This window comes from Carcharhinus amblyrhynchos, chromosome 19 (assembly GCF_965287045.1).
Source record: "Carcharhinus amblyrhynchos chromosome 19, sCarAmb.v2.hapA, whole genome shotgun sequence".
Taxonomy (NCBI): Eukaryota; Metazoa; Chordata; class Chondrichthyes; order Carcharhiniformes; family Carcharhinidae; genus Carcharhinus; species Carcharhinus amblyrhynchos.
The window spans coordinates 31,603,540-31,722,672 of NC_137342.1; the positions used below are offsets into that span (position 1 = coordinate 31,603,540).

General features: G+C 40.1%; 2 protein-coding genes across 5 annotated transcripts; both read left to right on the forward strand.

Annotated features, from left to right (window-relative positions):
* Nucleotides 1–1,002: 1,002 nt before the first annotated feature.
* Nucleotides 1,003–49,936, forward strand: pus7 (pseudouridine synthase 7). 3 transcript variants are annotated; one of them, XM_080207496.1, is made up of 16 exons: nt 1,003–1,070; nt 6,734–7,215; nt 8,734–8,818; nt 10,013–10,114; nt 11,459–11,603; nt 30,640–30,751; nt 31,586–31,663; nt 32,517–32,645; nt 37,214–37,339; nt 40,665–40,726; nt 40,848–41,008; nt 41,431–41,557; nt 42,077–42,178; nt 45,030–45,159; nt 47,344–47,435; nt 49,546–49,936. In XM_080207496.1, exons 2-16 carry the CDS (start codon nt 6,860–6,862, stop codon nt 49,680–49,682), a joined length of 1,944 nt encoding a protein of 647 aa, XP_080063622.1. In that variant the 5' UTR covers nt 1,003–1,070; nt 6,734–6,859; the 3' UTR covers nt 49,683–49,936. The 3 variants fall into 3 exon arrangements, with proteins under 3 accessions (XP_080063622.1, XP_080063623.1, XP_080063624.1); XM_080207497.1 differs by having other exon boundaries at nt 40,851–41,008; XM_080207498.1 differs by lacking the exons at nt 45,030–45,159; nt 47,344–47,435; nt 49,546–49,936 and adding an exon at nt 41,885–41,970 and having other exon boundaries at nt 42,077–42,170.
* Nucleotides 49,937–61,546: 11,610 nt separating this feature from the next.
* rint1 (RAD50 interactor 1) lies at nt 61,547–113,492 on the forward strand. 2 transcript variants are annotated; one of them, XM_080207499.1, is made up of 13 exons: nt 61,547–61,706; nt 69,000–69,241; nt 70,950–71,123; nt 77,751–77,900; nt 78,842–78,998; nt 82,494–82,604; nt 83,477–83,702; nt 84,015–84,152; nt 93,336–93,535; nt 94,607–94,821; nt 104,023–104,203; nt 108,792–108,910; nt 112,369–113,492. In XM_080207499.1, exons 1-13 carry the CDS (start codon nt 61,557–61,559, stop codon nt 112,589–112,591), a joined length of 2,286 nt encoding a protein of 761 aa, XP_080063625.1. In that variant the 5' UTR covers nt 61,547–61,556; the 3' UTR covers nt 112,592–113,492. The 2 variants fall into 2 exon arrangements, with proteins under 2 accessions (XP_080063625.1, XP_080063626.1); XM_080207500.1 differs by lacking the exons at nt 61,547–61,706; nt 69,000–69,241; nt 70,950–71,123 and adding an exon at nt 71,867–71,906.
* Nucleotides 113,493–119,133: the final 5,641 nt, after the last annotated feature.

Consider the following 119,133-nt stretch of genomic DNA (forward strand, 5'->3'; position numbering starts at 1 on the left):
GCCCTTTTGTCCAAAAAAGACAGCAAATACATCAGTGGCTCGTCTTCCATGCCCATTTGTTTCAAAATTCTTTCTCTGGATTTCTTTAACACAACTGCCATCCTTCTCACAGTACGTTTTGTAACTGTGACTGCAGTGCTTTAACCCTTCATGTTCTCTGACATCCTAGCCTTTGATATAGTCATAAATCAATAACAGCATCCTCCAACATTCGTCCAATACATGAGTCACTATCCACATGTGGCTAATTAGGAATCCAGATATGGGTAATAACATTTATAGAATATTTATCTTTCAATCAACATCACTAAAACAGACTATTTGGTCATGGCCACATTGGTTGTGGGAGCTTGCTACGCACAAATTGGTTGTCATTTTCCTGCATTGCAACAGTGACACCACTTCAAGCGTACTTCAACATAAAGCACTTTGGATCATTCTGAGGTCACAAAAGGCACTGTATAAAATGCAAGTAGACCTTTATACTAATTCTACTATAATTTTAAGGCAACCGATATATTTCCAAAGTGATCCTTTTGTGTTTTAAACATTGCTGTTACTCAGTTTGTGTGGAGGAAATGTGCCAATGACGATAAACACCATTCTGTTAATTTCAATCAGATGGTAATCTGTACTGCCCCTTAATCTGAAAAAGTATTTAAAACTCCTCCCACCGTTTTTTCATCCAATCCCATCAACATATCTCCCTAAAGCTTTCTGCCTTGTGTGTTGAGCGAGCTTCCTCTCGAATGCATCTGTGCCACTGACCGAGAAGCGATGTTTGCAATCTGTGTTGAGAAGAACTGTTCGAACGGATTTACAATCAACCCTGGGATTCGCTTTATTTTGCCAATAGACAATTTACTGTCAAGGTGTCAACTCCACCATCCCTTCCTTCCTTCCGGTTTATTCGTCGAGCCGGACGCATACGTCACAAACACTAATTGTTGCGTCGTGCCCATGGATTGACCAATCAGCGTGCGGGAAGGGGGCGGGGTATGGTGGTGGTGAAGTCTGGGTCGGGGAAAGGTCCACGTGTTTCTTAGGCGGCGGGTCTGCTGTATGCTGTGGTGAGTGATGTGAGATACAGTGTTTTCACCTCGTGTGCCTCCACATATAAAGTGCCGGGTTCATCAAGCATGAAGTGGCGTGTAGCTGTCACTAAAGAATACTCATTGAGACATCCTGTGAGGAGCCGGGGCCCTGTTATAACGTACCCTAATTTGCAGCCTGCATCTTCTGTGTAGGAAAAAGCTGATATGAAGACATTGCCAGATAACCTTGTGTTTCGGATAATAACTTTTGTTTTATCATTTATAAATGTATAAGGCATTAGCAAATAATTATGGGTGTCAGCAAATATAAGATGTTGCACTATATTAGCATAAGTGCTGAGAAACTGGAAGAGTGCCAGTTTCGGTGATTTGAGAAGGGATCGCGCAGGTCAATTGAAAACAAATATTGTCCAAAAAAAGCTGTAAATGAGGAACATCTGGCCCTCAAGGCGGAGATGACACGTTGAATATTTACCAAGCATTGTCCATAAGGGAGAGGCCATTAAAAACAAGAATTCTCTGGTTGATAAACTGGCATCAGCTAGAGAATACAGAGTGAAATAGAAGTATATAAAGGGCAAAGAGAAAGAATGAGAAATGGTGAGTGGGTAAAATGAAAGGAAATCTAAAAATCATTCATAAAAAGTTAAAGGAGTACTGTAACTTATTAGGGACAAAACTGAAATAATGATGTGGAGGCAGAGTGCATGCCTGATGTATTCAATGAATATTTTGTAACTGTCTTCACAATAATAGCATGAAATTAATGTTGTAATAGACAAAGGGGAGTCAAACTGTTAGACATGATCGAAAAAAGAGGGACTAAATAGATTGTCATCACTTGCAATCTAGGTTACTGAGGAAAGCTGGAATATAATTTAGTCCTAGAGGACAGACTGACTGTAAATGTTGTGCTCCTGTTCAAAAAAGAGGAGAGCGATAATTGCAGGCCAACCTAATGCCAATGCCAGGAAAACTATTAGGTACAATTTTCAACTACAAAATTAAGTTCTTGGGAAATAAGGGATTGCAAACAATCATTTATTAAAGGCACATCCTGTCTGATGAATGTAGTTGAGATCTTTGCAGTAACCGAAACACAAGGTTATCTGGCAATGTCTTCGTATCAGCTTTTTCCTACACAGAGGATGCAGGCTGCAAATTAGGGTACGTTATAACAGGGCCCTGGCTCCTCACAGGATGTCGCAATCAGTATTCTTTAGTGACAGTGACACGCCATGGGTTGATGAAGGTACCAGAGTATGTGTATATATGGACCTTAAAAAGACATTTGATTAATTATCATATAATAGACTTCTTAGTAAAATAGAAGCACATGGTATTTAATGAACATAAGTAACTTGGATATGTAATTATCCAAAGGACAGGAGCCACCGAGTCATGGTGAATTGATGTTTTTCTGACAAGAGAAGGAGATAGTACTATCTCCAGGGGTGTGTAGAACGATCATGTTTTTTCTCATGTTTTAATTCAGGTCAAAGACTCCAAACTATTTTATAAAGTCTGCCTGGATCATAAGTTTTGCAATTTGAATTTGGCTAGGGTAAGCCTGAGGTATTTCATTTCCAGTATGATTCAAATGACTGGCTAAGAACCTTTCATCAAAGTTTATTTAAGCATACAATTAACATGTATAGAAAGAAAATTAGCAATAACTTTTACCAATTACAAACAAGAAAAGAAATGATATTGGATAAAGCTTAACAGCTAAATACTGTTCTAATGAAACATATCCCATAAACGAAACCCTTGCCACACTTTTAGCACAGAAAATACAAATACTCAAGTGATGTTGGAATTTGGTCCTTTGGTTGGTTGCTGCAGTTCTCTTGATACACACACAAGTTTGAAGTCAGGACAGCTTCCCAAAACATCAGGAAGAGATAGACTGTAGGTACAATCTTAAAAAACCTGCAACAGCAGAATTTTCACTCCAGGAAGGCCAGGAGACCTGCCTCTAGCTAGTCAACAGAATTTACAAGACCAGAGAAAGGGACCTACCTGCCACTTGACAACCAGGACAGCTTCTGACTCTAAAGCAAAAGTGAAAATGAATCCTTGGATTCTTCTGAGGAGGAACCACTTGACTTTGACTTGGCAATCAATCTTCCCCCTCTCAATGCAGGGTTATAAAAATATCCCAGAAAGTACCTGAGGCCCCGAGTAAAGCAGCAATAAAAGGATTTCTAGCAGACAGCTCAGCTACAGTGAAACCAAAAGGCCTGCTTACAACGCAGAGAACTTTATTTAGAAACATTTCTTAAAGGTACGTTAGCGTCACACTTGTTGGCTTGGATTTGGGTATACATTTTTTAAGTTAATGGATGATATAAAACTAGGATTTAACAAATACTATGTATGATAGTACCAGACTTCAGGAAGACTGTACCTAAAATGGTGAAATGCACAGACACGGAGTAGGAAATTAAATGTATAATAATGAAGAGATCCATTTTAGAAGAAATGATTAGGAGAGACAAGTGTATTTTGAAGGGACTCAGGGATGCATATTCTCAAATTCTTGAAAGTGGGAGGGTAAGTTGAGAAGTCAGGTGTTAAGGTCTTGGACCAGAATCCCAAGTTCTATTAGGATGCCAGATTAGACCGCAACAATTTTTCTATTTCGGCATAAATTTGAGGATAGGATGCTTCGCTCCAGGAGTAATTCTGCTGGCAAATTAGGAATCTTTTATAGTAAAATGAACTTTATTTAATAACGCAGCTTAACTATAAGTCTAACAAATCAAGTTTAAAAATGAAAAGAAACATTTATAACTTAGCACTTTCAGATTCAAATAAGCAACACTCTTCTAACAGACTTAAAATTCCACTTTTAATGCCGTTAACCATAAATATACTTGCTATGATGATTGTAGACAGTCTAGTCTTTAAGATATATACCTTGTTACATTTAAGCATGCAAATTTAACAGTAGTATAGTTCAGTCTTTCTTTTCCAACATTGAACATTCTCCACTCCTCACACATCAGTGTTGTGATAAAGCATCTTCAATCACATTCTCTCATCCTGTCAAATGTAAAATCTTCAAATTAAATGGCTGTAATAATAAGCTCCATCTAAACAATATATTTTTATTAAAGCTTCTTCAGAACTTCAGTGGATTATGATCAGTGAGAAAAGTGAGTGCTGACTTGATTGACATATGTGAGATCATGCACAGTATTGACAAGGCTCTTATGGGTGAGTCCAGAACTAGGAGGCACTGCTTTAAAATTAGGGGTCGCCCTTATAAGACAGATGAGAATTTGTTTGAAGGTTGTATGCTTCAGAAGGCGGTGGAAACAGGATCACTGAATACTTTTAAGCAGTGGATGGATTCTTGTTGGGCAAGAAAATTAAACGTTATCTAGTTAGATGGGGAACATGGAACTCAACACAAACTGATCACCATGATATTGAATGGTGGTGGTGGGGGGGGGGGGGGGGGGGGGGCGGGGTCTTTCGGGTATGATATTGAATGGTGGAGCAGGTTTGAGGGGCCAAATAGCCTACTTCTGCTCCTATTTTATTTGTATGTAACAGCAGGGAGGGTGTTGAAATCAGATTCCATTGGAACTTTCAAAAGATTGACGTGTGTGAAGAGAACTAATTTGCAGGGAAATAGGGAAAAAGCTGAGCTGTGGGAATAAATTTGGCTTTCCAGCTGAGCTGAGCTGATTGGCCATCGTCTGTGCTGTCATGTTCAATGAATATAAGAAATGATTTTACAGAGAAGTCATCTATAAATTTAGTAAGTATTCAACCCTATTTAGTTCACAATCAGATTACTTATAACGTGAAATTAAATGTTTATGAGATTATAATTACTTTCTGGTATTACTGCATATGCGTGGATATAGTTGATTGAAGAACATGGTGAGGTGAGAAATAGCATAATGTTTAAATTGGTAGAAGAGCCTCTGGGTTAGATATGGGATGGAGGAACCCAGAGATTTGAGTCAAACAGAGGTCATGAGTATGTTACTTACAGTGATGTATTAGGCAAGCTAGTGAGAAGCTTTTATAAGGATATTTAAGGAAACAAATGTTCCACCAGGACAAAATGGCTGGATGGTTTGCTGGTCACAGTAGACTTGCAGATTTTTCTTGGTTACAATGCTGTTTATTCAAGTTTGATTACTTACTGAAAAAAATGCTACTTGTTCATTACCAAGAAGCTAACAGCAGTATCTTGAGAAAATCTAGAGTGACTTTAAAAAATGCTTTGTTAATATGGCATCTGCCTGTGAGGTGTAGGAGAAGTTTAAAAACTCGATACAGTAGGGCTTGAACGTCTATCTTTGCACAATATGATGCTTATATGTATATACTTCAGCATCAGTGTCTTTGAATTATGGAGTTGGAATTACTTAAATATACACACTCATGAACAATTAATTTTCTTTAATATCCTGTCTTACAGTCATAGAGGTTTACAGCGTGGAAACAGGTCCTCCAGTCCAAATAGTCCATGCCACCCCTTTTCCTTTTAAACCTTAAGCTAATCCCAATTGCCCGCATTTGGCCCATATCCTTCTATACCCATCTTACCCATGTAACTGTCTAAACAATTTTTAAAAGACAAAATTGTACCCACCTCTGGCAGCTTATTCCAGACACTCACCACCCTCTGTATGAAAAAATTGTTCCTCTGAACCCTTTTGTGTCTTTCCCCTCTCACCTTCAACCTATGCCCTCTAGTTTTAGACTCCCCTAACTTTGGGAAAAGATATTGACTATCTAGCTGATCTATGCCCCTCATTATTTTGTAGACCTCTATAAGATCAGCCTCCTATGCGCCAGTCTATCCAGCCTCTCCTTATAATTCAAACCATCACGTCCCAGTAGCAAACTACTAAATCTCTTCTGCACTCTTTCTAATTTGAAAATATCCTTTCTATAATAGGGTGAGCAGAACTGTACACAGTATTCCAAGAGTGGCCTTATCAATACTATGACTTTTAAAACAAAAGGCATTCCATCTCCTGTATTCAGTGTTCTGACCAATGAAACCAAGCATGTTGAATGCCTTCTTCAGCACTCTGTCCACCTGTGACTCCACTTTCAAGGAGCTATGAACATGTACCCCTAGATCTCTTTGTTCCATAACACTTCCCAACACCCTACCATTAATTGAGTAACTCCTGCCCTGGTTCAATCTACCAAAATGCAACACTTTGCATTAATCTAAATTAAACTCCATTTGCCTCTCGTCAGCCCACTGGCCCAATTGATCAAGATCCCGTTGCAATGGAGATAATTTTCTTCACTGTCTATTATGCCACCAATCTTGGTGCCTTCTGCAAACTTACTAACCATATTCTCATCCAAATCATTAATATAAATGACAAATAACAGTGGACCCAGCACCAATTCCTGAGGCACACCCCTGGTCAATAACCCCTACAACCACGCTCTGATTTTTGTATCCATTTAGCTACCTTACCCTGGATCCTGTGAGATTTAACCTTATGCGACAACCTACCACGCAGTATTATTCTTTTGAGTCTTCAGTTACAATCTTCAGTTACTATTAAGGATATTTTTTAGAGGAGGCATATAAATCTGATTTTACAATTTTAGCCAGGAGATATTCCATATCCTCCTTAACTAATATGTCTGTTAGATTTTTGACTGATTTCTTTTTTATTCTTCAGGACTTTGGGACTCGGTCTAGTTTTCAGAAAGATATTTGGTCATGTACCCATTAAGATCTGTCAGTTAACAAACATATGGACAAAATTTGAAAAAAAAAAAATTGTATCGGCATACTCTTGAATAAAATGGAAGTGAACGAAGCAAACAATTTAGCTATAAAGCGTTCTCTGCCTAATGCTGATGATAAGGAAACTGAACCTGAACGATATAAAAAGATCAAGCTTTCAGAAACTGGCATATCTTCAGATACTGGTAAACATACAGAAATAACTGAAGGTGGCTTACAAGCTCTCCCTTCTCAACAAAATGAGAACAATGAGAAAGAGGATGAGGAAGAATTGGATAATGCTGTACTTGAAGACGATGAAGATGACGGAGACACCTTTGCTGATATGATGAAATATGGCTTGGTCGAGCAAGATGTTGGAATCACTAAATTTGTTAGCAGTCACCAAGGTTTCTCAGGAATTCTGAAGGAAAGGTAAAGACAATCATAAGTAGAGTTGATGTTTTAGTAAAGTGGAATTAAATGAAATAGAAATGAAATTCATGTCCGCCTATGTATGAAATCATCCAAACTTTCCTCCTTAAATCTGTTTAAATATTCACTAACAATATATTTGCTACAAATGCATTGATTTGATTTATTTACTATTGTCACATGTATTAGTATACAGTGAAAAGTATTGTTTCTTGCATGCTATACAGTCAAAGCATACTGTTCATAGAGAAGGAAACGAGAGAGTGCAGAATGTAGCGTTACAGTCATAGCTAGGGTGTAGAGAAAGATCAACTTAATGCAAAGTAGGTCTATTCAAAAATCCGATGGCAGCAGGGAAGAAGCTGTTGAATCAATTGTTACGTGACCTCAGACTTTTGTATCTTTTTCCCAAAAGAAGAAGATGGAAGAGAGCATGTTTGGAATGTGTGGGGTCCTGAAATATGCTGGCTGCTTTTCCAAGGCAGCAGTAAGTGTAGATGGAATCAGTGGATGGAAGGCTGGTTTGCGTGATGAACTGAGCTTCATTCATGACCTTTTGTAGTTTCTTATGGTCTTGGACAGAACAGGTGCACTATCAAGCTGTGATGCAACCAAAATGAATCAAAATCAAAGCAGATCAAATATTTGTTGCTGATGCTTGTCAGTTAACTGGTGCAGAAGTCAAATGATATGCATTGACATAGCTCAACTGCTCTAAGTTAAAAGGAAACTGATTTTGTAATTAATCTTAATTAAGTTGTAATAAAACCTAGCAATTTTTCCATGAAAATGATGTTTACTGCATAACTGCAGTATTACAGCTAAGAATACCACCCTGCAGGTTCTAACTTTGATCATCAAAGAGTTTGTATGATATTTATATATATTGTTGATGGTAGAGAATATGAGCTTGGGGTTGTATTTGTTTCCATAATAATCTTAAAACAGTTGGCAGTTTTGATAGAAGAAAGCTTGATGTTATTGAACCAAATCTGATGATGAATATCTGAGTCAGCTGGGCACCTGGTGTGCTCACATTTTGCGTTCCATTGCATTTTGATATGAATAATCCATTTTTTTTCAGATAATAAATTTCTTGCAGTGTTATTTCAAGTATGTTCACATCAAATCTAAGTAGAACTTACTGTTGATTCAAAGTAGATTGCTGCTTGAAAATAATGGAGTTTGCATTAGGTTTTACCATTAAATGGATCACAAGTCATTTTTGATCTTGTGCTTTCTAAATTTGAATGATCAGCTAATTCAAACATTCAACTTAAGAGGAGTTAGCTCGTACAATAAAATGTTCTTTGTGAATTCTATCTTCAACATCTAGCCTCAAACCTGCTACCAAGTATGACTGAATAGCATCACATGCATCTTAGTTAAATTAACTTATTGGGATAATTATAAATCATTGATGTTGACTAAATTGTCATCACTGTGTTGTGTCCTTGTTCAATGATTTAAAAAATACAAAACTGAAACCTTTCTTCATCTTCACTTTATCTGAACCAGATATTCAGATTTTGTTGTTCATGAAATAAACAAGGATGGGAAGATGGTTGTTCTGGATGATTTGTCTGTACCAGCTGATGATGAGGTAAGACTAATTCAGCTTTCAGTACAGATAACGCTTTCATCACACTAACTTACTGGATAAATTAGTGAGACTGCATGAAAAGGCATTGAACAGTGTAACAGTAATGACATTTAGCTGCCAGATCAGCTAATTTGTAATAACATATAGTGGACAACTACTGTTAGCAAGATTTCTCTTCAGTAAAATTCTCCAAATCTTGATGTGAAAGCAGCAGTGTATATTGCAGTTTAAGTAGGATTTGTTCTTGAGTGTATTTTGGATAGGTCATGGACTTGAAGGCGTATTGGGCTACTGGGAGTGAATTTTGGAGAAAAATTCTGTTTGTAAAAGGGAGCTGTACTGTGCTTAGGCATGTACTGTGCATCTCAAGAGCCTAGTTCATACACTCCATAGGTACTTTTTCTGTGTCCGTGGTTATTTCATGTGATATTGAATGTCTTATTGTACAGTTACCTGCTTAATATTAAAATCATTCTTTTTTCAGCTTACTGAGGTTCAATTTAGTCAATGTTTGTGAGGCAAAGATATGCTGTCACTCAGCAATTTAATGCCTGTAGTTTTTGGTTAGAAATGATCCAGGAGAGACCAAAAGGACAGCGAGGAAATAGATTTTAAAATCGGGGAAACCACAATGATTCTTGCTCATTGATCTCACCCCCATTTTAAAACTAAATTCCAAATATCCATTTAGGATATTTACAGATACTGACCTCAGCTTATTTTAAATTTTAAATTATTTTGCAATTTTAAATTGCATCATGTACATAAAATTCCTGGTTGCTCAACATATATATTGACTTTAAAACCAAAAAGAAACTTGAATGAAAAGTGTTTGGGTATTAACAGATGCTGCCTCTTGGAATGATGGAGGTATGCAGTGATTTCTGTGCGGCAACCATAAAAGGTGGCTAATAAAGGCCAGAGGAGGAATAATCAATTCAGTGAAGAACTATTGATAGGCTAACTTTTGAGACTGGAAGTAAGACTGCAACCTATACTGTTAGTGACAGAACACTGTGAGGAGAATGCTGTGAGGACATTCTTAATAAGATAGATGGCAAGAAGAAAGCAGTTTTTTTTTACTCTCTGTTTCCTTCTTTTAAATTATTCTGGTGTCTGTTTTGCTCCCCTCCCAGTGACCTTTGGATAAATACCAATGTTATATACGAGCTTGTGACATCTTTAATCTTTTAGGAACTGTCAGAGGACATTTTTTCTGTTTTGTCTGCTCAAGACAAGCAACGTTTAGAAGATCTTCAGCACTTTAAGAATAAGGAAGACTCTGTTGTGATAGAGGTAAGAAGACAAGTTACTGGAAAGTTACATAGAATATACAGCACATAAACTCTGCTTTGTTGTGTTGTCATTTATGCACACATGTCTTCTCCCCTTCCAGCTGCTTCATCTCTGCCTTTTAGCACACCTTTCTAGTCCCTTTGTTGACATACTCATTTTGTTTCTGTTCAAAGCATATAACGATATTTGCCTCAGCCATGTCCTGTAGTAGCGAGTTCCACTCTCTAAGTAAATAAATTTCTCCTTGGTCCCATACTGGACTTAATAGTAACTACCTTGTTTTTATGATCCCTAGTCTTGGATTCTCTTCCTACCCATATTTACCCTCCCCTAATCCATTTATACTTTTAAAGACCTCTAGTAGGTCACCTGTAGATTTTTTTTTATAAAGGAACACCAACTGGTGCAATCTTTCCCAAAAGTCGTTATCTCTCATATAATTCTTGGAAATAAGATATAACTCTTGGAAATCTTCTTTGCACTTTTTCCATCTTCCTGTCTTTTTCAGAATGTAGAGACCAGAGTTGTATTTTCAAGTGTGGCCTGATCAGTTTAAGTTAACATAATTTTACTACATTTGAATTCTAAGTGCTGCGCTGGCTGGTCTATTTTGAAACATTGCTTAACTATGAGCCAATTATAAAAATCATACACTTGTTTTCAAATTCCTTCGTAGTCTAGCCTTTCCCTGTCTCTGCAATATTTTCTCCAGTGCCACAGCCCTCACTCATTTAAATCTAGCCCTTTGAACATCACATTTTAATTGCTCCACATTGATAATTATGTATCTACCAAGGCCGTAAGCTCTGGAGTTAAACATCATCACTTGTAACCAGTGCTGCAGGTTACAAGTTTCATTCTCTTCCATTTACAGAATCATGAAGGCACAGAAGAAGGTTATTCAGCCCAATAAGTCCATGCTGGCTCCCTACATCAATCCTACAGCTCCAGATGATTTTTTTCCCCCTTCATTTCTCATTCTTTTCCTCTTTAATTCATGGAATCATAGAAATCTTACTGTGCAGAAGGAGGCCATTTGGTCCATCAAGCATGCATTGATAACAATCCCACCCAGGCCCTATCCCCAGAGCACCATATATTTACCCTACTAATCTCCCTGACACTAAAAGACAACTTACCATAGCCAATCAACCTAACCTGCACATCTTTGGAATGTGGGAGGAAACTGGAGGAAGCCCACGCAGACATGGGGAGGACATGCAAACTGCACAGACAGTGACCCAAACGGAGAATGGAACCTGGGGCCCTGGTGCTGTAAGGCAGCAGTGCTAACTACAGTGCCACGATATCATCCTTTAATTCATCAAAGATTTTTCTAAACAGGTTGTTGAAGATACTAAAGAAAAAAGAACAGTTATTCATCAGGCCGTGAAAAGTCTTTTTCCTGGGCTGGAGACGAAAACTGAAGAAAAGGAAGGAAAGAAAATTATTGTAGCCTACCATGTTGCTGGGAAGACTGCACTGGCAAGTAAGTTTTATACTGTGGAAGAACGTCATGGACTTGTCACTTTGGTATATTTCCTGGAGCAAGGTTTTAATGTAATTACTTGAAACACTGTTGATGTGCTGACAAGTTCAAATGATGCTTTCTTAAACATTAACATTGCTCTTTGTAACATGAAAATGATATACTAACTTGAAGCACTGCACTTTTGTTAATCGAGTTGCTGTTTGAATACTTCTCAAAATCAATCCTTTATAAAGTTCTGAAATTTTAAGTCTGAATATTTTTGTTAACTTTATCTGAAAAGTTTTGTTTGTGACCTTTTAGAAGACCATTTTCTTTATGCTACTTTCAGAGTGCATAGTATTGCTGATATTCCATGATTCTGAATATGTTTTTGATTACAGCTTTTGCATGCATCCTGCATGTTTTGTTTCCCTGATCATGCATGTGTTTTTTTTTAAGAATTAACTACATCCCTGGTAAAGTCATGCTGTTTCACATTGCTAGACCTTCACCTGTGTTATGCAATGTGCGCTGTTAGCTGAGTAGTATATATTGGCATGGTCCTTCCTACATGTTGAATAACCAGGAAAATAAAACGGAAAGTATTAAACAAGTGCTGCTGTTGTAGATTTTTGTATCTCTGAAGGCACAACATTTAGTGGTGATCTAGGCATTTCCTATGAAATGCACCTTGATGACCCTGGAACAAGAGTTAAACTTCATAAATGATAAACATTAATTTGGATCAAGTTTAAGAGTGCCAGATTGGTACAGAATTATACTGATCTTTGGGCAGTTTTTGAAAACTTGTTTGGCTTAGGTATTAGTCTGGTATTGGCATCATGATAGCTTTTGTTAAAACTGTGAAACTTTGTCATTACAGTGGAGATTATACCTATCTAGTCTGTTAATTATGAGTGTTACACATGCACTCTGGAATATGTCCTGTCTGTCATGATAGTTTAAAAACAGTTAGGCATGTGTTGGCTGTATAATTTTGCTCTACCTTCTATCAGAGAGTTGTAAAACAAAGCTATTATGGACAAAACAGCAAAAGCATCCTTTTAAGGGTTCCAAAATACACATACAAAATATCCTATATGTACGTATACATATATAATCATTATATCAGTGATTTGGTCTTTACTGTGTGGAAGATGATCAAGAAGTTTGTAGATGATACAAAAATTGGTTGTGTGTTGATTGTGAAGAAGTCACAAGTAAGGCTTACATGAACACTACAATGAAGTTAGTGTGAAATGCCCTTAGTTGCCAATCAATATTTGGACTGTGCGAGCAAACAAGAGGACCTGGAGGAAACCCACAGAGATATGGGGAGAATGTGTAGATCCCACACAAACGGAATTTGAAGGCCAGTGGGGATTTGGTACTCTCAGTTTTCAGAGTTCTCTATTTTGAGCTGTTCTGGTTAAATCCACAAATGCAATCTTGGAACTCAAATAGGATGATATATTTTCATTATCTGTTGTTGGGGAAATGGGTAGTAATTTTATTTTTGTCAGTTAGCCATGTTTCTTAAATTGGCCAATAATTTAGCTCTGAAAATATGTTGCTTACTAAACCATAAATGTGAACTGGAATCAAGAGTTACATAATTAGTAGCTCTGACTGTTCTCTGTGAAACTTCGTAATCAGAGTTAAGTTTGAAACCAGTTCTGTGATGCAAATGCATCACTAGAAATTAGGATTGATGGAAAAAGTCACTTGACTGCAAAAGCGGGGCTTGGAGCTCGGTATAAAAAGCAAGTAAAAATGACCTTTTAAACACTTATCACATTGAAAAGTTGGTCATGTGTTTGATGGCAAGGAAGAAAGCTGCAGATTTGCTAGAAGATATCAACGGATTGATCAGTGGGAAGATAAGTAGAAAATGGCATCCAATTCAGAGAAGTGAGATACTGGGACATAACCTCTGAGCTCCAGAACATTCTGAATAGCTATTGCACAGAATCACAACTACCACTCACTGTGGGTCCTCCTCCGGAATTTCTGTTAAGAAACTGGGAGTGGAGTGGCATGTCAACTTGATTACCACTCCAAGGAAATTTAAGTCCATTACACTCGAGGGGAGCAAACATGGGAAAGCAATACAAAAGAAGGGTGGAGGAACAGAGAGACAGATTCCATGGGTAGAAGGCACAGGGGATACTTTCCTTTATTAACAAAAGCTTGGATACAAGAACAGGGAAGTTGTCCTAGAATATATAGAACACTAGCTCGGCTACAGGTAGAGTGTTTTGTATAGTTCTCTTCACATTAAGGAAGACTTTAACCCATGAAAGAAGTTACAGAGGAGATTTACAAGAATGTTGCTGGAATGGAGAATGTTAATTGTGAGTTAAAAATATATAGGCTAAAATTCTCTGGAAGAGAGAAAAGATCTTATGAGGGGTCTAAATAGAATGGCTAGGAGATCTTGTTCTTTGAGCACAAACATCAGTGACCAGATTCATAGATTTAACGTAATTGGTATAGAAGGATTAGTCAAGAATTTTTTTCACCCGGGGATGGTGGGGGCGTGAAACTCATTGTCTGAAAGCTACTGCCATAGGTAAAAATATTTGTTTAAAAGATACTTGGGTATGCACTTGAAGTGTTATAACCTACAGAGCAATGGGCCAAAAAGTAGAAAATGGGATTTGGCTGAAATAGCTTTACTTGGGCTGGCACAGACGCAATGAGCTAAGTGGCCTCCTTCTGTGCGTTACAATGCATTTCTGTTTGTTTGACTTTGAGTTACTAATTGAGAGTTTTTGAAGAGGCACAGAGTCTATATTTATAGATAACATAAATATTTGATATTGGTAACATTAAACTGCCTTCTGATTAAAAAATTATAAAAGCTGTTGCTCAAAAGGTTTGAAAGTTGAAAGATTAAAAACTTCAGGTGCAGAATTTTACGTGGCCTGGGCGGGCATGCACCTAACCCAGAATGTATGAAATAGTACGTGATGATATTGGGTACGCATCCTGATGCCACATTACACTTGTGCAATACTTTGGTTAATGGGCGCAGGTGCAATTGGTAGCACACGAGTCAGCAATTATGGAGCCACTTGAAAGAATTGCATTGCCTGTGTGATTTTTACGTTGTTGCACAGGCAATATGGGCATGCGACCAATCCATTTTTGCAGTTTTCTCATCCATGGGTGGGATAAAGGGAACTGGAGCAAAGGCACGCTGAGAAATGGGAGTTCTTGGGAGTAAGTTGAACGTTTGGTTTTGAGCATTATCTCCGCATTCTGTGGAGGGTTCGACATAGCCTGGAGCTTTCAGGGCATGGCTGTCTTCTAACATCGGAGATTTGGTCCACCTATTACCCTGTGTGCACAGGTCAGCCCCATTTGCAGCTCTGCAGATGGGTAGCGTGTACGTAGCAGGAAACACGTCCTCACAGGACAAACTGAGAAGGCCAGATGGTTGCAAGCACCATCACTTTAGAGCAGGGGCAGGGGCACAGGATGCTCAGGGCCAGCAGGAGGGCAAGAAGGATGTCCGTTCAGAAGGCACCACTACCCAGTTGCCAGGGTGAATAGGCAAAGAACCAACTACCTGAACATGACCAAGTTTCACAGCATGTGGTGGATTTTGAGGGAAGCTGTATAACCACCTGCCAGATGATTGGGCCAGAGGTAGTCTCTAATTGTGTGGGTGGACACCCAAGGGTCTCAAGATCACTGTGGCACTCGATTTTTTTTGTTTCCGAATCTTTCCAGGGCTCTGTGGATGATCGTTGTCAAGTCTCTCAATCCGCTTCATACAGCTGTGTCAAACTGGTGGCTCATGCTATGTTCAGGCAGGTGAAAATATTCATACATTTCAGGATGAATTATGTCAGCCAGGCTGAGTGGACCAAGGACTTTACTGCAATTGCAGGACTCTGGAGTGCCATTGATTGCACTGATGTGGCCTCCTTAGCACCAACTGGACAGCCTGGCACCTGTTAACAGGAAGGGGTTTCACTCGATGAATGTTCGGATAGTTTGTGACCTTAAGACCCAGATTCTATAGGTCTGTGCTACATACCCTAGCAGCTCTCCTGATGTCCACATTCTACATCACTCAAGTACCAAGGCTGTTCATGGCTCCAGGTCACCTTGATGGTTGGTTGATTAGTGACAAGGATTATCTTTGAAAAGGTGGCTAATGAACCCTCTCAGGCAGCTAGGATGGAGGCAGGGGTGAGATAAAATCACTGTCATTTATCAACAAGGGTGGTGGTGGAGAGGACCACTGACCCGCTGAAGACAGTGTTCTGATGCCTGGATTGATCTAGGGGTGCCTAGCAATATCTGTCCAAGCCAGTGTTGCTCATCACTGTCCGCAGTGCTCTTCACAATTACCATCTCTTGCGGGGGAACCACAATCAGAAAGACACGGATGCTGCTGCTCATGTCTCAGATGATGTTGACTTGGCTGTAGAGTCTGGGCAGCCAGGAGGTGAGATCAAAGAGCTGAAATCATGAACCTGCAGGGACATCAGGGAGACCTTGATGTAGCCTTTTTTTTTTGGCTAGGCTGGCATATGCTGCCTTCCCACAGAGTCCATGAGCACCACCGTCCCAAATCCTTGCACTTAACCAGTTGAAGAGTCCACTGAGGTACCACTGTCTTAATAATAAAGTTTGATACCCCAGATGTCTCCCACCAGGCATCGATGAGGCTGACAGCAATGGAATGCACAGGACATTCATGACTTGTGAGAAAATGGTCGTTTATGGTGATTGTTTTTGCTGTGTTTTAAATTAATGCATTCAGTCAGATCTTTTGTAAACTCAAGTGATATGAAAAGAAAACATTGGCACCCAGTGCAAACCCTTGGCTGTGTCTTAAGCTTATGTTTGTGGGTGCTACATCTAGGTGCCACCCATTGCTAACAGCTGCATTAGAGCCATGTTGCTGACTGTAGTGCCTTGTTGCCATAGATGACCTTGGTGGTCATCCTCGTGCCAGCTGGGCCTGAGCAGGAACCATAAGAACATAAGAAATAAGAGCAGGAGTAGGCCACCTAGCCCTTCAAGCCTGCCCCGTCATTCAATGAGATCATGGCTGATCTGAAGTAGATCAGTTCCACTTTCCCGCCTTCGCCCCATAACCCTTAGTTCCCTTGTCTATCAGAAATCTATCTACCCGTGACTTAAATATATTCAATGAGGTAGCCTCCACCACTTCAATGGGCAGAGAATTCCAGAGATTCATCACCCTTTGAGTGAAGAAGTTCCTCCTCAACTCTGTTCTAAAACCACCTTGGAAGGAGCATTCACTGACATGGTCAGGCATTGCTCAGTCACTGCGGACTTGGAGGATGATGTAGCGACTTCCAGAGAGGCAGGGGAGCTGCTGCCCTCACACTGGGCACCATGAAAGGAGGCTGCAGAGGTGACAGCCAGTTCATCTGCCATTGTGTCATCGCCTCCTTGCTTGCCCATCTGAGAGATTGGTTGCTGCATTCCTCTCCCACTTTGGCAGTGATCTCCTGAGATCAGGGCTTATGTAAGAGCTTGCAGGTCAAAGTGCAATCCCATGAACCTCTGATCATGTCCCTGGACCTGCTATTACATGAGAGACCCCATTCTCTTGATGGATGGGGCTGAGCATGCGGAGCTAAGGATCAAAGCAGCTTTCATCCTCCACAAGAATTCCCCCATGACACACAGCCTCCGGAATCTACATCAGATCTCTCCGCTCTTCCTGCTGGACGTCCAGTACTTACCATATGATTGGTGAGTCCAGTTGCTCATAATCTTCCTCGGACTCAGCTAGCGACTTCCCCCAACTGCTTGCACCCTAGGCACTCCCTGCCTCCTCCATCTGCTCCAGCGAGTGCGATGTGCCTTCACCACTGTGCACTACCAACTGAGTCAACACACGACTGTCCATCAAGATGGCTATATCTGCACTGCTGCTGAGACAGAATGTGCCATAGGTACATCTTCCACTGTCACCTGCTCCGGTGTCAATGGAGAGTCATCGGTCTCTGGATTGGGTGTGGTGGTTTGCTGGTCTGAGGGATGAAAACAATCGATCCGTACTTGGCCATAACTAGCGTCGATTCCACAACATGCTGCACAGTGCGATTAATTTCAGTGGTATTATAGTGGCTCAGTGATTGGCACATGTGAAATCCTTTGAGGGATGAGATGCCCATTCATTATCTTCACAAAGCCTGTCACGCATCAGACTACTGGGCTCTTGTCTTCCTTACAGACACCAGCCTCTCCACAAGCTGATGACCTCCCTCCCTGCTCGTTGTCATTGTGGCTCCGTTTCTCCTGCAAGTTAAGCGCAGAGCTCTATTGAGTCTCAGCTCCTCACTTCGGCGACATACCATGCTGTCTCCAAACCAAGATCACTGCTGGAGGCTTGAGAACGTTCCTACCCCTTTGGATTCATGACCCTTTGATGGATCCAGGGTTTCAGATCTCCTGTCCAGCTTTGAGGCACAGATAGATGTGTGTTCTGAGGCTCCCTGAAACCCACACTCCTGGGCCACTCTTTCTCAGTACTACCCCCCCTCAACAAACACTGGACAATGCCCACTCAGAGCTCCCCTTACTGAGCGCAGTAGGTCATTAAACCTTTTCTAGCACTGGATCCAGGTCATGCCCACTGACCTCAGCTGTCACATCTGGTCAGGTCTCATTGGTTATAGATGGGATGGTCTCCTCCTTCCATCCCTGGGCAGGAAGCTGTCCCTCCTGTCTATTGCCATCTTCACCAGGACTCATTAGCAATTGTCAGAGAAAGTGAATCCTTGTTCCTTGCCTGAGCTTTCCTCCCAACCTGGTGTGTTTTTCTGCTGCCCTCTCTACCAACTTCCTCCGGTTCCTCTCTTCAGGAGCCTCTGGATGCTGTCTTTAAAGCTTGTGTTAGGCTGCCTTTGGATACAACATGCACCTGCACCCCCCATGCCTATTCAATGTGGATGTGAATCATGTGGACTGCCACTTAAGTGGACAACCAGTGTAACATAATCTTTAATTGATCTCAGGCTGGACCGGGAAATGTGGCCACTTACAGTTCAGCCCACTGTACACGCATGTTACACCTGAATTTCTGCCTGTCACAAAGTATTGAGTTGGCAATTCACATCTACAATTCCTTTTGCAGTAAATAGCAGCTGCTTTAAATGCAAATCAGACGTCTCTGCAGTGATAGGAAATTTGTGTTACTCCAGGTTCATCTGATTAGCAAACACAAAGGAGTTTTAAAGGGAAAAGTGGTAAAATTTCAGTTCTTTAAGAAAAACACTGATGTTTTTGTGTGCATGAGATTTAACCATATGCTAATATGTGATGTGAGATTTTCCATTTACTATGTGTACATACATGGGTCTATAATCCTAATCTTTATACTGAAATGTTAGGGTCCCTTTAATAAAGTTCAAAAAAACTTTGGTCACGTGACAAAGGTTGATTTTAGTTTTGTTTTGGCTACAGTTTAAAAGGATAACTGAAAGAAGTCTCTCTTTTTATTTTTTTTAAATTTTGTTAGTTAGCTGAAAGCACATCTTGTTTGCCATTCTGCAATAAAGAATCTATGTTTTGGGGAGCTGATGACTACAAGCTGCTCTGTGTTTTCAAGATCGTTTGAAATCAGCATTCAACCCAGAGAATTGGATCCCAGTATTATGTGAGCTTTAGTCTGTGCAGCGATAAATCTGTTTAAAGGGTTTTTATTGGATTTTGGTTTTAATTGGAACACATCAGAGATACTCATTGTACATTATAGTAGTTGTTTTGTTTCTTGTTTGTTATTGATAGAAGTTGTTGCTAATTTCTTAAATAAACTTTGTTTGATAAAAAGCTCCCTAGTAGCCACTTGAATTATACTTGAAGTGAAACATCCCATGCTTATCCTAGCCAAATTCAAGATGCAAAACTTGACTTTCAGGTGGGCTTTATAAAACACTTTGGAGTTTCTAACCTGAACCATAACAACACTGTTATCTTTATTCCCATTTAAATTATTTGAATTCCAATCCAAATCCCAAACTTATGGTATAGGTTGTAGTGAGTGATACCTGCGTTAAGGACACGGCTAATAATAAATGCATAGCTGTTCAAATCTCAGGAGGGAAACTTGAAACAACTGCGCTCATATTTGTGTTTGCAATTTGTACAGTATAAAGAGGAGTTTAGAAAGACAGAAATAATGTCTCTCACTACTTGTGGTGATATTATGGTGAAGTACATGTTGATTAAGAAATAGTTTTAAAAAAAATTATGCTTAAATAAGACAATGGCTTCACACAGTACCAATACTTTAAAACAATTCCAAACAATCTAATTTAACTTTAGAGCTAGTCTTTCCATCTGTTCAGCAACACTTTTTAGATTTTAAGATCTATAAAAGTCCGGCCCACACAGTGCCTTGCATTTTCTTTTGGAGTTCACTCTGAGGTTCCCAACAGTTGGTTTTTCAGATCTGGCTTTGTTCACACCATTTGCTGGGAGTTGGATCAGCTATTCCTGCTGTCAATTGAAATCTAAAACAGCTCTTTTCATGGAGTTTCAGTGTCTCTTTAAATATGTTCTTTTGCTTTGATGTCCCCATTATCTTACCCAATTTTTTTCAAACTGCTCTCTTTGCGAATTGCTAACTTCATCTCCTAACTTTAGCTTTTAAAATGTAAAAGAAATGTAAGCCCATTCTATCCATAGTTTACCAATGTCACCCTGAATCACAACAACCCATTCAAATCTATTCCTGTTCTGTAACCATCTGGACTAAATTACCTGTGGTAAACATCTGTTTGAAGTCCTGTTACAATCATTAACATATCAAACTCACAGTTTACATTCACACATTCATTCTGTCCCTTCCTTTAATTGCCATTCACATACCGCAGCACTTTAAAAAAAATGACAAGAATGCTGCTAACAGAAACATGCTAAAAATTTCTTGGGTTTTCCTGACAGGTTTTCTTGCCACTTGCTGTTGAAGAAGTTATTCCAATTATCACAAACTACTGCCACTTCAATTTATGTAATATGTTATAAATTTGGTCAAGGTTTGTAAGTAATGGCTCCAAAGTTTAAGTCATGACGTCAGAGGCATGGTGTAAGGAATTGTAAATAAGTGGGAGGCTAATGGTTCAAACAGGGATAGGGGGAGGCCACAGTGTTGAATCACACCAGAAAAGATGAGGCTTTTCGAAATGGGAGGCTGCATGGTTGGGTGATATGAGGGTAATGTAGACTAGAATCCCTACAGCGCAGAAGATTTGGTCCAACATATCTCCACAAACTCTCCAAAAGAGCACTCACCCAGGCCCTCCCCTTTATCCTATCCCTGTAACCTTCACATTTACCATGCGAATCCATCTAATTTACGCATCTTTGTGACACTCAAGACAATTTAGCATGGCCAGTCCAGCTAATCTGCTTATCCTTAGACAATGGGAGGAAACCAGAGCACTTGGAGGAAGCCCAAATAGATGCAGGGAGAACATGCAAACTCCATATAGGCCCAGAGCTGGAATTGAACTTGGGTCCCTGTTGCTGTGAGGTAGCAGTGCTAACCACTGTGCTACCGTGCCGCCCTAATGTCATCAACTCTTGAGTCTGACTATCTGTTGGCTCACTTTTGCAATAAAAAAAACTTTGCAGGAGAGGCGAGTCCAGAATCAGACTTTCAGAGCTGCTTATTGTTATGGTTCTGGTATAAACATTTGAAGAATAATAGCACATGGTTAGCGCAGATCAACCAAAAATGAGATTTGCATATATGTACATCTGTTTTTCATTGAACTGTATGCAAAGTTAAATAAGCACTTTTGGGAATTAGAAAAGCAGAAATTAGAATGTTATTCTTTAGAAAGCATTTCTTCATAAAATTTAAAGTTTTACAGTCCTGTTTGGCTGGTGATGTTTCTACGACAGTTTGCTGTTGAGTTGACATTTAATTTATTAGTTGGTGTTTATCTTGTTCTTCCACCTTCTGATCTGTCATCTGGCCAGGACTGCATCTGCCTGCATTCAGAATGGCAAGATCACAGGAGAACCACTCACTCCCGTTTACCAAATCTTGATAGTATTTACAGTGATAGCAATTACATCACTACTATGAGCTTTGTGATCAACAGTTTGTGGTTTTTTAAAATGAAAAAGTCTCGTCACTTTTTAACCGCATTTTTTTGTACTTTTTTTTAACATTAGGATCTCCCATCCAAAGCCAACGATCTCTAATATAGATGGGATGTGACGTTTTGTGATAAAGTCATGTCAGTTCTTTGTGAAACCTTAAATATATCGAGTAGCCAAAGAACATTATCAAGATCAAAAGAAGAAGAAATGGGAAAGGTTCTTGGAACAGATTGTGCCCCAAATTAAAACAACCATTTTAACCTTTGAAGAAAAGGGGAAGACCTACCTCAGAGATTATTGACAAATAAATTGGATGCATCTAATAAGATGAAATATTAATTAGTAGGTTTGGAAAACAAATTCTTGATATAGTTTAATCCTGCAATTGGTGAGGTGGGGGTGATGTTCTAAGATAGCCCTGAAAATACATAGATACAGACAGTCTGCCAGGATCCAGGAGAGGGAGCAAATAGAGGCAGGTTCATTGAGCATGAATGAGAGTGGGAGCTTGTACTCAAATTGAAAAGACCAATTTCTTGAGGGTTTGAAACAAGGCTGGAAGATTTGTCTAGCTGCTTCTCCTACAGGGAGAATCACCAGAGAAAACCCTCACCATGAAAGGCAATTCTGAGATAAAAGGTACCAAGTTGGAAAAGGAGAAGAATTGAAGTAAACCTTGAGAGCAGTTTCAGGAGATGTGAATGTCTATTTGAGGAACAGTGTAAAGTATAATCAAGGAGTCAGATTTTCAGTTGTATTAAAAGGGGAAGTTCTGTTTCATAGTTTAAAGTACAAGTTGTCCACAGGAATAGTATTTAGTCAGTGGTGCTTTTAGTTTGTTTGTTACAGTAAAAGTCTTAAAATGTGAAACCTTGTTGTGTAATCCTTTCGGCTGTTCGCTGGCAGTTTGCATTTCTTTGCTTATAATTTCTAAGGGAATGATAACAAATGCGAAATGTTCATTGCCTCATGGAAACACATATTGAATAAACAAATGTAGTAATTTATGCACTGAACTAGATGTTGAACATTGAAAGCATGTAATCTGGAGTTAGTTGCTAAATGTAGATGGCATTCTCAGGAAAAGAATGAATAGGGCTGGATGATGAGCAAGTGGAGGATATTTCTACAGAGGAGAAAGAACAGAACCCTAGCTAACTCTTAAATTATTGGAAAAGGTTTATACAATAAACCACAGCTACAACAGAGGTAGAGTGATTTGAGATGAAACTAGATAACCATGGGGATAATGTTTATGGGAGACCATATGATGGTACCTTGCTTTAGAAATGCTTTTAAGTTACCTAAGATAGTGATAGTTCGCCAGAACATTCAAGAGCAAAGTTTGAGTTGCTTAATAGCCAGATGATTGGAACAACCATGCTAAAAATCAGTCACAATTGTGTAGAACACTCTGGTCTTCAAGTAGAGGATAATGTGATGACCAGCAGCAACTACCTAACTATGGAAATATTGAAATTTAAAAAAGGTATTTTTGAAGGGAAAGAGAGATCAAAGAAAAATTGCTGCACACATTACTATTAATATATTGTTTCGAGGAGCTGCAAGAACGTTATGGCCCTGGTGCTTTGAAGCTCCCATTTTTGAAAAGATGCTTGGGCACAATTTGCATTGTACCTTTCATATTGAAGAGTCTGGCTGGTAGACAGTCAAAGAACAAAAAACAGTACAGCATAGAAACAGGCCCTTCAGCCCACCAAGTCTGTGCCAACACAAATGCCTCTCTAATATTGTCTTGCCTCTAATGATCCATATCCCTCTCTTCCCTGCCTTTTAATGTATCTATCTGGATAACTCTTGAACGTTGTTATAGAATCTGCTTCCACCATCTCCTCTGGCAGCATGTTCTAGACATTCACCGTCCTCTGTGTGGAAAAGCTTGCCCCTTGCATCTCTCTTAAACTTTCTCCCTCTCACTTTCAATCTATGTCCCCGAGTAATTGACCCTTCGATCCTGGGAAAAAAACTCTGACTATCCACTCTATCATAATCTTGTAAACCCTCTCATCATCTGACACTGCAATGAAAACAATCCAAAATTGTTCAATCTTTCTTTATAGTCCATATCCTCCAAACCTGGCAACATCCTGGTAAATCTCTTCTGCAATGCATCATCCCTTTCCAATGCATCAACATTTTTCCAGTAGTGGCGACTAGAATTCTACACAGTACTCCAAATGCCGCCTAACCAAGGTCTAATACAGCTGCAATATGATTTTTCAATTCTAGACTAAATGCCCCGACCGATGAAGGCCAGCGTGCTGTATGCCTGCTTGACCACTTTGTCCACCTGAGTTGCCACCTTCAGGGAACTGTGGATCTGCACACCTAGATTTCTCTCTATGCTAATATTTCTAAGGGCTCTACCATTTACTATATACTTTCCTTCTGCAGTAGACTTTCCAAATCACATCACCTTACATTTGTCCGGGTCAAATTCCAACTGCCATCTAACATGCCGTATCCTCCAACAATCCTCCTTACTATTGTGCTTCTCCCTCAATTTTTTGTACCATCTACATTTTCCTTCAAATCGTTTATTTATGCTACAAACAACAGAGGCCCCAGCACTGATCCTTGTGGAACACCTTTTGTCATAGACCTCCAGTTAGCAAAATACCGTTCCACTGCTACTCTTTACTTTCTATGCCCAATCCAGTTTTGTATCCATCTTACCAGCTCACCTCGGATCCTATATGACTTCACCTTCTGTTTCAGCCTGTTATGAGGAACCTTATTGAAGGCTTTACTAAAGTCCATCTACACAACATCCACTGCCCTGCCCTGATCAGTTTTTCTTGTCACTTCCTCAAAGAACTCAAGCAAGTTTGTGAAACACGACCTCCCCTTCACAAAACCATGCTACCAATCGTTAATAAGCCTATTCTCTTCCATATGTGAGTATATCCTGTCTCTAAAAAGCTTCTTCCAATAATTTTCCCACCACTGATTTAAAATCTGTAATTTCCCAAATTCTCTTCTGCCCTTCTTAAACAGGGGAATGCTAGTCTCTAATTCTTTGGTACCTCACCTGTGGTTAAAGAGGATACAAAGATTTTGGCTAAGACCTCAGCAATTTCTTCTGTCTTTCTCAGTATTCTGAGATAGACCCTATCTGGCACTGAGGACTTTCAAAATCTCCAATACTCCTTTTTTTATCTCAACATGTTATAGAATGTCAGTATCCTCCTTTCTACATTCACCATCCACCACATCATCTCCTTTGTGAATACTGGTGCAAAGTATTTGTTAAAGACCTCCCCAACCTCATCTGGCTCCACACACAAATTCCCTCCTCTGTCCTTGAGTGGACCTACCTTTTCCTTAGCTGCCCTCTTTCTCCTTATACATACATAAGAAGCCTTGGGATTCTCCTTAATCCAGTCTGCCGAAGACATTCATTGCCCCTCAAATAGCACCCCCCCCGCCACACACACACACACACACACACACACATATATCTACATTACTAGCTCCTGCCTGATACTGTCACAGTTAGCGTTCCCCCAGTTTAGTACTTTCACCCTGGGGCTACTTCTATCCTTTTCTACAAATATCTTGAAACTTATAGAATTGTGATCACTGTTGCCAAAATGGTCTCCCACCAAGACATCAATCACTTGTCCCGGCTCATTACCCAGGACGAGATCTAAGACAGCTCGTTCCCGAGTTGAACTATCTTCAAGAAGCACTCTGCCCCATCCAAGCCCCTGGCACTAAAGGAATCCCAGTCTATATTGGGTAAGTTAAAATTGCCCATCGCAACAACCGTGTTGTTTTTGCATCTTACCATAATCGCTTGACATATCGCTCATTAAGCGTTCCATGATCATGAGACTGTGTCCTTAATTGATCTAACTAAAGCTTGACTATGCGCTAATGGGACAACAAAGCAATTTTCATTTTTTTCATAAATCTTTCTTGACACATGCAACTCACTAGCCATTAGAACTTGCAATTGTGAATCACTTGGCTGGTTATTCTTTCTGTGTGTATTTTTTTACCGTATTTAAATACATGGTGTCAGCAAATATGCAATACCAAGATGTTCCATTAGTTCATCCTGATGAACATGGTTTAGAATTTGCTGTTAATAACACAATCCAAGCTTGTATTATAGTGGCAGAACAGGCACTGACTAGTTTTCCTCACCACAGAACACAGCAAATACTTTTCCAATACTAAAGAAAATGCTTATGTCTCTGTAAAGTTAGTTTTTTATTGAATTGGGTGGCACGGTAACACCGTGGTTAGCACTGCTGCTTCACAGCTCCAGGGTCCTGGGTTCAATTCCCAGCTCAGGTCACTGTCTGTGTGGAGTTTGCACATTCTCCTCGTCTGTGTGGGTTTCCTCCGGATGCTCCAGTTTCCTCCCACAGTCCAAAGATGTGCGGGTTAGGTTGATTGGCCATGCTAAGAAATTGCCCCTTAGTGTCCAGGGATGCGTAGGTTAGAGGATTACTGGGTATAATATCTAGGGATATGGGGGTAGGGCCTGGCTGGGATTGTGTTCGGTGCAGACTCGATGGACCGAAAGGCCTCTTTCTGCACCATAGGGTTCTATGATTCCTATTCTGAATACATTATAATCTGTGGGGGATGTAAGGAATCATCCACATAGCTATTCTTTGTGTATGACTCTTGGCAGGCTGAACCTGTCCTCATCTCTCTCTGCAGAAAGGATTACTGAGATGACAAACAGCAGTAGAAGCCCTTGTTATTTTTATCTTACTTGTGCCATTCTCAACTGGAGTAGTAGTAGTGGCATTATGAATGACTGCAATGGCCCTGGTTGGAGATGGAATAAATAGCCAGGAATTGATTTCTAAAATGGTAGCTACTGACACCACCACCACCACACCACCGCGCCCCCACCCCACCCCAAGCAACTTGCAATTGGAGAGTTGTGAATTACTTGGCTGATTATTTATGTATGTGCTTTTATTTACTGCATTTAAATAGATGGTGCCAGCAAACATGCAATACTAAGATGTTCCATTAACTCACTCTGATAAACATGGTTTAGAATTTGCTGTTGGATGATGTCAGAATTGGGCTTGTCTCTGCCTTGTTGTGGTTAGGTAGCCTACTAACACTGGCTTTGAGGCGCATAGCAGAACCGCATTGTAAAATTGCCAAGAGTGAGAAACAAAGAAAATGTGGTTATGCGACTTCATGCTTGTGTCCGTTGGTGAATGGTAAATAATTAGGATGGTTGTTGCCAGCAATTCTTCTTTGCTTAGTCAGTTATTCATTATTCTGGAGGAAACTCCCACCCAACTGACTTTTGAGTCTAGGATATGAATATTGGCCTAAATTTGTCAACTCTGAAATTAGAGAATAGACATTAAGATTATAGCTCTCCCTCAGCACTACACTGAAGTGTCAGCCTAGATTACATATTTGAGTTCCAACTCCAGTGACAGTGCTACCAGTTAGGTTGCTTCCACTGTAAATGTGATGCATGAGAAGGAGATGAACAAGGAAAACATATCACTCTGACCAACCTTTCTAAGATGTTTCCAGGGATGAAGGATTACACTTGTATTGACAGACTGTTGTTGTCCTTTGGACAAAGAAGGAAAGAGAGAGAAACTGTTTTCAGTGACTAAAACCTCAAGAATCAGAGGGCACAAATTTAAAATGGATAGACAAAACAGAAAAAGCTATCTATGCAATAGGTGGTTAGGATTTGGTGTGCCTGATAGAATGATGGGAAGCAGATTCAAATCAATTATTTAAGGGTTGCAGATTTAACTGGATTGCTGTTCATTAGAGCTAGCGCTGATGCAAAGTAACGATTGGCGTTGTGCCATACAGATCCTATTAGAGATAAGAAGACACCTGGGTTTGTACATAGCAAAATGAGCTTATTATTCTTTCAGAAGTAAGCTCAAGGTTTCCATGAAATAATTTTCTTTTTCATTTCGTAAAAGGAAAGCATGAATCTTTTGAGACAAACTGCCCATTTGTAAGCCAACATGATGACTATTATTATATTGGATGGGTGTGTGTATGTATGAAATGCCGGGGGGGGGTGAAATTTTTTTTATGTTGCTTTTGGGCATCAAAACAGTATGGTACGGAATGAGCATTTTTACTGTCTTCCCAACCACATTTTCCACAGAGCTTTTACTCATGCAAAGAATTATGTATAATGAAGGAAATGACCACTTCAACAAATTACGTATTAACATCTTTTATGCTGTTTTTTGAGTCTTTTGTGTGAGACTATAATAATTGTCTTCCACTCATTGCATACTATTGCATGTTTTCTTGAAAAATTTGTTCAAGTTAACTAAACTACAGAACTAAGTAGTAGTCTGATATGCATGCGTGAGAGATTAAGATCTCAGTAGTGTTACGAACTTACAGTTGAATAGTTGCTAAACTAACTTGGGAGAAGGTCTGAACGGTATTTGTTACTCGGGCTGCTTGGTGACCTCTCTACTTCACATATTTTGCACATTCATAGCTGCAGCTCTTGCATGGCCACCTGCAACACACCCACACTAGCATATTGTTCTACAAATTAAATAATGCTCTGTTTATACTTCTTATGCTTTTCAATGGTTGGACAGAGGTCAAAGCAGCAGGTAAGATATGTTTCATTCAACTGAAAAGAAATGTCGGCCATTGTATACAGCTTACCAAACTGAAGATTATTCTTTGAAGCTGTTAATTAAGAGCATTACATTATATGGTGGACTCATTTTTTAAAAATTACATTTCTTGAAATTCCCACATAATCACCAATATTCTATAGAATAATTTGTGAAGAGATGGCTGTTGACTAAGCTTTCAATATATGTTGCTGGATTGCTTGTATTACAAAATCTTTTAAACCATTAGTATTGTTTTGATCTAATGTTACTGAGAACTATCTGTCCTTGGGTGTGTATTGGCTTAATGTAAATGTAACGTTTGGTTGCTAAGGTACAACACCTGTTTGACATATGGAAGGTAACACGACACTCATTTGAAAACTGCTGAACTGGAACTTGAATGTTTGCCGCACTTGTCGAGTTGAATTACAATCTATTATTAAGGAACACAAAAGTAGCTCTATACTTCACTTTGGGTGACCAGAATGTTTATACAACTCATTGGAAAATTAATCTCCAGCCACATTGTACATGGTGATTTTCTTAATGGATTTATTTTGGATTGAGAGTTGAAAATTTAACCATCTTTGTCTCAAATGAATTCCACAAAAAAGATTAAATTAGTTTAAATCACCTTTTACCTTTAGTGGAAAAAATATAGCTTAGAATGTGTAAGCTTGTCAGCTTTTTACAGTGGCTGAAGAGTATATGTTAACTTCCGCATGCGTGTTTAATTTTTTGGTCACATTGGACTCTGTGTAATTTTCTAAAGCTCTTCTATGTTCAGATATAATTTGTACTTAATAATGAAAAAGGACTTGCATATTTAATATGCATGGCTTTAAAAATGATGAGAATTTATTATGTTCATTTAAATTGCTGGGCATATTATACAGGTATACATGACAGCACCTATTAAGGTAACAAATTCCCACAAACAATAACATCAGAAACATTTCGTTTGGGGGAAGAATGTTATCCAGGTCCTGGGGAGACATTCCCTGCTCTTAGCAATCATCTGAAGAACTGGAATGAATTGGCTGGATGTTAGTTTAACATTTCATCCAAAGAATGATGCTTTTGACAAGACATCATTCCCTGGATCATCAGTTGAATTCGTGAAGTGGGATTTGAACCAATAATCTTCTGACTTTGAGATACAGCCAACTAACCTATGGTGGCATTACAGAGACACTGCCACCATACGATAGCTTTAATGTATATAATATTTTTAATGTAGTTCAATGTGTAAGAAAGATGTGGAGATGCCAGTGTTGAACTGGAGTGGGTGCATAAGTCTCACTACACTAGGTTAAAATACAAAGATTTATTTGGAATCACAAGCTTTTGGAGCACTGCTCCTTCCTCAGCCACTCATCTGAGGAAGGAGCAGTGCTCTGAAAGCTCATGATTCCAAATAAACCTATTGGACTTTAACCTGGTGTTGTGAGACTTCCTACTGTATAAGAAAAGGTTATAGTGTGTTTGAAAATTGCATTCTTGATAATGGTAGGAAATGTTGTAGTTAACTGGTCTCAATTTTTGTTCTGGGATAAACAACAATCCTTGTTCAAGCAAATTCTATTTGCTGTGGCATTTTATACCTTTCCATTCACTATCACATTCAAACTGTTAGAAGAATTAATATTGCATTTAGCACACCTTAATTTGTTTCCTACTCGTACGAAAATTTTTCGAAGCTGTTGTATAGGTTTAAGAGATATAACAATTGTTAATATGCAATTTGCTGGCAAATTTTATTTAGGTCCATTTTACTAACTATAATAACTCAAAAAGCACTTGAATGGGAAGGAAACATTTAAAAGGTTACGGGAAAAAGCAGGGGAGTTTGTCAGTTGGATATCTGTACCAAAGAGGTGGCATAGGCTGGATTGATTGGCCTCTATGTGCTGTATCATGGTCTAATTCCATTACAATGTATGAGGCTGCTAATCTATGGTTTTCATAGGCAACTAGAACAAATCACAGAATTTAACACTAAAACTTGATGTAAAAGTTCTTGAATCCATGAAATAATAACATAATTTGACTTCACTGAGTGTAAATCAGTGCATCTGCAGATGAGAAATGATTGTGTACTGAACTCTCTCAATTAAGTGATTGCTTATTGTAGTTTGCTTTGCTTACAGATTGCAAACTGAATTTGTGGAATAGATCTGTTTCTGTTTTGCTGCTTTGTATAGTGACTATCATTTTTAAATTGATATGATGTCTATCTGCTGAGGAAATTGTAACTGTGGGAAGAAATGTGCTTTTAACGTGTTTCTTTTGTTTAATTAATCATTTTATTTTTAAAGATCCAAGAAAACATTCGTGGCCAAAAAGCAGGGGTAGCTACTGCCATTTTGTGCTTTATAAGGAAAACAAAGATACAATGGATGCTATTAATGTGCTGTCTAAATATCTGAGGTATGTTGAGTTGGCTTTTGTTACATATCATTCACAGCAGATGTTAATACAAATTACAGAAATACTTTGTATAAGTTAAGATAATTAAATGCAGACACAAAAATATATTATCATTTGATCACTACGTGATGAATTAAGTCAAGGTGTAATATTGCGGCCAAGCAGGGTAGAGGAACAATGGAGTAAGGTGAGGGAGGAATGTGAAATGTGATGGAGGGGAAAAAGATGTAGACTCTGGAATGGAGGCAGAAAATGGTGGGAGAGGCAGAAGAATGAAAATGATGGATGAGGGTGGGAGGAGGAAATTACCACTGCAGCTCTAAACATACTAAGGAGATAAAGAGGGAAACAGACAAAGAATACATCTAATCTTGGATGTTCTATATACAACACCAATGGTAATTAACGTTTGTTCATGTGCGTGTGTACCATAGGTCTGCTATGGCATCGCACAAAGTACAAGCTGGGAGCTAGGTGAGCGCGAAAAGATCATATAATTTTCAGTTAGAAGTCTGCACGAAACGTGAACAGGGCTTATATGTATCTTTCAGTCCCTATTTTAATGATTGCTAGCTCTAACAGCAGAATTGCCTACGTGGAAGTCTGCAAAATCATCAAAACGTGTTTACAAGTTGTGAAGTAAACCTTTCATGTTTTGTGTTGGTCTCGCATCTGCTGTTTTTAACTCCAGCTCAAGCCGAAACTATTGGTTTGAAACAAATCCAGGTTATGAATATCCTTCTCTGCCTGGGAACATAGATCCAGAGAAGCTGGACGTGTATTTAAAAGATTGTGCTTCACTATCTTAAATATTTTTCTCTAATGTTTCTACAGAGTGAAACCAAACATATTTTCTTACGTGGGAACCAAAGATAAAAGAGCTATAACTGTACAAGAAATTGCAGTCGTAAGGTAAGTATTGCTAGACAAATGGAATGTAATTATTAAACTTCTTTTCTTCTACAATTTTCATCTTTTCTGCATTGCTGTGGGCAGTAGAATGAACATGTTACAAATGGTGAATGTGACTTTGCTCGGCAGAAACTGTGGTTTCAAATAGATGTACAAACAGATTAAAGTAAAAGTTTATTTATTAGTCACAAGTAAAGCTTACACTAACACTGCAAAAAAATTACTGTAAAATTATGTATTTGTAATGGGCTGTTTCTCTCAAAGTTTAAAATGGATTGCTCTTGTTGCAAGCCATAATAACTTTGGGGGCTCCTCCATGGTATAGTTGTACAATCTTCCAGGCATACCAGTTGAATTGAACTTCTTTTGAGACATGAAATTGTCTGAATTATCAACAGTGCATTGAGCCATTTTGTTGCCTTCCCTAGTGATATTTTAATGCTAGTAAAAGGGTAGGAGTGATGGATACCTTCACCAAGCTGGGTAGCGCAGCCATTGATTAATAAGATAGTTTTAATGGTACTAGCTACCTGCAACAGTATTAAGAAGTTTGCATTGATGATTTCAAGATATATTGATGGGTCACGAGCCAAGAGATCAGATTGTTTCATTCCCAGTTCCAGTTGAAAATATGTGAACACTACCTTGTGAATACTTGTCAATTTTAGACATTGGTTCAGGTCCTCGTTTATGACCTTTCTGTATGCTTGTAATATTAATATCATGTCAAGTGATGTGGGAATCTCCAGCTTTACATCCTGACTGTGTTTTGTGAAAATTTTTTATAGACTGTTAAGAATTATCTAATTTCCCATGCCATAGAGATGAGATATACTTGAATTTCTCTTAACAGAATCACAGCACAAAGGCTTTCTCATCTGAACAAATGTTTAATGAACTTCAAGCTAGGGAATTTCAGTTATAAAAAATATCCCCTGAAGTTGGGTGAATTGCAAGGAAATCATTTTACAGTTGTTCTAAGGTAAGGATTTTAAGGCAAATTGAGAAAAATCTATTATAACTGTATTGGTAAATCAATGTTTGTTAGGCTGTTGAAGAAGTGAGCTGTATTTCATGGAAATCCTTCCCGTTTCAAATGCTGTATAGGATAATAGTTAATCTCTTACAGGATGCTTCACTTTGAAATCTCTCTGCTGTCACATTTTATTTATACTGGGAAGTATGGTAATCTGACTGTGAATTTCTGCATAATTTATTATGTAGAATTATCAGCAGAGAGCCCCAGGAAACTTACCTTGGAACATAGAAATGCACAGGATGGGAAAGTACTGGAATCCATCTGACTGATACCAGAAACCAAGTTATTCACCATCCTCCTTAAAAACTTCAACTTTGTTTAATTTTTCTAAAGTAACTGCGCTCTTCCTCACATTCGTTATCCTTCGTATAAAGTGATTGATTTTTGTGAAGTTCTAAACTTTTAAGCTTGTTTGAAGTCCAAATTTGTGATCTTTCTACACATTTTCAAAATTAATATCATTTGAAGTAATATGAAAATCTCAAACTGTGTCCTCACCAAGATTGTGTTAGTGTCTTGGTTAAAGAATTTGTGGAGGTCCTGAACAAATATGAAACAAATTTGTATTGTTCACCCTTCAGAATCAATTACCCTTGGCTCTTCAACCATACCTCATTGCCAGGCATTGGTTTGGTTTTGGCTTTTCTGCACCAATTTTGATCTGAATATCTTTTGTTTTATTCTGTGATCCTTGTTGTGTAGCATGGTGATCAAAATTGTACTCCATGTTCTCAATCCAACCACACTAGTGCCTGATTATTATTATTATTATTATTATTCATTACTCATTATTATTTTCTGGAGTTTTGCTCCATCTGTTCAGCCTTCCCTATTGTCTCTTCACACTTCATTATTGGTTTTGTTAGTGGTATGTTAATTATATTGTTAAGATAGAAGGATTCAGGGTATTGCTTTTCTGGGACACTGGGGCAGAAGGCAAACATTTGTTTCACTGCATTCTCTAAATAAACCTTTTATCAAGAAAAGGATTTGCATCTAGTTTCACACTTAACCATCTGGCTTGGGATCCAATTACCAAATTTAAGTAAGCAAGCCAATATTAGAACCGTATGATTCCTACAATGCCATTTGGCCTATCGAGCCTGCACTGACTCTCCAAAAGAACATCTTACCCAACCCCTCCTCCACCCCCAACCTTATCCCTGTGACCTCCCACGTTTACCATGGCTGATCCACCTAACCTATACATCTTCGGATAAAAGGGCAATTTAGTATGGCCAACCGTCCTGACCTAGACATCTTTGAATTGTGAGAGGAAACCAGAGAACCTGGAAGAAACCTGCGCAGACACAGGGCGAACATGCAAACACCAGACAGACAGACATCCAAGGCCTTCTCCATATTTTTATTTTCTTTCCATAGTCTTATTCCATTAATCCACATTAAATGTCATTTGACACACAACCTATCCAAAGTGCTTCGTATTTGGATTGCTTTTTCTCTTTTGTTTGACTTGTACCACCTGAATAGTAGACGTTAGGTGAATTACATTATTGTGATGATACTATGCCTTTAAGAATTGTATTTGTCGTATTTTATGTGCAGGGTCTGTTGTAACAGTTTGTTATTTTATTATCGAAGCCGTTCTGCCTGTAGACTGCAGCACTGTGTTGCTCCTGCAGCTACATGATTGATCTTAATTAGTACAATGTTTGTTTTAATATGAGCTAGTACAAGGTTCTGTTTTTGTTTTCCCCTGGGATATTACAAAGTAGGGCTTGATTAGGTTGATTGACAGGTAAGGCCATATGACTGGGTGAAGCTAGGCTTTCACAGAGAACTCAAGGCGGTCTGTTTTTGGAATTTTTAGAGAGAGGTTACTTTCTCTGTGTCTCTATTTGAAGTGGAGTCTGGAATCTGTTAGGAAATAAATCACTTTATTTGAGATTCTACTGTTTGGGGGGTGGAGTTTTCTCTGGAGGTTGCTGCGTGAGAGTTAGAAATCAAGCATCTGTCTGGATCACTCTAGAGGTGTTTAAAGAGCAGAAATCTAGGAGCGCGTAAGCATATTTGGTTTTCTATGTTAACAAGTTCTAAGGGATTTATGTTGGCGGGGGGAGGGGGATACTACTAAATTGGAGCAATAAAGATAGGTAGCTGCTAAGAACTATACTTTGTCATATTTAAACATTTTAAATATTTTATGTTTAAATATTTTAGTTGATAAAAACTTTGCTAATTTTTGTTATCACGTAACTGTGTTCTTAAATCAAGTTTGTTTCAACAAAAGCTTCCTAGTGAGTCACTCGAATCATACCCGCGAAACACCTTATTCTCACCCTCATGCCAAAATCAACGTAAAAGTTAGGATTGAGGCAAACTTCATAATGTACCTTGGAGTTTCTGATCTGATCCTTAACATTATTGTAAATTAGTAGAATAGTAGACAAATGGGTGGCAAGATGGAACAGTCGATGGCATTGTTGCCTTACAGGGACCTGGGTTGATCTCAGTGTTGGCTGTGTGGAGTTTGCACGTTCTCGCTGTGTCTGCATGAGTTTTCTCTAGGTGCTCCAGTTTCCTGCAACAGTCCAAAGATACGCAGGTTACATGTATTGGCCATGGAAAATTTCCCCTTCATGTGGGGTAAATGCAAGGGGTTACACTGGGGAGCCTGGGTTAGATGCTCTGTCAGATCATTGGTGCAGACTCAATAGGCTGAATGGCCGCCTCCTATTCATTACAACACTCAATACTGTAGTATCTCTAATAATAGTAGTACCTCTAAAAATGGCTAATGTTTGCTCCATTTTAATGGTGCTAGTAATACCTTTTTTTTAGTTCTTCCATTTAAATCAATTGTTGTAAAATTTAACATTTCTATCATGCTCTTTTGTTCTCATTATACGCTTACCCGTAAATTTTATTATACCATTTGCATGGTTGGTAAGATATTCTGACTCTTACCCACTCTACCATCTTCTGGTTCTTGCTTAATATTCAGTTTAATGGCACTCCCATTCACATTGTTTCCTTGCTTAGTTATTCATGAAATTGCCCAAAATTGTGTCCAGAATCATATTTCACTCTTGCTGCTTTGATTACCATCTGTTTGAGCATTGGCTTACAGCGTCATCTGGAGCTGAGTTCCCAAAGACTGAGGTATGCTCATTTAGAGAGCTGGTGCAGATATGATAGCCCAAAAGGCCTCTTTCTATGCCATTACAATTCTTTGAAGTTTTCAGGTCCCATCAATGAGGCAGGCCAGATAGTCAATCATTAGCAGCTGCCTAGATATTGCTTGGTAGCTCATTGCCTTAGCCTCACAGAGAGATCCTTTCCTGGCCTTTCCATTTAACTAACTTGGAACTAATAAGAAGAGAGTAGGAACCATGATCTCTTTCTGAGCAGTATAGTGACTAACTCAATTGAACCTAAAATATGAGAGTACATTCCTAATGTCTTTATAATCACAATTCACAACAGTAGTTGTGAGCTAATTATAGGCATAATGCTTCAGAAACTGTTGTTTGCCTCTTTATAATCCAGTTGTGGTAGACTATAAGCCCTGGATATAATAGCACGTTTACTTAACACAGCTTCCAAGCAATTTTTTTTTAAGACAATTACTGTTTCAATAATTTATGACCTTCTACAGCAGGTCTGCTTCACTGTAGTGACAACTCCAGGTCATGCAATAAGCCAAGTGCCTTTGTTTTGTATGTTCTAGTTCAATAAGTAGTGTGCACCTTGGTAACTTGTCCTCAGCTGATGGGAATCTGGCCTTCCCCCTGCTAAGTGAAAGGTGTAGTCTGGATACCTCCCTTCACGTGGCTCTTTGTCAAATCCATCTAAATCTTGGTCCTGGATCTCATATGTGGACCAAATACTACTTTTACTTACTGTCTCTGAGAGCTTTGAACCATGAAGAAAAAAATGCAATGAATCTGATTTAAATTGTGAGACGAATGAAATGACAGCCCTGACGAGAAGACTGATTACTAATGGAATGTCTGAATCATGGCAGCCTTTAATAAATTGCATTTATTAAAATTATTGCTATGTTGACACAGTATTTGGATAGCCATTATTTAGCTAAAATCTTACTAACTTGTTTTGACTTGTAACTAATAGCTATTATTTCCCTTGAGGCAAGAAACAAAACTGTCACATTGGAAGCTTGTCTTAACAGCAAGTATGATGCATGTCATTGTTCAGGTTTGCTTGCAGACATGGTTGCTTGCCCCTTCCTTAAATACTTACAAAGGTGTTTCATAAGTTCAAAAGCTGAACTTTTATTAATGAGGAGTCCGAAAGCACAGGCAGCACTTTGTTTATTTGACAGCACAATCAACTGATTTGGTATACTGACGTGTTTTGAAGAAAACAGCTAAAAGAGCAAAGTGAACCAGTGGGATCTGTTTAGAACTGATGTTTTGGTTTTAACATAATCTATCACTTCTCTGCAAAATCAGATTTTGCGCATTAATCTTTGTAACTGAATGTGGACAACTTTATTGGTTATGATCATTTTATTTGTCATTTATTAGGAATATCACTGGATCAGATCAACAGGTAGAGCAGGCGATGACTTCACTCAGGGACACTGGATTTATTAACTACTATGGAATGCAGAGATTTGGAACAACGGCAGTTCCAACTTACCAAGTGGGAAAGTAAGTTAAACCTTCCTTTTCTGAATTACTGTAGAAACTGTGCAGTTTACCATACTGCTGTGAAAATCAGCTAAGGCTAATTAAGGATAGGTGCTTTATGATAAATTCTTCAGATTGCTAAGCTTATTTATCTAAAAAAATGGTGGCAGGAGAAAGCATGTCAATATTTATACATTTCAGGTGATACTTTCGCAGTTCCAAGTGAAAATATAAATGATTCATATTAAACACACCAAACCCACATTCTGAAAGTGAACAAACACATTTTGACAGCTGAAGTAATTTTGAGCAAAAATGATTTACATTTTTATAGTAATTCTATGTCCTTAGGGCATTTCAAAATGCTTCACAGTCAATTATGTACTTTTGAAATGTAGGTTCAAGTGACAGCAACATCCCACAAATACAGTTAAATAGATGACTAAATAATTTATCTTAGTGGTAATTATTGAAGGTTACCTCCAACTGAATAAATAGATGGAGTCTCATCCCAAAAATGCTAACTTTGGGCATTCAGCAGTCACTTCACCGCAGTATTGAAGGAAAGGATCAGGCTAGATTGTGCTCAGGTCTCTGATGGCGTGATTCAGCTCATGACCTTTGGACTCAGAGGTGAGAATGCTAGCACTAAACTAAGTTTGATCTTTAATCTTAATCTGTGTGAGAAACTAAAATGTTAATGAACGAAGGTAAATGTTTCACATTTGATTTCATTGCAAGGTGTATGATATTGTACTGGTGTATTTTTGGATATAGTTCATAAACCTTTCACTTGTTAGCAATGAAAAAAAAATTTGAGATGACAATCTTTAGCAGTGGTAATGCTGCTTGAAAATTGCAATCCTTTGCACTAAATTTCAGTTGCAACCTGATGTGTTATATATGTTTCAAACCACATTAGAAAACAAACCTGGCAATTTAAACAAGAATTTTTTTCTATCAACGCATTCTCCAGTTTGCAAGCATTGTACTCTGTGCATAGGAAGCCTCCATTTTAGTTTTCAGAAATCCATTGGACTAATAATGTATTTCTCATTGAGTGCTTGGGAAACAAAACTGCTCTTTGCACTACTCGGTGCTGACTGAGTGAATATTGTATTGTGTACCCTAAATTCTGAAAGCTCTCATTGATAAAGGAAAAACGTAAGTTGGGAAATAAAATTAAAAATAAAATTTGATGCCCTCTTAATCCCATTTTCTTTTAAAGTGCCATTGCCCCATATACTGTTGTCCAAGCCATCTCTCTGTTAATTCCTCTTGACCCACTTTACACACACACTGGTTGATCCGATCACCACAAGTCAAGCCAATTGTTTATGGGACCAAGCTCATAACCAAATGAACGTATTGATTCATGGTGGCCTTCCTGTTCTTCAATGGATTTGGCTGCACAGCACCTCCATTCAGCCAGCCCTAACCATCTGACTATCTGATACCTCGGACATCAAAAAACCTTTTATTTTTGATCACAATGATATTATAAAATATTGGGTTTCACTGCACTAATGTTATGTTGCCACTCAGTTTAATCCTGTTCTCCAAGTAAGCCTTGAAAGCTTCCACAGAAACAAAACATATCCCCATTATAATTTACTTCCCCATCTTGCCACAGCACCTCCGTCCATTTCTCTCTCTTCACCCTCTACCTTACCTTCATCTCCTCTTCTGCTTCCCTCCCATTCTTTCCTAGTTAAGATCAAACATGACAAACATCTTCCAGGATCAAGATTCATTGTTAATGTCCTTAGGGGGCATTTCATAAACCACACTGCTGTTCTACTTCCCCGACCAGTCCTGGCAAAGGGTTGATAGTTGCATTAACACTCGGGTCTTAGACAGAAAATGACAGCAGGAAAATAATGACCATCCTGGCATTTGTGCAATTCTGCATTGCTATTGAAATATATATAACATTGCACCCTAGATCCTGTGAGGTTAACAGTGTTTGACACAGCAATCTCAGTTGAGAGTATATGCAGTGCCTCATTCCCCATTCAAAAGAATTGAGTGGCATGCACTTTCTGTACTTGCATGACATATACTAAGTTCACTACAGGAAGGCAGAGCATGTCCATTTCAGCCCAAGTTCCTTTTTGCTAACTTAATAAGCATCAGTTAGCACCAGACAACATTTCTGGCACTGAAGTGCAGAATTGCATTCCTTTAAGTTTGAACCATTGTTGAAGGTTGTTATGAATTTAATTTCCTTTCTTTTTTTCTTGCTTGCTGTCTCTCTCACAATCCAATTTATCTTCCTCTTTCTATACCTGATTTAACATTGAATTCAATACTCACGAATACATTTCCTTCTTCTGACGCTGCACTGCTCATTTCACAATCTGCCATCTGATTGATTAATGAGATGCAAGGTTACCTCCCCTGTTCATCCCTGGATGCCCAGTAGAAGGCACCACTTCTGTATTGCACTTCCAGTGCAAAATATCATCAACGTTAAACAGGCAAAGGCGATTCTCATCTAGGTGCCATTTATTGGTAATTTTTGGGTCAGCAACTCTGAACTTTATTCCTCCAAAGAAAGCGTAGGGTTCCAAGAGCTGCTGTGCCTTATAAATAGTCCAATAGTTTAAATTTCTAAGTCACTATTGTGACCTCCAAATTTGCCTAAATACTCGAGTATCCATCAACATTTTAAAGTATTTTTTTCTGTTATTGAATCTGGTTTCTCTAAAAGCCACATTAAAACGCTTAATTCCTTTTGTTTAATCCAGGCAGCTAAATAAAAACTCAAATATTTTGTGGGGTCCATTGCAATAAACTGGTTAAATTTTACTTGGATCTCTTTACAAATAGTATTAAATGTATTTATCATTCTCTTCATATCCTTATCCTTTGGACTCTCCAAGTATCTGATCTATGCTGATTCTGAAGAAAACAGATTGGAAGGTGATCTAATTAAATTGATGATGATTGGTATAGAATCCATTTGGCTCCCACCAGTGATATGTATGTACAAAAGCCTTTCAGTTTCCGTGTGGCCATATTAACTCCACAAGCTTACAAGCGTTCAACTTCTCTGCAATGTTTCTGTTAATTCAGGGCCTTCTGTGCTTCAACCTTTTGAGTTGGACTTCCTGTTATTCGAAAAGCACTGAGGGCAGCATCAATCATTATTATTAATCCTGCTATGCTTCAGGCTTTATTATGAGAAAGGGAGAAAATTGGTTTAAATGTTTGAATTCCACCAAAATACATTTGCTCATTCAAATTATTATATTCTATTTCTCTTACATTTATAATTATTTTCTGGCAGATGACGTTTTATTGGACATGTGTTTTCATTGTCATAACTGGTTATATTGTTTAGAGCAATTCTGCATAACAAATGGAGTGAAGTTATGGACTTAATCCTAAAGCCACGACCTGGAGGTAGGAATAGTCATACACTTATGCATATCCAATATTACCAATTGTAATTTTATTGAGAAGGTTGTTGTATTTGATTGGAAATGTTTGGAAATGTTTCATACTGTTCAACTCTTGCCTCTAGCAGAGAGGGGTTATCTGGTGAAATGCAGAGAAGAATGGGCTAAAACCAAGGACCCTGAGGCTGCATTGAAAAAGCTTCCTGTGAAAAGGTGTGTAGAAGGACAGTTGCTGCGAGGTCTGGCAAAATATGGAATGAAGAACATTGCGTCAGCATTTGGTATGGTAAGTTTCATCTTGTACATCCTCGAATGGAACATGGCTGCCACTAGTTGGGCCAGTTTCTGTGCTGTGTATTTTATGCAGTTTTCATCCCCCACTTAATTTCCTTTTGCTGTGTTTTAATAGGGTTTGATATATATTTGATTTTTATCCAGATTCTGAATGAATAATTGTGATTTGTTGCATTCTTAATATCATTGTTGAAGGCCATTACTCACATGCAGTAAAATAACCATATGAAAAATTCAGCACTTGAAGAGGTTACATGTATTCATTATTGATAACCTTGGACATGAATTTAAACTGAATCCAACTTAAAGCTTGAAGGAAAATTTTCTTGCCTTTTGCAATTCTTTTGTATTTCTAGCTGCTGGATGCATTGGATTTGACAAATCCACTTGGGTTCACCATTTATTTACTTTCAGATTCCAAGGAATAATAGACTAATGTACATTCACAGTTATCAGAGCTATGTGTGGAACAAAATAGTGAGCAAAAGGATTGAAGAATATGGACTTAAGGCCGTGCCAGGAGATTTGGTATTGAAAGGAGGTAAATGGACTTCAACTTTTGTATTGCAGCTGTGCTACAACCCATCAAATTCAGATCAAATGTGTATAATATACACAATCAGAAACCCAAAAGTCATGCTGCTCACCGTAACTCACACTGCAAGGTTAATGGTGCTTTGTGTGCAAATGATCTTGATGGCATACACAAAATTCCACTAGGTATAATTGTTACAAGATCCACAGTATCAACTTTTTTTATTGCCTGAGGACAAGCTGAATTATGTTGGTGTGGGATTTAAGTTATATTTAGACCAGACTAACACTGTGAAATTACCTACCTGAACTGGTCTTGCATCTTTTGCTCTAGTGGGCTCCGGAGTCATATTGTTCAACTATTTCCTGAATAATGTCGTGACGTTTTTGCATTTGTGGGAACGTGGCATAAAACGATAGGTAAAAATTGTTTGGTGCTTGAGTTAATTTACTACGTCATGCTTAGAATCAAGAATCAATGTTTAATGTATGACAGATAAAAGCTGCCTGTTTTGTTGATTTTCAGCAACAGCAGTTCCAATTGAGGAATCGGATGTAGAGAAACATACTATACATGATGTTGTGATGCCTTTGCCTGGATTTGATGTTCTCTATCCAAAGCATAAAAGTAAGTTATTAGGCAGTACGTTATTCAGTGATTATCTGTATCTCATGCCAAACATGTTGAGATGAGAGAAGGGGATGTATTTGGGGCAAACCCAGTAATGCAATGTATTGATGGACGTGAGTACAGAATATAGTTTCATTACATTTGAAGTTTCTAGTGTTGAATGAAACACTTAGGGGGATTGTTCCCTAAATTATTAAGTCATGACCATTCTCAAATTTGTGGCAAAGCTATTTTTTTTTTGAGACATTAACTACAAAACCATGACGTAACCCTTCGATAGAGTATTTCCCCCCACACTGGTTTTTGTAAGTATATGCAGAATTAACTGTACGTATAAGCACAGAACAGATGTGTCAAGACAGTAGACTGTTAATGTTGAAAATGTTGTGACAATTGAATGCATGCTCTAGTTGTGATTAAGAGCAACTGATACTAACCGCTCCCTAATTAGGATCAATTGCTCTTAATCGCAACTAAAGCATGCATTCAATTGTCACAACATTTTCAACATTAATAGAGTCTACCCTCTTGATATGTCTGTTCTTTTGTGCTATACGTACAATTAACTCTGCATTCAATTGTGCTTGAGGTCTACCCACACTCAAGTTACGACTGGAATTCTTTGACTCAAATTTCTGCAGGATAACGGCTACCCTAATCCCATCATTTGGTGCTGTGTATCACACAAACTCATGATCTGGCCAAAGGCCATCACTTCTGGCCCTGAAAGGGACCCAGCCTACCTTGGATTGGCCTGGAAGGGCAAGGTATCACAAAAATTTGAGCAACAGGTAAAGCCAGCTATTTCACACTGCTAATATGCAGTAGCAACATGAGTAATATTCACCACAAACAGGATGCTGCCACCAAGCCAAGAAAACATCTATCACACAAATGAGTAATGAGATATATAAATTTCAGTGTCAGTGTGATGCTAGTTATGTAGGCAATATGTTCCAAAGAGTGGCAAATCATATCAGGCAGCATGTCCCAGTCACTGTTCGCAACGGCAAGGTACAGACCATACCCAACCAGCTTGCAAAACATGGGTTAGGACTTTCTGCTCCTGTTCATGTTGGGCAAGTTTGGCAGCAAGAGTAGAACATATTGTGAAAAGGCCTCAGTCACTTTTCTCATTGATGTAAATGTAGGACACAATTGGCCCACCCTCCCGTCAATGGCGGGCCTTATTTCCTGCTGTTCAATATCAGGAACCTCATTGAAATGTATTAGCATATCATTATCGGGTCCATAGACTGGAATTATACCTGCACTGACATGTAATGCATCCATAGTACCGAAATGTCAGAACGATGCCATGTATGACCGGTTTCAAAAGGTGTGTGACTGGAGAGCAGAACTCCAAGGAGAGCTTGGAGTGAGTGCATTCTAGCTGCCTCAACACTCCAGAGCAGTTCCATGTCTTCAGGGGTGAGTGGGGGGGAGAAAGCGGTAGGTGATTTGGGGATGGGGGGTTGCAGGCAAGGTGAGTGGGGTGGGGGAAGCAGGGAGTAATCAGGGTGGGAGAGCAGGGGATGAGGGGGGGAGTAAGAAGTGTGGGAAGGAGAGTGAACATGGGTGCAGAATGTTTTTCTGTGTCTGGCTGCCATGATCTCCCAGTGAACTCCAAAGTGTGTTTGCAGGAGCAGCTTTCAAATATGACACCCAGATCTTCAAGTGCTGAAGTGATAGCAGGATGGGCAAATCAGAGGCTGCCAGCAGTACAGCATGCAACCAATGCCTGCCAATTTTTTTTCTTAAGTGCTGCACAATAATGGCGCACAAAGCCTTCATTCCCTCAAAAGGCTCAATGTCTTTTTTCCCACCTGCCTTTGGGCTTGGCCAATATTGGAGATGATCCACCCATTGTGTCCAACATGAGATGTGATTCAGTGATTGGACAATATTTGCTAAATAATCTTCAATGTACTAAGAATTATGCTGACAGCAAATTTCAGAGTTCAGTTGGGCTCACAGTGTGGTGTATTTGCATGTACTGGGATCTACATACATTAATACACAGGGCCCTGTTCTTTGCAGACAGAATGTGTGCACAAATTGTGCCTTTTTCGGTTAAACAAAATAAATGACAGTCATTTGCTGATTCATTCCTCAGGACAATGCCTTGTCCAGTCAGGTTTAAATTTACCTGGTTTAAATTTCAAACAATGCTTGACAGTTAACTGTCAGTCACCATCAACCAATACATTCTCCATGTCAATGTCTCTATCATTAGAGTCCACTTGCCAACCAATTAGCATTTTCTTCTCATACAGTATGAATTGTTATTTTTCCCTTCTATTGGCATTCTTGCTAAGTGTCCTGATTAGTGCAAGACTAAAAGCTTTGATATGTCTCTGTTTTTCAGTAATAGTCAAGCTTATACTACTAAACGAGTATAATTTCATGTCTTATACTAGAAGTGAAAAATTGAACCTGACAGTGCACAAAATACTGGCCGGAATTCTACAATGTCATGCGCCCCGTCACTGCTACCAGCAAGAAAGGAGAACTTGGCGCTCAGCCAAATCTCCATTCACAGCAGTGGGACTGAAGAATCCCAGCCACTGGTAAGGTTGGAGATTTGCAGCCAGTGTTTTACATTGACACAGTAGATTTCAAATTAATTTTATAAAAATGCCCCAGTACAAAGAAAAATCTACTCAAAGCTTTTTGCTGTTTGCCTTTAAAGATCCCACTGTTTTAAGATGATTTATAGTTTCAGAATTTGTTCTGTCCTGCCATTGTTCTGTAACATAATTACTGGTGTTTATGTAATATGGGACTTTTTTTTAGAGAAATGGTACATTTCAAATAGTTGATCGTGTTTGTGTTTGTGTATTTTAAGTTGGCAAGGCCTATGAAGAAATGATGGCCGCAGATGGCTTGGATATAAATAACATGAAACACAAAATTCGAGATTATTCCTTATCAGGAGCATACAGGAAGATAATTATTTGCCCTGAGAATGTCACCTGGTGAGTATGAAAACCTTGAATAGGTTTTATTTTTAAAAAACTAACGCTGATTGCCCATCCTGCTATCATTTCAGCACTTGAAGATCTGGACATCGTATTTTAAAGCTGCTCCTGCAAACACACTTTGGAGTTCGCTGGGAGATCACAGCAGCCAGACACAGAAAAACATTCTGCACCCATGTTCACCCACCTTCCCACACTTCTTACACTCCCCCCCCCCCCCCCCCCCGTCATCCCCTGCTTTCCCACCCCGATTACTCCCTGCTTCCCCCACCCCACTCACCTTACCTGCACTGCCCCCCCGCCCCCACTCCTGAATCACCTACCGCTTTCTCCCCCCCCCGACTCACCCCTAAAGACATGGAACTGCTCTGGAGTGTTGAATTTGGACTAGTATCTTTGTATTTATTTGTTATGTTTGAGGTGAACAATGTTGATATTCCTTCCTATCCTAAATAAGTCACTTGTGCATTTTGACTTTGTACACTTTTGTATATGCAACTTAGATCTCTTGCGGCTTTGCTCTTGGTAAATCAGAAGAGGGTGATGAGAGTAAATAATTATAGGAAGCCACTGTGACATCTTAGGAAACATCAGTTACATTTACATCTGCACTTGAATGTTCCCATAATTCAAGTTACTGGAGTACTTTGGCAGGAGAGGAAGATTCAATTTGAGACTCTCCCTGAAGTAGAAATAGTTATGTCTTCATATAAATACATTTTAAACACTTGCAAAAGCCTGGGCGTTGAATTTGCATTACACAAGAATCTATGGTCACCATTTTTATAGTTTCCTTTCATGGACCACAGAGTTGTACCTATAATTATTTGACTTACTGCTGGTGAGTCCTAATGCTTTCTATCACACTTGTCTCTCTGTGCTCTTCACTCAATATCATATTGTTTTCTCCCAATGATATCTCTTTCACTGTTTTTATGGACTGCACGCTCAACTGGTTTAGCTGTCATTCTGCAACATCAGCTCCTAGTCATGCAAGCACTATTTCAGCAGATAAGGGAAGCTGTACTGTTTGCTTGTTGAATATGAGAGCCACACTTCATACACTAGGGAACCACAGGTTTGTCACTCATGGCCTAAGTGGACTTTATGCTAGAAGCTGCAACTGTGTGCAAGTTACGTACAGATGCTTTTTCTCCCCCAAGTTTGAATTGATGTCTACTTTCAGGTTGGTAACGCAGAGGGATATTTGAAGTGCACATCCACTTGGTTATTCATGAGCTTTTGTAAATAGTGTTGAAGGGTGCAAAGTCGAGCATCGTCCTCAACTCATTATTGCTGTGTCACACTGAAGAGGTTACATATTTGCAAATACATTTGGAGAACATCAGTTCTTTGGAAGGAAGCTGGACAAGTTCCTGAAAGGGAAGGAAGTTTTCAGTTAGAAAACAATCTGTAAACTGGCTAGGATTAGAATTTTTAAAAAGATTTGCATTTATAAATTGTTTTCTACAGCCACCAATTGTCTCAAACAGCTTTAAAACAATAAATGATTCCTTTAGTGTAGTCATTGTTGCAATGTAACAAGTATGGCAGTCAATTTGTGTATTGCAAGCTCCCATAAACAGCAGTGCAGAAATCAGCAAATTTTGTTTAATGTTGATTGAGGAATACGTATTGGCCTGGACACTGAGGATAACTCCTCTTGGTTAGTATCCCCACCTGTCACATGGGAAACCAGAGTTCAACTCGTCAGTAGGGAGCTTCAGAGTTGTGTGTAAGCATGCTGGTATGTTGTCCAAAAAAAAACCTCCTTTGCTCATCTTCAAAATATTGCCTGGGATCTTCTGTATCTACTTGAGCAGGCAAATGGGGCCTTAATTTAGTGTTTCATCTGAAAGATGGCGGCCCCACATATGGCATGGGAGTGTGGAGTGTCACCCTTGAACCTCAGTGCTGAAATCTTGGAGTGGGACTTGAATCTGAAACCTTCTGTCTTAGATCAGGTTTTCTCTTGTTTTCACCTCTCCCAGTCGTTTGTATGATGATGATGGGGGAAAGACTGCATCATATCTGAATGTAGTGGACCTTGTGGATCAAATGTTCTTTTCCTAGGTTTTTGTTAATTGTTCATATAAACTCAATAAACAATATGATTCATATTGCTAACTTCATCTTCCTTCAGATTACTGATATTTTTTGTTGGGAATCTCAAATTCACAGGGAGGTTCTAGTGTATGATGATAACAAAATTCCATTGGTTCACACTGATGTGGAAAAGCTGGAAGGAACACCTTTGCCTGAATCCTCTAAAGGTAGGGACAACATGGGAATGAATCTTGATGTTGAATTGATACGATATTGACAAACTTGCAACTCATTTTCTAATATGCAAAGTCTTGTTATTTTTGGCCAGGTTTTGCACCTCTGTGCTGAAGGGATTTCCGTTTTCTTGGGTCAAGGTTTTATGGTCATCATTGATGAATTGTGGCCATTCCTCATGTTGGATGTTTCCACACCTGCACTGATAAGGCCCTCATCAAAGTCACAAATGAGAATTTTCTATAGACCATCATTCCTCATTCTTTCACCTGTCTGTAACTTTTGACATAGTTGACCTCACCATCCTGCTTCAGCACTTTCCTTTATCCATAAGACCATACTATATCGAGCAGAATTAGGCTAATCGGCCCATCGAGTCTACTTCACTATTCAATCATGGCTGATATGATTCTCATCCCCATTCTCCTGCCTTCTCCTTGTAACCCTCGATCCCATTATTGATCAAGAACCTATCTCTGTCTTAAAGATTCTCAATGACCTGGCCTCCACAGCCCTTTGTGCAATGAGTTCCACAGATTCACCACCCTCTGGCTGAAGAAATTCCTCCTCATCTCAGTTTTAGAGGAGCGTCCTTTCACTCTGAGGTTGTGCCCTTAAATTCTAGTTTCTTTCACTAGTGACATACTCTCCACATCCAGTCTATCTGGGCCTCTCATTATTCTGTAAGTTTCAATTAGATCCCCTCATAAACTCCATCAAATGTAGACCCAGACTCCTCAACTGCTTCTCATATGACAAACTCTTCATTCCTGGGATCATTTTTGTGAACCTCTTCTGGATCCTGTCCAAGGCCAGCATATCCTTCCTTGGGTATGGGCTCAAAACTGCTCAGAATATTCCAAATGGAGTCTGACCAGAGCCTTATACAGCTTCAGCAGTACATCCCTGCTCTTGTATTTTAGTCCTCTAGAAATGAATGCTAACATTGAATTTGCCTTCCTAACTGCCAACTGAACCTGCATATTAACCTTAAGAGAGTCCTGAACCAGGGTTCCCAAGTCCCTTTCTGCTTCAGATTTCCGAAGCCTTTCCCCATTTAGAAAATTGTTACACCTCTAGTCTTCCTACCAAAGGGTATAACTTCACACTTTCCCACATTGTCATATAGCTGTGTGGAGCTGTCCTCTCCTAGTTTGTTTTGTTCAACTGAGTTGTAACCAAGGCATCATCTGCAATGTTTTTGCTTCCACACAATTTATCTCTGGAATCTCTAAGGATTTATCCTTGACCTCGTCTGTTTCTCTCGTACTGTGAAAATACGTGCTGTGTCTCAGTTATATCATCTGAAAACATGACATCACATTCCACACATTCTACTTTACCCACAGTTCTTTCAGTTCTCCGTTGCCTCTTGTCATACTGTTTGTCTAACATCTAGTATTTCAAGATTAGAAATTTCTTCCAATTTAGCATTGGGATAACTCACTGCCTTTGGTACCTACCACAAACATCCTTCCCTAATCAGCCGTCTGCATTACTCTCCTGTGGTTTCATTGAGACTGTTATCATTGCCTAATACTGTCCTATTTGATGCTGAGCTGGGCTTCCAACCCCATATTCTTTTCATCAGAGACCTGTCTGGGTTATGTCTTAGAAAAGCTCTCTGAAAATGACTTTCTATGGAAGGCAGCGTGGTAGCACTGCTGCCTCAGTGCCAGGGATTGGGTTCAATTCCAACCTTGGGCGACTTTCTGTGTGGAGTTTGCACATTCTCCCTATGCCTGCATGGGTTTCCTCCGGGTGTCCTGGTTTCCTCCCACAGTCCAAAGATACGCAGGTTAGGTGAACTGGCCATGCTAAGTTGCCCCTTGGTGTCCAAAGATGTGTAGGATAGGTAGATTATGAGATAAATGTGTGGGGTTACAGGACAGAGGGTGGGCATGCATATTGGAGAATTGGTGCAGATTCAATGGGCCGAATTGCCTCCTTTTGCTCTGTAGGCATTCTATGATATTGTAAATGTTTCCCTTGCAAATTACAATAAAAGGTTTGGTGGTTCTATAAACATTTTCAATAACCACAAGTTCAGCTGATAAATGTCTGATTTTCTGAATTAATTTTTGTAGTTATTTATTATTACAGATGGTAAATATAAAGCCCTGAAAATGGATTTCTCACTTCCTCCCTCCACTTATGCTACAATGGCTATTCGAGAGGTGCTGAAGATGGACACAAGCATCAAAAATCAAACTCAGCTGAACACAGTCTGGCTGCGGTAACCTGATAAATGTTCTGAGGATCTTTAGAGAAATGGAATGTGCTTTGTTTCAAATGAATCAGTATTGTTTTGTAACAGTTACTGAAATGTTCAAACAAAATGCTACTTTTATTTTCATTCACATCAGCAAAATAATTTTAAAATTAAGTTTTAACGTTGGAGGGTTGATTTTATTTTTCAGAAGTTTGTAAAACTTGTTTTAAAGAGCGCTATGACAACATTGATCAATAAACATATCTTTGGTATTCTACAAAACCTTGCTTTTTCTTGCATTTCATTTTGGTCTTTTTTGCAGTACTAATATTTTCCATAGCAGCACGAAAGTTAGCAGTTTTGAACATGGTATAAGAAAAAGAGCTTCAAGTCACTTAAGTTTGGAATTTAAACTACAAAAAGCAAATCTGAAAAAAGAGAAAACAATTTTGGAATATTCCACTAGTTTACCAGCTAATCTCATCCAACAGTTTTCTACAACTGCCCACTGAGTTTTTGTGTAAGAGTGATCCAAACGTGTCTAACGTGCTCAGCCTCTCTTATCTTAGAAACTTTACAGTCTTCCAGGTGATATCTTATTCTGAAAGGGACAATATTTTTAAATTCCTGCACTATCATTACCTTTTTGGGTTTTCAAAATCTTATTCAATCTTCATAGATCTATACCACCTATCAAATATCATCTAATTTTCTTTAACTTCGACAAAAATCAGCCTTCTGGAGGGTCTATGTACACAAATTTCAAAAGGTGGCAGGATAAGTTGAGTAAACTGTTTAAAAGGCACAACGGGTCCTTGGCTTATATCAGACTCTCCACAGAAATCGACAACTTGAGATGAATTTACCAGTTGCCAGCTCAAAGGATTGCAGTTTCATATTTTAAGACTTTTACTCTAACAAATGCACTAAAATCAGCATAGACTAAACCTTACATAGTAGGCAACTAATATATTAAAGGTGTACCCTACAAACCTAACACAACGGAAAACCCCACTATTACTGTACATCACCCCACAATCTCAGCAGAAATGCAGTCTTGTGTTTAAAGTCTCAAGTTCCTCCCATCGTTAATAGAATCTCTTCTCCTTATCTCACCAAGTGAATCTTCCAGTTCACTTTTAATCAAAATCCCTTTCAAGCACCCTTTCAGCATTGTTGAATTGACTTCTTGTAGCGGGGTACTCTGATAATTCCACGATCTTCAACTCTTCGCAAGCCTCGTTTCTTTGAACCATGAATCAGACCTCACCAGCAGTCTGATTGATTGTTACTTAACCCTTTTTTTTGTCAGCACTTGCATGTCTTTTCCTCCAAATCTCTTGTCCTGATTGAACAGAAGTGGGTCATTTGGTCTATCAAGTCTTCTCCACTATTCAATGAGATCATGACTGATAAGATAATCCTTAACTTTCCCACCTTATCCCCATAACCCTGACTCACTTGCTGATTAAAAATCTGTCTTATTTCAACATGAATATATTTAACAACCCAGCCTCTATGGTATTCTGTGGAAATTTGGCATGTCAGCTAAAACTTTCACCAACTTTTACAGATGCACCATAGAAAGCATTTTTTTTGGTTGCATCACAGCTTGGTATGGCTCCTGCGCTTCCCAAGATCGCAAGTAACTACAAAAGATCATGAATGTAGCCCAATCCATCATGCAAACCAGCCTCCCATCCATTGACTCTGTTTAAACTTCCCACTGCCTCAGCAAAGTAGCCAGCATAATTAAGGACCCCATGCACCCTGGACATTCTCTCTTCAACCTTCTTCCGTCGGGAAAAAGATACAAAAGTCTAAGGTCACATATCAACCGACTTGAGAACAGCTTCTTCCCTGCTGCCATCAGACTTTTGAATGGACCCACCTCGCATTAAGTTGATCTTTGTCTACACCTCGGCTATAACTGTAACACTACTTTCTGCAATTTCTTGTTTCCTTCTCTATGAATGGTATGCTTTGTATAGCACACAAGAAACAATACTTTTCACTGTATACTAATACAAGTGATAATGAATCAATTCAAATAATTCCACTGATTCACTACCCTCTGAGAAAAGGAATTTCTCATCATTTCTGTTTTAAACGGGCAACTCCTTACTCTAAAATTATGCCCACCATGTCTGGGTAGTAGCAGCACCACCAATCAGCTCCTCCTTTGTGCTAGGGTGATACAACTTGCACTTTACTTTGAGTAAGTTTTGATTTGAATGTCTGTCCCCATAGTAAGTAGGTCGCATGGATTGTCTCTGGGCAGATTTAGTATAAGGTCAATCATCTCAGCTTCAGGACATCACTGCAGGGGTTCCTCAGGGTAGTGTCCTAGGCCCAACCATCTTCAGCTGCTTTATCATTGACCTCCCAATCATAATGTCAGGAGTGGGGATGTTCACTGATGACTGAACAATGTTCAGTACCATTTGCGATTTCTCATACTGAAGCAGTTCATGTCCAAGTGCTGCAAGATTGGAACAGTATCCAGGTTTGAGTTGAGAGGTGGCAAGGAACATTCCCACCATAAGTACCAGGCAATGATTATTGCCAGCAAGACTGATCATTACCCCTTAACATTCAATTGCATTATCATGAATCCCTCACTATCAACATCTTGGGGATTACCATTGACCAGAAACTCAACTGGACTAGCCATAAAAACACTGGCTACAAGAACAGGTCAAAAGCTTGGAATCTTGCAGTGCGTAACCCCCTCTTCTGACATCCCAAAGCCTATCCAAGGCACAAATGATGAAATACTCTTCACTTATTTGGATGAGTGCAGCTCCAACAACACTTGATTGCTACCCCATTGAATCCCTGAACCACCAACAAGCAGTGGGAGCAGTATATACCATCTACAAATGCACTGCAGGAACTCACCAAGATTCCTTAGGCAGTGCCTCTAAACCTATGGCCACTGCAATCTAAGAAGGACAAGAGCAGCAAATACCTGGGAACACCACTTCCTGGAGGTTTCCCGCCAAGTCACTCACCATCCTTACTTGGAAATATATCACCATTCCTTCACTGTTGCTGAGTCAAAATTCTGGAATTGCCCTTCCCTCCCAGCACTGTGGGTGTACCAACACCTTAGGGACAGTTCAAAAGACCTTCTGAAGGGCAACTAGGGATGGGCCTAGCGAGCAACGTCCACATCCCATCAATTAATTTTAAAAAATGGGTTTATCTCCACACAGATTTAGTAGGAGGTGGCATCCTGCTCTCCAAACTATTTCAGTTTACCTCAAATTAAATTTAACAGTTTAAAACACATAAAGGAACACTTATGAAGGTCAGCAGTCATAACACTTTATAAATAGAAATAACGTACAAAAGCAAGTAAGTTATGCTATAAAATGCTGATTAGACCTCTGCTGAATCTGGTGGTCAATTCTGTGCACCACACTTCAGAAAGGATAAGAACATAAGAAATAGGAGCAGGAGTAGGCCATCTAGCCCTTCGAGCCTGCCCCGCCATTCAATAAGATCATGGCTGATTTGTCGCTGCTCAGTTCCACATTCCCGCCCTCTCCCCATAACCCTTAATCCCCTCGCTTATCAAAAACCCATCAACCCACGTCTTAAAAATATTTAGCAAGGCACCACCTCAATGGGCAGAGAATTCCAGAGATTCACCACCCTTTGAGTGAAGAAGTTCCTCCTCAACTCCGTTCTAAACTGCCCCCCCTTTATCTTGAGGCTGTGCCCCCTAGTCCTACTGTCCTTTCTGAGCGGGAAGAGTCTCTCCACCTCTATCCTATCCATCCCATTCATCATCTTACATGTCTCAATGAGATCTCCCCTCATTCTTCTAAACTCTAATGAGTACAAGCCTAGTTTATTCAGCCTCTCCTCATAGCTCAACCCCCTCAACTCCGGTATCAGCCTAGTAAACCTCCTCTGCACTCCCTCCAAGGCCAAAATATCCTTGCGTAAGTACGGCGACCAAAACTGCACACAGTACTCCGGCTGCGGCCTCACCAGTGCCCTATACAGCCGCAGCAAGACCTCCCTACTTTTATATTCAATCCCCCTCACTATGAAGGCCAGCATCCCATTCGCCTTCCTGACCACCTGCTGCACCTGCAGGCTGGGTTTTTGTGACTCATGCACAAGGACCCCGAGGTCCCTCTGCACTGTCGTCTGCTGCAGTTTTTCGCCACGTAAGAAATAGTCCTTCCTACCATTATTCCTACCAAAGTGGACCACCTCGCACTTGCCAACATTAAATTCCATTTGCCATTTCCTGGCCCATTCGCCCAGCCTATCTAGATCCTTCTACAGACTCTCCACACCCTCTGCGCAATTTGCCATTCCCCCAATCTTGGTGTCATCAGCAAATTTCGACTCCATACACTCGGTTCCCTCCTCCAGATCATCTATATAAATGGTAAATAGCTGAGGCCCCAGCACCGACCCCTGGGGCACTCCACTAGTCACCAACCGCCAATCCGAATAGCACCCATTAACCCCCACTCTCTGTCTCCTATTTGACAACCAATCCTCTATCCACGCTAACACCCTACCCCCAACTCCATGCCCCCTTACCTTCTGCAATAACCTCTTGTGAGATACCTTGACAAACGCCTTCTGAAAATCAAGAAAGACCACATCCACCTGCTCGCCTCTATCCACCGCCCTAGACACATCCTCATAGAACTCCAATAAATTTGTCAGACACGACTTTCCCTTAACGAAACCATGCTGCGTCTGCTCTATCAAGCAATTCCCCTCAAGATGCCTCGCTATTTCCTCCTTGATGACGGATTCTAACATTTTACCTACAGCAGACGTTAAACTAACCTGCCTATAATTCCCTGCCTTTTGCCTGGCACCCTTCTTAAACGATGCCAAGGCTTTGGAAAGGAGACAGAAGATAATCACTGCAATGATACTAGAGATGTGGAACTTCAGTTATGCGGAGACAGTAGAGTAGCTTGGACTGTTCTCGAGAAATCAGAGAAGGTTAAGAGAGATTTACCAGAGAAATTCAAATTCATGTATGGTTTTAATAGAGTAAAACAAGGAAACTCGCTAGTGACAAAAAATATCAATAACCAGAAGAGACATTGACAAAGACAAATTGACAAAGAATGAGAGCTGAGATGCATAAAACATTATGCTGCTAATTCTAATTTAGAATGCATTCCCTAAAAGAATGGTGGAAGATGATTCAATTGTATTTTTGAAAAGGAATGTTGATGAATACCTTAAGAGATATATTTTGGGTGGCTTGGGGATAAACAAGTGAAGTTGGACTAATTTGATAGCTTTCATAGAACTGGCATTGGCCAACTCCTGTGCAGTATTGTTCTGTGATCCCAGCAATTTGTTCTTCACTAATTCCTAATGATCGGAGGTATCTGAAATTTTGATTATGCCATTAAGTGGTTTCCTATAAATGCCAACTTAATCTGCATGTAGTAGAACAAAACTTTTCAACAGTGAATTATATATTCACCTCCAATAGACAAGCTCCAGCAGTACACATTTTAAGATGATGTGCAGGTCTAGGTGGATTGGCCATGCTAAATTGCCCCTTCGTGTCAGGGGAATTAGCAGGATAAATACATGGAGTTATGGGGGTTGAACCTGGGTGGGATTCTTGTTGGTGCAGGTTCGATGGGTCAAATTACCTCCTTCTACACTGTAGGATTCTATGATTCAATAAAAAATGACAACAGTGAGATTAGGAGAAATAGATTTATACATTCAGTAGTAAACTTGAGGCTCCAGTTCACCATTCCTGAATGCAGTAAATATGCAAAACGTGTAACGCATATCTGCTTCTCAACTGGTTATTTACAAATTGGTTACTGCTTGTACAGCCCTGATTCATTTCCTTTGTGCACGGTGCTAACATTTTTCTTTGGTGCAAAGAGTTCTCTATGGTGGAATTATAAGAGAAAATAATGTTCTTGAGGCAGCAACTTGGAAATTCAATTATGCAAACAGGCAAAAAGGAAGACAAAAAAAAAAGCTTGGTGCATTAAATCTGTCCATTCAACCATGTTACAACTTCAATATTTCCCATCCACCAACAGCCATGCAGTCAATCTTTTGGCAAAGCCAAAATAGCAGATCTTATTTTAAGTATTTCAAAAGAACTTTCAGCCAATTCATAGAATTCCCACAGTGCCAAAGAGGCTATTTGGCCCATCAAGTCTGCATCGAATCCCTGATACAGTACCTTACCCAGGCCTTCTCCCCCACCTTATCCCTGTAACCTTACAATTTACCACGGCTAATCCATCTAATCTACATAAGTGACAATAATAAATTAAAATCAAATGCTTCTTAAATGTTGTGAGAGTTCCAGATTCCTACCATTCTTAAATCCCCTCTCAACCTCCTGCTCCTGCCCTTAAATTTATGTGTCCCTGGTTATTGACCCCCTCTACTAAGATATATAACTTAACGTGCTACTATCTTTTGTACTTGGTGATGTTAGGCTCCTCCAAGAATTTATCCAGTTTCTTTTTGAATGTTTGCAGTAAACCTACATCAATTACACAATCTGGCAATGTATTTTGATGGTCAATGAGTCTATGGGATAAGAAACTTCCTGATATCTAACATAATCCCGTGTATTTGTAATTTAAATGCATGTTCCTGCATTCTCCCTAATTTACATAATTTGAATAGTCTGTCCAAATGTACACATCAAGTGCCTTTATTTCAATTAGTAATTGTACCCCCAAATTCTACTTTTTTTCCAGAGTAAAAGGTCCCAGATCAATAAGCCTGTTGTGTTAATTAAGAGTCATTAAACTAAGTATTAATCTAGTGACCCTCCTGAACTTTTCCAAGGCCTCAATTTCCCACTACATAAAGGTACTTCAGTATTCTCAATGATGCATAACCAAGATTTATAAGATCATTGTTGTCTGGAAAATACTTGAAAGTTAAAGAGCTTGTGCCAAGGGGATTCAATAGGAAGCACTAAAGCAGTCTATCCTAAGAATGTGAAGTTGATGGAAGACCCTGTGGTTTGGGCCTCGGGACAGGAGTAGTGCAGTTCAGGCCTCAGGACAGCAGAGGTGCGGTTTAGGCCTCGGGACAGGAGTAGTGCAGTTCAGGCCTCAGGACAGCAGAGGTGCGGTTTAGGCCTCAGGACAGGAGAGGTGCAGTTCAGGTCTCGGGAAAGGTAAGGTGTGGTTCAGTTCTCTGAAAAGGAATGTTGCAGTTCAGGCCTTGGGAAAGGAGTTGGGGATTTCTGGCCCCAGGAAAGGCAGGAAGTTGGACTGAAGTGTAGGAAAAACTGGAAATACTTGAAATCTAAGTGACAACATAAAATTCATAAAAAAGGAATAAACTGCGAACACTAGGGTTTCAGTCTCTCTCTGCTGGCTAAAGATTCAAATTCAGTTGTCCTCAGAATTTTACAAAGAAGTTTCTCTTCCATTTAGAATAATTTTATGCACGTTTGTATCATTGGTGAGTCAGTGATAGAGGAAATGAGTGTTTAAGGTATAGGATGGGGTGCCAGTCAAGTAGTCTTGGATGGTCTTGAGCCTCATGAGTGATGTTGGATCATCCTGTCATGAGACTATTCAATCACACACTTGACCTTTGTCTTGTATACGGTGGAGATGCTTTGTGGAATCAAGAGGTGAATTTCCAGAGAATTCTCAGCCTCTGATCTGCTCTTGTAGCCAAACATTTTATGTGATTGATCCAGTTAAGTTCCTTATCAGTGATAATCAACAGGAAGTTGGAGGTGGGGGTTTCTGCAATGGTAATGACTTGAATTCAAGTGGTGATCATAAAATCATACAGAATAGAAGAAGCCCATCGAGTCCGCACCGACACATTAGAAATCCCTCCTAATCCCATCTGCCAACACTTGGCCCATAATCCTGAATGTTATGATGTGCCAAATGCTCATCCAGATAAATTTTAATGGATGTGAGGCAACCCACCTCCACTACCCATCTCGGCAGCACATTCCAGACTGTCACCACTCTCTGGGTAAAAAAGTGTTTCTTCGCATCCCCCCTAAACCTCCTGTCTCTCACCTTGAACCTATGTCTCCACGTGACTGGCCCTTCAACTAAGGGGAATAGCTGCTCCTTGTCTACTTTGTCCATGTCTCACATAATCTTGTACACCTCGATCAGCTCGCCGCCTCAGTCTTCTCTGCTCCAACGAAAACAACCCAAGCCCATCCAACCTCTGTTCATAACTTAAATGTTCCAGCATCCTAGTGAATCTCCTCTACAACCCCTCCAGTGCAATCACATCCTTTCGATAATGTGGCGACCAGTCATACTTTTCAGGGTTAAATTCCATCTGCCACTTATCTGCCATTTGACCTTTCCGTCTATATGTTCTTGTAGCCCAAGACACTCTGCCTCACTGTTAGCCACCCATGCAATTTTTGTGTCATCTGCAAATTTAATAATCTTATTCCCCCCACAGTCATCAATGTCATTTATATAAATACGAATAATAGTGGGCCCAACACAGATCCCTGCACTATGCCACAGGACAATGCTTCCAGTCAATAGAGCAGCCTTCTGTCATCACCCTCTGTGATTATCATTGCCTGGCATGTGTGTTGGTGAATGTTATTTGAACTTGTCAGCTCAAGCTTAAATATTGCCCAGATGTGGCAGACAGACTACTTTGTTATCTGAGGAATTATGAATGGTACAGAACACTGCAATCATCAGCAAACATCCCCACTTCTTACCTTATAATGGAGGAAAATAATATGTGAAACAACTGAAGGTGACTAGTTAAGGAATTGCTGCTGCAATATTCTGGTGCTGAGATGATTGGCCTGCAAAAAACACAACCATTTTATTCTAGGTATGACTCCATCTAGTGGACAGTTTTCTCTCCAATTCCAAACTCAATTTACTGGATCTTTTGATGCTAACATTTCATCAAATACTGCCTTGATGCCAACTTTCACCTCACTTGCAGAATTTAGCTCCATATTTGGCCCAAGGCTGTGTCTGGGGAAAAGTAGCCCTAGTGCAATTCAAAGTAGATTCTGGGGGCAGATTATTAGTAAATGCTGCTTCGTAGCATTGTTGACAATACTTTCCATCCACTTGCTGATGATTGAGAGTAGACTGATGGGATGGTTGTTGACCAGATTAGTCTCACTTTTTATGGACAGGATGCACATAGCCAATTTTCAACATTCTTGGGTAGATGGCAGTATTTTAGCTGTACAGGAACTGCTTGGTAAAAGTGTGGCTAGTTCCAGAGTACAAGTCTTCAGCACTACAGCTAGAATGTTGTCAGGGCACATGGCCTTTGCTGCATTCAATGCGCTCAGCTGTTTCTTAAAATCAAGTGGAATGGATTGAATTGGCTGAAGACTGGCTTTTGTGCTGGTGGGGACTTCAGGAGAAAGCTGAGATGGTTCATCCACTTGGCACGTCTGGCTGAAGATTTTCACTGGGCTCCCCATCATTGAGAAAGGGTATGTCATAGATCCTCCTCCACCTATTAGTCTTTTCCTCTCTACAACCTTTCATGACTGAAGGCAGACTACAGAACTTTGATCAGATGAATTGGTTCTGGGATCGCTTAGTTCTGTCTAAAGCATGCATATTAGTCATGCGTTGTACAATATTCCTGGCATGCATTTCTACAATCTTCATTGAACAAGAACTGATTATGTACCTGGCCTGATAATAATGGTAGAATGAGGGAATATGTGTGCCATGGAATTACAGATTGTGCTGGAATACAATTCTGCAATTGCTGATAGCACATAGATCCTCACAAATTCCCAGTTTTGCTAGATGTGTTCTATTGCACTTTAGCAGTGGGTTATGCCACACAATGAAGTGTGTCCTCAGTGTGAAGACAGGGCTTCGTCTCCACTGAAGATCTGTGCAATTGACATTCATATCAATATTCTTTTGGACAGTTGCATCTGCAAAAGATAGTTCAATGAAGATAAGGTCACTGGGCTATCCCTCCGTGTTCATTTTCAGTACCTGTTGCAGGACACTGAAGTCCCCCATCAGAGTACATGAATCTCTGCCCTTGTTTCACTCAGTTCCTTTCCCAAGTACCACATGAAGGAGGAGAGATATAACAAGCCAAGTGGATAATGGGGATCCTGCAGATGCAATATATCTGGACCTCAGGAAGGTGTTTGACAAGGTGCCGCACACAGAAAATTGATATATAAGGTAAGATCACATGGGATTAGGAGTAATTTATTAGCTTGGATAGAAGACTGGCTAACTGACAGAAGGCTAAGTCAGAATAAATGGGTCTTTTTCTGATTGGCAAGATGTAAACAGTGGGGTTCCACAAGGTTTGGTCCTTAGGGCCCCAACTATTTACAATCCATATTAGTGAGTATACAGGGATAAAAGGTACTACAGCCATATTTACAGATGACACTAAAATAGGAGGGAGACTAAGTTGCAATAAGGAAATTAAAAAAATTACAAATGAGCCAAAATGTGTCAGATGGAATTTAGTGGATAAGTGTGAGGTTATCTATTCTGGTTGGAAAAATGGAAAGGTAACATTATCTAAATTGAGAGTGACTCTGGGGTGCTTTGGTGCACAGGAATCTGAGTGTCCTCATGCATGATTTGCAAAAACTGATATACAAGTACAGCAGGTAAGGAAAGCAAATGGAATTTTGGTATTTATAGCTAAAGGAAGAGAGTATGAAAGTAAGGATGTGTTGCTGCAACTATACAAGGCATTGGTGAGACTGCACATGGCGTACCGTGTCACTGTGTACAGTTTTAGTCCCCTTATATGAGAAAGGATGTACTGGCATTACAGACAGTTCAAAAGGAAGTAATGGCATTACAGACAGTTCAAAGGAGGTTCATTAGATTGATTCCAGAGATGAGAAGTTTATCTTATGAAGAGAAATTGAGCAATTTAGGCTAATACTCTCTCGAGTTTAGAAAAATTAGAGATCTAATTGAGGTATATAAGACAATAAAAGATATCAACAAAGTAGACATAGAGCAGATGTTTCCTCTTGTTGCGCAATCTAGAACAAATTTAGAATAGGTGAGGAGAAACTATTTCTCTCAAAGGGTCGTGAATCTGTGGGATTCACTACCCCACAGTGCAGTGGATACCAGGTCATAGAATAAATTTGAGGAGAAAGTCAGATTTTTAATATTGGGTTGAAGATTTATGGAGAACAGGCAGAAAAGGGGAGTTGAGGTTGAGATCTGAGCCCTAATCATGTTGAATGGCAGAACAGGCTCGAGGGGCTCAATTGCCTACTTCTGCTCCTAGTTCTTACATTCAGCAGGTTTCCTTAGCTATGTTTGGCCTGATGCCACGAGATGTATTGAGATCTGGAGCAATGTTGGAGGCTGCCAGGAAAACTCCCTCCTGAATGTACTGCATTTTAGTGCAATGGTTAACAAATATAGAAACATAAGAGTAGTTCATTCAGCCCCTTAGAGCCTGTTCTACCTTAATACCATTCCTCCCCATATTCCTTGATGCCATTAAAATCTAAAAAAACTTTCTTGAATAGTTATGTAGTAATGAGTGACATTGGCTGCGATAACACTGCCATCATGTGCCAAAGTAAACCAAGCAGGCAGCACTGGAGATGTACCTGCTCAGCTGACCATCTTGTACAAACTATACAAGTGTCATTAAACCAGTTTAAAGTAACTATGAGGCCATTTATCCCCCAGATAAGATTAAGTACGGCGCCAGCAGATGAAACAGCCACCTTTGCTGGATCTGTCATGCCATAAGGAGGACATTCAGCATCATTCTCCCTGCACTGATGCAGACGGCAGGTTTCCAACATGTTCTGTCCCACAGTGAGGTCTAGTTACTGCAGTCAGCCTGCAGGCCGTCCGTCTCCACGGCAACCGCGCGGGCGCCCGGATGTGGTGACGTGTCGGCCGTTATCATGGCGGCGGGTGATGAGGAGACTTGTGCCATAACGCAGTACGTGGCCGAGTTTGTCGAGAAAGAGTTCGGGAATGACACCAAATCCCTAAAGAAGCTCCCCCAAATCACAGAGGAGCTGGCACTGTACAAGAGAAACCTCGAGGAGCAGGTATGGCGCCCCGGCCTCGGGGAATCCAGTCGGGTTTATCAACCGCTCCTCCCCAAAGTCAATCCATCAAAATAAAAGCCCATGTTCACCGAGAATACATCATAACCGCCTTTAGCCAAATAAATCCAAAGTACTGACTGACACGAGTCTCAGAAACAAGCGTTCGGTCAGTTGTGAATCGGAAAGGTGTTTATTTGTAAAATATTTGTTTTATGATATGTTCTCAGTCTTGGTGCTCCATAATCGAAACGTGTGGAAACCATGTTTCACGGCAGTTTTAGATGAGAAATTTGTGACTGCGGTAAAAATTTAACAGGTTGTGTCACCTGGTCAAAAGGCAGCAGACCTTCTGTGCGGATTTTGTATTATACACCATCAGTGCAGGCTTGTATTGCTGCATCTGACTCGTTACACATCAGTACTTCGTTTAGTTTTGATTGATTGTATGATCTGCACTTTTTATTTGTAGGGTCCTGGAGTGAGTCACTGAGATGATAATATGTTGTTCATTGAAGTTACAATGAATTATTGTACAAATTCGGAAATCCAAATAAGAGATAGTAAACTTGAATTGAATTATTTGATTTGCTGTTATGTTATGTGGGATACAGTGAAAAATATTCTTTCATGTGAGCTAAACAGACAAAAGCTATCATTCATAGTTACTGATAGGGTGAAGAGAAAGATCAACATAGTGTATGATAGGACCATTCAAAAGTCTGATGGTAGCAGGGGAGAACTGTATAGGGCACTGGTGAGGCCGCAGCTGGAGTACTGTGTGCAGTTTTGGTCGCTGTACTTACGCAAGGATATTTTGGACTTGGAGGGAGTGCAGAGGAGGTTTCCTAGGCTGATACCGGAGTTGAGGGTGTTGAACTATGAGGAGAGGCTGAATAAACTAGGCTTGTACTCGTTAGAGTTTAAAAGGATGAGGGGAGATCTCATTGAGACGTATAAGATGATGAATGGGATGGATAGGATAGAGGTGGAGAGGCTCTTCCTGCTCAGAAAGGACAGTAGGCCTAGAGGGCATAGCCTCAAGATAAAGGGGGGGCAGTTTAGAATGGAGTTGAGGAGGAACTTCTTCACTCAAAGGGTGGTGAATTTCTGGAATTCTCTGCCTGTTGATGTGGTGGAGGCTGCCTCGCTAAATATATTTAAGACGCGGGTTGATAGGTTTTTGATAGGCAAGGGGATTAAGGGTTATGGGGAGAGGGCAGGAATGTGGAACTGAGCCACGACAGATCAGCCATGATCTTATTGAATGGTGGGGCAGGCTCGAGGGGCTAGATGGCCTACTCCTGCTCCTATTTCTTATGTTCAACCGGTGGTACATATATTCAGATTTCTGTGTCTTATTATTGACAGAAGAAAGTCCTTGATTATGATGGCTGCTTTCCCAAGACAGCAGGAAGTGTAGATGGAGTCAATGGATTAGAGGCTAGTTTGCGTGATGGACTGAACTACGTTCACAACTCTTGTAGGTCAGACCAAGAGTCATACTAAGCTGTGATACATCTGGAAAGGATGCTTTCTATGGTGCATCTGTAAAAATTGATGAGAGTTGTGGTGGGTATGCCAAATTTCCTTGGCCTTCTGAGAAATTAGAGGCATTGGTGGGCTTTCTAAACTATAATCTCTCTTTCAATATCAGTAAAACAATGGAGATAGTCATCGGCTTCAGGAAACATAGTGGAGGACATGTCCCTGTTTAAATCAAAGGTGATGAAGTGGAAATGATTGAGAGCTTCAATTTTCTAAGTGTTCAGATTTTCAACAATCTGTCCTGGTCCCTCCATGCTGACGCTATAGTTAAGAAAGCCCACCAACATCTCTACTTTCTCAAAAGGGTAAGGAAATTGTTACATTTTCTGCCAAGCCGTTGCAATTGTTGAAGGTGTGTAAGAAACTTAGTGATAATTCCTATTTTTAAAATTGGTTGGCAAAATGTGGCAACACATTTGTTGTATGCCCCAGTTATATCAGATGCATTAAAACCAAGTAGTTGTTTGTTGGGATACTCAGAAGACATGGTAGCAATCAGTGGAGTTGTTTGTAAGTTGTTCAATTGATTTTGTTTGTTTTAACAACCACACAATAACAAGTTGTATTTAAGTTGTAGTGGTGAGTATGAGTGGAAGTGTCGCTCACTATTTGTCCTGCATCCTTAATTGAGTGAGGAAGAATCAAACCAGGTTGCTTTTAGACATGAGTCACATCAGTCAGGCTGCGACTATATTTATCATAATGTTATTCAGTTGTCTCATCTAGTGACCTAGGAGCTGAAGGGCCACTTGCTCAACGAAATGGGGAAAATAGTCCACCATTTATCTTCCTGTTTCCTTCTGGGTACCTCTAAATAACATAACATTTTGGATCTGTGGCACTGCATTGTGAAATGCTGTGAAAGTAGGGCTGGCCTTCGGTCATCCACGCTCTCAAGACCAACCACGAGATTGTCATCAAACCAGCAGACAAAGGAGGGGCCATCGCCATACTAAACAGAACTTCTTACTGGTCTTTGGTAGGACAGGTGTCTGACTCCTTTCAAAGTTTTTGGAGGGGAATCTGCTAAGGTCACTTTCACAAAACAGTTGAGGTGCATGAGCGATAGGGAGGATTGCACAGCTGCCTATGAGAATTGAAATGTGCAATTTTGGCAAGTCAGGCTGTTGCAACAACACCCAAATATTGAACCTTCATTATAAATTTGTTGAAATGAGTAATTGTAAGTAATAGGGCTCTATTGACTTAAAAAGAGAGATTATGGAAGATTGGCATGAGTCAAAGATCCATTGGATGTATGGACACTGTTCAGAAATGGTAGGTGACAAAGGAAGTAAGGCAAATGTCAGAATGCAGAAGCCAATAGGTAGAAATTGGTTGATTCCTTTCCCTCACGGAGTCTCTTAACTTAACAGTTTGTAATAAATAGTAACAGTTTACTGTCTTGAAGAGATTATTATTTAACACACTGGACCACACTGTCAGAAACAGTGCAGTTCTTTTGTGGAACAATTAAATTGGAAAGCCCCTTTAAAGGTATTCTCCTGGCTCTGGCAGTGAGTGTACCGATCTTGATTGTTGATAGTTTAAAACCTCAAACCTATTTTCAAAAACTTGCACCATTGTTTAATTAATATTACATTTATTTTGTATCATATGACAAATAAACCTGATCACCACAAATTTAAACAGCAAAATCCTATTGGACAACAATGCTAAACTAAGGAGAGCCGCCTTTGAAGTGAACCAGTTGAGTTTGTTTACAGCAATCTCATTTTTGTCATTTTTCTTGTTGGGAAGTCACAAATTTATTAAATTTGGTTTGGAACTTCACAAAGGGGTATTGTAAATTAGCTCTGAGTTGCTACTTCAATAACAGTATATCATAATACATAATTTAAACAACAACACTGTGAATGTATAACAGTTATAGTCTGCTTATTGGATATGCATGTTATCCAGAAAGTTCCTGGTATATTAAATGCTAATAATAGTTGTAATTTGGTACTTAATAACAGTACATCAGTCTGCTTATTGGATATGCTTGTTATCAAGAAAGTTCCTGGTATATTAAATGCTAATAAAAGTCAGTTGTAATTTGGCGCATTATATATTTTAATTTATTTGTTGGTGGCAGCATGATTGCTAGAGGGATGTTTGTTGTGTGGTTTCCATTCTTCTATAATTAATGCCCAGTTAACAAGAACTTTTTTAAAATTTAAATCCAAGAAAATAGGCAATAGGAGTAAGCCATTTGGCTTTTTGAACTTGCTATGCCATTGAATGAAAGAATAACTTAAGAGGTTCTAGCTCAACTTTATCCTTATGTCCTTTGATTCCTGTAATATCCAAAATTTTATATATGCCTTAAATCTTATATCTGCCTTTAAAAGGTGACACAATGGCACAGTAGTTAGCACTGCTTCCTCACAGTTTGGGTGATTATCTGTGTGGAGTCTGCATGTTCTCCCCATGTCTGCATGAATTTCCTCTAGTGCTACAGTTTCCTCCCACTGTTTGAAAGATGTGCTGGTTAGGTACATTGGCCACGCTAAATTCTCCCTCAGTGTGTACCCGAACAGGCGTCGGAGTGTAGCAACTGGGGAATTTTCACAGTAACGCCATTGCAGTGTTAATGTAAGCTTACTTGTGGCTAATAAATAAACTTTAAATATACTTGTGTGGTAACTTAGGGTGTGCAAAATTTATCCTCTTTATGTGGGAATTTTCAGGTAGTAACTATGCAGCTGGGGAAACATTGTTTGCAACACTTTGAATGAAGAAGTTTCTTCTCATCTTAATCCAAAGTGGCTGTCCCCTTATTCTGAGACTGTGAATCCTAAAGTTCTAAGCTCTTCAGCCAGGGCAAATGCCCTCCCAGCATCTACTCTGTCAAGCTGCTTGGGAATGTATTTACTTCATATAAATCTCTTCTCATTTTTCTAAATTCAAAGTGATTAGGCCTAATCTACTCAGTCTGATGCAGCTCCTTGAAGGGAAATTTATCACTCCTGGGACAAGAAGACCAAAACTGTACACAGCACAAATACACTTGTATTCCAATTACTTTGCAGTAAAGACTGAAGTTCAATGTGCCTTCTAATTGCTCGCTGTTTCTGCATATTAACTTTCTGTGATTCATATACTGGACATCCAGTTTCTCAAAACATTCTATTTTTCTGCCAAAGTTAATAAACCTGCTGCTAACAGTTTGATCAAGCAGACACAGCACGGATTCGTGAAGGGGAAGTTGTGATTAACAAACTTATTGGATTTCTATGAGCGTGTGACTAGTGCGGTAGACAGAGGGGAACCGGTGGAAGTGATGTTTTTAGATTTCCTGAAGGCGTTTGATAAGGTGCCTCACAAAAGGTTGCTGCAAAAGGTTAGGGTGCACGGAGTTAGGGGTAAGGTGTTAGCGTGGATTGAGGATTGGTTGTCTAACAGGAAGCAGAGAGTTGGAATCAGTGGGTGCTATTCTGGTTGGCAGTTGGTGACTAGTGGAGTGCCGCAGGGATCGGTCCTGGGGCCTCAACTGTTTACCATTTACATAGACAATCTGGAGGAGGGGGCTGAGTGTAGGGTAACAAAATTTGCTGATGACACGAAGATGAGTGGAAAAGCGAATTGCATGGAAGGCGCAGAAAGTTTGCAGAGAGATCTGGATAGGCTGGGTGAGTGGGCAAGGACCTGGCAGATGGAGAATAACATTAGCAAATGTGAGGTTATCCACTTTAGTAGAAATAATAGTAGGAGGGATTATTATTTAAAGGGCGAAAAGCTGCAGCATGCTACGGTGCAGAAGGACCTGGGGGTCCTTGTGCACAAATCGCAAAAACCCAGTCTGGAGGTGCAGCAGGTGATCAAGAAGGTGAATGGAATGTTGACCTTTATAGCGAGGGGGATAGAATATAAAAGCAGGGAGGTCTTGCTGCAACTGTACAGGGCACTGGTGAGGCTGCAACTGGAGTATTGTGTGCAGTTTTGGTCGCTGCATTTGCAAAAGGATATATTGGCCTTGGAGGGAGTACAGAGAATGTTCACTAGGCTGATACCGGAGATGAGGGGGGTTAACCTACGAAGAGAGATTGAATAGACTGGGTCTGTACTCGTTGGAGTTTAGAAGGCTGAGGGGGGATCATATAGAGACATATAAGATAATGAAGGGGCTGGATAGGGTAGAGGTAGAGAGATTCTTCCCGCTTAGAAAGGATAGCAGAACTAGAGGGCACAGCCTCAAAATAAAGGGGGGGCAGTTTAGATTGGAGTTGAGGAGGAACTTTTTCACTCAAAGGGTGGTGAGTCTCTGGAATTCTCTGCCCATTGAAGTGGTGGAGGCTACCTCGCTGAATATATTTAAGTCACGGGTAGATAGGTTTCTGATAGACAAGGGAATTAAGGGTTATGGGGAGAAAGCGGGAAAGGAACTGATCCACTTCAGATCAACTGTGATCTTGTTGAATGGCGGGGCAGGCTCGAAGGGCTAGATGGCCTACTCCTGCTCCTATTTCTTAGGTTCTTAACATCTAAATGAAAAGAAAATTGCCTATACCAAAGTAAAGTTTATTTATTAATCACAAGTAAGGCTTACATTAACACTGCAATGAAGTTACTGTGAAAATCACAGTGCATTTTTTAAATGGTATAAACACACCCAAGTCACAAATGTTGTTTTTGCTGAGGATTGAATCTAGCATAATATGCTGTTATTATGAAAACAAATTTCTTCCTATCTTTTTGGTCACTCTACACTTCCCTTGACTAAGAGGATGTTGAATACCTTTTAAAATAATACTTTGAAATCAGGTACTCAGGTAAGCCAGAAAAGGTCAGAGTGCCAGCTGTTGCATTTTTAATTCCTTGTGAGAACCATGTGCCCTGTGTGTGACCTTCCTCACTCAGTGCTTTTGGAGCTCCTTTCCACTGGAGGCAATGGGGATCTTTGCCAGGTAGCTGCTTGTCATGTAAAATTTATTTTCCGATGTGATGTAGAGCTCTTGGGTGTTGGTCCTCTTAGACAAAAGAAAAACTACTGGGATTTCCAATTTTTTTTTATTTTCAAAGGAATGTTGGCTTTTGAACTTTTCCAGGCAAGGAGGTAAAATTGATAAGAAATTGAATTAACTTTTGAAGATTCTTAACAAAAGTATTCAATATAATTTTAAAAACACATGTTGATGGAATGCTGTGCAGAATGTCTGCAACTTAATTCTAATTTGGGGCAGCATGTTGGCACAGTAGTTGGCACTGCTGCCTCACAGCACCAGGGACCCGTGTTCAGTTCCAGCCACGGGTGATGGTCTGTGTGGAGTTTGCACATTCTCCCCGTGTCTGTGTGGGTTTCCTCCGGGTACTCCAGTTTCCTCCCACAGTCCAAATATATGCGGATTAGGTTGATTGGCCATGAGAAATTGTCTGTTAATGTCAGTGGTATTAGGAGGGTAAATATGAGGGTTTACAGGGATAGGACAGAACCTGGGTGAATTGTCACTGGTCCAGGCTCATGGGCCAGATGGCACTGTTGATTCAATTATATCTATGATCCTATGAAGCTTACTATTTAAGAAGCTTCCTTTCCTATGGTCTGTGGTTTTGTCCCAGACTGAAAAATCCCTTTGATGGAATTTGTTCATGTGTATTATTAAACTGTGAGAAAATCCCACCTCTGATCTTGGCCTGAAACTAAAAGAATTGGTGATTGTGTACATGTGAAGTAAACACAGTGTTACAAATTTTTAAAATTATGAATCTTACCTTGATTAAACTTTTGTGTTGAAATTAATTTAGGTTCTTACTGTCTCATCTGAAGTACCAAAGAAAATTGAAAATGCATACAAGAATGCTGAAAACTCCAAAAGATTATTGAGTAACTTACTTGAGAAAAATTCAACCTTATCTAAATCTATCAGCAGTCATTTAGTTACAGCTCAGCCATGGATGGAAGAGCTGAAAGTGTTGATTGGTCAGATCGAGGAGATTGAGCGACATCTTTGGTACCTGAAATGGATTTCACAGATAGAGGAGTTAAGGTAAACATGTCTGTTTTTGCTATGATTGGTTCGTAATGAAAGGATGCGAAAGGATCCTTTGCCGTAGGTTTAAAATAAATCACATTTATGAAATCTGACGAGGATCTACTAAAAGAATATTGGCATAAATGTAAAGAGAAGACTTCAGGGATTATTCTTGTATAAATTTATGGTGACTTGATGCTACCAGTATCGTCAGCTTGTCTAAACTATTAGATTGATAGAAAACTGGCAGTGTCAATGTTGTTTCTAAGTACTGAGAAATCATTACCTATAATATTTAGTTCAATTCCATTTACCAGTCTAACTTATTTTATAGTTATTTTAACCTTTGTCCTTGTTTGATGAAGTTATGCAGCTAAATATTTATTTTCCAATTACAATTCACAAAAATATATTCTTTATCTGGAGTCATCTGTTTTGTGAATGATATTCTCAAAGCCCTTTTGATTTAGTACCCCAGTGAAACCAAACTTTGAGTCTGCCTTATCTACTCTGATTGTGGTTAGGAATTAGTATCTGTGGCTGAGCCAGGATACAGCAGCTGCAAAATATACAAATTACAACATCTGAATACTTTACTTGGATTTAATTGTTATTTCCATTACATCTCCCCCTCAAAATAACATAGCAGAATTAACCACAAGAGATTCTTGGAATCTTTGGCTGTTGTCTATCGTATCAGGAATTTAAAATGATGAAACAAATTGGTCTGGTTACAGTCAGAAGTTCAAAATAAGCTTGTCATTTAATGTGTATCCTATCAAACGTATATAGGATTTTGCAATGCTGAGAAAATATTGTATTAACACAGTCCAAAGATGTGCAGGTTAGATGGATTGGCTATGATGAATGCATGGGGCTCTGGGATTTGGTGGGTTCATTGGGGGTTCTATTTTTTACTGAGTTTAGTGTTCTTGTCTTGTGAAGTGTGAAATGAAGTTTGAAACACTAGGTTAGATTATACGCTGAAGATGGGCCCCACTGTTTCCAAGTGTAGATGTCAGGGGTGAGGCCACCTCTGGTTAGCCAGCTTTCCTGGCTTTAATATTTTGCCACTAGGCCTTTAATTGTTATGAGACAAGACTTCTGCTCCCATTCAGAAGAATGTCCAGCTTCATAGAGCTGCCAACCAGTGAAAGACCACCAGTTCTGCAGTACCAGTAGCATTACCATGCCCAGTCACACTGGTAGCACTGCAGCTCGGTACTGGGACCCAGAAAGAAGGCCCCCTCTTTCTCCCCACTCCACCCTCAGCCCTTCACTGGCCAGCATTTTCATTTTATAAAATATAGAATGCCTCTTCTGTGAAGGAATCACTCCTAATGGTGCCACAGTGGTTAACAGTGCTGTGTCACAGTGCCAGGAACCCAGGTTCAATTCTGGCCTTGGGCGACTGTGTGGATTTCCTCTGGGTGCTCCAGTTTCCTCCCAAAGTTTCAAGATATATGGATTAGATGGATTGCCTTGGTAAATGTGGGGTTATGGGGATAGGCTCACTTCCCCCACTCTATCAGAGTTGGTGTAGACTTAATGGACTGAATTCCCCCTTTGTGCACTGTAGGGATGCTATGGTTCGAATGCCCACCATTCCACATTTGTGAAATGCTGGTGACAACAATGTTATGGTTATCAAGCCTATTAGATATACCTTCAGTTCCTTGTGTTTAACATGTAGTGATATATTTTAATATTGTTATCTCCCCAGTGATTGCATTCAGCAGCATCTCATGACAAATAGTGTGTCAGATGCTGCCAGTACCCTGGTTTCCATGGCAGAATTAGATATAAAGCTTCATGAATCATGTTGTACTCATCTACTCAATTTCATAAGATCCACTGTCAAATTCTGGCACAAAATTCTCAAGGACCGACTAACAAAGTAAGTTTTTTAATTTTTTAATAAATCTACAGTATCAGCTACCAGAGAGAGGATTAGAATAGTATCAATATCAGAGCATTGTATGTAATAGAATAAATGTTAGCAACAGTGAAATTCCAGAGTAGAAAAAAGCCATTTTTTCTTTAAAATGGTAAGAGCGTCTTCATTAAAAAAATGTTATTTCCTACATATTATGTTTTTCAGTAGACTGTAGAAAGCTTTTTTACTTTTATGAAAGAAAGGCAAAATGCTTGGGCTGTATTATGATCCCCTGAACAGCTGATCATGAATGACCATTGAGAGAGCCTAGGAAGGCCATCTACCTATTTGTGTCTTGAGGTAATAAAATGAAGCATCTCAAGAGTATGGAGAAAATAATTTTCAAATGAATATAAATATAAGCTATTATTTATTCTCCCCATGGAGAAAGAATGAACATTAATTAAGCTCCACCACCTTTCAGATGTAATGTAAACCAGTCCCTTGTTTGCCCTCTAAGATCAAATGACTTCATAGAAACTCGCAGCAGGAGTAGGCCATTTGACCTTTTGAGTCTGCTTTACCATTCATTTTGAACATGGCTGATAATATTCAATATTCTAATCTGACCTGCCTCCCCATACCTGTACCCCAGGTTACTGTGGGAGGCAAGGGAACAGAGTACAGAGCCTCTGGCGATGATCTTTGTGTCGTCGATGGAGACGGGAGAGGTTCCAAAGGATTGCGGATGTGGTTCCTATATTCAAAAAAGGAAATAGAGATAGTCCAGGAAATTACCGACTGGTGAGTCCAACCTCAGTGGTTGGTAAGTTGATGGAGAGGATCCTGAGGGACAGGATTTATGAACATTTAGAGAAGTTTAGTATGCTCAAAAGTAATCAGCACGGCTTTGTCAAGGGCAGGTCATGCCTTACGAGCCTGGTTGAGTTCTTTGAAAATGTGACTAAACGCATTGACGAAGGAAGAGCGGTAGATATGGTTTATACAGACTTCAGCAAGGCGTTCAATAAGGTCCCCCATGCAAGACTTGAGAAAGTGAGAGGGCATGGGATCCATGGGGCTGTTGCCTTTTGGATCCAGAACTGGCTTGCCCGCAGAAGGCAGAGAGTGGTCGTGGATGGGTCTTTTGCTGCATGGAGGTCGGTCACCAGTAGAGTGCCCCAGGGGTCTGTTCTGGGACCTTTGCTGTTTGTAATTTTCATAAATGACCTGGACGAGGAAGTGGAGGGGTGGGTTGGTAAGTTTGCCGACGACACAAAGGTTGGTGGTGTTGTGGATAGCCTGGAGGGATGTTAGAAGTTGCAGCATGACATAGATGGGATGCAAGACTGGGCAGAGAAGTGGCAGATGGACTTCAACCTGGATAAATGTGTAGTGGTCCATTTTGGCAAGCTATATGGGATGAAGGAGTATAATATCAAAAGTAAGACTCTTAGTGTAGAGGATCAGAAGGATCTTGGGGTCCAGGTCCATAGGATTCTTAAATCGGCCTCGCAGGTAGAGATGTGGTCAAGAAGGCTTATGGTGTACTGGCCTTCATCAATCAAGGGATTGTGTTTAGGAGTCGGGAGATAATGCTGCAGCTTTATACGACCCTAGTCAGACCCCACTTGGAGTACTGTGTGCAGTTCTGGTCGCCTCATTGCAAGAAAGATGTGGAAGATTGGGGGAAAGGCAAATTGTGCGGAGGGTGTGGAGAGTCTGCAGAAGGATCTAGATAGGCTGGGCGAATGGGCCAGGAAATGGCAAATGGAATTTAATGTTGGCAAGTGTGAGGTGGTCCACTTTGGTAGGAAGAATGGTAGGAAGGACTATTACTTACGTGGCGAAAAACTGCAGCAGGCGACGGTGCAGAGGGACCTCGGGGTCCTTGTGCATGAGTCGCAAAAACCCAGCTTGCAGGTGCAGCAGGTGGTCAGGAAGGCGAATGGGATGCTGGCCTTCATAGCGAGGGGGATTGAATATAAAAGTAGGGAGGTCTTGCTGCAGCTGTATAGGGCATTGGTGAGGCCGCAGCTGGAGTACTGTGTGCAGTTTTGGGCGCCGCACCTGCGCAAGGATATTTTGGCCCTGGAGGGAGTGCAGAGGAGGTTTACTAGGCTGATACCGGAGTTGAGGGGATTGAGCTATGAGGAGAGGCTGAATAAACTAGGCTTGTACTCGTTAGAGTTTAGAAGAATGAGGGGAGATCTCATTGAGACGTATAAGATGATGAATGGGATGGATAGGATAGAGGTGGAGAGACTCTTCCCGCTCAAAAAAGACAGTAGGACTAGGGGGCACAGCCTCAAGATAAAGGGGAGGCGGTTTAGAACGGAGTTGAGGAGGAACTTCTTCACTCAAAGGGTGGTGAATCTCTGGAATTCTCTGCCCGTTGAAGTGGTGGAGGCTGCCTCGCTAAATATTTTTAAGAAGCGGGTTGATGGGTTCTTGATAAGAGAGGGGATTAAGGGTTATGGGGAGAGGGCGGGAAAGTGGAACTGAGCCACAACAGATCAGCCATGATCTTATTGAATGGCGGGGCAGGCTCGAAGGGCTAGATGGCCTACTCCTGCTCCTATTTCTTATGTTCTTATGTTCTTATGTAAGCTATAGGAAGGGTACAGAGGAGACTTACAAGGATGTTGCCTAGATTGGGTGGCATGCCTAATGAGGATAGGTTGAGGGAACTTGGTCTTTTCTCCCTGGAGAGATGAAACATGAGAGGTGACCTGATAGAGGTTTACAAGATGTTGAGAGGTATAGATCGGGTGGATTCTCAGAGGCTATTTCCCAGGACTGAAATGGTCGCTACGAGAGGACACAGGTTTAAGGTGCTGGGGAGTAGGTACAGAGGAGATGTCGGGGTAAGTTTTTCACTCAGAGGGTGGTGGGTGAGTGGAATTGGCTGCCGTCAGTGGTGGTGGAGGCGAATTTGTTAGGGTCTTTTAAGAGACTTCAGGATGAGTACATGGGATTTAATGGGATTGAGGGTTATAGTAGGCCTAGTAGATAGGGATAGATCAGCGCAACTTGTAGGCCGAAGAGCCTGTTTGTGCTGTAGTTTTTCTATGTTCTATATGCTTTGATCCCTTTAGCCCCAAGAGCTATATCTAATTTATTTTTGAAATCATACAATGTTTTGGCCTCAACTACTTTCTGTGATAGTGAATTCCACAGATTTCGGCACTTTCTCTGGGTGAAGAAATTTCTTCTCACCTCAGTCCTAAAAGATTGACCCTTATTCTCAAACTATGACCCCTAGTTCTGGACTCCCCCACCATTGGAAACATCCTTTCTCAATTTACCCTGTCTAATCTTGCTAGAATTTTATAAGTTTCTATGAGATCCCCTCTCATTCTTCTAAACTCCAATGAATGTAATCCTGATTGATTTAGACTCCCTTCATGTGACAGACTTGCCATTCCAGGAATCAGCCGAGTAAACCTTTGCTGCACTCCCTCTATAACAAGAATGTCCTTCCTCAGATAAAGATACCAAAATTGCACACAATACTCCAGGTGTGGCCTCACCAACATCCTGTACAATTGCAGTAAAATATCCCTATTCTTATATTCAAATCCTCTCACTGTAAAGGCCAATATAGCATTTCCCTTCTTTATTGCTTGCTGTGCCCACGTGCTTACTTTCAGCAACTGATGAACAAGGACACCAAGGGCTTGCTGAATATCCACTTCTCTCAATTTAGACCCATTCAATCTGTCTTATTGCTATTGAAGTGGATAACCTCACATTTATCCACATTATACGCCATTTGCCATGCATATGCCCACTTGCTCAGCCTGTCCAAATCACACTGAAATATCTCTGTATGCTCCTCACAGCCCGCCCACCCACCCAACTTTGTATCATCTGCATATTTGGAGAAGACAGGCATGTTCCCCAGCATCCTGATCAACGTTTTGCTCTTGACCGACCTTATAACTGTTGTTTACCATGTCATTATCTTATTATTGTTTAAGGGACTTACTGTGTATAATTTGGCTGTTTGTGTTTAACCGACATTACAACAGTAAGTACTCTTCAAAAGGTATTTAATTGACTAACGTGGTTTAGTCAACCTCAAATACTGAGGTTGTGAAAAGCACTATATAAGTGCAACTTTCCTCAATTTTTCATTTGTAGAAGCTTCATAGGCTGTGCCTGGTTAATATCCCCATATTTTTTGGGGATTTGATGGCTTGCAGTCTGCCAAAGCATCTTTTGTACTCTCAACTATTTATTTTGTTTATAACTTGTCTTCTCCAGTGTGAAGCAAGGTTCCAGTGAACTCATTTAGACTTCCTACAGTTATGGAAAGTGCTTCATCAGCTGTAGGGAATAATGAATATCATTTTTTATTCGTTCTTGATTTATTGTTTCTTGATTTTCACAAGGCGTTGTTTCTTGATTTTCAGAAGGTGTTTGATAAGGTGCCTCACAAGAGGTTATTACAGAAGGTCAGGGGGCATGGAGTTGGGGGTAGGGTGTTAGCGTGGATAGGGGATTGGCTGTCAAATAGGAGGCAGGGAGTGGAAGTCAATGGGTGCTATTCGGATTGGCAGTTGGTGACTAGTGGAGTGCCCCAGGGATCAGTGCTGGGGTCTCAGCTATTTACCATTTATATAGATGATCTGGAGGAGGGAACCGAGTGTGAGGTGTCGAAATTTGCTGATGACACCAAGATTGGAGAAACGGCAAATTGTGCGGAGGGTGTGGAGAGTCTACAGAAGGATCTAGATAGGCTGGGCGAATGGGCCAGGAACTGGCAAATGGAATTTAATGTTGGCAAATGTGAAGTTGTCCACTTTGGTAGGAATAATGGTAGGAAGGACTATTACTTACATGGCAAAAAACTGCAGCATGTGGTGGTGCAGAGGGACCTCGGGGTCCTTGTGTATGAGTCGCAAAAACCCAGCCTGCAGGTGCAGCAGGTGGTCAGGAAGGCAAATGGGATGCTGGCCTTCATAGCGAGGGGGATTGAATATAAAAGTAGGGAGGTCTTGCTGCAGCTGTATAGGGCACTGGTGAGGCCGCAGCTGGAGTACTGTGTGCAGTTTTGGTCGCCGCACTTACGCAAGGATATTTTGGCCTTGGAGGGAGTGCAGAGGAGGTTTACTAGGCTGATACCGGCATTGAGGGGGTTGAACTATGAGGAGAGGCTGAATAAATTGGCTTGTACTCGTTAGAGTTTAGAAGAATGAGGGGAGATCTCATTGAGACATATAAGATGATGAATGGGATGGATAGGATAGAGGTGGAGAGGCTCTCCTTGCTCAGAAAGGACAGTAGGACTAGAGGGCACAGCCTCAAGATAAAGGGGGGGCGGTTTAGAACAGAATTGAGGAGGAACTTCTTCACTCAAAGGGTGGTGAATCTCTGGAATTCTCTGCCCGTTGAAGTGGTGGAGGCTGCCTCGCTAAATATATTTAAGACGCAGGTTGATAGGTTTTTGATAGGCAAGGGGATTAAGGGTTATGGGGAGAGGGCGGGAATGTGGAACTGAGCCACGACAGATCAGCCATGATCTTATTGAATGGTGGGGCAGGCTCGAGGGTCTAGATGGCCTACTCCTGCTCCTATTTCTTATGTTCTTATGTTCTGGGGATGTGAGCATCACTGGCTGGGCCAGCATTTATTGCCCATCCTTAATTACCTTTGAACTTAGTGAGTAGTTTGTGAGGCCATTTCAGAAGGCATTTAAGGGTCAACCATATTGCGTAGTTCGGGAGTCACATATAGGCCAGACCAGGTAAGGGTGGCAGATTTCACATCCTAAAGGACGTTGTTGGGTTTATACAACAAGTGTTTTATGGTCACCATTAGAATTTTAATTCCAGACTTCTTTATATTAAATTCAAATTTAACTGTCTGCCATGGTGGAATTCGAACCCCAGTCCCCAGAACATTCCTCTGGGTCTCTGGATTACAAGTCCAGTCAACAGTACCATTAAGCCACTACCTTCCCTTCTAGTGGCTTTGGAAGTACAGCAATACTGACTTTTAGTATGGGCAAAGAGCAAATCTGATGCTGAAGAGTGCAAACGGAAGAGACCAGTGATGCAGAGCAGTTGTGACAGGAGAAATTTGAAATAACTTGCATAGATGCCAGCATGTAGAGGAAGATTAGTTCTTGCACTGATACTTTGAAAGATCAAGAACATGCTGCACATCACTGAATCAATGAGTTTGAAGAGAACATACAAAAAGAAGAAAACTCGAGGGTGAATAGATAATAAGAATGGTCAGATAAAATCCAAATTAAAATGTAAGGAGCTAAATAAGGTTAAATATAAGATTAAAGATTTTTTAATATCTCTGCTCTCTTACCAATATATATCCTTTTCTTCCCAGAGCCTTATTACTTGCTTGAGAATAGTTCCACAGGAATCACAAAATCCCTTTTTACTTGGCGCAAAGTTTGGAAGCTATTTGACTGTAATATCTGGAGTCAGAATAACTGCTGTGCTGGTTGATGTCTTCATGTAACATATAAATTTTCACCAATGATTACTAGATAACAGTCAGGAGCAGGGCGGCCTTTGTGATCTCCCACCCTCCCCTCCTATCTGAGAGCTTTGTCAATGTTTGTAATTTATAAGAGTGAATACAATTTCTAAATTATCATCAAATATTTCTTCTTTGTAGTGATTTTGAAGAAGTCTTAAAACAGTTGCATTGGCCTTTGATTGGACCGCCACAGTCCCAGATTCTTGCAGTGGCCTCAGCTGCAAACTCAGCAGAGCTCAACAACAGCTTGGAAACACTTTTTATTCAACTTCTCAAGCTACAGATGTCGTATCCTTTCCCATTTAACACCAAGTAAACTAATACTATTTCTAGGATATGGATTTACATCAGGGTAGCTGGGTGAGGTATGTCAATTTTCAGTGCACTCTTGTTAAGTTGTATGACCTTTGGGAAGGGATGTTCTTGAAAAGTTATCGTAGTTGTACTTCCTTTCTACACAATGTCATCTGGACTGACGGGTACCTCTCTAGAAGAGGGTGAGTAGCCACCAACACAATGCTCGAAGTTAAAATAAAATTCATCTTTGGGTGGACATGGAAATGGGGAAAAAAGAATACATTCATCATCAAGAATGCTGATTACATCTGCAGAGCAAACCATGGTGAGAGATATGTAAAAATATTTAATTAAAATGATCATAAAATTCTATTCTATATTTATAAGTCTAATTTGCCAATTTATTTATTGTTAGAATTTTCACAGGGGAGGCCATTTTGACTAGAGCCAGGCAAGGAAACATTTGATTAATTTGATTTTACTTTGTACTTTATCCAGATATGACTGTTCTGTTGTAGTAACTGCTTCTGACCAGGAGATGGTGATAAATATTTGATAAAGAATATGGATTGATTTTGTTAATGATAAAGCTTAATATTGTGTGCATCAGAAGTCCTTGCTGACTGTAAATCTGTCACTTAACAGTCTGTTGCTTCAGGGCTTTGGGCTTGTTTGTAGCATTTTTTTATTTTTCAGTTCCCGCAAACTTGTGTTTTTTTCCTATTAAGTCTGCATTTTGCTCACTTGAATTATTTAGTTATTTTTTGACATAATCTTGCACAAGTAGAAATCTTATTCATAATTAGGTTCAATTGTTTTTAATATATTGCATTTTTTGGAAGGGCTAGGTGCCTTCCAAGTACTAAAGTTGAGAAGAGTATTGACTGACTTTTGAGACTCAGGTCAAACTTATCCTTAACTTATTGATGCAGTGATGAACTAGTAACTAAACAAAAACAGCTACCAGAGAAGTATGAAGTTCCTCCTTCCTTACCCATTGCAATTCCGATACAACTCATGCTACTACCACTTCAGAAGAGATTTAAATACCACTTCTCTGGCAACAGACAAACCAATATACTAAACAAGGTTTGACATTTTGTTGGAATTTGATTTGATTTATCGTTGTCAAATGTGTTAGTATACAGTGAAAAGTATTGTTTTTTGTGTGCTAAACAGACAATGTACCATTCATAGAGAAGGAAAGGAGAGGGTGCAGAATGTAATGCTACAGTCATAGCTAGGGTGTAGAGAAAGATCAACTTATTGAGTTAGGTCCATTCAAAAGTCTAATGGCAGCTGGGAAGAAGCTGTTCCTGAATCGGTTGATAAGTAACGTCAGAGTTTTGTATCTTTTTCCTGATGAAAGAAGGTGGAAGAGAATATGTTCAGGGTGTGTGGGGTCTTGATTATGCTGGCTGCTTTTCCAAGGCAGTGGGAAGTGAAGAGAATGGATGGGAGGCTGGTATGCGTGATGGACTGGGCTTCATTTATGACCCTTTGTAGTTCCTTGCAGTTTTGGACAGAGCAGGAGCAAACCAAGCTGTGATACAACCAGAAAATCCCAGCCACTACTTCCTGTTTTATTTTTTAAACCTAAAAATGGTTGTGTGCGACCAAACCCCCTATATATGCCTAAAAGAAATAATGACCTGGGTTCTGCAGTCAGCAGCAAAGAAATGCCACCCACCATCCACTTGCAGCCCCCACCCACCCACTGCCCCAGCTCTTCAAGGGCTTTGCACAGCTATTTATTGTGTTGTGAGAGCCTTTACAGTAGTACCCTCTGCACAGTATCTGCAACATGTGTGAGCAAGGCAAGCAACAGCATGTCAACTGAGCTGATGAGATAAAAGAATCCACACTAAGATCTGCAGTCTAAACCAAAAACTATTAGTTAGAATACTTAATACAAGGCAACGTGAGGAACAGAAACCAAAATAAAGAAGGGAAAAGGTCAGATTGAAAGAAAAGCCACAAGACTAAAGCATTTTGACTTTAGATTTTTTTAAAATCTTCAAAAATTAAGTGAATGGAACTTAACATTTTTATATTGGTCAAAGTAATTATTAAGACTTACCAAGCCTTAAACAAAAATTGTTTTCACCTAAATGTATGGCACTTAGCCTTTTCTGGCATATTTAGATGGGTGAATAATGGATAGAAGTAAAGGGGGAATCTTGCCAAAAAAAAAGTTCAGGCTGGCTGTGAGAATGGGAGAGTTTCTCACCCACTTTTTGGGTGAGTTCAAATCCAGTATCTTATCCAGTCAATGCAAGAAAAAATGGGCTAAACCATTCCCCACCTATAGGGGACAGGGATAAATAGCCAGCAAACCTGCTGTAGCAGCCGAGGACACCATTGCACGTGTGCAGACCTCTATGGCTGCATATGCACAATGGTAGCCAGCAGGTCACATCCCTACCCCACCTGGAAATACTGCCCCTTCCCCCCCACCTCCATGCCACCCAGACTGATCATTTGCAGAGTAGCTGTGGACCCCCCCCAATTGTTCGGATGCGCAGCCCTGCCCCCTTGGCAGGACCAGCTGTGATTCTCCCAGCAAGACCGCAAAGACCAGTCAGCCAGGACGATTGCATACCGGCTCGTCAATTACATGTAAACAGCACTATGTTCAAACAATTTATTCAGCCTTGTGCTGAATATGTGCACAAGGCTGAATTTGCTGGATATCGATGCTGGTAAGATTGTGAGAGGCAAGAAATCGGGCGCGAACCTGATCTTTTGGCTGTCACACGATCTTACCAGCTCACCACGCCCATTGGCAAAGGTAAGATCACCCCCAAAGTCTTCGTAGTCACTCGGTGTGATTTAACCTGAGAAACACCATGCCTCAGGTGAGGGGACAAGATTTGAGAAGGTGGACCTTCATGAATAACTTCAGCTGATATGGGAATTGAACCTATGCTGTTGGCATCGCTGTCCAGCCAACTGAGCTAAACCAACCCCATCTTCAAACCATTATGAATTTTAATGGTGAATCTCTTCAACAAGGTAATGATTTAGTGAAAATTATAGAACACGGCAAATTCAATACGGATTTCTACATTTAATAGTGTCTATATGAATGCCAGAGTTTTCTGTTCAGCTTTGCATCATGATAAACAGAGGGCCTTCAGGGCTCACCATTATTTCTTTCATTAAATCCAGCTGCTTTTACAAATACTTATTCATTCATGGAATATAAACGTTGCTAGCTAGGCCAGCATTTCTAACACATTCCTAATTGCCCTTGAGAAAGTGGTGGTGAGCCATTGCCTTGAATTGCTGCAGTCCATGTGGTGTAGGTACACAGTGCTGTTAGGAAGGAAGTTCCAGGATTTTGACCCAGCGACAGAGGAGGAATGGCGATGGTTTCAAGTCAGATGACTTTGGGGAGGAACTTGCAGGTGGTGGTCTTCCCGTGCATCTGTTGCCCTTGTCCTTCTAGGTGGGAGAGGCTTTGGATTTGCAAGGTGCTGCCAAAAGAGATGATGAATTAAAAGTAAAATACTGAGGAGTCTGTAACAAAACAGAAAATGATGGAAAATCTCAGGTCTAACAGCATTTGTGAAGAGAGAATAGAGCCAGTGTGGCTGTAATGAAGGATCACCCAGATTTGAAACATTGGCTCTATTCTCTCTCCTTAGATGCTGACAGACCAGCTGAGATTTTCCAGCATTTTCAGCCTTGGTGAATTGCTGTAGTGCGTATTGTAGATGCTGCCACTGTTCACTGAAGTTGTCTTCCATTACGGTAGATTTTGTGTGAGAATGTATACATACATAAATTTAGAAATCGGCTTGTTTCATCGATTGGTATAATGATTTTAATGGATCTTCATTCAACAGCTATCTTCCCGAAACTGTTATACTACATTGTTGCAAGACTCTCCATTTTTCCAGATAGTGTTATGTAGAAAACCAAATTTCAAGATGCCACACATTTGGGATCAGTCAGACTAGTTTTTTGAGAGATGACTTTCATGCGCCAGTCTGAAGGAAATCAAATGTAGTTGTCATCATAATAGGACAAAAATACTTTTAGTCCATGTGGATCAACAGTGAAGATTAATGGAATGCAATGGGAAGGATCTTAGCTTGTAGAGGAAGAAAATTAATTTTTGAACTTAATATACTTTGAGAAAACTAAAGATAAAACCTTGCAATAGTGATCTTGTAGGATATACTTAATATATACATAGCTAGAAATTAACTTTTTTTGGCGATTTGGCTATTAGTTAATAAATTCTTGGTAGATGTTGAATGGGGAGGAGGATTAAATATATTTGTATCTTTAAATCTGGATTGGCATTTTGAGAAAGCTGAAGATATTAATAAGAAATCATACACAGAAGCAGGCCTTTAACCTATTATGACCTTACGAGACCAAAAAATAGGACTTTCCAGTAAGATCTGTCTTTGTAATATGATAGGCATAGGTTTTTGTCCAGACTTCTAATGTGAACTGAATGTTCCTTGTTTTTGAACAAACATTTTTAAAGCCAGGTTAGGATGCAATATGCACATTAACTATTTTAAATGTTGGAGCGAGTAGCAGATATGTTTTTTTTTTACTTTATAGCCAGAGTGGTACCTGACACAAGTGTTAATGTGGATTGGAAACCATATTAAATTTTTTGAAGAGAAAATTCAGCCTATCATAGATAAAACAGGCTCTTCTTTGGATGCCAAGGTAAGTTTCCATTCAATTTTATTCAGAAAATTTTGCTTTTAAAGTAAGTTATATAAATAATGCTCTATATATTTGTAGGAATATTCTTTTTAATGTAAAGTTGTTTATAAACCTATTTTAGGAACTCATTTATTATTTTAGATGCGTTTCCTTGTTGCATGTTTTCCAATTTGAGTAATGAAGCATGAAAAACTAGAAGAGTTCTTTTAAAACACAAATTACAAACTGCAGATAACTGGCATTGTTGGTTGGAATGATAAAATATTTCACTTTTGGTAATTAAGTAAGAATTTCTAGCAGCCTGTTTCTGATAAGTGAGGATATTTAAACCTGTAGTATTTTATTTGTCTCTGATTTTGCTACTGTCTTTCTCCTACTTTTGGTTCTTCTCTCATCTTTGTTCTTACCAAATCTGATGCGCAATTTTCATGAACAAAAAGATTAGAAACATTTTTAATTTACAGACAGTATGAAAACCGCCACAGTTAGTACTACCCTACAGAATATTTTTATTTATTTGAATATGTGGAAGAATTTGAACTGATTTCCAATAATTGACTCCTTGGGTAACACATTTCGCAATTGAAAGTTTAAAATTAAGATCAGAAAAATATAGGAGAACTAAACTGGAGCATTTTACACCAATGTCACCTTTTTACTTTTCACACCCTATTTACACATTGCTGTATAATATTTTCTCCACAGCTGCAAAAATGGTATATTTTGTTATGGTTTGAATCCGAAAATTAGGGTGTGCAATCTTAGGATATATTATCAGATCATACCTTACTCGCAAAAGCTTACTATGAAACTTGGCAGTGTTTAGTCTGAATTGTTCCAGTAACATGTTTCCACCTGCCCTTGTTCTTTAGCTGGAGTTCTCACGGGGTCTGGTAATGCTGGTTTTGGAGAAGATGTCTGCAGATATTCCCAGGCTCCTCTATGATGATGGCCTCTTTTGCCACATGGTAGATGAAATATTGTTGTTTGAGAAAGAGCTACATAGTGCCTATGGCTATCCCAACAACCTCCCATGCTGTATGCACATTCTTTCAGAAGAGACATGCTTTCAGAAATGGTTGACAGTGGAAAGAAAATGTAAGCATACATGGAACTTTGGGATATTTAAAAATGTAGGTTGTAATAGAAGAGTACTTCTTTTAAAACTTATTTTCCTTTGGCACAGTGTGCAAATATGAGTATATAAAATATATAATTGATTTATTGTTGCATAAAATCCTAGTGAATAAATAATATTTTAGAAATGTATTATATGTATAAAGTGGTAAATTATATTGAAACAAATTATGAGCACGTATATTTCTGTTGTTTAAAAATGAACACCAAATCATAGGCATTCAATGCTGATTCATGAAGGTATTAACAATTTCCTACAATCTTGGATTCCAGTTGCTTTAGAAAAGATGGACTCGGTGTTATCTTCAGAGGCTGCATGGACATCCCAGTATAAGGACATCGCTGATGTAGATGAGATGAAAGCTCCAGATTGTGCTGAAACATTCATGACACTACTTCTTGTTATTACAGGTAAAGCAGACTTAGAATAAGTAATACATAAACTTGCCCCAACCAACGCGTACCAGCATTTATACTCGACTCGAGTCTCCTGCCTTCCTTCCTCATTTAATTCTAATCAGCATTGTCCTCTATATCTTTCTCCCTTGCCTGCCAATCAAGCATCCCCTTAAATGTGTCTACAAAACTCCTGTGAATTTTCACCATTCAGTTCCTTCTGAATTTCCTATTTGATTTCTTGCTTACTATCTTGTATCGATGACTTTTAGCTTTTCTCTTCCCTGCAAATGGAAACACTTTTTCTGTGCCTACTAAAATCAAAAAAGGTCACCTCTATTTGACTGCTCCCTCAATTACTGTTTCATGGAGATAATTCTTTTCGGACAATTGTAGCATTGGATTTCTGCTATCATCCTTGTAAATCTTTATTGTCCTCTTTCCAGTGCATCTATATCCTTTGTATAGTGTAGTATTCCAAAGTTCAATACAAACTTAGCAAAATTTATATATCTTTCAGTTTTATTCCTCAGGAAATAAACCTTTGAAATTAAGTTATCTTTTTTTCTGGCTTTGATGTCCCTTGTCAATACTTAAGTGATTTGTGTGTTACATAAGAAATAGGAGCAGGAGTAGGCCAACTAGCCCTTCGAGCCTGCCCCGCCATTCAATAAGATCATGGCTGATCTGTCTTGGCTCAGTTCCACATTCCTGCCCTCTCCCCATAACCCTTAATCCCCTCTCTTATCAAAAACCCATCAACCCGCGTCTTAAAAATATTTAGCGAGGTAGCCTCCACCACTTCAACGGGCAGAGAATTCCAGAGATTCACCACCCTTTGAGTGAAGAAGTTCCTCCTCAACTCCGTTCTAAACTGCCCCCCCTTTATCTTGAGGCTGTGCCCCCTAGTCCTACTATCCTTTCTGAGCGGGAAGAGTCTCTCCACCTCTATCCTATCCATCCCATTCATCATCTTATACGTCTCAATGAGATCTCCCCTCATTCTTTAAACTCTAACGAGTACAAGCCTAATTTATTCAGCCTCTCCTCATAGCTCAACCCCCTCAACTCCGGCATCAGCCTAGTAAACCTCCTCTGCACTCCCTCCAAGGCCAAAATATCCTTGCGTAAGTACGGCGCCCAAAACTGCACACAGTACTCCAGCTGCGGCCTCACCAATGCCCTATACAGCCGCAGCAAGACCTCCCTACTTTTATATTCCATCCCCCTCGCTATGAAGGCCAGCATCCCATTCGCCTTCCTGACCACCTGCTGCACTTGCAAGCTGGGTTTTTGCGACTCATGCACAAGGACCCCGAGGCCTTTGGTTCCACAATCCCATTAAGATTGTTTTTATTACCACACTTGAAGATCTTTGAGAGGATGCAGAGAATAGTTCGGGGGTAAAGATTTTAGCTATAAAGTGAGATTGAAAGAACCTGGGTTTGTTCTCCTCGGTGTAAGTGGAACTGAGAGGATGTTTCATAGAGATCTGCACAATCGTGACAAGTTTAGATAAAGTAAACAGGGAAAAGTTGTTCCCAGTAACTGATGGTACTAGAACGGGAGGCACAGATTTAGGGTTTGCAGTGAGAAATGCAGGAGAGATGTGAGTAAGAATGTTGAATACAGCAAATGGTAGTGACCCACAACTTGCTGTCTGAGAATGGTGGAAGTGAAGTTGATGAACAATTTCAAAAGGAAATTGGATTAGTATTTGAGGGAAATAAACTTGTTGGGTTATGGAGTTAGCACGAGGGACTGTGACTGATAGCTCTACAGAATCCATGGCCTCCTGTGCCATAATGACTATGACTGTATAATATGTTATCTCCCTATTTCTTCAATAAAATGTAATACATAGTGCTCATTTGTGTTGAAATTAATTTGCCAATTATATGCCCATTTTGCATGTTTATTTCCTCCCTCCCCCAGTTTGCTGTGCAAATTTAGAAACTTTTTTATTCCAAGTCCAATCTAATATTATAAATTCTGCGCAACAGCACCATATTTGTGGGACTGCACTTTCTACCTTCTGCTATTGTGAACAGCAAAAACTATCTCTACTCACAACAGGCGAATTAATCATTCTGCCAATTGTCCTTTGATCAACATGCTATGACCTTACTGGCAGCCTTCTGTCTCGTAAGAAGATGGTTTGCACCATAGTAATCAACTATGTAAAGCATCATCTGGTGTGATTCAGGAGGAAGTCTTTCAACACCAGGTTAAAGTCCAACTGGTTTATTTGCGTTTGCTACCAAATAAACCAGTTGGACTTCGACCTGGTGTTGTGAGACTTCTTATTGTGATTAATAGCGGATGCCTTGGTGGTTATTTTCCAGACGTCACTGGATTCCGGGGAAGTGCCGGAAGATTGGAAAGTGGCTAATGTTACGCCGTTGTTTAAGAAGGGTGCCAGGCAAAAGGCAGGGAATTATAGGCCGGTTAGTTTAACGTCTGTTGTGGGTAAAATGTTAGAATCCGTCATCAAGGAGGAAATAGCGAGGCATCTTGAGGGGAATTGCATGATAGAGCAGACACAGCACGGTTTCGTTAAGGGGAAGTCGTGTCTGACAAATTTATTGGAGTTCTATGAGGATGTGTCTAGGGCGGTGGATAGAGGAGAGCCGGTGGATATGGTCTTTCTTGATTTTCAGAAAGCGTTTGACAAGGTTCCTCACAAGAGGTTATTGCAGAAGGTAAGGGGGCATGGAGTTGGGGGTAGGGTGTTAGCATGGATAGAGGATTGGTTGTCAAATAGGAGGCAGAGAGTGGGGGTTAATGGGTGCTATTCGGATTGGCGGTTGGTGACTAGTGGAGTGCCCCAGGGGTCGGTGCTGGGGCCTCAGCTATTTACCATTTATATAAATGATCTGGAGGAGGGAACCGAGTGTATGGTGTCGAAATTTGCTGATGACACCAAGATTGGTGGAATGGCAAATTGCGCGGAGGGTGTGGAGAGTCTACAGAAGGATCTAGATAAGCTGGGCGAATGGGCCAGGAAATGGCAAATGGAATTTAATGTTGGCAAGTGCGAGGTGGTCCACTTTGGCAGGAATAATGGTAGGAAGGACTATTACTTACGGGGCGAAAAACTGCAGCAGGCGACGGTGCAGAGGGACCTTGGGGTCCTTGTGCATGAGTCGCAAAAACTCAGCCTGCAGGTGAAGCAGGTGGTCAGGAAGGCGAATGGGATGCTGGCCTTCATAGCGAGGGGGATTGAATATAAAAGTAGGGAGGTCTTGCTGCAGCTGTATAGGGCATTGGTGAGGCCGCAGCTGGAGTACTGTGTGCAGTTTTGGTCGCCGCACTTACGCAAGGATATTTTGGCCTTGGAGGGAGTGCAGAGGAGGTTTACTAGGCTGATGTCGGAGTTGAGGGGGTTGAGCTATGAGGAGAGGCTGAATAAACTAGGCTTGTACTCGTTAGAGTTTAAAGAATGAGGGGAGATCTCATTGAGACGTATAAGATGATGAATGGGATGGATAGGATAGAGGTGGAGAGGCTCTTCCCGCTCAGAAAGGACAGTAGGACTAGGGGGCACAGCCTCAGATAAAGGGGGGGTGGTTTAGAACGGAGTTGAGGAGGAACTTCTTCACTCAAAGGGTGGTGAATCTCTGGAATTCTCTGCCCGTTGAAGTGGTGGAGGCTGCCTCGCTAAATATTTTTAAGACGCGGGTTGATGGGTTTTTGATAAGCGAGGGGATTAAGGGTTATGGGGAGAGGGCGGGAATGTGGAACTGAGCCACGACAGATCAGCCGTGATCTTACTGAATGGTGGGGCAGGCTCGAAGGGCTGGATGGCCTACTCCTGCTCCTATTTCCTATTTACCCCAGTCCAATGCCAGCATCTCCACATCGTGACTCAGGAACCCCACACTGGTGTGATAGCCTGTGCCGCATTTGTTGCAGAGGAAGACAGTGGGCTGAGAAGGTCCGTGATTCACTGGCCTCTTTGTTTTCTCTGGGCCCTCCTCTTTGCCAACTAAGATTTTTGTTTCTGTTTGCCTATATTTCTCTTCCAATGGCATTCCAAACAGTCAGTCTCCAGAGGTCATGGCTGTCAGAGACTGTTTCCCAGATGTCTGTGACAATGTCCGCTATCTTCATACTTCACCTGCAGGTGATCTTGTTATAAAGTTAGGGATGCCCAATACATTACCCAATGACCAATTCACCATTCAGATGGTTTTTGAGTATATGACTGTCAACTATCTGTGGAATTAGCAGGTTGGTGGATCTATCAGTTGGTGACCTTGCCCTGCCAAGAGATGCTAAGGATTTGTCTTAGACAGTGAACGTGCAACCTGTTCAGCTATTTCTCTTGCCCTAGTATCTGTTCTTCAAGTCTTTCCACAGAAGAGAAGTGTGCTGAGGGTACAGATTTGGTAGACTCGATGTTTGGCATACTTAGTCTAGTTGCTGTTTTTCCACACACTCTTTTACTCAGCTTGGAGATAATGAAGCAGCATTTGTGACCCATGAGTTGATTTCAGCATCAAGTGACAGATTGCTGGTGATTGTGGAACCCAAATATGTGAAGCTATCAACAACCTCTAGTATCTAATGGCAATGTGGCAACATCCTGGACCATGACATTTGTTTTTCAGGTGCTGATGGTCAAACCAATTTATTACAGGCACATTAGTGACAATATGCATTGGAATATTATGTAACACCTTATTGAAAGCCATTTGGAAATTGTCCATTCTTTCTCTTGGCTCTGATGAAGATTAGTATTTTACTTCCTTGTGTCCCAAGTATACTACAGTGTATATTTACAAAGCTACTTCATAGAACTCTATTTTTTTCACTTAAGTAGCAGCTGACAAATGATAGTTAGGAAACTAAAAATAATTTACAGGTCCCAACTCCTTTGCTTTCTTCAGAAAGATATAATTCACTCATCCTAGCATGAATTTTGCTCAAGTGATTGAATTCTTGACTGCAAAACTTCTCCCTATCCAATAAAGTTAATTGGGAAAAATGTAGAATACTTACCTAATCTTACTCATCTTTGTTTCTTTTACTTTGAACATTAAAAGAAAAATACATAGAGTTTACACTCGTTGAAGTACTTTTTGAAGTACAATCACTGTTGTAGGAAATGCATCAGCCAATATGTGTACAGCAAATTCCCACGAACAGCAATGTGATAGTGACCAGTTAATCTGTTTTTGTGATGTTGATTGAAGGGTAGGTATTGGCCAGGACACTAGGGATAATGCCTCTGTAGTTGACTCTATCACTAATTTGTTATTGTTTTCATTTACTGCATTAATTCTGTATATTCCTTTTTTTGCCTAATGTTCTCCGGCTTGAGGGCGATTCAGATCAAGTTGCATTTATTGTCCGTCCCTAGCTGCCCTGAAAGGTGGTGATGGGATTTCTTAAACATCTGAAAGCTTGTGTTGATGAGCATACATTGTTGTTATGTAGGGAATTCAAGGATTTTGACAATGTGTAAATGAAGGAACCAGTGATAAATGTTAAGGTCAGGATTCTGTATGACTTGGATAGTGACCTGGACATGATAGTGTAGCGGTTATATTGCTGCACTTATATTTCTCTGTGGCAGAGATTGCACGACAGCAAAGTAATGGCGGGTTTGTAAATTGAATTTAGTGGCAGAGTACCAATTGAGCTCATTGCTTTATTCTAGGTGTTAAATCTTGCAGCATTTATTCAGGTGAGTGGTTGATATTCCGTCATGCTCCCAACTTGCATCTTGTAGGCAATGCACTCTTGGGTCAAGAGATGAGCCACTTTTTTTCAGAGTAACAGCTTCTATCCTGCCACGGTGTTGATATGACTAGTCCAACTAAATTCCTGAGAAATGGATGTTGATGTTGGGGTGGGGGTTTGGCAATTGTGGCACTGTTGAAAGCCACAAGAAGCTTGATGAATCTCTTCCTGCTGAGATGATATTTTGTAGCTTGAATTTTCTCTTTTATCAGTTGAGCCTGGCTATTATCCAGGTCATGTTTTAGGCTCAGATGGGTTGCTTCATTATTGAAGGAATTGTGAATACAGTTGAGCATTGTAGAATTTTCTGTGAACAACCACATTCCTGACTTCATAACAAGGAAGGTTGTTGATGATGCAGTTGTTAATAGTCGGGTTATGAAGACTGCCCTGAGGCAGTGCTATGGTTCCAAAGATTGGTCTCCAACAATTGTGACAGTTTTCCTTTCGTGTCAGATAAAACTCCGGGCACCAAAACTCCTGACTCTCCGTGGTTTCAGTTCTTCTAGTGATGTCTTGATGTAGGCAATTACATACTTCTCTCCTCTGGCATTTGGCTCTTGTGGCCATACTTGGGTCAAGGCCATGATTCTGCACTCAGTGGGTTTGCCAGAACTAAACTCGGTATTATAAATCAGGTTATTCATTAGGGTCTGTTGGGCCGGACAGGATATACCTGACATCTTTCCATGTTCATGGACAGCTTCCGGTGTCCTGATTGCACTAGAATTGATTGGCTACTTTTGTTTCTCATGGTTAAAATACCATAGTTAAGATGCTATCAGAGGTTATAACCTTGGCTATGAATAGTGTACTCAACAATTTCTTAATGTTGTATGGTGTAAACTAAATGGCTGAACATGGATGAGTATAATGTTTGGAGAATGCTGATTAGGATTTTCGACATGGCTGAGGTAGCTTGTAAACTTCAAGCTTGCAAGTCTCTTTTGCACTGTGCTCCATCGTGGTTAAAAATTGGGATATTCATGAAGCTTCCTTCCCAGTCAGTTTCCTTTGCCACCATTCCCCATTGACTCAGGAAGAAGGAAAGAATTTTGTTCTGATTCGTTGATTTTGAGATCTGTAACTTTGCTAACAGCTGTTGGTCTTTAACAACCAGGTGGTCTTTTAGTAGCTTCATTCGGTTTGTGTTTCATTCCAGGTTATGCTTGATGCTGCACTAGCATGATATTCTATGCTTTCCATTGAACCAGAATTATTTGTATAGCATTTTTCATAACCACTGGACATCTCTTGGCACTTTACAGCCAGTAAAATACTTGTAAAGTGCAGTCACTGTTGTAATTTAGGAAATGCAGCAGCCAATATGTATGCTTCAAATTCCTACAAACAGCAATGTGATAGTGATCAGTTAATTTGTTTTTGTGATGATTGAGGGATAGATATTGGCCAGGACACCAAGGTTAATTCCTCTGCTCTTCCTTGAACTAATGGCCTCCTGGCTTGATTGTGATGGAGGTGTGAGAGATGAGATTGCAGATTGTGGCGATATACAGTTTTGCTGCTTTGAGCCCGTGTTTGAATTTTTGAACTGCTTTTCTCTCCCATTTGCATGGACTTTGTTTTCATAATAAGTCAGATAGTCAAACCTGCCAATATGGACAGATATATCTGCAGTAGATTGATCAGAATGAGATCAAGTATGTCATTGCGTCACTTTAGTTGGAAACTGTTAACAAATTAAATATTTCTAAAAATTAAAACAATGCAGCAGCTTCCAGTTATGTAGCATCTTCAACATTAAACAGTCCAAGATGCATCTGAGGAATGTGGTGAAGCAAAATTTGAGTTACATAAAGTGATATAGCCAAAAGCTTGTTCAAAGATCTTAAGGAGTATTTTTAAAGAGGAAGGGAAGGTTTAGGGAGTGAATTCCAGAGATTAGGGCCTAAGCAACTGAAGGCATGACTACCATTAGTGGAGAAGTTAAAATCAGGAATGCTTGAGAGACCTGGATTCGAATATAGATACCTTTTCAGAAATGTCTGCCTGCTAGAAATTTGAAATGGGGTGGGACAAAACCGTGGAGGGAGTTGAAAACAAGAATAATAATTTTAAAATTGCTGTTGCTTCATTGGGAACCAATGTAGGTCTGTGAGCAATGGCATGATGGAATAGGGCTTACTGCAAGTAACAACATGGGCAGCAGAAGTTTGGGAAGCCTCAAATTTGTGAAGGAAATATTGTGGGAGGATGGCCAACGGTTCATTGGAATAGTCAGATATTAACAAAATAGAGGCATGGATCAGGGTTTCAACAGCAGATGGACTGAAGCGGAGGTAGAATTATGGAATGAGTTGGAGGTGGGTATTCGTGCATGCACAGCATTGGGAGCTCCCCTTAGAGTCCAATCTGACACCAAGGATTGTGAACAATGGCTTCAGTCTTACCAGTGTTTAATTGGAAAAAATTTCTGCTCATCCAACACTGGGTGGCAGTCAAACATCCAGTGTTTGGAGAGACAGTGGTGAGGTAGAGCTGGGTGTCGTCAGTGCACATGTGAAAACTAATGCTGAATTTATAGATGGCGCCACTAAGGTGAACATTAAGAAGTAACATTGTGGAAACATGGAGAAAAGCTATTGTAGGTTATTCTAAGGCTTTGATCAGATATGTAAGAATTGAACTAGCAAGTGCAATCCCATTCACCTGGATGATGGTGGAGAAGAATGGTATGGTCAATCACGTCAAAGGTGCAATCAGAGCAAGTCGGGATCGTTTATCATTGCCACAGTCGCACCCTGACCAAGTGTTGCAGACTGCACATTGCAAAGCTTAGGACGATGTGCTGGGGATGCACTGATGCTTGGGGCAGCCACCACAAAGATGTAATTGGAAAGATCACTCTGTAAGACTTCTCAAGCCGTACTACACAAAGGGGCTGGAAATTTTATAAATCCTCAGGCTGTATGACTCACATTGAATGTATATGGTGAATATTGCATGTGTCACAATTGTATTGAAGCGCCTCAGAGTGCATCATGATCTATGTAGAAAACCTGAATATTATTGCACTTGTGATGGCCATTTTGAAATGTTTGTAATGTTCTTTCAGATATTTTATGAATAAAGCATATTTTGGGTGGAAAGATTGTTAGTCACGTAGGATGTTAGAAAGATTATGTTTAGAGAAGATAGTTTTTAAGGGATGAAGTGCCTCCTATAACTGACACAGTCACTAAAGGCAATGTTGCCATCAGGCATCATTATCGGTTTGAATTTTGTGCATTTTTCTGGTTGTCTGTCTTTTTAATTTTAATGCACGTTTTAATTACTTCTGGAGTTGGATTCAGAAAAAGGGAAATTTTACATATTTATTAAGGGTAAAGGAGCCATATTGCATAGATATTTTAGTATACATAATATTTGTTTTTCCGCTTTATTTTTCTGAACTGCTACATAAAAAAACTACCGTGTTTATCTTAACAGACCGGTACAAGGGTCTTCCAACAGCAGCCCGAAAACTGCAGTTTTTGGAACTACAGAAAGAGCTGATTGATGATTTCAGGATTCGTCTGACTCAAGTAATGAAAGAGGAGACCCGTTCTCCTCTAGGATCCCGTTACTGTGCCATCCTGAATGCAGTCAACTACATTGCAGCAGTGCTAGCAGACTGGGCGGACAATGTGGTAAAATATTCATGCCTCTTATGGAATACTTGTTTTTGATGGCAAGAATGGATACATCCATTTCAAAATAACTCTGAATACTTTAAGTATCTCTGCCAATAGAGTAATGTAGACAAGAGTAGGTTGACTAAGTGGTATGATGTTAAGTGAAAGGCTTCTGTTTACATAAAGCCTCCATTATCGTAGATCATAGAACCCTACAGTGCAGAAAGAGGCCCTTCGGCCTATCGAGTCTGCACTGACCACAATCCCACACAGGCCCTACTCCCTTATCCCTACATATTTTACCCATAATCCCTCTAATCTACGCATCTCAGGACACTGAGGAGCAATTTTTTTTAGCATGGCCAGTCAACCTAACCTGCACATCTTTGGACTGTGGTAGGAAACTGGAGCACCCAAAGGAAACCCACGCAGACACGAGGAGAATGTGCAAACTCCACACAGACCATGACTCAAGCCGGGGGTCGAATCCAGGTCCCTAGAGCTGTGAAGTAGTGCTACCACTGTGCTACCGTGCTGCCCTCTATTTTAAACTGTTCAAAATGCTTCACAAACAGTTAATTACTTTAAGCTATTAATGTGACTGCCATTTTGTGTGATTAGTTCTTGGTAGTGATTGCTAATGGGAATTGATCAGGTATTTTGAACTATCAGAATGGATTGACAAGGTTTTAGTTCAACAGTGATTTGAAAGAATAACCTCTTTAAAATGCTAAAATTCATGTGCTAGATTGTTCACTAAATGTTACAGTGTTTCAAACATTTCATTTCATTCATCAGTGAAAGCAACAAAGAAGTTTCTGAAGCAATTTAGAGACTGTTGAATCATGCTCTCCCTTTTCAAATCAATAAGCCGTGTGGTAGTGAAACTGTTTAACAATATATTATGAATTGTTTAACTTTATGGAAAATAATTAAATGCAGTACTGTGATGGAGTAATAGAGTGATATTAAGTATTGGGGCTATATAGTTGACATTATAGTAATTGGGGGGATAAAGTGCATATTTATGAAATTGGATCAAGGTGCTATTTTCCAAGCTTAGAAATGTAATGTCCTTTTGTGCAGTTCTTCTTACAGCTTCAGCAAGCAGCACTTGAGGTATGTGGAGCAAGAAACACCATGACTGAGTTACAGCTTGGCCAGCTGGCCTCTCTTGAAAGCTCTGTCTTTGATAATATGATTGATTTGCTAGAGCGCCTCCGATATGACATGTTGACACGACAAGTAGAGCATGTCTTTAGAGAAGTGAAGGACAAAGCAAAACCTTACAAGAAGGAAAGGTGAATATTTTGGAAATTTGAGCAGCTGCTATATTGCATTTTCATGTATAACAAGAAAAATAACCGTCATAGCAATTAGTTAATGAAGATTTCAGTTAATTTAATTGTTCAGTTAAGTTAGTTAATTGATTACTGTTAAATTCTATGGCATCAATAGGGAGGGAAAGAATTTTTTCTAAATGAAATTAATGGCTTAGCTTCTTGGATTGGGAGAAATATATCTTGAATCTTTCTGATTTGCCGCTGTGCCCATTAAAGGAAACAAATACTATTTAGTTATAAAAATCGCAGAAGGATTGAATGTATTTCAAAACCTCCACCCTTATTTAAACAGAGTTATGGTAGAGTTAGTATTCTTGGGGGTGATTCAGTGCCCATGCAAAGTTTACAAGCTGAATGCTACATCAATTTTTTCCCCTTGCAGCTGAAGACAGCATCATATTGGAATAGTGGCATCTTACTGGAATTTTACCAAAGCTGGGCAATCTCCATTAGTGAATCTAGATATTGTCACAGCCAAATCTGATTTGGCCTAGCCTGACATCCATATGTGCATGTTCCATCTGGCGTCTCTACATCATGTCTGAGAGTCCCTACAGAAGTTAACTAACTTAATCCAGATCAGAAATTAAACTTGGAGTAATTCCAGGCCTGTATGCTTCAGGAAATCACACTGATACACATTCATCTATTGAACAATTGGTAAAATTCAGTATTTGGCCTAGGATTTGGGAGGCAAGTAACACTGAGGCTATCAGGGCTCAGCATTATAATGGAGGACATATGGAAATTCTACAGTATTCATCTGCATAATTAAATGTAGCAATTAAGAAGTTTCAGTCAAAGATACCTTGCTTCTCCACAAGGTGTACGGTTGTGGTCTTCAGTATTAGACTGGTCATTGAAATGACTACAATGGTGGGAACTTCCCGTACTTGCCCATTACCTTCCACACTGAACACAGCTGAAAAAGTTAGGGTTGGTGCATTAAGGCATCGGTGAATTTTTAATTGTGTGATAAGTGATAAATACTGCTGAGCAACCTCTCTGACCCAAAAAATAAATTTTACTAGCGTGGAGTCAGAAATCCTCAAGAAAATTTGTGTCTGAAATTTCAAAAACAATGTTTTTTTTTCTTTTTATGTCTAAATTTTTCTTTTCCTTCCCATCTGTATTTCCCATCTTTGACATACCATTAGAAATAGAAGTATCCTAGAATCCCTACAGTGCAGAAGGATGCCATTTGGCCCATTGAGCCCACATTGACAACTGTCCCATTTCCATAACCACACACATTTACAGTCCTGATCCTTCTGACACTAACGGGCAATATAGAATGGGCAGGCAGGCTAACCTGCACATTTTTGGACTGTGGGAGGAAACCAGAGCATACGGGGAGAATGTGCAAACTCCACATAGTTATCCAAGGCCAGAATTGAACCCGGATCCCTGGTGCTGTGAGGCAATAGTGCCAACCACTGTGCCACCATGCCACCCCTTAGGCCATTTGGCCTCATAAATCTGCTCTGCCAGTCAATCAGAGCATGGCTGATCTCATTGTGACCGTAACTCCACATTCCTGCCTTTCCATCCTAACCCTTGACTTCCCTGTCAAGCAAAAACCTGTCTAACCCAGTCGTGCATATGTCCAATGATGCACTGTGTAGAAGAGAATTTTGAAGGCTAGCAACACTCAGAAGAAATGTCTTCTCGCCTTAAATCGGAGCCCGAACCACTTCAAATGCAAATATATCCTTAAGCAAGGAGACCAAAACTACACACAATACTCTAGGTGTGATTTCATCAATGCGTTGTACAGTTGTAGTAAGACTTTCTGTCTTTTATACACCATCATCCTTGCAATAAACGCCATCTTCCATTTGCCTTCCTAATTTATACTCCTATGCAGACAGACTCTATCCTCCTCACAATTTGCTTTCCTGCATGTCTTCATATCATCAACAAATTTGGCTACAGTAATGTTAGTCTCTTAATATGTGCCATTAATATAGATGTTAGATAGCTAAGACAACAGCACGCCACTGGTTGCAATTTGCCAAGTTGAAAATGACACACTTATCTGAGCTCTGTTTTCTGTTGGTTAGTCAAACCTTTCTCCGTGCTAATTTATCAATACCGTAAGCCCTTAACTTGTATAGTAACCTTTTTATGTGGCACCTAATCAATTGCCTTTAGAAATCCAAATGCAGTACATCTGCAGGTTTCCCTTTGTCCATGCTGCTTGTAATATCCTCAAAGAATTCTATTAAATTTGCCTAACGTGATTTCCTTTTCACAAAACCATGTAGACTTTACCTGATTTGTATTAGAATTTTCTAAATGTCCTGCTACTACTTTGGATTCAAACATTTTTCCTATGAGATGTTAGGCTAACTGGTCTGTAGTTTCCTGTTTTCTGTCTTTCACCATCCTTGAATAAAGTGTTACATTTGTGGTTTTCCAATATAGAAACATAGAAGTAAGGAGCAGAAAGAGGCCATTTGACCTATAGGCCTGTTCTGCTTTCATTACGATCATGGCTGATCCTGCTTTTTCCCCATAACCTTTGATAGCATTCGCCCCAAGTGCTATATCCAGCCGCCTCTTGAATACATTCAATGTTTTGGCATCAATTACTTCCTGTGGTGATGAATTCCACAGACAGACCACTCTTTGGGTGAAGGAATGTCTCCTCACCTCCATCCTAAATGGTCTACCCTAAATCCTCAGACTCCTGTGACCCCTGGTTCTGGACTCCCCCACCATTGGGAATATCCTCCCTGCATCTACCTTCCCTTTTTGGTCTTGTTAGAATTCTTTAAGTCTCTACAAGACCCCCCCCCCTCATTTGTCTGAACTCCAGCAAAAACAATCCTAACCCAGTCGGTTTCTCCTCATACATCAGTGCCGCCATCCCAGGAATTGACCTAAATAAACCTTCGCTGTACTCCCTCGAGAGCAAAAGCATTCTTCCTAGGAAGAGGAGACCAAAATTGCACGCAAGGTGTGGCATCACCAAGGCCTTGTATAATTGCAATAACATATTCCTGCTCCTGTATTCGATATCTCTCGCAATGAAGGATAACGTACTATTTGCCTTCTTTACCACCTGCATGCTTATCTTCAGTGACTGGTGCACAAGGAGACCCAGGTCCTGCTGCACATTCCCCTCTCCCAATTTATAGCCATTCAGGTAGTAATCTGCCTTCTTGTTTTTGTTTGCAAAAGGAATAACCTCACATTTATCCAAATTATACTGCATCTACCATTGATTTGCCCACTTGCCCAATCTGTCCAGATCATTCTGAAGGATCTCTGCATCCTCATCACAGTTCAACCTCCCACCTAACTTAATATCATCTGCGAATGTTAAGATGTTACACTTTGTTCCTTCAGCTATCTCTGCAGGGCTTCAGAGATAGTTTTTTGTCTATTGCAATACACTTCCCCCAATCCCATGCGCTTTAATCGTGCATGATCATCTCTTATGTGGGACTTTATTAAACGCTTTCTGAAAATCCATATATACCACATCGACTGACTCCCCCTTGTCAACTCTACTAGTTACATCATCAAAGCATTCCAACAGATTTGTCAAGCATGATTTCCCCTTCATAAATCTATGCTGACTCTGTCTGATCCTGCCACTGCTTTCTAAATGCTGGGATCTTTTCAAAATGTAGGGAATTTATGAAGATAATTTAGGAAGATTAACATCAGTGCATGGACTATCCCTGAAGCCACTTCATTTAAGATCCTAGGCAACAGGTCCTCAGATCCAATTGACTTGTCATCCTTCAGTCTCAAAAGTTTGCCCATTACTTTTTCTCTCATTGTCATGATTTTTAAGTTCCTCACTCCCATTTGCTCTCTGATTTTCTATTATTTTTGGGATGTGTCTTGTGTCTTCTGCTGTGAACAGATTAAAGTCTCTGCCATTTCCTCCTCAGTTCCCCAATTTCATCCTTTAAAGGACTATGATCTTTTGTTTTCTATATCCTTACAAAAGCTTACACTGTTTGATTTACATTTTTTGCTAGTTTTCTCTCATGCAGTATATTTTCACTTTTGGTTTCTATAAACTTCCCAATCTTCTGGTTTACCACAAATCTTGGCAGGATTGTAAAACTCTGCTTTCAGTTTTATAACATTCTTCCTTAGCCATGGATAGTGCAACCTTCTCATGTATCTTATTTGAGAGTTATAGGATCTCACAGCGCAGAAGAGGGCCCTCGGCCCATCGAGTCCACACCAACACATTAGAAACACCTGAATTCCTAACTAATCCCAATTGCCAGCACTTGGCCCATACCCTTAAATGTTATGATGTGCCAAGTGCTCAACCATATACTTTTTAAAGGATGTGGGGCTACCTGACTCTACCCCATCCCTGGTAGTGCATTCCAGATCGTCACCATCATCTGAGTAAAAATGTTTTTCCTCACATTTCCCCCTAAACATCCTGCCTCTCACCTCGGGCATATGTCCCCTCATGACTGAATTATGTATTATCTCCTCGAATGTCTCCTGCCACCTCTCTATCAACTAATATTTTAATCTTTTTCTCAAGTCCACTTTAACTGACTCTGTCATCATAGTCCTGTGATTGTTTTGTATAGACCAATGTTTCTTAGCCCTCAATGTGAAATTCCACCATGTTATTGTTGCACTTGTGTGAAGATGATCATTTACAACAATGGTCATTCATTAATCCTGTCTTATTGCCCATTGCCAGATTTTGATTTGAACATAAGAACATAAGAAATAGGAGCAGGAGTAGGCCATCCAGCCCTTCGAGCCTGCCCCGCCATTCAATAAGATCATGGCTGATCTGTCGCTGCTCAGTTCCACTTTCCCGCCCTCTCCCCATAACCCTTAATCCCCTCTCCTATCAAAAACCCATCAACCCGCGTCTTAAAAATATTTAGCGAGGCAGCCTCCACCACTTCAACGGGCAGAGAATTCCAGAGATTCACCACCCTTTGAGTGAAGAAGTTCCTCCTCAACTCCGTTCTAAACCGCCCCCCTTTTATCTTGAGGCTGTGCCCCCTAGTCCTATTGTCTTTTTTGAGCGGGAAGAGTCTTTCCACCTCTATCCTATCCATCCCATTCATCATCTTATACGTCTCAATGAGATCTCCTCTCATTCTTCTAAACTCTAACGAGTACAAGCCCAGTTTATTCAGCCTCTCCTCATAGCTCAACCCCCTCAACTCCGGTATCAGCCTAGTAAACCTCCTCTGCACTCCCTCCAAGGCCAAAATATCTTTGCGCAGGTGCGGCGCCCAAAAATGCACACAGTACTCCAGTTGCGGCCTCACCAATGCCCTATACAGCTGCAGCAAGACCTCCCTACTTTTATATTCAATCCCCTTCGCTATGAAGGCCAGCATCCCATTCGCCTTCCTGACCACCTGCTGCACCTGCAAGCTGGGTTTTTGCGACTCATGCACAAGGTCCCCGAGGTCCCGCTGCACCGTCGCCTGCTGCAGTTTTTCTCCTCGTAAGTAATAGTCCTTCCTACCATTTTTCCTACCAAAGTGGACCACCTCACACTTGCCAACATTAAATTCCATTTGCCATTTCCTGGCCCATTCGCCCAGCCTATCTAGATCCTTCTGCAGACTCTCCACACCCTCCGCACAATTTGCCGTTCCCCCAATCTTGGTGTCATCAGCAAATTTCGACACCCTACACTCGGTTCCCTCCTCCAGATCATCTATATAAATGGTAAAAAGCTGAGGCCCCAGCACCGACCCCTGGGGCACTCCACTAGTCACCATCCGCCAATCCGAATAGCACCCGTTGACCCCCACTCTCTGCCTCCTATTTGACAACCAATCCTCTATCCACGCTAACACCCTACCCCCAACTCCATGTCCCTCGACCTTCTGCAATAACCTCTTGTGAGGCACTTTGTCAAACGCTTTCTGAAAATCTAGAAAGACCACATCCACCGGCTCTCCTCTATCCACCGCCCTAGACACATCCTCATAGAACTCCAGTAAATTTGTCAGACACGACTTCCCTTTAATGAAACCGTGCTGCGTCTGCTCTATCAAGCAATTCCCTTCAAGATGCCTCGCAATTTCCTCCTTAATGACAGATTCTAACATTTTACCTACCACAGACGTTAAACTAACCGGCCTATAATTCCCCGCCTTTTGCCTGGCACCCTTCTTAAACAACGGCATAACATTAGCCGTTTTCCAATCATCCGGCACTTCCCCGGAATCCAGCGACGTTTGGAAAATAACCACCAAGGCATCCACTATCACCTCCGCCATTTCTTTCAGAACCCTCAGATGCATTCCATCCGGTCCTGGGGACTTGTCCACAATCAGCCCCTCCAGTCTTGGATACTTATCCAAGATACGACACCCACCAGCGTCTTCCTCCCTTTGCTGTTCCTAATCTCCACCCACAACGATTCCACCCTCTTTGTATACATCATTTACATTTAATTTTATATTCCTTGCTTTATACTTCCTGATTTGGACTCTGTCTTGGTGAGATTCTTCAATCTGATCAGTTGAAGAGCCTCTGTGTTGCTTTCTCTGCACACACATACCATTGATCCCCTTTGGATGACTCCATCCTGGAAAAGATGACAGAATAAAGGAAATCTCTGTGGCCAAAGCTACAAAATATTTTCAGGCAGATTTGAGGTGAATGATAAGCATTATCCCTTTGCTGCTGACTGCAAAGTCCAAGCCATTAAATGTAATACAAAACAGTCTCACGTTTATTGTGGCCAGTTGTGAAATGACATGTAGAATTGAATTAATCAATTTCATAAATCTGAGCAATTTGGTTCACTTACAGAAGTTCTGTTCACAAATTGAACAACAAATTTAATTAGTTGCAAAAGAATGGTGCCAAGAACTTCAAAATGCAAATTAATGTATGCAATGTTTATGATAATGGTGTACCTGAATGTGGTTTTAATGGACTGTGTAAAGATTAGCTCTGTTAAAATTTAAGAAATTTATCACTGCCGTGTCATTTAACAGAACCTGGAAGGAATATAAAACAGTCATATTATACATGGTTACTGAAGACTTATTAATAATTTTGATCCAACTTTCAAGGATCACTGAATAATTGCTTTCCTGTGCAGTACTAAATGCTGAGCAAGATCCACCAAGGGTTGGATTTAAAGCAAATTAATATTTGATTATAATGAGCCAATATTGAATCATCATTAAATTTAACATTGATCAACAATCAGTTTATTGCAAGGTTACACCTTACTACATTATACCTGGTTGACAGAGCATGAGGTTTTACACTCTGAAGCTCAGTCATTGATAGACATTTAAAAAAAATGCAAGTAGTTTGCCAGTAGATATCATTTCTGAAAAAGGTTCAATGCATTGTCTGTGCTAAATTTTCCCCCAGTGTACTGAACAGGTGCCAGAGCGTGCCAACTAGGGGATTTTCACAATAATTGCAGTGTTAATGTAAGCCTACTTGTGACTAATAATAAAACTTTAACTTTAAATACTAGTACAGAAATATTTTTTCTACAGAAATTCTTCTGCAGACAAATTTTGTCTGGTTGTTTCCCATTCTTTTTGGATAAAGTGTCCCATGATTACTTATTGTGTACTATCTATTTGGACAAAATATGTTGTGTTCAGTCTGAAGTTAGATATATGAGAGCCATAGAAAATTACAACTCAGAAACAAACCTTTTGGCCCTTCTTGTCTGTGCTGAACCATTGTTTTTGCCTAGTCCCACTGACCTGCACTTGAACCATATCCCTCCGTACCCCTCTCACCCATGAACCCGTCCAAGTTTTTCTTAAATGTCATAAGTGACCCCGCATTTACTACTTTATCCGGCAGCTCATTCCACACTCCCACCACGCTCTGCGTGAAGAAGCCCCCCCCCCCCCCTAATATTCCCTTTAAACCTTTCTCCTTTCACCCTTAACCCATGCCCTCTGTTTTTTTTCTCCCCTAGCCTCAGTGGAAAAAGCCTGCTTGCATTCATTCTATCTATACCCATCAAAATCTTATACACCTCTATCAAATCTCCCCCCATTCTTCTATGCTCCAGGGAATAAAGTCCTAACCTATTCAAACTCTCTCTGTAACTCAGCTTCTCAAGTCCCAGCAACATTTCTGTGAACCTTCTCTGCACTCTTTCAACTTTATTTATATCCTCCCTGTAACTAGGTGATCAAAACTGTACACAATACTCTAAATTCGGCCTCGTCAACGCCTTATATAACACTCCAACTTTTATACTCGATATTCCAATTTATAAAGACCAATGTACCAAAAGTACTCTTTACGACCCTGTCCACCTGTGATGTCACTTTTAGGGAATTCTGTATCTGTATTACCAGATCCCTCTTCAGCTGCACTCTTCAGAGTCCTACCATTTAGCCTGTACGTTCTACTTTGGTTTGTCCTTCCAAAGTGCAATACCTCACCCTTGTCTGCGTTAAATTCCATTTGCCATTTTTCAGCTCAGTTTTCTAGTTGGTCCAAGTCCCTCTGCAAACTGAAAATTTTCCTCACTGTCCACTACACCTCCAATCTTTGTATCATGAGCAAATTTGCTGATCCAATTTACCAGGTTATCATCCAGATCATTGATATAGATGACAAACAACAATGGACCCAACACCAATCCCTGCAGCACTCTACTAGTCACAGGCCTCCACTCAGAAATATTGATGAAACCGTTTCCTGTTTGAGTATTTCTCTCTCTGTCTTCTGCCCCTGCCCATTATGAAATGAATATTGTATTTGGTAGGTTTTTTATTTACAGTAGCTATTTTTAAAAAATTTATATTCTTATTGTCAAGTTTGGACATGAAACCTACTACAATCATATATTACCTCTAACTGAAACTTGTTGATAACCAAATTATTTGAGGTTTGGTCTCATAATTTTGCAGTTCAGACTTTGCTACATGATACATCATGACTACTTTTGTTGTGGCTGAAATAACTTACTTATCCTACAGGTTGTCCTGTTATACTGCCAGTATCACCTGCGGTTTTATGTTAAAATCATATGCTGCTGCTGTTGTTTAAGTTGAAAATACACAGCATTGCTGTCACTTTGCTTAAAGTAACCACTCCTAATCGTTAGCTCAATTATTTAATTTCAGCACATTCCATAACTGGGGATTAAAAATTCTTTGGATACAAGATCGCTAATGCAAGTTATTTATTTTACAGATGGTTGTTTTTGCCATCTCAGTCGGACCAAGCAGTGATGAATCTGTCTAGTTCAGCTTGTCCAATGTTATTGACTCTTCGAGACCTATTGTTGCAGTTGGAGCAGGAACTCTGTCACTCGCTTTTCAAATCATTTTGGCAAATGCTTGCTGAGAAGCTAGACTTGTTCATCTACCAAGATGTAAGTTACCAACAAATGAAAACTTAGATTTTTTGAAGAACTTTTAAGACTACGAAGCTTGTTTGAACTTGCGTAGAAGTTTTACCTATTGCACCTTATTGAATTGTTTTATAAGTTATTAGATAAATGTAGTCTGTAATTTGGGATTTCAAAATACGTTAAATGCTTTGTAACTTATTTCCAAACCAGTAAAGCATAACCATTTCTATATTACAAGAAATAATAATCAAAAAAATTCAAACATTTGAATATCATAGATTAATAGGTGTGTATGCGTTTCCCAGCTGGTTTGGATCCGTATGCGGGTAGAGTACCTCAAATCTTGCTATCTGAAAACTGGTTGTCTTCTTAATCCAGAAATTGTTTCCACGCTCTACTCTGCATTCCAAAAATGTATGGGATAGCTTGCTTGCCCATGCTAAATTGACCATAGTGTCAAGGGGATTAGCAGGGTAAATGTGTGGGGTGGTGAGATTGTGGTCAGTACAGACTCAATGGGCTGAATGGCCTCTTTAGGTACTGTAGGGATTCTATGGCTCTACCAGCCTAGCCCAGAAAAATTCAGGGAGCTGCCAAGTATTGATTGGCTTCAGTTGCCTGATGTTTCCCATGCTCCCACATACTTTGACCCTGTCCAACCCAGTGTAAAGGTAGCAGAAACAAATAAACTCACCCAAAAAGAAAAGACCCTTGTAGAATATTTAGCTGTTTTTGTGCTTAGGATCAGGACATATGCCTATACATACTAGGTATCTGTATTGAGCTTTGATACAGTAAAAAGTCTGACAACACCAGGTTTTAGTCCAACCGATTTATTTGATAATACTCACAAGCTTTCGAGGGGACTGCCTCTTCGTCAGGTGAATGGAGAGTTCTGGCCTTAGACAGAGCATATAAAGCACAGACAGTTTAGAGATTACTGATTAGAATGCGAATCCTTACGCCTAACCTGCTGTTCAAGACCTGAAGTGGCTGACAATGTGAGTGGAAGGAGCACTGATCCCAGGTTACAGAGATGTGTATTGTCTCCAGACAGTACAGTAAGTGAGGTTTTGCAAACCCAGGCAAGTCATGGGGGTTACAGATAGTGCGACATGAACCCAAGATCCCTGTTGAGACCGTCCTCATGTGTGCGGACCGCACACTTGCCTGGGTTTGCAAAACCTCACTTACTGTCATGTCTGGAGACAATACACATCTCTGTAACCTGTGATCAGTGCTCCTTCCACTCACATTGTCAGCCACTTCAGGTCTTGAACAGCAGGTTAGGCGTAAGGATTCGCATTCTAATCAGTAATCTCTAAACTGTCTGTGCTTTATATGCTCTGTCTAAGGCCAGAACTCTCCATTCACCTGACGAAGAGGCAGTCCCCTCGAAAGCTTGTGAGTATTATCAAATAAATCGGTTGGACTAAAACCTGGTGTTGTCAGACTTTTTACTGTGTTTATGCCAGTCCAAAGCCGGCATTCCCACATCTTGAGCTTTGATGCCATTGAGGCTACCAAATAAGCTTAAATTCAAACATTGCATTTGATTCCCAAAAGCCTTAAAGTTCCCTGGGCACTTTTGCCATCTTGCAGCTGGCCCAAGTCACTTCAGATGGAGTTATTAAAGAGTACTGTGCAATTTTGCGTAAGAGTATTGTGTATTTTTCCAATACAGAGCATTTTTATCTGTGGCTTTCCTGTGTTCCCTATTCCCTAAATTAAGTTATTCCAATTTGAATGAAGGTGCTCAGACTTTTTCTGAAAACTGGCAAGTTCTGAAATCTGATATTGCTCAGCCCCAAGATTGCCAGATTTGAGGTACTCTACCTGAATGACCAATTGACCAAGCTACAGTGCCAAAATAGAAAGGCATAGAAGTTACAAAGTTTGACTTGAACAGTTTGTGTTGGGGGTTTATTCTTCATGTGAACAAATAATCCTAATCATATTTACCTACGTGTTCCCCATCCCCTCAACTTCTTTTTGTTCATCCTCTTATCAGAGCTAATCTTGAACATTTACAGCTTCTAACTCAAACACCTGGAAATGAAATCCACAGCTTCACAACTTTAATCAAATAAGTTTCTCTTACTTTTCTAAATCTCGTGAACCTAACCATGCATCGATGATCCCTCGACTGATAAATTTCTATCTACTGTCTTGACCTTTCACATTTTTACTCTTACTATTATATTGTCGGTAATAAAAGGGTACAGGAATAAAGGCAAGGGGGAAGGACACGGTGCGATGCTCTTGTGGAGAGTTGTAACGTGCAGAGGGGCTGAATGGCCTCTTTCTGTGCAGTAACCATTTTATAACTTGTGTCCTAATAAAAAGAATCAGTCTTTCGAATCCTTTTCATTTGCATTTTGTAATGATGCTAGGCACCATTCTTTGGAATCATTCTCTCCCCAGTTACTCAATATTTTTTCAATAACATAGAACACCATATTGCACATGGTACTTTAATTGAGGTCTTTATAAAGCTATATATAGGCTCTTCTTACCTCAGGCCTGTTACATTCTAGATGTTATGCAATAAAACTTGATTCTATTAGCCTTTCCAAAACTTCATCACCCAGAGATTCTGCGAATCACCGCTTCAAATCCCATTTCATGGTGAGTGTATCCAGTTACCAGTACTTCTCATGAAATTGTATACTTCTGGAAGTAATTTCCTCCATTTTTAATGCCCTAGTCTTGAATAAAAACTTTCTCTCTTATTATGGCTATTCACCTGGTATGGCCCTCATCTCATCTCTGGTCCTGGGTGATGCGGACTAAAATGATATTGCAGGTTGCGTCATGTACCACCAGATCCAGCTTGACCACATAAAGCATTGTTGGGTCCTGCTCTTATCTGATCAGACTGTTAGAATGCAAAAATAACCCTGGCTTCTTTTTTGTACTGCAAACCAATTTCTTAAACTTCTTTCCCCATCTCCTCCATCTTCCAAGATAAGTGCAAGAAACTCATGGACTTCTTTGCCACTAAGATCAAAACCATCCGATTAACTGCCTCTGCCTCTGGATCGATCTTTTTCTAAAATAACTCCAGCCCTAAACTTAAATTATTCTGTTGTTTCCTTTATACCCCCCTCTGAATTCATATTGCTGGTGAAATTCCTTCATCAGGTAATGGAAAGTAGGGCTATGACAGATGAATTAAACAGGTGTTTAGCATTTACCTTCATTATAGGGGCCACAAGTAACATCCCAGAAATAACTGTAAATCGGAAATTAATAGTGAGGAACTCGGAAAAATTGCAATCACCAGGGAATAAGTGGTAGTGAGCAAATTGTTGGGTCTGCAGGCTGACAAATCCCCTGGTCCAGTAGACTTCAAACTAAGATCTTGAAAGAAGTGTCCAATGAGATTGTTGATGCATGGTTTTAATTTTCCAAAATTCCTTTGATTCTGGGAGAATTCCATTAGATTGGAAGATAGCTAGTGTAACTCCTTTGTCAAAAAGGGAAAAGGGCAGAAAGCAAAAAACTGTAGGCCAAACATCTGTCAAAGGGAAAATGTTAGGAGCCATTATTGAAGATGTTGCTATAGCAGGGCACTTGGAAAAATTCAAGGCAATTAGTTGGAGCTAACATGGGTTTGTGAAAGGGCAATCATGTTTAAGCTATTTATTGGAGTTCTTTTGAAGGAGTTACACATCCTGTGGATAAAGGGAAGGGGTGGATGTACTATACTTAGATTTCCAGAAGGCATTTGATAAGGTGCCATATCAAAGGTTACTGCAGAAAATAAAAGTTCATGGTGTTGAGGGTAACATATTGGCATGGATTAAAGATTGGCTACCTAACAGGAAACAGTTGGCATAAATGTGTCTTTTCTGGTTAGTAGGATATGACAAATGCTGTCCCACAGGGATCAGTACTAGGGCCTCAACTTTTTGTAATTTTTTATTAATGACTTGAATGAAGGGACTGAAAATATACTTGTTAGGTTTAGTGATGACACACCAATAGATAGTAAAGTAAGTTCTGGGGAGGATGTAAGGAGGCTACAAAGGAATTGAGTGGGCAAAAACCTGGCGAATGCATGTAACGCAAGCAGATGTGAAATCATCCACTTTGGCACGGAGAATAAATAAAATGTTGTTTTAATGCGCTTTATTGGTGTTGCACCAGTACGTTTCCACTTTTGCACACAGGGCTTAATCTAATGCACAGCCACATAACTTAACCTCTTTGTAACTTGATGAAATTGGCAATATGTGCAAATTATAAGTGGTTTTTAATCATGTTGCGTACTTGTACTCATTTACAGTGGACTCTTAAAACTATCAGAGAAAATATTTTCAGCTGATCACTTGGGTAAAGAAACAATTATCACTCAGTCGCTGCTTATCAATTATGACATTTTCCAGTTCCCTGAAAATTGTGTACAACTGTACATGAAGAAATGCATCTTCTATTGAGTTTTCTCTTATAGTTTTGTGGCATGGAGTGAGTTAATGTTTTGGTGTTGAATAACATGTTGCCTGCTTAAGATCTTAAAAAGTGCCTATTAATTCTACAGCTATTAGTTTGCTGTCAGTTACTATTTGACTTTTAAATTGTTTTGCTTTTACTTTCAATTGCATAGATTATATTGGCAAATCACTTCAATGAAGGTGGATCAGCACAGCTGCAGTTTGACATGACTCGGAATCTTTTCCCACTGTTTGCCCATTATTGCAAAAGACCAGAAAACTACTTCAAACAGTATGTATACTGAGTGTGTGCTGAATATTTTCTGGCAGTTTTAGTTTAGTACCATATGTTAAAGAAATGTTATTGCCTGATGCAGAATCTAGCATAAATAGATCATCAATTTAAGTGAGAGGGGGGAGTAAAGTTTTGATTAAATGTTAAATTAATGTGGAATTACTGAAATAAAACTATTTGCATTCTTTTATTTTGAGATTATTGAGACAGCTGCTGTAACTTCAAAATTAAATGTGCTGACAACATTTGAAAATTTGTAAATGAGTACCACTTAGAATCAAAAGGCAAAGAAGGCCAATTTAGCATTTGCAAGTGCAAGCTACAGATTGGAATAATCTCCTGTTATCTTGTTCTTTTATTATACCTTTCCTTAAGTATTAAGCTAAATCTCTTCCAGGCATGGAATTTGATTCAATAGCTACTCAACGTAATCCCCATAGTGCAGAAGGAAGCCATTTGGCCCATCAAACTTGCACCAACAACAGTCCCATCCAGACCTTATCCCTTAATTCCACGTATTTAATCTGCTAGTCCCCCTGACACTAAGGGGCAATTTAGCATGACCAGTTAACCTAACCCGCACATATTTGGACTGTGGAAGGATGCCGGAGCACCCGGAGGAAACCCTCACAGATACAGGGAGAATGTGCACGTGGAATTTGCACAGTCACCTGAGGCCAGAATTGGACCTGTATCCCTAGCACTGTTGAGGCAACAGTGCTAATCATTGTGCCACCATACTGCCCATAATGTATTCCAATTTCCAACAATCTTGCATATTTAAAACAAAAAACTCAAATTTACTTTTTTCCTTCTGTAACTAATCCTAATTTCATATTTCCTTGCTACAAACCTACAGACCAATAGCAGTATCTTCACTCATTGCCCACTCAGTGTTAAATATCTGCTTGATCTCCCATTGCTAGAGTGAATATGGCTGTAGGTTTTCTACAATTCATTCTCATTTCTGCTATCATCTCAGATCTGCATCATGCCTTTTTTATTAATTCTTGGGACATGGGTGTTGCTGACTAGGCCAGCATTTATTGCCCATCCTGAATTGCCTGGAGAAAGTGGTGGTGGTATAGGCACACCTGCACTACTGTTCAGGAGGGAGTTCCAGGATTTTGACCACCCCTAATTGCATAGTTGATGACCCATTCCATAACTTTGCTGTTGATACAGAGTAGGCTAATCAGGTAATAATTGACTGGGTTGATTTGTCCTGCTTTCTGTGTACAGGACACATCTGGGCAATTTTCCACATTGCCAGGTCAATGCCAGTGTTGGAAAGGCTTTGTTTGAGGGGCTCTGTAAACTCTGGCGCACAAGCCTTCTGCACCATTGCTGGAATGTTGTAAGGACCCTTTTGAGGTATATACCTTTTTGAGGTATCTAGTGCTTCAGCCACTTCTTGATATAACGTGGAGTAGATCAAATTGACTGAAGATTGGCATCGTCGTGATGCTGGGGATCTCTGTAGGAGACCATAATGGATCGTTTGCAGATGCTTCAGTCTTGTATTTTGCACTGATGTGCTGGGCTCCCCCATCATTCAGGAAGGTGATATTGGTAGAGCCTCCTCCTCCAGTTTTATTCACAACTGGATGTGGCAGGAGTTCAGAGATTAGATCTGATTGGTTGTGGCATCACTTATGTCCCTAGCTGCTTATTCTGTTTGGCATGCAAGTGGTCCTATGTTGTAGTTTCACAAGGTTGACACCTCATTTTCAGGTTTGACCTGATGCCATGAGACTTGATGGGGTCCAGAATCACTGTTGAGGACTCCCTGGGCAACTCCTTCCTGACTCTATACCTCTATGCCACCACCTCTGGTGGGTTTGTTCTACCTCAGGACATATTCAGGGATGGTGATGTCTGGAACATTGCCAGTAAGATATGATTTCATGACTATGACTGTTGCTCGAATAGACTGTAAGACAGCTCTCCCAATTATGTCACAAGTCCCCAGCTATTAGTAAGAAGGACGTGGCAGGGTTAACAAGGCTGAGTTTGCCATTGTCATTTCTGATACTGGGTGGTCAGCCCAGTTTCATTCCTTTTAGACTTTTTAATGGTTTAATGCAACTGAATGTCTTTCTCACTCATTTCAAAGGACAACCATGTTGCTGTGAGTCTTTAGTCACATGTAGGCCAGGCCAGGTAAGGATGGCAGATTTCCTCTCCTAAAGGACAATAGTAAACCACTTGTGATGTTATGGCAATCAACAAATCATTAGACTTTTTAATTCCAGATTTTTATTGAATTTAAATCATTCCATTTGCCAAGATCTCTGGAGTAATATCCTGGGTCTCTGACTTGCTTGTTCAGTGAAAATACAACTGTGCCACCACCTCCCTGTGACTCCAGCATTATTTCTGTAATGTGGTGTCCAACACTACGCATAGGACTCTCAACTATCTTGTAAAGTTTCATCACTTTTTTAACTTTGTACTCAGTGCTGCAATATATTAAACATAGAATCCCATTCATCAATTTTCTATTTTCTCTCTTTTGCAGTCCTGTAAAGATTAATGTGCATATCTACTCATTCTATTTCCTTACATTTGTTCTCCTGAGTTCTTCTGAATTTATGATTAGCAAATGGTGCTAATGTTGCTGCACTTTGTCATTTCTGCATATGGAAATTGAGAACTCCTAATTATATTTTGCCAAACTGAGAACATCCATTCACTCCTCTCTGATATCTTAACGTTTTAATATATTCTCCTCTTAATACATATCCACCATTTTATTTTTTCCCCCACATTCTGTATAAATACTCAAGAAGTCCTTCTCTTGCCTTGCTTTGATAAGACAAAATACTCAGTCATTCTCTCCAGGGTGTATTGCATTCAGCAATCTCATATCAATATATGTATTTACTTTGATTATTTTAAAGAAAGGTATTTTAAGTAAAATAACTGTTGGTAAGAAAACCTGTTCAGATGCTTCAGATTAACATTGCATACAAAGAAGTTATTTTGCTGTAAGTATTTTAAGCAAACCAGTTTTGTTCTTGCCTGTCAGGTTGCCATCCATCCTCTTGTTTTTATAGACCCATATAATTAACTCTTTTTTATTGACAACCAGTCACTAACCATTTTTACTTCTCCGTTTTTGATAAATCTGGTTTCCCTGTCTGTATTTTGCCCTAATTTTAGGGAGTTTCTTCTTTTTTGGCATAAGCTCCATGTTTTAAGGACTCCTTCTCAACTTAACGTTAGTTAAAAGCTTCCCATTATTATTGACCTGTTACTTCTCTGAATTTTGCTTAAACATTCTTACACAGTTTGTAATTATATAAATGTCAGTCATATTAAATTGTGTAATATGGAGTTTTTTACTTGATTTAACTAAGAGTCATGTGTAAAAATTCAGTATTAATGAAACATTTATAATTAGAAGAATGCTGAATGAGATGGAATGTTCTCAGACTTATTTTTTTCCCTAGAGTGAAAGAAGCTTGTGTCATCCTGAATCTGAATGTGGGATCAGCACTGTTGTTACGTGAAGTGCTACAGACTGCTTCTGGCAATATGACTGATGCAGTTGCCTACTCTGAACAGCCCACTGCAATAGCAGCTTTGAATGAAATTGGAGTTTATAAACTGGCCCCACAAGATGTTGAAATCCTGTTGAATCTAAGGACAAACTGGCCAAGTACAGGCAAATAAGTGAACCATTGATAAGCTGGAACATCATTGTTGCATTTAAAAATGAAGCATATAATTGATGTGACTCAACAGTGGTGTGTTTAGAAGGATAATGAGAGGAGATGGGCATACATGGACATGAATCAAACTTGTGAATTGAGCAATGACTAGAAATCTCAATCCAGAATGTTCTGCATTAAGTCCTATTGAATTAAAAATTATTGCACTAAAAAGACTTGTTGCATTTTAAAAAGACTATTCTGAGCACACAAACATCTAAGCAACTGTTTTTCTTTACATTTTCACGTGATGTGAGCAATGCTAGAATATGCCAATGATTGTTTTTCATCCCCAATTGCCTTTACGATAGTGGTGGTGAGTCACCTTCTTGAACTGCTGTATCCCATCTGCTCTAGCTAAAGCTAGGGAGGAAGTTCCAGGATTTTGACCAGTGACTCAAATGTTCCAAGTCAGTGTGATGTGTGGCTTGGAGGGGAATTTGCAGATGATAGTATTCCCATGCTTCTGCTGTCCTTGTCCTACTAGGTGGTAGAGGCTGTGGGTTAGTAGGTGCCATCAAAGGAGGCTTGGTGCGTTAATCCAATGCATCTTGTATATGGTGTTCTTGTTAACCCCTGGTAAAGGGAGTGAATGTTTGAAGTAGTAGATGGAGTGAGGTCAAGTGGGTGGTTTTGCCATGGATAGTGTCAAGTCTCTTGTTTGTTGAAGCTGCATTCATCCAGGCAAATGCAGAATATTCCATCATACCCTTGACTTGTGCCTTGTGGTTGCTGGAAAGGTTTTGGGGAGTTGGGAGGTTCGTTATCTACTGCAGCATCTGGCTTACAACAACCATGGAACCATAGAAAATTACAGCTCAGAAACAGGCCTTTCAGCCCTTCTTGTCTGCTGAACCATTTTTTGCCTAGTCCCACTGACCTGCACTTGGACCATATCCCTCCACACCCCTGTCATCCATGAACCTGTCCAAGTTTTTCCTAAATGTTAAAAGTGACCCCACGTTTACCATTTTATCCAGCAGCTCATTCCACACTCCCACCACGCTCTGCATGAAGCAGCCCCCCCCCCCCCCCCCCCCCCGCCCTGACCTAATAGTCCCTTTAAACTTTTCTCCTTTCACTGTTAACCTATGCCCTCTGGTTTTTTTTCTCCTCTAGCCTCAGTGGAAAAAGCCTGCTTGCATTCACTCTCTCCCCCTCATTCTTCTACACTCCAGGGAATAAACACTACGTCTTGTAGCCACAATATTTATATGGCTGGTCCTGTTAAATTTCTGATCAGTGATTAAACCTATTGTGGGTGGCGATGGTGGATTCTGTATTTGCGTTGCTATGGAATGTCAAGGCAAGATGGTAAATACCCAACATGTGTGAATGTACTTGCCAGTCATCAGTCCAAGTCTTAATGTTGTGAAGGTCTTGTTGTATATTGGATTGAAATGTTTCAGAATCTGCTAAGTTATGAATGGTACTGAACATTGTGCAATCAGTGAAATCACCACTTTTGACCTTAATGTTGGGAAAATCATGCCCTTGAGCAACTCCTGCAGTAATGTCTTGGGACTGGAATAAATAGTTACCATCCAACAGTCACAACCATCTTTTTTTATGCTAGGTACAATTTCAGTCGGTTGCGTGTTATTCTCCTGCACTCAATTCCCATTGACTTCAACTTTTGCTTCTTGAAACCAAGTTTGATCAAAAGTTGCCTTGATATTGAGTTCAGGTTTTTATTCGTTTGTGGGACATGGGCCTTGCTGGCTGGCCAGCATTTATTGCACATCCCTAGTTGCCCTTGAATGGTTAGTGATGAGCTGCTTTCTTGAAACGCTGCAGTCCATGGGCTGTGGTTGATCCACAATGCAGATCAATATATCTATCTATGTTTGGACCAAGACTGCAATGAGAGCAGGAGCAGGCCTGGCTGAACCCAGTAACCACTGTCAGCAGGTTATTGGTGTGTAAGCACAGAGTTGTCATCAACATTTTCCCTCACTTTGCTTGATTGGAAGCAGAGTGAAGTCCTGGTAACTGTCTGGATTGGATTTCTGTTTCATGCTTGGAAATGGTTCCATAATGCCAGGCACAGACTGGTTTTGTAGCTGTACTGGAATGGCATGACTCAGGCTATGGATAATTTTGGAGTACAGATCTTCAGTGCTACTGCTAGAATATTGCCTTTGCTGTATCTAATACTGAATTTGGTTACAAATGCTTCAGCCGTGACTTTTGCACCAAATATGTTGGGCTCACCCATCATTGAGCATGGGAATTAAGGTAGAAACTCCTCCTCTTGGTTGTTTTAATTGGCCACTCACAACTCAATGGGGCAGGTTTACAGAGCTTTTATCTAATTGCTTGTGGGATTGCTTAGTGCTATTGCACACACTACTTTTGCTGTCAGGTATGCATGCATTCCTTTGTAGCTTCAGCACATTGAAAACAATGTTATGAGAATGCAATTTTTATACAATAGAAAATAGTATTCAATGCATATCACTTTAGCCATACATGACCCCAGAATATTTATCATGTATATCTTGTAAAATACTAACAAAGATTATGGAAAAATTAATAAGGACATTCGCTGGACCAGTTAACTTGGTTGTTTTTACTTTGTGTGAGGGTTGTTTGTTTGTTAAACTTGTGCCAATGCCAGCATTGCTTTTGTTCACTTATGCTTATTAAATCTGTTTAGTGGTTTTTAGCCTCAGTTTGAGATTACTGAGGTATGCCTTTTCAGCCTATAGGTAGTGATATAACTGTGAAGATGATTCTGTGACAGACTACAAATTAACTAGGCATGAGGAATGTAAGAACACTTTCCCGGTCATTAGGAGCAAGGGCTCACCTGTGGGAGTTTTATAAGATGCATCAATGTACTGAGGTGAGAAATTGCAGAGTTAGTGGGCCATATGTGCAGCAAAGCTTCCTCTATTGTAAATGAACCAGTATGCACTTGGTATTTAAATTTTATTGGAGTAATTTTAGCTTAACCTGCTTCATGGAGAAGTAATAAATCTAAAATGAGCAATCAATCAATCTAATTGTGTCTTTCCAGGCAGGTATTGTAAAGATTACTATCCCAGAGTTAAATTTTGATCCCTTCACATCTGTGTGCAAAAAGAGAACAGATTATGAAACATATTCTGGGCTAGTGTTCAGTTGCTTTTCATGTTTCGTCTGTCCTGATTCTCCTTGAACGCATGAACTCTTGCATGCTATATTTGTAACTACCCAACTTTAGCCCAATTGTGACAGGAGTGACATGGTCCAAATGTTCCACACTAGTACTGAGACAAAAGATCAGATCAAGTATTATAGTCCATCAGCTCATACAACAAAAAGGAACATTAGATTACACTAGGCAAAAAATAAAGCAGTGAACTTCTACGTAATAGCCCAGAGAACCAACAAAGTGGTAAATTCTAATGAAGTCTATGGAGACCAATTAAAAGTCTGACAACCCCAGGTTTAAGTCCAACCGATTTATTTGATAGTACACGCACTAGCTTTCAGGGTTAGTCCCTTCGTCAGGACCTGACGATTTCCATTGGAAAAAGTCCCTCATATTTGTCACTAGTACTGCTGGAACCAAGATCATTTACGAAATCGCTCTCTCCATTTCTTCCTGCTGTTAAATGGAATGTAATAAAAATGTTCCTTTCCGTGGCTAAAATAAGCTGCAGTCCTTTAAGCAGAGAATCAATCCTGTCCATTCCACTTCCATATGGAAGCTGCTGCTGCTGTTATATTTTGCTTAATTACCAATTTAAGCTGATACCAATACATTCATCCACACCGAAATTAACCCAGCATCTTGGAATTATCTATGTGCTTACTTGGTGATCCCATACCACCTGTCAGCTGAGTTGTTGCCTATTAATGCAGCATCAACTGGCTGCCAAGATGAAATTACCCTGAACTATTACTCAGCTTCCTAAACTGGTTAACACAATACATAGCAACTATAATTGTTGATGGCTTTCATTTTTACTGTGCAGTTTGGCTGCTGCTGCTAAATGAATGCACCTCGAAGTCATTTCATTGTTGGACTGTGCAGGGAGTGGTTTGTCCTGTGTTTAATTGATCTCGACGTGGATATGCCAGCGTTGGGGTGGGGTAAACACAGTAAAAAGTCTAACACCAGGTTTAAGTCCAACCAATTTCTTTGATCGTACACTCACTAGCTTTTGAGAAATCGTATGGGGATGGCCTTGGCAAGATGTTAGTCTTCAATGACATGTTGAATGCTCCAGGAAGATGTCATAGTACTGGAAGTATAGGGAAGGACTGGACGATGAGCAGTACTCAGCCTACCATGTCCTGTGTTTCCTGAGGAGGTCAGTGCAGTTTTTCACTATGGTATGTTGGAACTGTCAATCAATGAGTTGAGCACCTTATCCTGTTCTTATGAGGGCGTCTTTCAGTGTCTATCGGTGTTGGTTGCAATCCTCCTCATCTAAGCAGATCCTATGTATACAGAAGTCTTGGCCGTAGGAATGGCTTCTTTAACGTCTGAGAAGTGAAGCATCGTGGCATTATCTGTGGGCTTGCAGTACAGGGAAGTGCTAAGGTGACTGTCCTTGATGGAAACACGTGTGTCCAAGAATGCAACCAATTCTGGAGAGTAGTCCATGGTGAATCTGATGGTGGCATGGAACTTGTTGATATCATGTAGTTGTTTGTGATTATTTGCCACGTGTCCAAAGGAAGAAAATGTCAATGTATTAGTGTGTAGCGTCGGTTGACAGTCCTGTGTGGTGAAGAAGTCTTGTTTGAGCCTGTGAATGAAGATGTTGGCATATTGAAGTGCGAATTTGGTCCCCATGGCTGTTCCATGTGTCTGGATGAGGAACTGATTGTTGAAGGTGAAGACATTGTGGTCCAGGATGAAGCAGATGAGTTGTAGAATTGCATCTGGGGATTGGCAGTTGTTAGCATTGAGCAGTGAGACAATTGCAGCAATGCCATCGTTGTGGGGAATGCTGGTGTAGAGTGCCAAGACATCCATTGGTGTCAAGGAGTGTTCCTGGTTCAACTGCTCCAAGGGTGGTGAGTTTCTGTAAGAAGTCTGTAGTGTCCCGACAAAAGCTGTTGGTTCCTTGTACAGTGGGTTTCAGAATGCCCTCGACCTAGCGAGAGAAGTTTTCGCAGAGGATCCCATTGCCTGATGGGATGGCCTTGTATTTTTAGGAGGAAGTAGAGATCTCCAAAATGAGGAGAAAGTGGAATGATAGCATGGAGGATGCTCTGAAGATCTGGTCCTGATCAATCTTAAGTTGAATCTTTGGTCGGATCTGCAGGTAACTGTAATGTTCCTTGTCGTTCACTTGTCAGTACACTTTGCAGTAATCCGTTTTGAGTATGACAGCGGCCCCTCCGTTGTCTGCTGGTTTGATGACAATTTTGCGGTTGATCCAGTGCACGGATGGTGTTGCGTCGCGTTGTACTTGAGTGACATTCAGGACTGCCTTGAGTGCAGCAGATGAATCTGGTGTTGACACACCTCCTGACAGCTTGGGCATACATGTTGAGGACAGTGGCCTTCTGGAGGAGTCAATTAGACTCGTTCCTCTTCAGTCACTGCACTGCGAATTTGGTTCATTGGCTGCCTCAGCGGGTTCGCTTTTGGCCTCTTGGGTCTTAAGTCCACTGATTCTTAAGTTACTTCCCTGAAATACTGTTTGAAGAACTGAAGTAAGTACGTTTTCTGCCTGCTGCACTTTCGGTTGAGTTCTTCCAATGCAACGTTGGATACGAACATTTTCTTAAGTTTGCTTTCTTTTTGCTACTTTTATTGACTCCCTTCATTCACAACCTTACACCAACTCAAATTAGATCTAGTTGTTTTAATTTACAATCCATGGATGTCTTTGAGAACAGGGGTACAAGGTTTTTTTACATCACGTAGCAGTCAAATATATTTCAGATTTCCAACATCCACAGCATTTTGCTTGTGTTTAATTTATTGCAACTTTTCCTGAAGCGCCTACCTTTGAAGTCCTGCTCTTCTCAGACAGGATTTCAATTCAAAGAACAAAAACAGCCCGGGAAACAGGCCCTTCAGCCCAACGAGCCCACGCTGCCATTTTAACATTACCAGTACCCCCTCTGTCACTTTCCATTCTCCTCCTGGTATTTGATAAGGTGTATCTGCTACTTTGCCTTTATTAGCACCTTCTTTGGTTTTTAACACTCCCTTTGTTTTGTTTCTATGACCTCTTTGTCAATCCATGTTGAAATCCCACCTTTTCCTAGTCAGTTCCACCTTCTTCACCACCACCTTTTTTTTTTAGGTGATTGCCAGCCACATCCTCCATTTAAGCACACTTCACGGAGGTCAGACTGTGTATCATTTGACGCTATATCACAATGTGGGCAGTAAAGGTCAGTCAATCCCACATTAACCCTTGTGAACCAGAACACCCTTGTATTACAATCTTGTGAATAATGATCAATATCATTCTCCTTCAATGGATAGTTCTCCAGTATGATAAATAAACTAGTATTGTCCTGGATGTCGCTGTACCATTTGAAAAA

What these genes read in the sequence shown, in the direction of transcription:
- rint1 (XM_080207499.1), top strand. Translation starts at nt 61,557, where the DNA reads ATGGCGGCGGGTGATGAGGAGACTTGTGCCATAACGCAGTACGTGGCC. An exon ending in AAACCAATATACTAAACAAG is followed by an intron (nt 78,999 to 82,493) that starts GTTTGACATTTT and finishes TTTACTTTATAG; the next exon opens with CCAGAGTGGTACCTGACACA. An exon ending in ACTTGTTCATCTACCAAGAT is followed by an intron (nt 104,204 to 108,791) that starts GTAAGTTACCAA and finishes TCAATTGCATAG; the next exon opens with ATTATATTGGCAAATCACTT.
- pus7 (XM_080207496.1), top strand. Translation starts at nt 6,860, where the DNA reads ATGGAAGTGAACGAAGCAAACAATTTAGCTATAAAGCGTTCTCTGCCT. An exon ending in CTGTACCAGCTGATGATGAG is followed by an intron (nt 8,819 to 10,012) that starts GTAAGACTAATT and finishes TTAATCTTTTAG; the next exon opens with GAACTGTCAGAGGACATTTT. An exon ending in AGATTTGGTATTGAAAGGAG is followed by an intron (nt 41,558 to 42,076) that starts GTAAATGGACTT and finishes GTTGATTTTCAG; the next exon opens with CAACAGCAGTTCCAATTGAG.